Source organism: Impatiens glandulifera, chromosome 7 (genome assembly GCF_907164915.1).
Source record: "Impatiens glandulifera chromosome 7, dImpGla2.1, whole genome shotgun sequence".
NCBI lineage: Eukaryota > Viridiplantae > Streptophyta > Magnoliopsida > Ericales > Balsaminaceae > Impatiens > Impatiens glandulifera.
Genome location: NC_061868.1, coordinates 50,138,920 through 50,278,968, shown reverse-complemented (window position 1 = coordinate 50,278,968; position 140,049 = coordinate 50,138,920). Strand labels below are relative to the sequence as shown.

At 32.6% G+C, this 140,049-nt stretch overlaps 25 protein-coding genes, 1 non-coding gene and 1 pseudogene across 27 annotated transcripts in view; 13 read left to right on the top strand and 14 right to left on the bottom strand.

Moving 5' to 3' along the window:
* The window catches only part of LOC124944392 (kinesin-like protein KIN-12D), a 14,800-nt gene extending 8,838 nt beyond the window's left edge, over nt 1-5,962 (top strand). Inside the window, exons 24-39 of one of the 2 annotated variants that reach the window (XM_047484639.1) lie at nt 1-1,953; nt 2,026-2,806; nt 2,891-2,998; nt 3,087-3,208; nt 3,288-3,375; nt 3,501-3,575; nt 3,669-3,914; nt 4,005-4,103; nt 4,274-4,342; nt 4,429-4,487; nt 4,576-4,687; nt 4,780-4,890; nt 4,993-5,163; nt 5,270-5,335; nt 5,420-5,539; nt 5,677-5,962. The exon at nt 1-1,953 is cut by the window's left edge and continues 473 nt beyond it. In XM_047484639.1, the coding sequence (XP_047340595.1) occupies nt 1-1,953; nt 2,026-2,806; nt 2,891-2,998; nt 3,087-3,208; nt 3,288-3,375; nt 3,501-3,575; nt 3,669-3,914; nt 4,005-4,103; nt 4,274-4,342; nt 4,429-4,487; nt 4,576-4,687; nt 4,780-4,890; nt 4,993-5,163; nt 5,270-5,335; nt 5,420-5,539; nt 5,677-5,796 (4,300 nt within the window). In that variant the 3' untranslated portion in view covers nt 5,797-5,962. Of the gene's footprint in view, nt 2,807-2,890; nt 2,999-3,086; nt 3,209-3,287; nt 3,376-3,500; nt 3,576-3,668; nt 3,915-4,004; nt 4,104-4,273; nt 4,343-4,428; nt 4,488-4,575; nt 4,688-4,779; nt 4,891-4,992; nt 5,164-5,269; nt 5,336-5,419; nt 5,540-5,676 lie in introns of both variants that reach the window. The other variant, XM_047484638.1, reaches the window with a different exon arrangement.
* A 683-nt stretch (nt 5,963-6,645) lies between these two features.
* On the top strand, nt 6,646-6,717 carry TRNAW-CCA. The gene has a single exon. It is a non-coding gene; the product is annotated as a tRNA-Trp (tRNA).
* Nucleotides 6,718-7,928: 1,211 nt separating this feature from the next.
* Nucleotides 7,929-10,184, top strand: LOC124945540 (transcription factor HHO5-like). Its single transcript, XM_047485995.1, has 5 exons — nt 7,929-8,292; nt 8,503-8,750; nt 8,850-9,228; nt 9,320-9,396; nt 9,499-10,184. Exons 1-5 carry the CDS (start codon nt 8,103-8,105, stop codon nt 9,796-9,798), a joined length of 1,194 nt encoding a protein of 397 aa, XP_047341951.1. The 5' UTR covers nt 7,929-8,102; the 3' UTR covers nt 9,799-10,184.
* A 784-nt stretch (nt 10,185-10,968) lies between these two features.
* LOC124910742 lies at nt 10,969-11,894 on the top strand. Its single transcript, XM_047451422.1, has one exon. The coding sequence runs from the start codon at nt 11,351-11,353 to the stop codon at nt 11,750-11,752; it is 402 nt and encodes a 133-aa protein (XP_047307378.1). The 5' UTR covers nt 10,969-11,350; the 3' UTR covers nt 11,753-11,894.
* Nucleotides 11,895-12,414: 520 nt separating this feature from the next.
* On the bottom strand, nt 12,415-15,133 carry LOC124945067 (armadillo repeat-containing protein 6). Its single transcript, XM_047485438.1, has 8 exons — nt 14,904-15,133; nt 14,531-14,824; nt 13,850-14,133; nt 13,586-13,714; nt 13,342-13,464; nt 13,148-13,255; nt 12,896-13,074; nt 12,415-12,803 (listed from the first exon to the last, which is right to left on the bottom strand). The coding sequence occupies exons 1-8, from the start codon at nt 15,049-15,051 to the stop codon at nt 12,677-12,679; spliced, it is 1,392 nt and encodes a 463-aa protein (XP_047341394.1). The 5' UTR covers nt 15,052-15,133; the 3' UTR covers nt 12,415-12,676.
* Nucleotides 15,134-16,296: 1,163 nt separating this feature from the next.
* Nucleotides 16,297-17,319, top strand: LOC124910173 (probable carboxylesterase 2). Its single transcript, XM_047450787.1, has one exon. It carries the CDS (start codon nt 16,297-16,299, stop codon nt 17,317-17,319), a length of 1,023 nt encoding a protein of 340 aa, XP_047306743.1.
* A 4,697-nt stretch (nt 17,320-22,016) lies between these two features.
* Nucleotides 22,017-22,672, top strand: LOC124910171 (2-hydroxyisoflavanone dehydratase-like). Its single transcript, XM_047450786.1, has 2 exons — nt 22,017-22,086; nt 22,132-22,672. The coding sequence occupies exons 1-2, from the start codon at nt 22,017-22,019 to the stop codon at nt 22,626-22,628; spliced, it is 567 nt and encodes a 188-aa protein (XP_047306742.1). The 3' UTR covers nt 22,629-22,672.
* Nucleotides 22,673-22,936: 264 nt separating this feature from the next.
* LOC124910794 (probable carboxylesterase 12) lies at nt 22,937-23,935 on the bottom strand. The gene has a single exon (XM_047451473.1). It carries the CDS (start codon nt 23,902-23,904, stop codon nt 22,954-22,956), a length of 951 nt encoding a protein of 316 aa, XP_047307429.1. The 5' UTR covers nt 23,905-23,935; the 3' UTR covers nt 22,937-22,953.
* A 3,512-nt stretch (nt 23,936-27,447) lies between these two features.
* On the top strand, nt 27,448-28,452 carry LOC124910170 (2-hydroxyisoflavanone dehydratase-like). Its single transcript, XM_047450785.1, has one exon. It carries the CDS (start codon nt 27,448-27,450, stop codon nt 28,450-28,452), a length of 1,005 nt encoding a protein of 334 aa, XP_047306741.1.
* Nucleotides 28,453-37,251: 8,799 nt separating this feature from the next.
* Nucleotides 37,252-38,256, top strand: LOC124910169 (2-hydroxyisoflavanone dehydratase-like). The gene has a single exon (XM_047450784.1). It carries the CDS (start codon nt 37,252-37,254, stop codon nt 38,254-38,256), a length of 1,005 nt encoding a protein of 334 aa, XP_047306740.1.
* A 9,585-nt stretch (nt 38,257-47,841) lies between these two features.
* On the top strand, nt 47,842-48,851 carry LOC124910168 (2-hydroxyisoflavanone dehydratase-like). Its single transcript, XM_047450783.1, has one exon. The coding sequence runs from the start codon at nt 47,842-47,844 to the stop codon at nt 48,844-48,846; it is 1,005 nt and encodes a 334-aa protein (XP_047306739.1). The 3' UTR covers nt 48,847-48,851.
* Nucleotides 48,852-57,285: 8,434 nt separating this feature from the next.
* On the bottom strand, nt 57,286-58,314 carry LOC124910167 (2-hydroxyisoflavanone dehydratase-like). The gene has a single exon (XM_047450782.1). It carries the CDS (start codon nt 58,312-58,314, stop codon nt 57,286-57,288), a length of 1,029 nt encoding a protein of 342 aa, XP_047306738.1.
* A 2,699-nt stretch (nt 58,315-61,013) lies between these two features.
* On the top strand, nt 61,014-62,023 carry LOC124945293 (probable carboxylesterase 2). Its single transcript, XM_047485695.1, has one exon. It carries the CDS (start codon nt 61,031-61,033, stop codon nt 61,979-61,981), a length of 951 nt encoding a protein of 316 aa, XP_047341651.1. The 5' UTR covers nt 61,014-61,030; the 3' UTR covers nt 61,982-62,023.
* Nucleotides 62,024-66,721: 4,698 nt separating this feature from the next.
* LOC124946138 (probable carboxylesterase 2) lies at nt 66,722-67,879 on the bottom strand. The gene has a single exon (XM_047486706.1). It carries the CDS (start codon nt 67,847-67,849, stop codon nt 66,833-66,835), a length of 1,017 nt encoding a protein of 338 aa, XP_047342662.1. The 5' UTR covers nt 67,850-67,879; the 3' UTR covers nt 66,722-66,832.
* Nucleotides 67,880-71,968: 4,089 nt separating this feature from the next.
* On the top strand, nt 71,969-73,455 carry LOC124944576 (EKC/KEOPS complex subunit TPRKB). Its single transcript, XM_047484871.1, has 6 exons — nt 71,969-72,179; nt 72,511-72,577; nt 72,663-72,785; nt 72,886-72,969; nt 73,044-73,133; nt 73,226-73,455. Exons 1-6 carry the CDS (start codon nt 72,112-72,114, stop codon nt 73,310-73,312), a joined length of 519 nt encoding a protein of 172 aa, XP_047340827.1. The 5' UTR covers nt 71,969-72,111; the 3' UTR covers nt 73,313-73,455.
* Nucleotides 73,456-73,554: 99 nt separating this feature from the next.
* LOC124944575 (protein CYPRO4) lies at nt 73,555-75,792 on the bottom strand. The gene is made up of 2 exons (XM_047484870.1): nt 74,082-75,792; nt 73,555-73,996 (listed from the first exon to the last, which is right to left on the bottom strand). The coding sequence occupies exons 1-2, from the start codon at nt 75,675-75,677 to the stop codon at nt 73,697-73,699; spliced, it is 1,896 nt and encodes a 631-aa protein (XP_047340826.1). The 5' UTR covers nt 75,678-75,792; the 3' UTR covers nt 73,555-73,696.
* A 2,103-nt stretch (nt 75,793-77,895) lies between these two features.
* On the bottom strand, nt 77,896-78,635 carry LOC124910166 (ethylene-responsive transcription factor ERF109-like). The gene has a single exon (XM_047450781.1). It carries the CDS (start codon nt 78,565-78,567, stop codon nt 77,896-77,898), a length of 672 nt encoding a protein of 223 aa, XP_047306737.1. The 5' UTR covers nt 78,568-78,635.
* A 1,494-nt stretch (nt 78,636-80,129) lies between these two features.
* Nucleotides 80,130-84,405, bottom strand: LOC124945441 (ceramide synthase LOH2-like). Its single transcript, XM_047485884.1, has 6 exons — nt 84,007-84,405; nt 83,146-83,354; nt 82,523-82,678; nt 80,886-81,071; nt 80,604-80,782; nt 80,130-80,496 (listed from the first exon to the last, which is right to left on the bottom strand). The coding sequence occupies exons 1-6, from the start codon at nt 84,121-84,123 to the stop codon at nt 80,477-80,479; spliced, it is 867 nt and encodes a 288-aa protein (XP_047341840.1). The 5' UTR covers nt 84,124-84,405; the 3' UTR covers nt 80,130-80,476.
* Nucleotides 84,406-92,847: 8,442 nt separating this feature from the next.
* LOC124945397 (ethylene-responsive transcription factor ERF109-like) lies at nt 92,848-93,685 on the bottom strand. Its single transcript, XM_047485825.1, has one exon. The coding sequence runs from the start codon at nt 93,654-93,656 to the stop codon at nt 92,973-92,975; it is 684 nt and encodes a 227-aa protein (XP_047341781.1). The 5' UTR covers nt 93,657-93,685; the 3' UTR covers nt 92,848-92,972.
* Nucleotides 93,686-96,456: 2,771 nt separating this feature from the next.
* On the bottom strand, nt 96,457-99,217 carry LOC124945396 (abscisic acid 8'-hydroxylase 4). The gene is made up of 9 exons (XM_047485824.1): nt 98,945-99,217; nt 98,551-98,875; nt 98,321-98,470; nt 97,979-98,227; nt 97,822-97,911; nt 97,675-97,753; nt 97,499-97,605; nt 97,295-97,413; nt 96,457-96,916 (listed from the first exon to the last, which is right to left on the bottom strand). Exons 1-9 carry the CDS (start codon nt 99,142-99,144, stop codon nt 96,775-96,777), a joined length of 1,461 nt encoding a protein of 486 aa, XP_047341780.1. The 5' UTR covers nt 99,145-99,217; the 3' UTR covers nt 96,457-96,774.
* A 2,317-nt stretch (nt 99,218-101,534) lies between these two features.
* LOC124945824 (putative fucosyltransferase-like protein) lies at nt 101,535-104,573 on the bottom strand. The gene is made up of 7 exons (XM_047486326.1): nt 103,947-104,573; nt 103,703-103,857; nt 103,327-103,571; nt 103,157-103,261; nt 102,909-103,065; nt 102,137-102,367; nt 101,535-102,053 (listed from the first exon to the last, which is right to left on the bottom strand). Exons 1-7 carry the CDS (start codon nt 104,337-104,339, stop codon nt 101,798-101,800), a joined length of 1,542 nt encoding a protein of 513 aa, XP_047342282.1. The 5' UTR covers nt 104,340-104,573; the 3' UTR covers nt 101,535-101,797.
* Nucleotides 104,574-105,460: 887 nt separating this feature from the next.
* Nucleotides 105,461-107,410, bottom strand: LOC124910293 (cold-regulated protein 27-like). The gene is made up of 5 exons (XM_047450920.1): nt 107,125-107,410; nt 106,442-106,591; nt 106,069-106,360; nt 105,858-105,946; nt 105,461-105,766 (listed from the first exon to the last, which is right to left on the bottom strand). Exons 1-5 carry the CDS (start codon nt 107,287-107,289, stop codon nt 105,704-105,706), a joined length of 759 nt encoding a protein of 252 aa, XP_047306876.1. The 5' UTR covers nt 107,290-107,410; the 3' UTR covers nt 105,461-105,703.
* Nucleotides 107,411-120,845: 13,435 nt separating this feature from the next.
* On the bottom strand, nt 120,846-121,688 carry LOC124910165. Its single transcript, XM_047450780.1, has 3 exons — nt 121,192-121,688; nt 121,020-121,084; nt 120,846-120,947 (listed from the first exon to the last, which is right to left on the bottom strand). Exons 1-3 carry the CDS (start codon nt 121,637-121,639, stop codon nt 120,846-120,848), a joined length of 615 nt encoding a protein of 204 aa, XP_047306736.1. The 5' UTR covers nt 121,640-121,688.
* A 1,921-nt stretch (nt 121,689-123,609) lies between these two features.
* Nucleotides 123,610-125,846, top strand: LOC124944633. Its single transcript, XM_047484937.1, has 2 exons — nt 123,610-123,734; nt 124,112-125,846. The coding sequence occupies exon 2, from the start codon at nt 124,137-124,139 to the stop codon at nt 125,568-125,570; it is 1,434 nt and encodes a 477-aa protein (XP_047340893.1). The 5' UTR covers nt 123,610-123,734; nt 124,112-124,136; the 3' UTR covers nt 125,571-125,846.
* LOC124944635 (probable receptor-like protein kinase At1g49730) lies at nt 125,821-128,549 on the bottom strand. The gene is made up of 7 exons (XM_047484938.1): nt 128,366-128,549; nt 127,380-128,264; nt 127,051-127,312; nt 126,923-126,975; nt 126,790-126,857; nt 126,635-126,724; nt 125,821-126,566 (listed from the first exon to the last, which is right to left on the bottom strand). The coding sequence occupies exons 1-7, from the start codon at nt 128,445-128,447 to the stop codon at nt 125,949-125,951; spliced, it is 2,058 nt and encodes a 685-aa protein (XP_047340894.1). The 5' UTR covers nt 128,448-128,549; the 3' UTR covers nt 125,821-125,948.
* A 1,739-nt stretch (nt 128,550-130,288) lies between these two features.
* LOC124910164 lies at nt 130,289-132,004 on the top strand (annotated as a pseudogene).
* A 2,009-nt stretch (nt 132,005-134,013) lies between these two features.
* On the bottom strand, nt 134,014-136,157 carry LOC124910163 (rab9 effector protein with kelch motifs-like). Its single transcript, XM_047450778.1, has 7 exons — nt 136,038-136,157; nt 135,437-135,967; nt 135,278-135,343; nt 135,019-135,188; nt 134,851-134,914; nt 134,422-134,781; nt 134,014-134,355 (listed from the first exon to the last, which is right to left on the bottom strand). The coding sequence occupies exons 1-7, from the start codon at nt 136,155-136,157 to the stop codon at nt 134,050-134,052; spliced, it is 1,617 nt and encodes a 538-aa protein (XP_047306734.1). The 3' UTR covers nt 134,014-134,049.
* Between the last annotated feature and the right edge of the window lie 3,892 nt (nt 136,158-140,049).

The window sequence follows — 140,049 nt, the reverse complement described above, 5'->3', positions numbered from 1 at the left end:
TATTGTGAAGGATTCTGCCGTTTCTGTCCTACATCTTTGCCATATGGGAATACTGTTGGAAACAGTAACTGGGTTGAACGCAGAGAATGGTCTACTCGATAATGGGCTTGCTGAATCAAACTCCGTCATATCTGAACTGAGGGAGCATAATTCTAAATCAAGAGATGAGCTTGAGATGTGTAGAACCCTAAAGGGGAAACTATTAGCTGATATAAAGAAAGGTTTTGACCGCATAACTATTAAGGAAGATGAAACTAGTGAACTGAAAATGACGCTAGACAGCTTTGAGAAGAAGATATCAGATCTGCAGTCTCAAGAGGAGTTGATGTTGCATAGATCTAAATACATGGGATCTGAGCTCTCCTTTCTAATAAAAGAGTTAGACCTTAGCAACTCTGTCATTCGGGCTTCTCTATCAGATCAGGAGAAGTTATTGAAGGGTCAAGAGGAGGAGTTGAAACTTCAGGAGGAGAATTTGTTGCTAAGCCTTTGCATGAATGACCTTGAGTCTCTGATCCTAATGTCAGAGATTGAACAGATGGCTTATCAAAAAGCTAATGCAGAAGCAAAAAGTATATGTTCTGCAACAATATTTGAGGACCTGAAGAGGGAGATGGTTCTTCTGGAAGTAGATGCAGCAGTGAAAGAACACATCTTGTTGGACAAGGAAGACAAACATAATGTTTTACAGAAAGAGTTTGATGAAGCACAGAGTGAGAGACAAAGACTGAATTTGATGATTAGCGAAAACAATTTTGAACTTTCAGAGATGAGAAAGAGGAATAAAGCTCTTAATCAAGATGTTCAAGTATTGAAGGATTCTGTGGCTTCAAATGATAACTTAAAAAGCAAACTCAATGAGGTTTTGGAAACGAATGTGAGGTTGTCATTTGAAGTTCAGGAACTGGAAGCTGTTCGTGAAAATTTAATATATGAGATAAAGGCAAGGGAAACTGGTCTTGAGGACCTGAAGAGTGAGATGGTTCTCTTGTCTGTATATGCAGCAATGAAAGAACACATCTGGCTGGACAAGGAAGATGAACATCATATTTTACAGAAAGAGTTTGATGAAGCACAGCATGAGAGGCACAAACTGAATTTAAAGATTAGCCAAAACAATTTTGAAATTTCAGAGATGAGAAAAAGGAATGAAGCTCTTAATCAAGATGTGCAAGTGTTGAAGGATTCTGTGGCTTCAAATGATAACTTGAAAAACAAACTCAATGAGGTTCTGGAAACGAATGTGAGATTGTCATTGGAGGTTCAGAAACTGGAAGTTGTTCGTGAAGATTTAACATATGAGATAAAGGCAAGGGAAACTGCTCTTGAGGACCTGAAGAGGGAGATGGTTCTCCTTGAAGTAGATTCAACAGTGAAAGAACACATCTTGTTGGACAAGAAAGATGAGCATAATGTTTTACAGAAAGAGTTTGATGAAGCACAGAGAGAGAGGCAAGGATTGAACTTGATGATTAGCCAAAACAGTTTTGTAATTTCAGAGATGAGAAAGACAAACGAAGCTCTTAATCAAGATGTTCAAGTGTTGAAGGATTCTGTTGCTTCAAATGATAACATGAAAAGAAAACTCAATGAGGTTTTGGAAACGAATGTGGGCTTGTCATTGAAGGTTCAAGAACTGGAAGCTGTTCGAGAAAATTTAATATATGAGATAAAGGCAAGGGGAACCGCTCTTGAAAATTCTTCTGAAAGCATTCGAGAATTGGAAGCTGTTCATGAGTCTGCTCTTCAAGATCTGGAGGAGAAGAGGTCACAATTGGCATCAATTTTTGATATCATACACTCGATAAATTTACAGAATGATCATGACAAAGTAAATGCTGAAATGAAAACTGTTCAGTTATCTCAGTCTGTTGCTCAAAACAAATTGTCCTCAAAAACCAAAGATTTGCAAAAACACATTGACAGATTTTATGATTTGAAGGAGCAGAACACTTCCTTGAGAAGTAAACTTTTGTCTCAAAGAAAGAGTAGTTATGAGTTAAATGCTCCGTTGAACTCAAAATTATTGCATTGTGTCAACTCTGTTGAGAACATGAGTATGTTGTGTGACCAGGTATTTAATCTTTTGACTGATGAAAGTACTGTACTGGAGAAAATTTTCAAGGAAGTAGACAAAGAATTGGAAATGACATCCGTGTTTACGAAAGAGCTGGACTGTTTGGAGAAACTTGCTGATAAGCTTATATCCGAAAATCTGTTTCATGAAACTGAGCTGTCCAGGAAAGATGAAATTCTGAAAGGATTGCTATTTGATCTGAGCTTGTTGCAGGAGTCTGCATCTAATGCGAAGGACCAAAAAGATGAAATAAAAGAATTGACGGATTCATTACACGTTTTAGAGGGTGAACTTATAAATGTGACATACAAATTGGATGGTGCTGTTGCTAACGGTCAAGTGCTTGAAAATCAACTGGAGGAAAAGTTGGGAATCATTTGCAGTCTTCAGTTGGAAATAGCACATCTAAGTAACTCATCAAATTTGCTCTCGGTTAAAAATCATGAATTGACATCCGAAATTTCACATGCCTTACAAGTGAAAATTTCCACTGAGGAGGAGTTGTTTGAGATTGAGAAAGTAAATGAAAGTTTAGAAAGGCAGGTAATTGAAGTGAGTGCCACCATTGGCGAATTGAATTATTCAGTTGAATCCTTGAAGGCCACTTTGAATTCAGTTTCTACTCAGCGAGATGACCTCCAAGCTGAACTCCTCATTATGAAGGAGAAGTTGGAAACAACAGAAGCTCTTGCTGAGGAAAACAAAACAATTGCTACAGAAGCACACCAGGTATACAAACTTGCATATGAACCTGTTTTACTAGCCGTACATAAACTTTTATCTTCTCCCTCATATATCCTCTGTTTGTTTTAGACTGCTGAAACTATGAAGCAATATGCTGAAGAGAAGGAGAAGGAGGTAAAGCTGTTAGAGAAGTCTGTGGAAGAGCTGGAATATATTATTAATGTGCTCGAGACCAAGGTGATTATTTGAAGAGCTTGACATTTAGTTGGGCGAGCTTTATCATTTTGTTTTCTTTCATGTTCTGATGCACTTTGTGCTTTTACAGGTTGACATTGTTAAAGGAGAAGCTGAACGACAAACACTAGAGAGAGAAGAACTTGAAATGGAGCTTCATGTCATAAAGCAGCAGATGAACAATATCAGCAGTAATGATACTGACATAAAAAGGTTGATATTCATCATGTAGCTGATGTAGATATCTGAAGAAACATGTAGTTAAGTTAATTATTCTGTTCTCTATATTCAGGCATCTTGACGTAAAAGAGAACAAACTTCAAGAAGCCATTCATCGCATGCAAGTTCATGAAAAAGAGATTGCCAGCAAGGATTCAGAGGTGAAATTCTAGCTTTGTGTCCTTGTTAATATCGGGCAATTGAGTTTACTTATGTTTTTCCCAGGGTAGTAGTTTGAGCACTATGTTTTTTTTAATTTTCCTTGTGTTGTTTTGTTTCTCAACAGATAGCTCAGTTCAAGACTCATATTGCCGAGTTAAATTTACATGCCGAGGCACAAGCTCTTGAATATAAGCAAAAGGTAACCTTAGCAATGCTTCACATCTTATGACTGAGAGAAATATGCACTTGATATCAGAACTTTTTCTGAAGTGTGATTTTGAACTTCAAACAGTTTAAAGCATTGGAAGAGATGGCTGAGCAAGTAAAAACTCAAGGCCAATCTCTGTCTCTAACAAATGTCCCATCATCAAGCAAATTGGAAAAAAATGGATCCAAACCTAAGGGTTCTGGTTCCCCTTTTAAATGCATAGGACTTGGGTTAGCACAACAAGTGAAATCTGAGAATCATGAGGAACTCACAGCTGGAAGATTTCGTATTGAAGAACTTGAAGCCTTAGCTGCATCAAGACAAAAAGAGGTAATGTTGGTGCACTTTCTGCTTTTACTAATCACTCGGACTGATTTTGTAAAGATAGTTTTCAATTCAATTTTTTTGTCTTATCCTCAGATCTTCACGCTGAAAGCAAAATTAGCCTCTACTGAAAGCATGACACATGATGTTATTCGTGACTTGCTAGGAATAAAACTGGACATGACTAATTATGCGGTAAAGTTTGGAGTTCATATATTTCTTGTTTGGAGTTCATATATTTCTTGTTGACAGTAGTTTGTCTTAGAGGCACAAAATAAAGTTTCTGCTCGCATTGCATGTTTGAATGAAATAGCTTCCACTTTTTAGGGTTTAATGTCTATTTTGTTTATCTTTGTTAATCTCAGTCATTGATGGATCAACAACAAGTGCAAAAAATTGCTGAGAAGTCGCTACTTCACAGCATTGAAACTCAGGTATAGTTGCAGTTTTTCAATTACATAATTTGGAAGTTGAAAGAATATTATGTTTTCTTTTCTCCTAAATATAATTTTGATTGCAGGAGCCAGAGGTCATCAAGTTAAGGCAGCAGCTCAACGAATTTGTTGAGGAGAGGAAGGGGTACACATCAAATACTACAATGATCTACCATGCTTTTATTCAGTTAGGTTTACTAGCATGCCTAATTAGGTTTGAGGACTTCATGTAGATGGCTAGAGGAAATTGATAGGAAACAGGCTGAGTTGGTAGCGGCACAGGTTGCATTGGAAAAACTTCATCAGCGAGATCGGTTATTGTCAGCAGAAAATGGAATTTTCAAGGTTAAAATAGTTTAGTATTTTTTGCTGTGATCTTATGACCTTTTGGGAAGATATATATGATTTCTTAATCAGGGTTATCTTCTTTGTTGCAGATGGAGAATGCAAATCACAAAAAGAAGATTTCAGAGCTTGAAGATCAAGTGTATAAATTATCTGGGCAGCAAAATCTGCAGCAAAGGATTCATCATCATGCTAAAATTAAGGTCACCATATATCAGATGCATTTGCTTCAATCCTTAATGCCATTACAACTTCTAAGCTTTGCTTCCTATATACTTATTAAATCATCTGACAAAATTTGACAGGAAGAAAACAATATCTTGAGAAGCCAGAACGATGAATTTTGCATAAAACTAAGGCGCACTGAGTCTATCCTTTCTCGTGCAAGAGATGAGCTCGCTCATTATCGTGAGATGAATGGAAAGAGCCCCCATATTGATTATGACGAGGAGCAAAGATTGAGTAACATGTTGAAGGTTAGTAAAAGACAACAAATATATAAATTTAAATAAAAAAAAACCTCTGTTCTGTCGGATTTTCAGATACTTTGGCCTAGGCTAACAGCTTGTGAATGTGCAACAGGAAACTGAAGAGGAGAGGCTTGAACTTGCTCAGAAGTTGGTTGGTTTGTGTACAAGTGTTCTTAAGGTATGTTTTCCTTTATTTTTCCCTTCTCATTTCTAGTAGTGTACAGCCTCTCATACGGACTTGTTTGAATTCTCAATTTAACAGGCTGCAGGGATGACAATATCGATATCTGATGTGAGCATTCCTCTGGCTGAAGAAGCACTCCAGCAACTAATGAACCGGGTCTCTTCACTCGATAGGGAGTTAGAAGATGTTAAATTCAAGGTGACAAAGCATTATTATTATTGATATTAGTTGTAGATTGGTGAAGTATTTATTTGAGGATGAGATTTGATGGTTCGTCATCTTGTTTCAATTGAACATTTATGACAGACAGTCTTTAAATTTTGTTAATGATGCAGAATCGAATTACAAATGAAAGAATCAAGTTATCAGAGCTTGTGAGACCGGGGACAGATGAGAACCAAAGGACACCAAACACAGCCCCACAAGCTCCATTTCTTTCTAGTCTTGATCCATAGTCGTCGTCGGCCCAATTGAAGTCGAACGTGGATTTTATACATTGTATGTACCAGCTACTCTTAATTTTCTTCTTGGAAAAAAAATTATACTAAAGAATTTGTATAGTTCTTTCCATGTAAAGGCGTCACAAAGTTATTTGAAATCTATTCAAATTTTGTTGTTCAATATTTAAATATGTTTGTTGGATAGAAAGTCCTTTTTTTTTATACATGAAGTTCTCTTTTTTTAAAAGATAATTGTATTATTTAAGTAAAATAAAATAAAAAATAGGCTTGCTTTTATCCCCAAAGAAAAATAATCAATATGTAAACATTAGTTTTGTCATTTTGTTTTTTTGCTTCTTTTGCATTCTATCATTCATATTTTGGTTCGACTGTAGAAGAAGATATGAGAAAGAAATTTGATATATATATATATATATATATATATATATATATATATATATATATATATATATATATATATATATATATAATATCACACTGTGTTTGATGGGGTATTAAGAATATATAGTAGGTGAAAATATTAAAAGCTTATATATTTCCTTTTTGTTTAATAAAAAAATCATAGCATATAATGAAAAATGTGACAAGCTTAAACACTAAAATATACAATTGAGAATTAAAATGTGCATCTTTACTTGGGTAATAATTAACTTGTCTCTTTATTATTGAAAAAAAAAATGATGTAAAATTAAAATAACAAGGAAAAAATAAAATCAAAATAGCCATCATGTGAATTATTGTAAACATTTTCTATATCTTATTTATTTTTAAAACAAAAAAAAGTTGATAAACATTATATTTTATATTGATAAGTATTATTTATGTTTTATATTAACACAAATAGGATCTGTGGCGCAATGGTAGCGCGTCTGACTCCAGATCAGAAGGTTGCGTGTTCGATTCACGTCAGGTTCAATATTTTTTTTCTTATAACGATTTTTTATTATGAAAACAAAATCATAGGAACCTCCTTTTGGTGTTGCTTTCATATGGAAACTCATAGGTGTTTCTTTCCTTGTTTAGTGGATACAAAAAAAATAAGTCAGGGTTTCCATTATTGAACGTACAATTCAGGCTAAAAAGGAAAGTGGTTAATTATATTCTAAACAAAGCTAGATATGGAGATGCCTTTTACAAATTAAGTTGAATGGCTACAATAATATATATATATAATTTCTAGTCTTCTAATTGAATCAATGGGTTTTGGGTCAATATTTGGCGAAAACTCGTTTTTCATTAAAGATAATGATCTTATCTAAATATAAATTACAATTTACAAATGAAGCATAAAAATTAGGATCTTAATTACAACAATTATGTATTTATCAACAATTGTTGAAAAAGTTACATCCTTTAAAAGAAAAATCATCAACCAATTAATGAATTCAACCCAAAAAAGATTATTAATATATTTATTATAATTAATGGTATATAATTTTTTATTGATTTGATTCAAAAAAACTAGCTTGTTACTTGTAAGGATTACCCATATATTTTAGTAATTGTATGGAATCTTACTTTGTGATATTTTCCTTAAGAAATGAAAATATTCCTAATATAAAAAAATGTCCATTTAGTTAATTAAATAATGATTTCAAGAATATTTTATTAAATAATAGATTCATGAGAATATTATTTTATTAGAATAAAGTTGAAAAGAGGATAACAAAGGAATATTAGACAAGTGTTGACAGCTGAGCTAAATTGACTATCAACACCTTTAATAAATTAATAATTGACTAAATTGCCATTCCCTAAATTCTCCCACCACCGCAATTTAGTGCTTTGTTGTTCTATTCAATCACACTCTTTCCCAATAATATAATTATTATTTCTCACCACTAAAATGACAGTATTGTCCTCAGATCAATTTCATACATTTTATAATTAATTAATTAATTAATTAGATAAATCAGGCAAAGATTGTGTTTGAGTGAACAGCTGGAGTTACTATTTTAGGAAAGGGCAAAATTGACATTTTTGATTGACCGAGTTAACTCGGTATCTGATAGGCATGTGGCTGACGGATAATATACGCGACGACCCGTTAGTGATTTTTTTTTTTTTTTTGTGATAAACATCTGTCGAAACCCGGCGGTGCTCGACAGAATCTTGTCCTTTCTCTGATTTTTCTCACCTTCTCTCTCTCTATGTCTTGAACCGCTGAACCGCTGAAAAAGATTCTGTTTTTCCTAACCCCTTTCCTTATCTCTCTATCCCTATCTCCATCTCCATCTTCAAATCGCCTTCGACCGTCTCTTTAACGGATCAGAAGAGATCTACCAGATTATTGAGTCGCCATGGGTGATTCTGTATCAAATTATGTTCCTAGAACAATCCAAGAGATTCTATCCGACCTGTCCACCATCCCCGATGTTTCTGATAGAGCATCTAAGCTCGATGATTTCATCAATAGATTAGAAGAAGAAATGAAGAAGATCTACGTATTTAAGCGCGAGCTTCCCATCTCCATCGTCCTTATGAAGGATGGTTTGTTTTTCTATTCTCCTTTATCCTTCTCGCTTAAGAAACTTTTTGTATCTGATTTGTATCATCTACCCTTTTTGTTGATTTAAATGGCTGGAAATGTGTGCACTAGTTTTCCTCATGCTGTTGTTCTAAGGTCGAATCTGTAATTGAATTCCTCTTACCATTATCTGATGAAAATTACTCATTTGGTTTAATTTGTTGATGATGCAGCAATTACTGCACTGAAAGAAGAATCAATCCTGTTGAGGGGAAAACATGTGAAACCAGTGTTGGAACAATTCATCCCACTTAAGAAAATTCCTGATAAAGTAGTTGATGATGATGATGATATTAATAAAGACAAGGACAATAAAGATAAGAAGAATTGGTTGAGATCAGCCCAGCTCTGGAAAACTGATGATTTCAGCAGCAGCAGCAGCAGTGGAAAGAGACATAGTCCAGATTCAAGAGTTACAGAGGTATGGATCATCACCATTCACCCACCCAAAAACAAAAACATAAAAACAGTTACTGATCTTCGATGCTTCAGTATCTAACAAATTCTTTACGTGTGATAGAATGCCGAGTTTGGGTTCCATCCATTTCATTCGAATAAAAACAAGACTGGATCAAGAACATTCATGTCCCATAAAGGGTACCCTTTCTTCTCTGCTGCCGCAGCTGCTGCTGCTAGACATGAACAGGAAGATGCTGATGAACCAATTTCAAGTCTTTCCCTCATTATGCCCGGAACCAAGAATTCCAAAGAACAAAACCGTCCTAAGACCATCCGTAGCAGATCAAGCTCCACCTCTGCACCATCCAGTCAACTGAATTCACAGTCACTGCATCATCATCAGCCTGAGCAGCAGAATGGTAGGAAACAAAGAAGATGCTGGTCTCAAGAACTGCACAGGCGCTTTTTAAACGCTCTCCAACAGCTTGGAGGATCTCAAGGTCTGGTTAATTGATTAGATCAAACTTGTTTATCTCTGTTAATATAATTATACACTGTTTCCCTTGTTCATTGGTTGTTGGTTTTTTGCAGTCTCCACTCCTAAACAGATCAGAGAACTGATGCAAGTCGACAATCTCACCAACGACGAAGTGAAGAGCCATTTGCAAGTAATAATACCCCCCCCCCCCCCTACCCTTTTTTTTTGTCTCTTTGCTCTAAACTTCAGGATTTTAATTGATTGAATAATCATGGTTTCTTGATTATTCCAGAAATACAGACTCCACACGAAAAGAGGAGGGCCAGTCTCATCCATAAAAGGAGCCATGTCAAATCTGGGGGAATCATCTTCTATGCCCAGAGATGATGAGGAATACAAGGTGGAAGCGTCGAAGCAGAGCAATTCACAATCGGGTTCCCCACAGGGTCCACTTGACTTATCTGGAACAGGGGGAAATAATAATAGCATGGAATTAGGAGATGAGATATCAGAGAGTCATAGCTGGAAAAATCAACTTCACAGAAGATCTGCTCAAGATGATGATGAGGAGGAGGAGGAAGATGATGTATAGAGAGAATAGATGGTTAAAGCAAATAATATTTCATAAAATTTTGCAGATAAAAGACATAGATGATGATAATGAAGAGGATGAAGAGGAAGAGGAAGATATCATGATGCTCACTAGATACATATAAAATGAAGGATGAAAAAGGAAGGTAGCTCATGTTGTTTGAAATTTTGCAGGATTAATTTTCTTTCATCCTTCTAACTGAGATTGTTTGTTATTTTGTTGTACTTGTCTTGGCCCTGTGGTTTGAGTTGATTTTCTGGGCTAATCTAATATATTAGTAAAATCAACAACTATGTTTTATTTCGCTTTCAAATATGTCTTCTGTTGGTTCTTGTTTCCAGAAAACTTCAGAATTCTAAATCCAGATTTGTTTCTAGATTCGGATACATAGATTATATCACATATTATTGAGTTTGTTTCATGTTAGGTTATCTATAAATGTTTTTGAAAAATATTTTGTTTCATAAAAAAATAAACTATTTAGGTTTTTAATAAGATGTGATAAAAAGATTTTTTAATAAAACAAATAAAAAACAACATCAAAAGCTTATTGAGTTATTGACATTATCTAGAAGTGAGAAAAGGATAGTTTCTAGTAGATTCTTATTAATTAAATTATTAAAAAAATAAATAAACAAGTTTGACAACATATTAGAACTGTGGATAGGAATTTTCATGATATTATAGTTAAATAAACGGGCCCCTCTCTTTATTATAGTTTATTTGAGTAATCATTGATTTTTCAAAAATTATCAACATATTTTTTCATAAATTAAGTCAAAAGTATTATTAATAATTTGAATAATATAATCCACAATACATTCTTTCAAATGGATTTTTATTATATATGACAAGTTTTTCCATTTTCTTTTAGAATCAAACTTTTTATTTTGTTGTTGTATATTTAATTCATTATTTGACTGCTCTTTTTTATTATTCTAGCAGCGGTCTGTCTTGTTGACAATGTCAACAAAGTTTTTTTCTTTTCATTTCTTTTTTTATTATAACAAATATTAAACTAAACCCATTTAAAAAGTATTTTTGCCGTACGTTTGGGAAAACGAAGAAGCTTGTCGTAAATGTCTGAATTGGAATTGAATAACGTGACAGACAATATAATACATATTTAATGATTTTTTTAAAAAAAAAAACATGAAATGGGTTGTGGTCCTTGGTCCGATAGGCCTAGCACGAAATCCTGCAAAGTTAGCAGAAGCAGCAGCAGGCATGCCAAGCTCTGGTGGTAAAAATAGAATCAATTTCTGAAATGATCAGCTTATTAAACTTTAATTGATCATACTTTGCTCTGTATGTAATTCTTCTTCAATCTGGTTTATTTTCTCAATACATATTGTAGTTTAGCCCAAGAATTCTTTTTTAATTATCAAGATTCTCCTGCCATTCTCTCTCTTCTTCTACTGCCCTTTTCATGATGAACCTGCACTTTCCTTTCCTTTCCTTTACTTTGAAACAAATATAGATAGATAGAAACTAGTGCTTTTGGATTGCTTTCTTCTTTCCATTCTTCGAAAAAGCTTAATTACAAACACAAATGTCGACTACCCCCGTCGGGACAGAAGACCAGCAGCCTCCTCCGACGGATGTTCAGGTGGCCCAGCAAGCGTATACAGCCTCTTCGGGTACTCACGGGTCGATTGGGCCTTTTATTGGAGCCCTAGCGGTGATTACGATTTTGGTTGCCATTGCCATTATGATCGGAAGGCTTTGCTCGGGTCGGCGGGTCATAGGAAAGAGACAGTACGATTTTGAAGGATGGGTTGAGACAAAGTTTGCATCTTGTATCGATGGCCGATTGGATCCACCTCCACCTTCCGTACCATCTTCAACACGGAGGCCAACACCACCACCCAGGGATGATGCAGCGGCGGAGGAAGAAGAAGAAGAACAAAGAGAAAGTGGAGGGGAGCAGCAGCAGCAGCAGGAGAGAGCCTGATCATGATGATGATGTTAAACAGATCTCTCTCACTGTTATGATGCTGATGAACTCATCTTCTGTAAACTTATTATAACTGATGATCAATCAACCCATTCCACTTTCCTATGGTAAACAAATTATTATTGCCTGCCCTTGTTGATGATGTTAATAAAGATCTTAACTTGTTTGTTTGAAGATTATGAAATAAACAAACTAATTTTTAAAAAGTAATAGTGGGTAATGATATCTTTCTAAATTTAAAATAAAAAAATTGTGATATAATAATAATAATAGACTTCCACTACCAAAGCTATGATTTTATGAAAGAATTAAATTAATCAAAATGAGAGAGGAGAAGCAGAAGATTCGTGCTATACTTAGACATGTGACCACTCACTCAGCTTTTGTCGGACTCTCGGACGACCATGCGCTAGGGCACCCTTTCTTCTTCTTTTTATTATTATATATATATATGGAATACAATTTTCTCCTTTCCTTTTATACAAAAATAATAATAATAATTTAAAATCTTAAACAAAACAAGGGTTTATCTAGTGTAGTTCTGGCAAGAAGTTTAGGGAATTATCTTATTAGTTTGGTCATTCAGGTTGCATGCATCTACATGGTTTGGTTTAAGAGTTATTGTCTCATGTTTGTTCTGGTCTAAATCAGATGTTGTTACCTCAATTAAAAGGTGTTTTAATTCCCATATGGAAACCCTTTTAAATGTGCTCTATATCTTATGCTTTGGGTAGATAATCTATCATCCATTCCCATCAACCCTCTAACAGATACACCTAACATGGTAAATGTTCGGTACAGATTCTCTCAAGATCGTGTCACAAAACAATTTAATATAATAATAATCCCAAATGAAACAAACGTAAATTGTATACAAAATCCAAAATATGACGGTGAAGAATAATAATAATAAGAAGGCGGCTAAAGATTGTAGTTGTCAAGGCCGAGGTCCCTGAGAGCATCAGTTGCAGCATCCCTAGCTATTGTGGGATGATTGACCTTCACTTTTCTAATCAGCTCCTCAACACCATTGCTAAGCAAAATACTTCTGCAACAATATCATTTCATTCCAAATTTAACCAGTTGTATTATACATAAAAAGAACATAACAGAGTATGAAGTAACTGTGATCCCCCTAACCTATTCTCTGGATTCCTGACTGTAAGATTCCGAATCATCTGACAGGCACTTATCTGCATATTAGCAGCCCCAGGAAATCTCTTCATAGCCTGGATAGCAAGGTCCCCCGCACCAGCTTCAATCGCAACTGTTGCATTCTCAGGGGATCTCAAGCATAATACCCATATAATCGACATTACCTATAACAATATCATCTTAACCACCAAAATCATCTTTGATTTTTAAATTAAAACAAAATTCCATTACTATCACCTCTTGAGAAATGGAAGGATCATCGGAAAACTTGGATGTCAGTTTTATTATCTTGTCTATTCCTCCCTTTTCTACAATCGCACTCTTGTTTGCATCACTTCCTGCCAACTAATCATACAAAACTCTTTCAAAGGAGACCAAACTATTAACAGTCTGCCTAACCTTTATAGTTAAAATTAGTTCAGTCGTCAAACCTTAGATAGCAAAGAGCAGCAAGCCCTAGCAACAACATCGTTCCCTTGCTCACCACTATCACAGATACAACACAAAGTCGCATCTATGCCCCCGTTATCAGCAACCGATCTACATATTTCATCCTGTCGTTCATTAGCACCATCCAAAACAAATAACAAATCAACCAGGTTTAGGGTGAAAGACAGTTACAGCTTTCCAAACCAAGTTTTACATCAATAAAATTATCCAAGTCCAGAAACCTACATTGACAGCAATAGTCTTCAAAGCTGTGGCGGCAGATACTAGACTCGGCGAGTTGATCCCTTCACGAAGCGAATCAACAAGAACTTCTGCGATGCCAATTTTAGCAAATCTTCGGGCATAGCCATAAACCTAAGAATTAGAACATATTTTTACACTCATGATGAACATATCTAGATTTGAAGTCTAAATTTTGTTCAAGCAATATTATAGCTTCTATGTGGTAAACTAACAGTGGAGCTTGTATTCCATTTCCCATTCACTTACTTGAGAGGCAACAACTCGATTATCATCAGGTGTCAGCAAGACTCGTACGGAATTGTATAAACTTGGGATGTTCCTCTTCTGCGGCATATTCAGTACTCGGGTTATCATTTCATCAATTTTCAACTCCATGAATGATTCCTTAACAATTTCATTGCTAGTAGCAGCAGCAGCGACAACTGAAAACCCAGAATTCAAAACATCCAAATCTTCACTTGCACCATCCAGGATACTAATAAGCATACTTGGTCCACCATTCTTGAAGAATGTTCCTGTGCTTTGAACATCTGCAATAAATGAAGTATGAACTAATCCTAAGGCCAACATAATCAAATTACAAATAGTTTATAACTAGGAATTAGATCTCATTAACAGCTTTTTTGTAGAACAATTGTAGACACAAATACACAGATAAAGAAGATGTCCTGGATCATCTGGGAATAAAAGCACAAGCACCATTTAGGTTTTCTACCTTAAGGATTGAGATGAGAGATATAAATAAATCTTTCATTAAATAGGTCTTCTTCTTGAACCTGGAAAATAAATCATCTTCAAAGGTCTAATTTTTATGAAAATTTGATATACAAAGAATAACACTGCTTATCAGCAAACGCGAACTCTTTTCCATGTGTAGTTTGGAGATCTACAGGATAAAAAGAGAAATGAATTAACAATCGCAATTACCATTAAGAAGCAATGCCAGAATGTTGAAGGCGGAGATGACACCACGGTTTGAAACGCCGCGGATCTTGGAACAAATTGAAGAAACCAGCTCAACCCCACCATTTTTATTGGCTATAGCTATATTTCCAGATCCCTCGATCGAACATAGGTTACTCAATTTATCGAGCAAATCAATCACCTCAACAACATTCTCGTCATCCCTCCAGTTTGAATTGAACTCTTTCAATTGATCCAGTGTCTGGACCATTGGGTTATCTTTGACAGAGCCTTGGCCGGGTACACACTTAACAATGCCTGAGAATAGAGCGGAGAGATTAAGCGAGGAGTAGCAAGTAAGGCATGAAAGTAAAAGATCATTGTTTAGATACTGAACCAGATAGATCGACGCCTTGGAGAGTTAGGGTTTCAATGGCGTCCTGTAGAGCTTCTGTGGGATCCATGCCGAGGTCATCGATGTTCTCCTTCACTATTTCGTCAAAGGCCTCCTGTGAGATCGTTCGACTAGAAGCCGGTGGGCCCATTTTCGCCGGAGACGACGGCAGATGAGAGGGTTACGAGAAGGAATCAATTCACAGCTTCACAGGCAAGTTAAGAAGAAATCAGACGACTGCAGCATAGTAAATTTTGCGGGAATTTATCATATTTTTTGAACGAAAACCATCAAATAAAATAAATTCATTATTCAAGAAAACCCACAAGTTCAAAATTTATGAGCATCAAATTTATTAGATGCCAATATGATATATTTTTTAATTAACATCAATTGTGCATGTGCCACTCAAATCAAAGGAAACAATCAAACAACATATAGTTAGAACCCGGTGGAGAGATTTATTATTTAACTTTATTAAGTATTGAGTTCGAGTGTTACGGCCATATTTTACCTCACTCACCAATGTAACTCGATAGTAATAATCGACTTAAGAGACTAAAATGTCACGAATTTAATTTCATTTGAAAACGATTTGAGTTTAAGCGGAGATTGATAGTCATTTTTTCTTTATTTCCTATTTTTTTTTTAACCAAAATAAGATTATTCAAAATTATTATTAGTTTTAATAATTATAAATATTATATATATATATATTGTAATTATTAATCTTATTAAAAAAATTAAAAAAAAAAAAGTGTAATTTTAAAATATTTATTAATTTAAAATAAAATTATTAAGTTAAAATATTAAAAATATATTATAAGAATGTAAAATTTATACAAAAATTTGTATTAGTAAATAATTAGTTTGTTAAATAAACCCAGATAGTTCAATAACTTTTTTAGACTAAATGTTAATGGTTAAGGATTCCCATCTTAATACTGGACGGTTGATTCATATGACAACGGATTCTACTTAAATTTGTTTTGGCTTATTTTATGTGGCTGAATGAATGATATTTTGTGTTTATAATTAAACTTCATCTCATTTTTCATTTAATTAATTACTCCATTCAATTCAATCTATTTATTAAAATGTTTTTATTTCTTAAAAATAAAAGTTATTATTATTATTATATATTTATCCACCATCAATATATATTTATAAATATTTGCAGCAAAAAAAAAAAAAAAAAATCTACATGGAAGAAGCTGTAATTTGATATATTTGAAGCATGTCCAAAATTAGTTTGGGATAAGACAGAAAAGTCGGACCCTTAAGAAAATGTGTACCAAGAAAAATCCACTATTATTTTGGTGCTTAGAAAATAGAACATGTTGGTCGGGGAATATATTGCATCCCAAAAAAAAAAACGAAAGAAAGAAAAAAAAAAATGGCAACTTTAAAGTTAAACCTGGCTCTGTCTTGCTGCCTCTTCTTCGTCTTCCCCTTGGTCATTCTAACAATCTCTAATTTAGTCTCCGCCAATCCTGATAAACTCTTCTTATTCTTCTTCGAGGCCAAAAGTGACGGCACTGTTGTAAGGTTTTTTACACCAACTCTGGTGCCGGCATCATTAGACGCAGCAACTAACGTCCAATCCACGGACGTGGTGCTTAACCCAGATACAAAGGTCTCCGGCAGACTATATCGTCCCATGAACGCCCCTTCCGGAACCCTTCACCCCCTTCTGATCTTCTTCCACGGCGGTGGGTTCTCGACGGGATCGGCTTTCAGCGTTGATATTCACACTTACATGAACACTCTTAGCTCCCTTGGAAACCTGGCCATACTCTCCGTGGATTACCGTCTAGCCCCGGAACATCCGGTTAAGGACTTGTACGACGACGCTTACGACGGGGTGCTTTGGGTAGCAAAACAGGCGGCGGGACAAGGTAGCAGCTCGGAAGCATGGATGAAAGATGTTGTGAACTACGATCGGATCTTCGTGGGAGGACAGAGTTCGGGAGGAAACATAGCCCACAATGTGGGTATGCGGATCCAGGAGTTGAAACCGGCAGGGGTGAAACTTGGTGGGATGATAATAATCCACTCGTATTTCCTAACGGTGGATCCTCTGCCTTCTATTCTAAAGGAACCGGAGGATATGAGAAACAACATAACTGAATTGTGGTCTTTTGTATGCCCTGGCACAACCGGGTTGGACGATCCCAGAGTCAACCCATCATTGGAACCAGATTTGCAGATCATAAAGCCGGCTAAGGTGCTGATTTGTGCGGCCGAGTTAGACGCGATGAAGGACGCGTCCAAGGCCTATTACGACGCACTTAAGTGGAGTGGGGTCGATACAGAGTTTTATCTAACCCAGGGAAAACGACATATGTTCGATAATTTCGATCCTAAATGCCCAGAAGCAATGGCATTACATTCTAAGATTGTCTCATACATGCAGTAAGTAATATTATTAATAATAATAATAATAATAGTAGTAGTAGTTACACAATCCTTTCATTTTTTATTTTTAATAATCAAAATCTCTCTGTATAATAAAATCCCAACACAAAATTTGTATATATAATGATATAATTATATGCTAATCTTTCTATTTCTTCCTCTCTTTTACATTTCACATGTGATATTAATTAGGTGGTTAATTGTGTATTCCAAGAATTTTATTTTTATCATATATGATTTAACTCAGAAAAATAAAAGTATGTTTTTATATTAAAGCAAAGTTAGATTATTTATATTAAATATAATATAAAATTATTAACATTTCAATATAATTATAAGTTAAATAAAATATAAGAACAATTTTTTTCACTTTAAACGTTCCAAGTTTAAGTCTTGCTCTCACTAATGCCCATACATATAGGTAAAATCAGTTAATAATTAGAGATCTCTAGCTAATAATTAACTGGAACAGATCGTTTGTCATTCTTACTACAAAATAATTTATTTTATTAAAAAAATATCATTCTCTTTTAGTTGTTTAATAAATTTGACAGAAATTATATAATTATAGTTGGATTATTTTATTTGTAATATATTTTGATTATATGGACAATATAAAATGTAAAATTTAAATATATTATTAAAAAATAATATTAATTATCAAAGTAAATTGTAAGTTTGGACATAAGTCTCATGAAGTCTTCTTGTCTTTTAGTGTAGACTTTAGATAGTGAGTAGGTTTGAATAGTTTGACTTTGAAGAAATATAAGTGATTCTTCTAACAAAAAAAAAATACTTGATAATGGTTCGATATATATTTTTTTTTATAGAAAAATAATTTAGGCAACAAAATATAAAGAAAAGAAAGCCACGGAAATATTAATTATCAAAGTAAATTGTAAGTTTGGACATAAGTCTTGTGAAGTCTTCTGGTCTTTTAGTATAGTACTTTAGATAATGAGTAGGTTTGAATAGTTTCACCTTGGAGAAATATAAGTTATTCTTCTACGAAATTACTCAGAATAGTTCCATATATATATTTTTTTTATAGAGAAATAATTTAAACAAAAATATAAAGAAAACAAATCTACGAATATGACATGGTTTTCACATGTACATAAAAGAAATAAAAAAATTATGTAAAAAAATTTAATAATAAATTAAAAAAAATGGTCTTTCAATTTTTTCCCCCTAAATTAAACAAGGTAATTTTTATATTTATTATTATTTTATAGTATAATTATTTATTTAATTATCTAATTATCACTCTTACAAAAGTGATAGACCATATAAAATTCATGACTTTGTTTTCCTAAATTAGTTGTTTTTATCACTTATTTTTTTATTTATATTTGTGATTGATTTTTTAAAAAAATTTTTGATCGACTAGTTTGAAAATTTTGGAACACTCTATAAAAATTTTATTTTTTTGAAAACGTGAGGGGAATTAATTTTAATGTCAAAAAAAATTTAAGTTTTAAAAACGAGGTTTTATAGACAATTCCATATCTTACCTTCCTGTCGAATATGTGAAAGATTGAGAGTTTTTTTAATGGGAAGTATGTCATAGGTTTTTTTTAACTTTTTTTCAATATTAATTAACCTCACGACTAGAGAGTCGCCACCTAATTTAAAAAATTAGGAATTTAAGAGATGTGAGTTCGGCGTTTGGTTACGTGTGGAAAAGGGTTTTTTAGACGCTATGTCCCACAACGCCCTAAAGTCTCTACTAATTAATTTTGACCTTTTTTTATTTCTTACGCTTTACATTTTAGAGTTTTTCCATTTTAAACATTAAAAAAAAAGTTTGCATGAAAGATAAATGATAAAATAAAATAAACAAATAAAGACACAAGAAAACCTAATAAAATAATCCACACATAAAAATTATTCTAAAAAAAATTAAGACTAAGCAATTTATTGATCAAAATTTTAATTAGCCTAAGTCTAGATTGATTTTTAATAAATTTATTGAAGTGAATTATATAAAGGATCTAACCTTTTTTTTTGGGGGGGTTTTATAAAAATTTGTAGTTCAAAAGAACTCATTAAAGAAAAATAATCCTATGTCTAAGTTAAGGCTAAGTTTAATTTTAGTTAAAAATTCGATTTTAAAGTATCATTCTATCCTAGGATCAAACAAGGCACAAACTCTTAACTAAGCAAAAACAAAAAAATGTCAAACAAAAATAAACCTAAATCTAAAATGCAGAAATAAAAAAAATAAAAAAATAAACAAATAAAAAAGAAAAGCTGAAGACTGCAGCAAGCGTCGCCTGGGAAGCGTCAGAAGTCTGATTCAGCAGCAGCTGCAGCAGAGAAAGCGTCGTCTGAAAAGCGCCGAGACCCTTGAAGAAGTGCTGGAAGACTGAAGAACAAGCGTCGCCTTGTAGAATAACTTGCTGTTTTTTTGGTTTTTTCACCTAATCCTAACTAAAAAATTATTTGGTGATTCAAATGGATCCCAATTAACATGAAACTTTGCAGAAACATTATAATAATACAATTAAACATTTATATAAATAAAAAACCTTAGATCTAGTTATTCAAAAAAATAAAAAATCAACTATACAAAATAATGCAGATTTTACATTTTTATTATTATTTTGCAGTGTTCTTGAAAACTTTTTTTGTTTTTTTTTTTTATTTATTAAATTTTATTTCTATTCTACTTATTTACATGATTAAGGTACATAAATAAAACTTAAACGTCTATCAAAACAAAAAATTTAAAGGAAATCATGCATAATATAAAGTACAAAGAAAATAAAAATTCAAATGAAAGTAAAATTCAAATTCAAATTTAAAGAAACAAAAGAAAGTAAAAAAGCTTACAAAGGGGTTGCTCTTTATATCATTGCAAAAAAAAAATGAAAACCCTAAACAAAAGGTTTTTAGAAAAGTGGGGTCTATTTCGGCAGCCTAAGGGCAAGTGAATGTCTCAAGAGAGAGAAAAGAAAGAGAAGAAGGTGAAGATTGAAGGTGGAGAGTTGAAGTTGAGGAGGTCCCTTTTTAGGGTGTTAAGAGGGGGTATTTATAGGGAATTCACAAGGGAAACCCTAGGGCCCAAAATATTTTAAATGAAGCAATCTCCACTTGCCATGTCACTAAATGTCATGAATATCCAATCGGTATTTAAGCTTTAATAAATAAATGATGTAATACTTGGTTATTTTAATTTTTAATTAAAAAAAATGACCAAGCCTTCATGCTCACGGTTGAATCCTTCGTAACTTCTTCCCTTTTTTCTTGGCAACTTCTTCCTTCATTTTTTTTTCTTTGATCTAGGGTGCTTCTCACGAACGATTGTGTAGACACCGTTATCTTCTATTTTTGCACTGTTATCCCCTTTACATCCCTTCATCTTACAAAAAAGATTTTGTTAAAAACACAAAAAAAACAATTTTATTTTTAATTATTCCTATTTATAGGAACAATTCTAATTAAAAAATAAAATGCTAACTAACTTATTCAAAAATAAAATAAAATCTAATCGACAACTAATCTAACAACTAATCTAATTAAAAGAAAACAAAATATATCTAACGAAATTTTATAAAAACGTTAATATATATTTTGTAGAATTTTTTTATTTTTTATTATTATTTTTTTTATAAATACCCAAGATAATTAATTAAATAAAACCTTGAATATTCTAAATATAATAACTTCCCTAATTGTTGTAACATAGGCAAATTACTATCTTAACTTTATTAAGAATCCAAAATCAATTATTTTCAAAAACTCAATTGTTCTAAAAATAACCGTCTTTAAAATAAATCGTGCAATTAGCCCGTGAATGAATTCGAAAAAACTTGTATAGGCTCGGATTTATTAAAAGCATAAACTATAAAATTGGGGGTAAAAAATGAGTGTCTACAATATTTGAGTAATGATAGAGGAACGAAAAAATTGTAACGAAAGTGTAACGAATTATAAGCTAGTAGACTAAACTTGATTTAAAATGTTTATTATCTCTTTTTCTAATAATAATTTATCTCTTTTCTCTATTGATAATTATTTTCTCTCATCTTACTTATTAATTTGTTATATATATTTTTTAAAATATTAACAAAGAAATTTAATAAATTAAATAATAAAAAATATAAATATATATGTTTTAAAAACAAAAAATATATAGTATTATTAATTTTCTTATTATCGGTTATAACTTTTAAATTGTGAAATCTATATGTTCATACATTTATTATTATTTTTTTTTAATATATTGTTTATTCTGTGTTATCTATAAATATTATAATAATTATTTATAAAATAAAATAATATTATATTATTTTAAATAATAAATATAAATAAGATTAATATATATATAAGTTTGTGTGTATAAGAAAAAAAGATATATATGTTTAAAAGATTAATATATATATATATATATATATATATATATATATAAAAGTTTGTGTGTACGTATAGAAAAAATATTATATATGTTTAAATTTATGTTTATTATTATTATTATACTAATTTATATTAAAAATAATTTAATAATTGTTTTTGATTAAATAAAATTATATAATAAAAAAATTAGAGGAAGAAATGTAAAACAAAAAAGAAAAAAAGTAAACATGAATAAAAAAAGAAAAAATTAAAGAACGTGATGAGAGAAATAAATAAAAAATAGAAAAGTGGAGGGAGAGAGATAAAGCAAATTAAGTAGTTAGGTGAAATTATACAAAAATGTGTTCACATAACTATTCACATACACGACGACGAGAAAGTGTGGAATTTCTTTTAAACTTGATTAAAGGTTTGTTGACATGAAAATCATTGGAAATCTTCCGGTATTTGCAAGGAAATTACACAAAAAGAAAAAAGAAAAATACTTTCCTGCCTTATATAGCAGGGGAGAGCGCGGGTGCAAACATTGCCCACAACGCATCGGTTCGGGCCGGGTCGGAGGGGCTTCCGGACGGTGTCAAACTGGTGGGCGGGTGCCTGGTTCATCCGGATTTTGCGAGCAAAGAACGCGTGCTGACTGACGTGTGGGCTTTTGCTAACCCGACATCAGTCGGGCTGGACGACCCTCATGTGAACCCGTCGAAGGATGCGGGTTTATCGAAGATTCCTTGGGAGAGGGTGCTGGTAATGTTAACGGAGAGAGACTTCTTGAGGGCGGGCGGGTTGTTTTATTATGAGACAATGAAGGAATTAAGCGGGTGGGGCGGGTGTGTAGAGATGATGGAAACTGAGGAGGAGGAGCACGCTTTCCATCTGTTTAACCCGACTTGTGATAAGGCCGTGGATCTCGTTAAGAGAATCGCATCTTTTCTCAACACCAACCGTGGCTAATTAATATTATTGTGCAATAATAAATGTTATAAGTGAATCCTATATATATTATTTATTGAATAAAGAAGATAAGTCATCGTGATTTAGTACTGAATACACACACACTATTGCTCAAATGGACGAAATGGGATTGTGATGGAACATAGGAATTCTGTAGATTTTTGGACCATATATATATATAATAGAAATGGATCCAATACTCATTTATTAATTTGTTTATTTATGGCACGGACAGACAAAACAAAAACAGACAGTAGATATATCAAACAAAGTTATCATCGATCGATCGATCCATTATCCATATGTCATATTAATTCTTACTTAATTAATTGAAGAAAGAAACAAAGAGGTTGAGCAAGGCAATGGCATTAGCGGAGGTTGGATTAAACAAATGGAAGACATGATCCTCTCCGACCGACTCCACAATCTCCGCCGTTCCTTTCCAACCGCTCCTCCTCAGCCCCTCGTAGTAATGACACCCCCTATCCCTTAACAGGTCTTTCTCCGCTACACAAACTAACATCCTCTCGCATCCCATATCCGCTATCTTCGGGTCCTTATTCGGGTTTATTATCGGGTCATCCAACCCGGTCAATGATGGCCAAACAATTCGCCACAACGTCCTCATAGTTGAAACGAAATCCGGGTTTTCCGCTTCTGACCCGATCAGTTCTTCTCCTCCGAACCATGGTTGGACGAGAATTACGCCCTCCAGCTTAGCCCCGGATAACCCCTCCAACCCAACTCGCATCCCCAAATTGTAGGCTATGTTTCCGCCGGCGCTGTCACCGGCGAAGAACACGCGGTTGAGATCAGCCAAGTCATTTACCCATTCGTCGCCACCGACGACGGCCCAATTGACTGCCGCCCAGCTGTCATCAAAGGGGATCGGCAAAGGGTGTTCAGGGGATCTTCTGTAGTTAACAGAGACGGCGACGATATTGGCGGCGGATACCAGGGAATTAAGATAGTTATGGTAAAGTGGAGAGAAGGCGGATTCGATGCAAAAGCCACCGCCGTGGAAATAGATGAGGAGAGGGAGTTTATCATGAGATTGAGATGGGTTGGTGGCTGGTTTTGGTATGTAAAGGCGGGCGGACAAGCCAGTTTCCGGCGAGATGATAACGTCCTTGGATTGGACGCCCGTGTGGGGATCGATGGATGGTGGGACGATTTCGTATCCCTTCAATCTCTCAATGGTTCCGTCTTTGTAAATTCGAAACAAGTCCAAAATTTCATGAACTACTTCGTTGTTGCTGCTTAAATCTGAAGACATTTTTAGATTTGGATGATCCAGTATATATGAATGAATATGATCACGTCTCTTTATATACATACAGAGGCACAACCGCTCAAGAGTCAAATTAAGGTCTTGTTTGATATTAAACTAATTGAGAATATCACTCAACAATTTATTAATCATTTTTTTTATTACTTTTCTCTAGTAACCTATATTAGAACATAACTAATTTAATATAAACACTGTTATTCAAATAACCCAAAATCCAACCATCGTCGACTAGTTATTGACTTATTGTTTCTAAAATCTAGTTTCGTATTGACTTAAAATCATCCAAATTAAATGATAGCTGGACTTTGGACTTTGCAACTTAGGCCTCTTTTGTTTGTGTTATTTCAATAACCTAAATTCAAAAAAACTTTTCAATCTCTTATTTTTTTATCAAATCATTTAATTTATTAATTAAAATACTTAAATTCCTTATATTTTAAGTTATTATTTTTTCATTATATATTAATACCCTTTGAGTCTTTTTATCAAAAAAAAATATCATCACCTCTTTAAAATTACCACTAATCATTATTTTTCTATCTAGTAATGATATAAAAATCGAAAAAAAATTACGGTTAAAATGTGATAAATTTTTTAATTTACTCTCACATATATATTCAAATTAACCACAACTCTCGATTCGACAATCCGGACTTTAAAAATTAAGCATTATATATATAGATAATCCAGATTTTTTTTAAAAATGTCATATCGTCCTTACTTATGCTATAAAATCATACCAAAATTAACTTTTCCAAACACATAAAATAAGATTTTATAGTGTTATATGGCCTAGGCGCCACTAAATATTTACCGGCACTTAAATAGCGGCAGTAAAAGTGGATTCAGCCAGAATTTTCCAAACGCATATATTTTTGCGTGCCGACATATAAAATGCGCGTATTAATAGCTTACCGACAAATATATTTGTGCATTTACTGACATATTATCTAATGTACATAAATTAATTATTTAAAATAAAATTTATAAATTTAAATTATTAAAATATTATTTTAATTGATTGAATCTACTAGAAATATAGACGTAAGATCTTTAATTTTTGAAAAAAGTCTAAGAAAAAGATGATATAAACCACCAATCATCTAGTGATTTGACAAACACGCATGCATTCAGCTACGAAAATATTTCATGTGAATTTATAGATTTCACCATTAACATTAGAGGTATAGTTTTCTTACAGTTAAGAGGAACAATTATGAATCTAAGGAATAAACACATTCAATATGCATTTAACATTGTTAATCAATTCATTTTTAATTTTTGGGGTTAAACAAAAATGGAATAAGATAAATAAATTTGAATTATAATTCTACTTTCCTACACATACAATATATATACTGTAGTCTTAGTATTTAAGGAAACATATTTAATTAAAAACATTTACCTTCTCATCAAATATTTTACAAAAACAATCAAGCTCCATAATTTATTTTGAAAGGGCTATATTGCTAAAATTGTCATTCACCTAAAAAAATGGTGTTCAATTTTGTAAGTATCATCAAATACAATAAAACCTGATGCAATAACAATAATTTACACAAAATATTATTCATATGATATATACAATGAAATAAAGAAAATATATTATAAAATGTGAAACACACTGACTTTTTATATGTTGATAATTTGTATTTATATCTTAAAGTAGAACCAAGTTTATTATTCATTATGGACTTACATTATATTCATGTTTATATATTTCTTCGTGACACTGTTGATAAATCCAATCATTCTAATTTATACATCACTATAATTGGTTTGGCAAGATATCCAATCAAACCAACCATATCTGTATGACTATTCTTCCATCATATTTTCATAATCTATTCAAACAATTCCAACTATCCTCCTTAATTTACCTATCAAATCATAAGTAGAAGACTAATATCAAACCATAAATCGTCATATAATAGAAAAAAATATTTCTTAGTTTATCTGTTCTTGCACTGACCTCACATCTTTTTAGCAATATATCTGTCATGTCATAATAGAAAAATCTTTAGAAAATTCAAGATTCTTTAATTTTATCAAACATCGATCTCTATATAGTTCATTATCCAATTTAGAATTCTCCACAAACCCATGAATCAAAACATAAAATGTCTTCAAGTCAATTCAAGGTTAACCAAAATCGTCCATTTCTCAATGACTTCAAGATTAATCAAAATTGTTTATTTTTGTGTGATCATTTCTCTTTTCGAATCTTTTTCGTTTGATCTGAGAAGTAGTGAAGATGGGATATATTGACCAATTTTCAAATAAAGGGTCGTTGTTATCCCTTCGTCGTAGAAGACGATGCTATTCGCGGAAGCGTTGGATTTTGCTAGGACGCCCGTTGGCGTTCCATCAACATTTGGGGTCCTGTGCCTTAGGCGTTAGCCTCCCGCTCTATTAGGCTAGTTGGATACGCGCCTGGGCCGTGTGGCTTGGGCTTGATTGATTTGGGCCAAAGGTTTAGGCCTCGTTTAGCCTTTTTTTTTTATAATTTATTTTTATTTTTATATAAAATACACAAAATGAATTAATAAACATAAAATTAATTTTTATTTTTTTTTCTTTTTATTTTGTTCATTTTAGGGGTTCATTTTTATTTATTTATTATGGGACTTAAATGACTACAATACCTTCCCAAACAATTATTTAATTTCTTCTAAGTTCTAAATTTAAATTATTATGATTGTTGGATATAATATTTTTTTTCAAAATAATTATTTGTTTTATTTTTAAACTAATTTTAATTATTTTGAGGTATGAACACAACATATATATTCCCTAAATAATTATTTTTAATTTATGGTTCAAATTTTAATTTTATTATTTTGAATTTTATGAATATAACATTTCTCCAAAATAATTATCATTTTTATATTTCATTATCTTGAATTTAATGAATACAACAATTTTTTAAAATAATTATTTTTTTATCCTTATTTTAATTATTTTAGGATTATGAATACAGCATTTCCCCCCGAATGATTATTCATTTAAAATTTGTAGGTGCTATTTTGTATTAATTATTAATTAAAATTTTATTTGTAACATTTTATTGAGTTAAATAAAAATTAGTTTCTTATAGAAAAAATAATAACTATTTTAGCAATTAACATTGCTATTTAGTATATTTTAAAAGCATTAAAATGTATGTATTTTGGCCTAGCTAGGTTTAAGTAAAACATTAATTTCTAGTACCACACAAACTATAAATCAGCAACCAACCAACCAACCTTGAGCTTTAGTGGTTTCCATTAATGCTTGTCTGAAGCTAAAAATAGTTTGGGATGAGCCATGGCTTAGCTTTAAAACAGGAATGTTTAATTACTAATTAAGGTAAATCCCTAATTCTTAATTTGGTAAGTGCCTTGCATATTTAAAAAGGTAAATCCCCCATTACAATTCTCATCGCCCTGCTTCCTATCCTTAGGTAGGAAGATTTTCAATAAATATATTACAATAAAATAAAACCTAAAAAAAAATATATAAAATTTATCCAAAATAAAATAAATAAATATGGCTACTATCAAGTTGAACCCAACCATCATATTTGGTCTATTTCTGATCATTCTATCCGCTACTATCTCCGTCGCTGTTGCTGCTACTCAAAAAGACATTTTCTTCAAATACTACTTCATTGCCCGAATCGACGGCACCGTTCAAAAGCTTCTTCCGCCAAATCCCGTGCCGGCATCTTTGGACGCAGCAACCAACGTCCAATCCACAGACGTCGTGATTAACCAACAAACGAAGGTCTCCGCCAGGCTCTATCGGCCCATGAAAGCGGATTCCAAGACTCGTCTCCCCCTTCTCGTCTACTTCCACGCAGGCGGTTTCTCCATCAGTTCTGCCTTCGATCTTTCTGTTCACACCTACATGAACAAGCTTAGCTCCGTCGGAAACATCGTCATCCTTTCCGTCGATCACCGCCTCGCCCCCGAGACTCCCATCGCCAGCATCTACGATGACGGATTTGACGCCATGAAATGGGTGGCGGGTGCTCAAGGCGGCGACTTAGCCTGGGTGAAGGAAGTGGTGGATTCCGACAAGATCTTCGTAGGAGGACATGACTCCGGGGCAAACATCGCCCACAACGTCGGGTTGCGAGTCCAGAAGACGAAGCCGGCAGGAGTAAAGGTTGCAGGGATAATACCAATCCAAGGGTATTTCTTAACCGTGGACGCGTTGCCTTCTCTTCTCAGTCAAACCGAGGATATGAGGAACAATATAACCCAATTCTGGCCTTTTATAGTCCCCGGTAGCAGCTCCAGCGATCCCAGAGTTAACCCTTCATTGGAACCCAACTTGCAGGCCCTAAAGCCCGCCAAGGTGCTGGTTTGCGTGTCCGGGAAAGACGGCTTGAAAGATGCAAGCAAGGCGTACTACGATGCACTTCAGAAGAGCGGGGTGAATTCCGAGTACTACGAGTCCGTCGGAAAAATGCATAATTTCGACTACTTCGCAATGGACTCAGCTGAAGCAACCGCACTACAATCTAAAATTATTTCATTCATGCACTAAATTAATTAGTTAGTTACGTGCATGCATGCTCCACTAGGAAATGGTTTTATCTCTTAATTTCCTTATATATGTGTATATATCATTATATTTAAAATGAAATGATGGTTTGCTCATGATGTTCCTATTTTCTTCTTCATCTCGTTATATTTTTTATTTATTTATTTCAAATATCCATATAGTCTCTAATAAATTCATACTAGGGTTCGAATCCCTTAAAAAAAAGTATTATATGTGAGTGCGTGATAATTGATAGTTGGAAGAAATGTTGACTTGAGTAATACAAACAATATTAATTAGTAATAAAACAACATATCACATATAAGATAAGAACCAAAAGCTCAATGAGACCGAGAAGCGCGCGGTCCAAAAAAAGGAGATGACCCGGCTTACAATTCTATTAGATGGAATGAAAGAGCTCTTAGACTTGCGCCAACAGATATACCATAAAATAGAAAAGAACTTCCAGACGCCCTTCGCTTTCCCCCATTGGCCGGCTTTTGCCGCCTTCCTTAACAAGCCCTCGAGTCTCCTTTGCGCCTTAGGGTTGACCCCGAAGGCCGAATTCTATGGTTTCGAAGGCTATAATAATAATTGGTCTATGAGACACTTTTTTAAGTATTGCAAGAGCACGTTGGATACGCCTCATTATATAATTTTTCATACACTCATATTTAGAATCAATCTTTCCCGGGCTTCTTTTGTCAACTCTCCTTCCCTGTCATTTTTTTCTCTTAGTCGTTTCAAGTGGTACATTCTTTCAAATAATTAAGGGTTCTTCCATGGAGGATAATTTAGGGCTTAGGATCATTCCCAAGAATATTTAAAAATGCACCCTCGAATTGGTTATTAAATAATTAAAATTATTTTAAATATAAAAATTAAAATCAATTGGTTAGTTGATTTTTTAAATATTTTTATTTTTCAAATAAGTATATAATAATAAGTAATATTAGACCCAGTAAATAATTTATTATAATTATTCAAAATCTAACTTATAAAATATATATACATATTATAAAATTATTTCAACAATCATAAGTGGTGTAACGGTTAAAGTGTTAACATTTCATACTAAAAATTAGGGCTTCGAATTCCTCTAAAAGAAATAATTATATGTGAGTGTGCGAACATTGGTAGATAAAGCGAAAGCGAGAATGTTGGCTTGAGAAAACTAAAGGGTTTGTCCATAGAGGAATGTCGGCTTAAGTAACGCAAACATTGGTTGAGGAAATGTTAGCTTTAGTATCGCAAACATTGACGAGAAAACCTAAGGGTTTGTCCATGGAGGGAATGTCGGCTTGAGTTACACAAACATTGGTGATAAAAACCTAAGGGTTTTTGTCTAAAGGTGTAATCGAATGTTTAAGAATGCACCCTCAAATTTGGTTATTAAATAATCAAAATCATTATAAATATAAAAAACTAAAATGAATTAATTAGTTGATTTTTTTCATATTTTATTTTTTCAAATAAGTATATAAAAATAATATTAGACCTAGTAGATAATTTATATAATTATTCAAAATCTAACTTACAATATATATACAAAAAATTATAAAATTATTTCAACAATCATAAGTGATTTAGCAGTTAAAATGTTAATATTTCATACTAAAGACCAGGGTTCGAATTGGAAGCGAAAATGTTGGCTTGAGAAATCTTAAGGGTTTGTCCATGGAGGGGATGTCAGTTTGATTAATACAAACATTGGTGATAAAAAACCTAAAAATTTATTTCTAAATGTGTAATTGAATGTTTAAGAATGCACCCTCGAATTTGGTTATTAAATAATTAAAATAATTATAAATATAAAAACTTAAATGAATTGGTTAGATGATTTTTTTAATATTCTTATTTTTTTTAAAATAAGTATATAATAATAAGTAATATTAGACCCAATATAATTTTATATTTGATTGATAATTTGATCAAAAATTCAACATTTGAAGATTTATATTATCGAAACTACTTTTATTTCCACTAATTAATATTTTCAATTTATATGATTTTGGGTAGGCTTAAAAAAATAACAAAATAGTTTTAAATAAAACGAGTGGAGGGTTAATGAAGAAAGGAAAAAAAACATATTCAATATTATGGGAATCAAGGAAGGTAAAACCTTGGAGTACCCATGTCATCCAAACAACTCCGATATAATCACTTCAGACAACTAGTAGAAAATGTTAGAAATTTTGTCTTGGGTTGGGCTACGAAAAAACTGTTTTATGTAGATATAATCAAGATCGTTAAAAGAGTCGTCTTTGGAATTATTGGCTATTGAGCACAACAAATAGTCATCCCAAAGAAAGTAATAGATAAACTCGACAGAATCATGAGAGATTATATCCGGAGAACACAAGGCAGAGGAGACAAAAAAGTCAAATGGGAGGATGTTTGCACTCCCATAGAAGAAGGCGGACTAGGAATAAAAAGTTGTGTTAAATGGATTAAAGCCCTCACCATTAGGAGTTTATGGGAGTTGGAGCAAAAAATAGACTCCTTGTGGGTTAAATGGGTGCATACAAGATTTATGAAAGAAGAGAAGAGTACTTGGACACAAAACATCAATGAAAGAATGACATGATCATTGAAGAAGATCTTAAAAACAAGAAAAGATGCATTTCAAATGATGAAAACCACAATTGGAAATTGAAGAGGTGTACTATTATAGCATGATCATTGGCTGGATAATACTCCCATTATATTCAAAGAAGAAATGCAAGGAAACAGAGTTAGAAGAGTATACATCAAGTACTCATTTAGAGACGTCTATGAAGGTAAATGTGATTCACTTTTGAGGCGTATTTCAAAAAGTGATAGAATCCTAAACAAAATGAGGCAGAAACAACTCAATGAAAGAAATGATGAAATATGCTGGAAAACAGAAAATAATGAGAAATTCATTACAAGAAAGGAATAAGAAATGGTTAGAACAAGAGAATAGAAGGTAGATTGACATAATGTGGTATGGTCTCCAAAGATTATTCATCGTCACCAATTTATTCTCTGGCTGGTATACAAAAAAATGTTGACAACAAAAGACAGAATTCGAAAATACATAAACTTTCCTGATATTAACCGTGTCCTATGTTCGAGAGTTGAGGAAAATATAAACCATTTATTTGGGGAATGCTCTTTTGTAATACAAATCTGGAGGAGGTATGCTGCAAACATGAACATCATCAACTTTCCAGGAATATGGGAAGAAATGCAAGAGTGGATGAAGAATAAAGCAAAAGGAAGATCCTTCTATGTAAGTATGTTGAAATGCTACTTTGGAGCAGTAATCTACAATATCTAGAAAGACATAAATTCAAGAACACAGTGGAAAAAGTAGAACCGCTGAAGATATTTGGGGAGATATAACTTCAGATGAATATGCACTAATTCAATTCTAGAGAGAAATCGAAAGGAATGAAGAGAATAGAAAGCTCTGTCGGATATGTGATATTTCGTTTGAGAAAGTCACAAGTAGAATAAAAGTAAAAAGACTATAGGCGCTAATTGATTGTTGTTGTTGTTTGTAATTCAATTATTGTTTCATTGTCAAATCTAGAAATTGTCTAGATCTGATCTTAAACTTTTGTATTTTTTGTTTTCCTCTTTTGGTTTTTTAATGAAATGACACTAAGCTGTTTTCCTCTTCAAAAAAATAAAAAAATAAAACGATTGGATAAATGTAAGTTTTTTGTCATATTTTTTTTAATAATTAGATTAAAAAAATATTAAATTAAATTATAAAGTCACATTTTTAATGTAATTTTTTTTCTTAATCTTTTATGTCATTACACGTGCAAATACAGGACTACATGTTAGTTGTTTTAATAGTATGAAAATATGAGAGAAGAATAATCATACATAAGACTTTTGGTTGAAAATCATGGCCAAACCAATTATAGTGATGCATTAATTAGATTGTTTGATTTTATCATGGGTTCCTAAAGAAATATTCAAACATGAATATAATGTAAGTTTATAATGAATAATAAACTAGGTTCTGCTTACGATATAAAGACAAATTATCAACATTTTAAATTCAAAATAATAAAAATTCATCGTGTTTCATATTTTAATAGTTTTTTAATTTTATATTATTATAAATATCACGACCAATCAAATATTATAAATATTTTACAAAAAAATTTGAGCATCAATTTCTTATTTGAGTGTCTTTTTTTTTGTGTCTTCTAAAAATAAATTAAGGAGAATAAAATATTTGATGAGATGGTTAAATTTGTTTATTTATGTGTATAATTGGAACTACAATTGGATTTGGGATCTTATGATCTCAATTTATCGTGCTCATTTGTTCCCTCTCACAAGAGGAGGGAGAATATCATAAATAAATAAAATAACCATAAACTTTTCTTTTAATTTATTATATTGCCCCTCCCCTTGTGAGAAGGAACATGGGAGCACGGTAAATTGGGAGCAGAAGATCCTGCTCCTTAGAGGTTAAATTACAATTCAGATTTATTTATCCTATTCCATATTTTTAAAACCCAAAAAATAAGAAATGAAATGAAATGAAGAATGATCAATATATATTGGATTTTTCTTTTCTAAAACTCTATGTATATTAAAAATGAATTTTTTTTTAATGGTTTAAGCACAGCCAATAAACATGACATGGAAAGAAAAAAAAAAGAAAAAAAAAGTAAAAACAATATTAAATAAGTTATCGAGCTCGTAAATATTCGAGAAGAACAATTAACTTCCCCGATAATCTCTACTAGCTTCCTAAACGGATATTATAAATCGACGTTATAAAAGCATTATTATGAATGATAGTTCACAAAAATATAATTAGGATGATAACCCAAATATGCATGTTTGTCATATCAACCGCATCAATTCAAACTTCCCAGTAACTTTCCAAAACCTCGGGCATCACCAAATGAATCTCAATAATACTCCACAAATGACTTCAAATACTAATCATCATTCGACAATAAAAAAGTAAGTTAGTTGTCGTGACACATACGACTAGCCATAATACAACATTTTTTTCATGCACATATTATCCGTAAGAATTCCACCGTGAGTAACGCTTCATCTAAGAACAAGATTTTAGATGTGATCTTTGACTCTCAAAGTTTTTCCCAACAAAATTATAGAAATCGTCTTAGAGAACAACATGTAACAATGCCCCACGTGAAAACTATCTATATCTTGCCAACGCATAACATCTTCTTCAGATGGGGACACTTGATTGCGTCCTACCAAAAGTAAAACTCTATTATGGACGAATTCTCCATAATGTTTAATCTTCTTCTATATCTAATTCAATTAACGAAATCACTAGATAGAGGATCAAACATGTCCTTAACTGTTGTATTTTCACATATAGCAATTAAAACAAACTCAATATACGTCATGTTAGGATTTGTATCTCCCAAATCCGACATGCTTGAAAATAATCTGTAAAAACACAAGAAAGAAGAACACAAGAACACACAAATTTATAGTGGTTCACTCAAATTGAGCTACATCCACTTCAGCCACCACCAGATTTACTATGAAGAAGAAGACATACAAAGTTTTTGCCTCACACTTTATCTCTCTAGAATTCAGTCTTAACAATGTAAACTCTTAATAATCACATATTTATAGGGTAAACATTCAGGTAATAAACCTAAATAACTTTGGTCAGGCCCAAGCCCAAAACCAAAAATATAAACCCAATAAACTCTAATTAACAATGTAGAGTTTATTATAAGTGTATGTTCCATAATTCAACACGTCATAGTTAGACTTTTGACACTACGCCAAATGTCATCCCAAAAACTAATCAAAGAACCATTCCCCACAATGAATCTAAACTACTCAGGAAAACTTTTCTACATAAAATAATTTTCCCTCAAAATGCTACACCCCGCTGGATAATTAGACATTTTAGTAAATCAACTAAACCAATCATGATCATAATTACATCTGACTATCAATGCCCAAAAACTATTCGGCTCTGTTACAAATATATAATTTTGATAAAAGGGCCTTATAAAAAGAAATAAGATCTCGAATATCTAGAACTCCTTAATATTTATAATATTTACCTTATCTCAACTAATTAAATGACAAAACGATGAGTTATAAGATCTTTATATATATTATTCTCTCCATTTTCACCGTCACTTAGGGAAAATGAATAACAATATTTCATTTTATTGATAATCGGGTCTCAAAAGACCTTGGATCGTAATTTAACACCCAATGACATACAAATATATGTTGACGGAAGACATCAATTCTGAATCTCAACACATTTGCCAACATAATCCTTATTTTATTCAAAACAGAATATGTGAAAAAATATATGACTTATTAAAATTAACTCGAAAACCGGAACATTCACCGAATAACCATAAAAAACCTCGAAAGATGTGTGTTTGGTTTTCATCAAAAGTACTTTAGAATTTATGCCTACTTACATGGTGTCTCTATTTCTTATACCTAAAAGTGTGACTATGAAGATGAAAAAAATTATTTGTAAATTTCTTTGAGGGTCCTCTAAGTCATCCTTTCGTAATTTGGTAAGTTGTGATAAAGTGAAAAATTTAAGGACCAATGGGGCTTGGGTATACAAGATTTGACTTCATTTAACACAACTCTTTTATCGAAATGGTGTAGTAGATACTCCTCAGATTCGACCTCTTTGTGGACTATTATGATCAGATTCAAGTATGGGCAAGATTGGTCTAGATAGTTCACCAAAACTTTTAATCGGGCAGTAGGATGCAATATTTAGAATGGAATCTCATTCATGTGGAATTCTTTTCGTGGACAATGTAGATTTTAGTTGGCGATGGCTATTCGATTAAAATTTGGGATGACATATGGTGTAGTATCAGAAGGTTTTCATCATCGTACCTAACCCTTGCTTCGATTGGTAAATGTAGAGATGCTGCAGTCAAAGACATGTTTTACGCAAATTCTAATGATTTTTCAATGAGAATCAGGTATAGAAGAAGACTAAATGTTGAAGAGTTAACTTCACATGTTAGAGTGTTGAACTTGGTGGGGCGTAAAGAGGTGAATCCTTCTTCGTATGATATTTTACGTTGGCAATATATTGATAATTTTAAGGTTAGTCATTGATACTTTTTAATAATGTAGAATACTTATTACGTTCTCATATAGGAAAAGTTGTGGGAATCTAAGTTCCCATAAAAAATCTCGTGTTTTGTATAGAGGGATTTTGACAGATGATAAATGCATGAAAAAGGGTGTACTCTAGCAAGTCGTTGTAGAATGTGTTATAAAGAAGTGGAGTTGACGTTTCACTTGCTCTTACACTGTGATGGAGTGATTGCGATTTGAAGTTTGTTATGGAACATGACTGGTATTTAGTGGGTTATGCCGGAATCCATCATTAGTTGTTGGAAAGTGTGGATAGAGACGGGAGTTCAGTTAGTTTGAGTCGTTGACCCCTATTCCGTTTATCTTCTAGTGGACCATTTGCATGGCTTGAAAAAAACAGTAGAACGTTTGATGATCATTATCGGTCAATACGTTCAATTCATATTTTTATTATTATACAATCGGGGAGGTTTCATTAAGTAAACAGTTGAGGCAGTTGATGAACTCATTGATCTTTTTGAAAATCTTCGTACTCGTTATAATTTGATCATTGGTGAACTATTTTGTGTTGTGTTTTTTTAAATGTTTTTCTTTTAATTTTGTAAAGCTTTTGTCATTGAGTTTTGACGAATCTCATTTATATAAATGAGATTTAGGCCAAAGGTTTAGGCCTCGTTTAGCCTTTTTTTTTTTTATAATTTATTTTTATTTTTATATAAAATACACAAAATGAATTAATAAACATAAAATTAATTTTTATTTTTTTTTCTTTTTATTTTGTTCATTTTAGGGGTTCATTTTTATTTATTTATTATGGGACTTAAATGACTACAATACCTTCCCAAACAATTATTTAATTTCTTCTAAGTTCTAAATTTAAATTATTATGATTGTTGGATATAATATTTTTTTTCAAAATAATTATTTGTTTTATTTTTAAACTAATTTTAATTATTTTGAGGTATGAACACAACATATATATTCCCTAAATAATTATTTTTAATTTATGGTTCAAATTTTAATTTTATTATTTTGAATATATGAATATAACATTTCTCCAAAATAATTATCATTTTTATATTTCATTATCTTGAATTTAATGAATACAACAATTTTTTAAAATAATTATTTTTTTATCCTTATTTTAATTATTTTAGGATTATGAATACAGCATTTCCCCCCGAATGATTATTCATTTAAAATTTGTAGGTGCTATTTTGTATTAATTATTAATTAAAATTTTATTTGTAACATTTTATTGAGTTAAATAAAAATTAGTTTCTTATAGAAAAAATAATAACTATTTTAGCAATTAACATTGCTATTTAGTATATTTTAAAAGCATTAAAATGTATGTATTTTGGCCTAGCTAGGTTTAAGTAAAACATTAATTTCTAGTACCACACAAACTATAAATCAGCAACCAACCAACCAACCTTGAGCTTTAGTGGTTTCCATTAATGCTTGTCTGAAGCTAAAAATAGTTTGGGATGAGCCATGGCTTAGCTTTAAAACAGGAATGTTTAATTACTAATTAAGGTAAATCCCTAATTCTTAATTTGGTAAGTGCCTTGCATATTTAAAAAGGTAAATCCCCCATTACAATTCTCATCGCCCTGCTTCCTATCCTTAGGTAGGAAGATTTTCAATAAATATATTACAATAAAATAAAACCTAAAAAAAAATATATAAAATTTATCCAAAATAAAATAAATAAATATGGCTACTATCAAGTTGAACCCAACCATCATATTTGGTCTATTTCTGATCATTCTATCCGCTACTATCTCCGTCGCTGTTGCTGCTACTCAAAAAGACATTTTCTTCAAATACTACTTCATTGCCCGAATCGACGGCACCGTTCAAAAGCTTCTTCCGCCAAATCCCGTGCCGGCATCTTTGGACGCAGCAACCAACGTCCAATCCACAGACGTCGTGATTAACCAACAAACGAAGGTCTCCGCCAGGCTCTATCGGCCCATGAAAGCGGATTCCAAGACTCGTCTCCCCCTTCTCGTCTACTTCCACGCAGGCGGTTTCTCCATCAGTTCTGCCTTCGATCTTTCTGTTCACACCTACATGAACAAGCTTAGCTCCGTCGGAAACATCGTCATCCTTTCCGTCGATCACCGCCTCGCCCCCGAGACTCCCATCGCCAGCATCTACGATGACGGATTTGACGCCATGAAATGGGTGGCGGGTGCTCAAGGCGGCGACTTAGCCTGGGTGAAGGAAGTGGTGGATTCCGACAAGATCTTCGTAGGAGGACATGACTCCGGGGCAAACATCGCCCACAACGTCGGGTTGCGAGTCCAGAAGACGAAGCCGGCAGGAGTAAAGGTTGCAGGGATAATACCAATCCAAGGGTATTTCTTAACCGTGGACGCGTTGCCTTCTCTTCTCAGTCAAACCGAGGATATGAGGAACAATATAACCCAATTCTGGCCTTTTATAGTCCCCGGTAGCAGCTCCAGCGATCCCAGAGTTAACCCTTCATTGGAACCCAACTTGCAGGCCCTAAAGCCCGCCAAGGTGCTGGTTTGCGTGTCCGGGAAAGACGGCTTGAAAGATGCAAGCAAGGCGTACTACGATGCACTTCAGAAGAGCGGGGTGAATTCCGAGTACTACGAGTCCGTCGGGAAAATGCATAATTTCGATTACTTCGCAATGGACTCAGCTGAAGCAACCGCACTTCAGTCTAAAATTATTTCATTCATGCACTAAATTAATTAGTTAGTTACGTGCATGCATGCTCCACTAGGAAATGGTTTTATCTCTTAATTTCCTTATATATGTGTATATATCATTATATTTAAAATGAAATGATGGTTTGCTCATGATGTTCCTATTTTCTTCTTCATCTCGTTATATTTTTTATTTATTTATTTCAAATATCCATATAGTCTCTAATAAATTCATACTAGGGTTCGAATCCCTTAAAAAAAAGTATTATATGTGAGTGCGTGATAATTGATAGTTGGAAGAAATGTTGGCTTGAGTAATACAAACAATATTAATTAGTAATAAAACAACATATCACATATAAGATAAGAACCAAAAGCTCAATGAGACCGAGAAGCGCGCGGTCCAAAAAAAGGAGATGACCCGGCTTACAATTCTATTAGATGGAATGAAAGAGCTCTTAGACTTGCGCCAACAGATATACCATAAAATAGAAGAGAACTTCCAGACGCTCTTCGCTTTCCCCCATTGGCCGGCCTTTGCCGCCTTCCTTAACAAGCCCTCGAGTCTCCTTTGCGCCTTAGGGTTGACCCCGAAGGCCGAATTCTATGGTTTCGAAGGCTATAATAATAATTGGGCCATGAGACACTTTTTTAAGTATTGCAAGAGCACGTTGGATACGCCTCATTATATAATTTTTCATATACTCATATTTAGAATCAATCTTTTCCGGGCTTCTTTCGCCAACTCTCCTTCCCTGCCTTTTTTTTCTTAGTCGTTTCAAGGTACATTCTTTCAAATAACTAAGGGTTCTTCCATGGAAGGTGATTTAGGGCTTAAGATCATTCTCAAGAATGTTTAAAATGCACCCTCGAATTGGTTATTAAATAATCAAAATCATTATAGATATAAAAACTTAAATGAATTGGTTAATTGATATTTTAAATATTTTAATTTTTCAAATAAGTATATAATAATAAGTAATATTAGACTTCAGTAAACAATTTATTATAATTATTCAAAATGTAACTTATAAAATATATATACATATTATAAAATTATTTTAACAATCATAAATGGTATAGCGGTTAAAGTGTTAACATTTTATACTAAAACCAAGGTTTCGAATCCTTCTAAAAGAAGTAATTATATGTGAGTGCACGAACATTGGTAGATGAAGCGAAAGCGAGAATGTTGGCTTGAGAAAACTTAAGGGTTTGTCCATTGAGAAAATGTCGACTTAAGTAACACAAATATTGGTGAGAAAACTTAAGGGTTTGTCCATGGAGGAAATGTTAGCTTTAGTAACACAAACATTGACGAGAAAACCTAAGGGTTCGTCCATGGAGGGAATGTCGACTTGAGTTACACAAACATTGGTGATAAAAAACCTAAGGATTTTTGTCTAAAAGTGTAATCGAATGTTTAAGAATGCACCCTCGAATTTGGTTATTAAATAATCAAAATTATTATATATATAAAAACTTAAATGAATTAATTAGTTAATTTTTTTCATATTTTATTTTTTCAAATAAGTATATAAAAATAATATTAGACTTAGTAAATAATTTATATAATTATTCAAAATCTAACCTACCATATATATATATATATATATACAAAATAATAAAATTATTTTAACAATCATAAATGGTTAAAATGTTAATATTTTATACTAAAACGTGATAAAAAAAACTAAGAATTTATGTCTAAATGTGTAATTGAAGGGTAAATGGAGGGGATGTTAGCTTGAGCAATACAAAACCTAAGGATTCATGTCTAAATGTGTAATTGAATGTTTAAGAACGCACCCTCGAATTTGGTTATTAAATAATCAAAATCATTATAAATATAAAAACTTAAATGAATTGGTTAAATGATTTTTTTAATATTTAAATGATTTTTTTAATATTCTTATTTTTTTAAATAAGTATATAATAATAAGTAATATTAGACCCCAGTAGAATTTTATATTTGACTGATTGATCCAAAATTCAATGTTTGAAGGTTTGTATTATCGAAACTATTTTTTTTTCACCTAATGAATATTTTCAATTTATATGATTTTGGGTAGGCTTAAAAAAACAACAAAATAATTTTAAATAAAACGTGTGGAGGGTTAATGAAGAAAGGAAAAAAACATATTCAATATTATGGGAATCAAAGAAAGTAAAACCTTGGAGTACCCATGTCATCCAAAACATCAATGAAAGAATGACATGATCATTGAAGAAGATCTTAAAAACAAGAAAAGATGCATTTCAAATGGTGAAAACCACAATTAGAAATTGAAGAGGTGTACTATTATAGCATGATCATTGGCTGGATAATATTCCCATTATATTCAAAGAAGAAATGCAAGGAAACAGAGTTAGAAGAGAATACATCAAGTACTCATTTAGAGACGTCTATAAAGGTAAATGTGATTCACTTTTGAGGCGTATTCTAGAAGGTGATAGAATCCTAAACCTAATGATGCAGAAGCAACTCAATGAAAGAAATGATGAAATATGTTGGAAAACAGAAAGCAATGAGAAGTTCATTATAGGAAAGGAATGTGAAATGGTTAGAACAAGATGATAGGAGGTAGATTGACATAATGTGGTATGGTCTCCAAAGATTATTCCTCGTCACTAATTTATTCTCTAGTTGGTATATAGAAAACAACTGACAACAAAAGACAAAATTCGAAAATACATAAACATTCCTGATATCAATTGTGTCCTATGTTCGGGAGTTGAGGAAATCATAAACCATTTATTTGGGGAATGCTCTTTTGTAATACAAATATGGAGGATGTATGCTGCAAACATAAATATCATCAACTTTCTAGGAATACGGGAAGAAATCCAAGAGTGCATAAAGAATAAAGCAAAAAGAAGATCCTTATATATAAGTATGTTAAAATGCTACTTTGGAGCAGTAATCTACAATATCTGAAAAGAAATAAATTCAAGAACTCATAATGGAAGAAGTAGAACCGCTGAAGATATTTAGGGAGATATAACTTTAGATGGAAATGCACTGATTCAATCCTGGAGAGAAATCGAAAGGAATGAAGAGAATAGAAAGTTCTGCCGGATATGTGATATTTCGTTTGATAAAGTCAAAAGTAAAATAAAAGTAAAAATGCTATAGGCGCTAATTGATTGTTGTTGTTGTTTGTAATTCAATTATTGTTTCATTGTCAAATCTATAAATTGTCTAGATATGATCTTAAACTTTTGTATTTTTTGTTTTTCTCTTTTGAGTTTTTTTAAATGAAATGACATTATGATGTTCCCCTTCCCCAAAAAAAAATTCGAGTGAATAAAGGTAAGTTTTGTCATATTTTTTTAATAATTAGATTAAAAAACATTAAATTAAATAATAAAATTACATTTTTAACGTAATTTTTTTTGTTGGTCTTTTATATCACTATTTGTGCAAATACAATATTACATGTTAGTTGTTTTAATAGTTTGAAAATATTAGAAGAATAATCATACATTAGGCTTTTGGTTGAAAATCATGGCCAAACCAATTATAGTGATGCATTAATTAGATTGTTTGGTTTTATCATGGGTTCGTACAGGAATATTCAAACATGAATATAATGTAAGTTTATATTGAATAATAAACTAGGTTCTCCCTAAGATATAAAGACAAATTATCAACATTTTAAATGCAAAAAATAAAATATTCATCGTGTTTCATATTTTAATAGTTTTTTTTTATTATTTTATATTATTATAAATATCATGACCAATCAATATTACAAAAATTTTACAGAAAAATTTGAGCACCAATTTCTTATGTGAGTGACTTTTTTTTGTGTCCTCTCAAAATAAATTAAGGAGTAAAATATTTGATGAGATGGTAAATGTTTTTTAAATTAAATTTGTTTCTTTAAATACTAAACTATGTTTTATGTGTATAATTGGAACTACAATTGGATTTGGGATCCTTTTTTCTCAATTTACCGTGCTCCCATGATTCCTCTCACAAGGGGAAGGGCAATATCGTAAATATAAAATATAATAAAAAACTTTTTTTTAAATTTACTATATTGCCCCTCTCCTTGTGAGAGGGAACATGGGAAACACATTAAATTGGGAGTAAAGGATTCTTCTCCTTAGAGGTGGAATTATAATTCAGATTTATTTATCCTATTCCATATTTTTAAAACCCAAAAAATAAGAAATGAAATGAAATGAAAATGGTCAATATATTTTGAATTTTTCTTTTCTAAAAGTCCATGTATATTAAAAATGAAAAAAAAATTGTTTAAGCACAGCCAAAAAACATGACATACAAAAAACGATAGTCAATAAGTTATCGAGCTCGTAAATATTCGAGAAGAACAATTAACTTCCCGACAATCTCTACTAGCTTCCTGAACGAATATTAGAAATCATTGTTATAAAAGCATTATTATGAATATAATAATGATACACATCGAACGACTACGATAATTAAAACTTTGACGATTTCTCTCCAACCAGATAGTCCACCAAAATATAATTGAAAGGGTAACCCAAATATGCAGGTTTGTCATATCAGCCACATCAATTCAAACTTCTCAATAACTTTCCAAAACTCGGACATCACCCAATGAATCCCAATAATACTCCACAAAAGTCTTTAAATACTAGTCATCCTTCGACAATGAAAAAGTAAGTTAGTTGCCGTGACACATACGAATAGCCATAATACAATATTTTTTTCATGCACATATTATCCGTAAGAATTCCACCGTGAGTAACGCTTCATCTAAAAAACAAGATTTTAGATGTGATCTTTGAGTCTCAAATTTTTTCCTAACAAAATTATAGAAATCGTCTTAGAGAACAACTTGTAACAATGCCCCACGTAAAAACTATCCATATCTTGTCAACGCATAATGTCTTGTTCAGATGGGGACACTTGCTTGCGTCCTACTAAAAATAAAACTCTATTATGGACGAATTATCCATAATGTTTAATCCTCTTCTATATCTAATTTGGCTAACGAAATCACTAGATAGAGGATCAAACATGTCATTAACTGTGGTATTTCCACATATAGCAATTAAAACAAACTCAATATACGTCGTAACTAGACTTTTGACACTAAGCCAAATGTCATCCCAAAAACTAATCGAAGAACCATTTCCCACAATGAATCTATACTACTCTGGAAAACTTTTCTACATAAAATAAATTTCCCTCTAAATGCTACACCATGCTGGATAATTAGACATTTTGGTAAATCAATTAGACCAATCATGACCATACTTACATCTGATTATCAATGCCCAAAGACTATTCGGCTCTATTACAAATCTACAATTTTGATAGAAGGGCCTTATAAAAAGAAATAAGATCTCGAATATCTAGACCTCCTTAATATTTAAAATATTTACCTTATCTCAACTAATTAAATGACAAAACGATGAGTTAGAAGATCTTGGGGAAAATGAATAACTACATGATATATGTGGGCATATATGGCAACACACCTTTTCAATATTATTTATTTTTCCATCTAGACAATTTACATTTCATTTTAGTGATAATCGGGTCTCAAAAGACCTTGGATCGTAATTTAGCACCTAATGACATACAAATATGTGTTGATGGAAGACATCAATTTTGAACCTCAACACATTTTCCAACATAATTCTACTTTTATTCAAAACAGAATATGTGAAAAAAATATATGACTTATTAAAATTAACTCGAAGACCGGAACATTCACCGAATAACCATAAAAAACCTCGAAAGATGTGTGTTTGGTTTTCATCAAAAGTACTTTAGAATTTATGCCTACTTATACGGTGTCTCTATTTCTTATACCTAAAAGTGTGACTATGAAGATGGAAAAAATTATTTGTAAATTTCTTTGGGGGTCCTCTAAGTCATCCTTTCATCATTTGGTAAATTGTGATAAAGTGAAAAAATTTAAGGACCAATGGGGCCTGGGTATACAAGATTTGACTTCGTTTAACGCAGCTCTTTTATCGAAATAGTGTAGTAGATACTCCTCGGATTCTACCTCTTTGTGGACTATTATGATCAAATTCAAGTATGGGCAAGATTGGTCTGGCTGGTTACTAAAACTTTTAATCGGGCAGTAGGATGCAATATTTAGAATGTCATCTCATTCACGTGGAATTCTTTTCGTGGATAATATACATTTTAGTTGGTGATGACTATTTGATTAGAATTTGGGATGACGTACTCATGGGCTAGGGTGGGCTCCAGCCCCACCTAAATTAAAATGATCCTTAGATTATGGTGAGTTCCACCCTAATTAAATTTAAAAAAAAATAGGACAAAGTGAATAAACGTCTCTCTTCCTTTTTAAAGAATGATCAAACTTCTTTCGTCCTATATAATATAATAATATATTATATTGATATATAATTATATTATATAATATAATATATTATATAATATATTATATAATATATTATATTATAGTCTCCTTATAAAGATGCACACAATTATTTTCTTTCTCTTAAACGTTTAACACATCCATCAAATCTTTCGAGCACATATGATCGATGATCGTTACCGGAGGAAGTGGAAGTTGAACTAATGTTACACATTGTAAGATCGGCTTAACTCTCCTCCTCCATTACAAGTTTCATTCTCTTAATCTCTTTTATCTGTAATATGTTCTGTTATATCTGTTATATTTCAAATTCTGATCAACAATTAATCGCAAACTGATCGAAGTATATGTAATCAGTTCTATTATATGACATTGAGATACCTCAGATGGAAGCTCGTTACAAATTTAGTAGAAGTCGTTCTTGTCAACAAAAGGATTCGATTACAATTAAGCACCACTATCAATTTGATGTATTTGTTGCTGCAATAGATTTTCAAATTGAAGAGCTCAATAGTAGATTCAAGGACGAGGCAGTCGAACTTCTTAAGCTTAGTGGTTCTTTGGAACCTAAAGACAACTTTAAACTTCTTAATGTTGATCACATCAATCAACTTGCTGAGAAATTCTATCATCTAAATTTTGATGCACAAGATTTGCACCACTTGAGAACACAATTGGCTCACTATGAGCTTGACATGCCCGTCAATGAAATATTTCAGAATTTATCGACTATTTCTGAATTATGTCGAAGATTAGTTGAGACAAATAAGTCAAAAACCTACAATTTGATTGATAGGTAATTTAATCATTTGTTATAATTTATGAAATATAGCTATATTGTTTACTTATACTAATATATTTATTTAATTGGCAGGTTGATTCGTCTTGTTTTAACTCTTCCCGTTTCTACAGCAACAACGGAACGAGCAATTTCAGCTATGAAGCTCGTGAAAACAACTCTTCGTAATAAGATGGAAGAAGAGTTTTTAACAGATTCTATGATCGTCTATATTGAACGAGAGCTATTTGAAAAAATTGATAATGATACAATAATTAAAGAATTTTATTCTAAGAAGAATAGAAGGGCACAACTTCAATAATGTGTATGCTAAATGTTTTGAATGTACTGTTTTGTTTCATAATTTCATAAATTAAATGTTCATACATATTTTATTGTATATGTTTGAATTTATTAATTTATTGTATCAATTACATGGAAAAAAACGAAGCATAGAAAGTTAAATCTGATGTGCAAGTTGGAGTCAGCCCTAGGTAATTTTTCATCCTGGCTCCGCCCCTGAGTGTAGTGTCAGAAGTCTTTCATCATTGTACCTAGCCCTTGCTTCAATTGTTAAATGTAGAGATGCTGCAGTAAAAGACATGTTTTACCCAAGTTCTAATGATTTTGCAATGAGAATCATGTATAGAAGAAGACTAAATGTTGAAGAGTCAACTTCACATGATAGAGTGTTGAACTTGGTGGGGGGGGGGGGGGGCGTAAAGAGGTGAATCCTTCTTCGTGTGATATTTTGTGTTGGCAATATATTGATAATTTTAAGGTTAGTCATTGTTACTTTTTAATTATGTAGAATACTTATTACGTTCTCATATAGGAAAAGTTATGGGAATCTAAGTTCCCATCAAAGATCTCGTGTTTTGTATAGAGGGATTTTGACAGATGATAAATGCATAAAAAAGGGTGTACTCCGGCAAGTCGTTGTAGAATGTGTTATAAAGAAGTGGAGTTGACGCTTCACTTGCTCTTACACTGTGATGGAGTGATTGCGATTTGAAGTTTGTTATGGAACATGACTGGTATTTAGTGGGTTATGCCGGAATCCATCATTAGTTGTTAGGAAGTGTGGATAGAGACGGGAGTTCAGTTAGTTTGAGTCGTTGGCCCCTATTCCGCTTATCTTCTAGTGGACCATTTGCATGGCTTGAAAAAAACAGTAGAACGTTTGATGATCATTATCGGTCAATACGTTCAATTCATATTTTTATTATTATACAATCGGGGAGGTTTCATTAAGTAAACAGTTGAGGCAGTTGATGAACTCATTGATCGTTTTGAAAATCTTCGTACTCGTTAAAATTTGATCATTGGTGAACTATTTTGTGTTGTGTTTTTTTAAATGTTTTTCTTTTAATTTTGTAAAGCTTTTGTCATTGAGTTTAGACGAATCTCATTTATATAAATGAGATTTAGGCCAAAGGTTTAGGCCTCGTTTAGCCTTTTTTTTATAATTTATTTTTATTTTTATATAAAATACACAAAATGAATTAATAAACATAAAATTAATTTTTATTTTTTTTTCTTTTTATTTTGTTCATTTTAGGGGTTCATTTTTATTTATTTATTATGGGACTTAAATGACTACAATACCTTCCCAAACAATTATTTAATTTCTTCTAAGTTCTAAATTTAAATTATTATGATTGTTGGATATAATATTTTTTTTCAAAATAATTATTTGTTTTATTTTTAAACTAATTTTAATTATTTTGAGGTATGAACACAACATATATATTCCCTAAATAATTATTTTTAATTTATGGTTCAAATTTTAATTTTATTATTTTGAATTTTATGAATATAACATTTCTCCAAAATAATTATCATTTTTATATTTCATTATCTTGAATTTAATGAATACAACAATTTTTTAAAATAATTATTTTTTTATCCTTATTTTAATTATTTTAGGATTATGAATACAGCATTTCCCCCCGAATGATTATTCATTTAAAATTTGTAGGTGCTATTTTGTATTAATTATTAATTAAAATTTTATTTGTAACATTTTATTGAGTTAAATAAAAATTAGTTTCTTATAGAAAAAATAATAACTATTTTAGCAATTAACATTGCTATTTAGTATATTTTAAAAGCATTAAAATGTATGTATTTTGGCCTAGCTAGGTTTAAGTAAAACATTAATTTCTAGTACCACACAAACTATAAATCAGCAACCAACCAACCAACCTTGAGCTTTAGTGGTTTCCATTAATGCTTGTCTGAAGCTAAAAATAGTTTGGGATGAGCCATGGCTTAGCTTTAAAACAGGAATGTTTAATTACTAATTAAGGTAAATCCCTAATTCTTAATTTGGTAAGTGCCTTGCATATTTAAAAAGGTAAATCCCCCATTACAATTCTCATCGCCCTGCTTCCTATCCTTAGGTAGGAAGATTTTCAATAAATATATTACAATAAAATAAAACCTAAAAAAAAATATATAAAATTTATCCAAAATAAAATAAATAAATATGGCTACTATCAAGTTGAACCCAACCATCATATTTGGTCTATTTCTGATCATTCTATCCGCTACTATCTCCGTCGCTGTTGCTGCTACTCAAAAAGACATTTTCTTCAAATACTACTTCATTGCCCGAATCGACGGCACCGTTCAAAAGCTTCTTCCGCCAAATCCCGTGCCGGCATCTTTGGACGCAGCAACCAACGTCCAATCCACAGACGTCGTGATTAACCAACAAACGAAGGTCTCCGCCAGGCTCTATCGGCCCATGAAAGCGGATTCCAAGACTCGTCTCCCCCTTCTCGTCTACTTCCACGCAGGCGGTTTCTCCATCAGTTCTGCCTTCGATCTTTCTGTTCACACCTACATGAACAAGCTTAGCTCCGTCGGAAACATCGTCATCCTTTCCGTCGATCACCGCCTCGCCCCCGAGACTCCCATCGCCAGCATCTACGATGACGGATTTGACGCCATGAAATGGGTGGCGGGTGCTCAAGGCGGCGACTTAGCCTGGGTGAAGGAAGTGGTGGATTCCGACAAGATCTTCGTAGGAGGACATGACTCCGGGGCAAACATCGCCCACAACGTCGGGTTGCGAGTCCAGAAGACGAAGCCGGCAGGAGTAAAGGTTGCAGGGATAATACCAATCCAAGGGTATTTCTTAACCGTGGACGCGTTGCCTTCTCTTCTCAGTCAAACCGAGGATATGAGGAACAATATAACCCAATTCTGGCCTTTTATAGTCCCCGGTAGCAGCTCCAGCGATCCCAGAGTTAACCCTTCATTGGAACCCAACTTGCAGGCCCTAAAGCCCGCCAAGGTGCTGGTTTGCGTGTCCGGGAAAGACGGCTTGAAAGATGCAAGCAAGGCGTACTACGATGCACTTCAGAAGAGCGGGGTGAATTCCGAGTACTACGAGTCCGTCGGAAAAATGCATAATTTCGACTACTTCGCAATGGACTCAGCTGAAGCAACCGCACTACAATCTAAAATTATTTCATTCATGCACTAAATTACTTGCGTGCATGTTCCACTAGGAAATGATTATATCGATCTCTAAATTTCCTTATACATGTGTATATATCTTATATGAAATAAAATGATGGTTTTCTCCTCCTAAGTATTTTTTTTATTTCAAATATCCATATAGTCTCTAATAAATTCAACCTATCATGGATTACCGGAAGAGCCATATTGATCCCATCTATTTATCTAGTTTGTAGATCACCTCCTATATGAATATACCTATTATTTTATGGTTGTTGCGAATATAATATTATCATCATGACATTATTTAAGATTTGATTGCATTTTGGAGTATCTTTGTGCACATTCATAGAGCTGAGCATATCTTGGTTGACCCAATCTCCAATCCTAACCTAAATCCAAAATATTAATTTGGGTAAGTTAATTTGTTTTGAATTGAGTTTGAGTTGGATTGAGTTTGAGTTGGATTTAATTTGAGTTGGGTTAGGGTTACTCAAATTAAATATATATTTTTTTTAATTAGTTTACATAATTCACATTTTTCTTACCCACTATATTGTTATTTGACTTCTTCATTATTTAGCAAAAGGAAACAATATGTAGAACCTACACTCAAATAGAGATAAAAAAATTATTTTTTTAAAACTTATTAATAATATATATTTTTATTGTACGTGGTTTAGTAATATAAAAAATATATCACAATTATTAAAAGATATAGATAATCATAATCAATATCTAGTTTGATTTTAAAAATAAATAAAGTTTACCATAATCAAGGCTTTGTTTATTCATTTCACCTATCGATTAATTTAATAATTAAAATACTAAAAGGATAAAAAAAAACGTATTACACATTTCATAAATGTGTTAAATGAACCAAAACATTGTAAATGTGTCAAAAATGTGTTAAACGAACAAAAATGTATTAAATGGGTTGACGACATATTAAACGGATCAAAATAAATTAAATAATTGTTAAATTGGTCAAAACGAGACAAATATTAGTTGAAAGGGTTAAAAAATGTTAATCAAGTTAAGTTAAAAACGTATTAAAAGAGGAAAATAAATTAAATAATTGTTAAACGGTAAAAAAATATGTTAAACGAGTAAGAAACAAAATAAATGTGTTAAAAACCAAAATTTAAATTAGGTTACCCAAACTATACCAACTCATATTAATAAATAATATGAGTTGAATAATAAATTGATTAAATTTAATTTGAGTTAAACATGAGTCTAGTTAAACATGAGTCTGATTTATGAGTCTGGAAAATCAGGTTGTGAAGAAATTTAAATTAAATAATGCACTAAATATGCTTGATAAAATGAAAGAATCTTGATTTTTCTGAAGATCTTTCTATTATCACTTTTTGATAATAAAGTCTTCTACTTATTAATCCTATAATATTTTAACAATTAGAATTTTTATACACTAAATAAATGAAAAAAAAATTGAAATCAATAAAATATTTGAATGAATTTATCGGCACATAAATGTCAATTACCACCGCAATTGTATGTGGCAAGAAAGTTCTCTTTACCGACGCAAATTTAAGAGTCGGTAAAATGCTATGTATCGGTGCAATGTATGTGTCGGTAAATATATTTGCCAGCGCAATTGTATTAGTCGGTAAAACGCACCATGACACAATTATATGCTTCGGTGAATGCTCAAATTTATTTAAACGAAAAATCTTACCTACGCACAAATATATGTCGGTAAACTATAAGTCGGTATTTCTTTTCCGACGTAATATGTTCTGGGAAACCTCACTTTACCGGCGCACTAATATGTGTCCATAATTGCACATCCTTATGTGTCGGTACTCTCTTTACCAGTGCAAATATATGTAACAACGGTAAATGCACAAATGTATATGTTGGTAAAACCTGTGTTTATCCCAATTGTATTTGTCAGTAAATCATTAAACAAGTGCATTTGTATGTGTTGATAAATGCTCAAACATATGTGTGGGTAAATATTTTTTGCTGTGCATATATATTCCTTACCAGCATAAATATATGTGCCGGATAATATTTTGACAAGTCCAATTTTAATGTCGCTAAATTAAGTGCCGGTAAAATATTTTTATTAAGTGCCGGTAAAATATTTTTATTAAGTGCCGGTAAAATATTTTTTGGTAGAGATACACGTCGAAAAATCTTATTTTTATGTTTAATAGTTTTGGAACTTAGATTTTAGAGACGGATACCTAGTCGAGCATGGATGGATTTTGGGTTATTTGAATAATGCTGGTTATATTTAAGATTGGTTAATAAATTGTTGATTTATCCCACAAATTATGTATTTTTGAGTTTAAGCGGGGAATATGATTGTGGGGTGTCATGTTAATTTTTATTTAATTCCCCAAGAAAAATAAAATTATTGACAAATAATCTCAATTAATTTAATATCAAACAAGAACTTAATTTGAATATATATATATATATATATATATATATATATATATATATATATATATATATATATATATATATATATATATATATATATATATATATATATATATATATAAAGTGAGTGTAGTGTATTTGTTTTTTTTTTTTATGTGTGATCATATTCCTATATACTCGATTTCCAAATTTGAAAATGTCCAGATTTAATCAGCAACTAAATAGTTCATGAAATTTTGGACTTGTTTCGAATTTACAAAGACGAACCATTGATAGATTGAAGGACTATGAAATCGTCCCACCATCCATCGATCACCACAAGAATCATGTGGTCATCTTGTCGGAATATGGCTTGTCCATCCGCCTTTACATACCAAAATCAGCCCCCAACTCATCTCAATCTCATGATAAATTGTTGTGATCCCACTTCATGTGTCAGTTACATATGATCTTAATCTCTTAAATTATGATTTATTATTCTAAAAAGACTAAATAACCTTAGACTATTTTCATTAGGAATAAGATGATATTTGTACTAGAGTACTTTCTAGTTTCTTTCTAATTACAAGTTGGCCTAACATCATCGATATTATTTTTTATCACTCTTTATCTATCTATTTTGATTCATTATCTACTTTTCTCCCTTAATATTGTCTATCTTTTTTTTGTCTAGTTACGATTACAAGTTATATTTTTAATGGGTCACAAAAGTTGGTATCAAAGCACCTTCTTTCCTAATGATGATTACAAGATCGATAAGTTCAGAAGAGAATGCAGATAAAATTTTAAATCGGTTGGAGACACTGGTTATGAAAGAAGAAATTCATATTCAACAAATGGATGTCAAACCCTCTTTTCTTTACGGTGATTTGGATGAAGAGATTTATATGCGACAACCACAAGGTTTTAAAATAAAATGAAAATATGAAGAGACCCGAATTTGTTAAATTTCAATACCAAATCTTAGATAATGTCATGACGATAGTATTGTGCTCGATCCGCAACGAGCAACTCATTTATTAAAAATGTAACGATTTCACTCAATTAAATGATCAACTATAAAATAATAGGTATATTCATATAGGAGGTGATCTACAAACAAAAATATGGTTATTCCAATAATTCATCCGCGATGATTGGTTGAATTTATTAGAGACTATATGGATATTTTAAATTTAAAAAATAAGAGGAGAAAACCATCCTTTTATTTCATATAATGATATATATTATCTATAAAAGGAAATTAAGGGTGTGCTTAGTTGGGGTTTTAAAATAGGGAAAGGATAAAGGAATGAAAATAAGTGATTTGTGTGGGGTTATAATTAATTAATAAATTATTGATTCACTTGTATTGGGGAGTCCTTCAATCATCGGCTATTTGGGGAGAATAAAGAAAAAACACTTCTCATTCCCCTGCGCTATCCTCTCTCTTCGTTCAGCTATTTAGGAAACTCTCTCTTGAAGATATCTAGAATGATGCTCTAATTTCTTCATTGGCAGTCAGTCACCAAAACAGATTTTTGTCTTCTTCATTCAGCTCATCCATCCGACTCCCAATTTCGTCTTTGTTTCCGAGATAGGTAACTCGCTTCTTCTCCAATATTCTTTTTCTGTTTTACCAAGCTCAAGATTGTCCATTATTTTTCCATTTCTCTTCAGGTTTTGTTGTTGTGATATGATTATAGCTTCTTTCAAGTCAATAGTTGATTGATTAGACAAAATATTTGAGATATATTAATGAATTAATCAATCCTGGTATATCTAAATGGATATTAGTAAAGTTGTTGAAATTTACTACAAGACCCTACAAAAGTTGAAGTCTTGTTCGCATTCCAAGTTATTTAAGACGACCTTTTGTGCTTGGGTTTGTTTATTCATATTCAAATTCCTAAGTTATATATAGAATTTGTGGTTTTTATTAACTTTTTGTTGGTTGGATGTTGTGCATAATCCCAACCTAACGTAATAGGTGGATTATTTTGAAAAATAGTTGATAGATGCTGACTTTTGTTGTATCCAGTAGACATCTTTTTGTTAGATAAAAGGAAGAATGAATGGAGAAAAAATGTAGTTATTTTTAATATTTTGAACTTATTTAATATGTTTTCAGTTCAGTAAAATATTACATTAGAGTTGCTTTACATTTAAATTAAGAGAAATGATATTCTCAACGACAAGACAGCGAAAGCAAGGCCACGAATCCTACGTGGCCTTGCCAGCTAGGAGAGAGAAAAAAAATTAAAAAAAATTAAAATTTTCTATTTCCCCCAAAACCAAAAATCCTATTATTTCTATATTTCTATTTCCCCCCAAAACCAAAATCTTATTCTTTCTCTCTCTTTTGTTTCATTCTCTCTCTTTCTCTTTTGTTTCATTTTTCTTAAACCCACCGGCGATTCTCTTCTTTCATTTTCACCGACTTCTCTTCCGATCGATTGAAATGGTAAGACTTCTTCTGTTAATGAAACGTTTTATTTTTTCCCAAAACCAAAACCCCCACGACAATCTCTCTCTTTATTTTTCGTTTCCATTTCCCAAAACCCAACCCACTGTCGATCTTACTGAAACGTTTCATCGACTTCTTATCTTCCGATCGATTGAAATATAAAGTCTTTTTTCTTTCTTTCGTTTATCTTCCGTTCGAAATGATTGTCATATCAATATTTATGTTTAACGTTTATGGTTTAGCTGCTGAATCGATTTAGATTAGAGTTCTAAAAGATCTGGATCTTCATACATTACAATAAGATTATTGACAAAAAAAGCTGGTTTCGGGACCAGAAAAGCTAGTTTCGGGACCAGAAAAGCTGGTTTCGGGACCAGAAAAACTGGTTTCGGGACCAGAAAAGCTGGTTTCGGGACCCGAAATGAGTAGTTTTGGGACCCGAAACGGCAAAAAAAAAAAAAAAAATTTTTTTTTTTTTTTTGGAAATGAGTGGTTTCGGGACCAGAAATGAGTGATTTCGGGACACTTTTTTTTATTTTTTTTTAATCTGAAACATTATAATGAATCTTAGAAAATCAAAAATAATTGAAGATAATGTTATTATACTAGAAATTTACATAATTAAACATTTATTTACAATGTTACAATCTGTCATTTATATCACATTTAAAATATAACCTAACCTACAATTTGAGAGATCTCAAATAATCTCATTTTTCATTAACTTGATCAATAAGAAGATTTGGATCTTCATACATGACCTACAAATCAAATTAACATTACAATAAGATTATTGGTTTATAAAAAAAATAAAATAGCAATAAAAGATCGTATAGAAATCATTTCGGAGTTTGAAATCACCCTAAAATGGTTATTTCGGGACCAAAAATGCTGGTTTCGGGACCAGAAAAACTGGTTTCGGGACCCGAAATGAGTGGTTTCGGGACCAGAAATGAGTGATTTTGGGACACTTTTTTTTAATTTTTTTTAATCTGAAACATTATAATGAATCTTAGAAAATCAAAAATAATTGAAGATAATGTTATTATACTAGAAATTTACATAATTAAACATTTATTTACAATGTTACAATCTGTCATTTATATCACATTTAAAATACAACCTACAATTTGAGAGATCTCAAATAATCTCATTTCTTCATTAACTTGATCAATAAGAAGATTTGGATCTTCATACATGACCTACAAATCAAATTAACATTACAATAAGATTATTGGTTTATACAAAAATAAAATAGCCATAAAAGATCGTATAGAAACCATTTCGGAGTTTGAAATCACCCTAAAATGGTGATTTCGGGACAAAAAATGCTAGTTTCGGGACCAGAAAAGCTGGTTTCGGGACCAGAAAAGCTGGTTTCGGGACCCGAAATGAGTAGTTTCGGGACCCGAAACGGCAAAAAAAAAAAAATTATTTATTTTTTTATTTTTTTTTTTTGGAAATTAGTGGTTTCGGGACCCGAAATGAGTGGTTTCGGGACCCGAAATGAGTGGTTTCGGGACCCGAAATGAGTGGTTTCGGGACTAGAAATGAGTGATTTCGGGACCAGAAATGGTTTTTCTTACAACCTAATTGAAATTAGTTCTGCAACTAAACCCATAACAACAGCCAAACATTATATAATCATACTTTCGGGTCCCGAAATCACATTTTTGGGACCCATAACAGCCAAACATTATACAATCATACTTTCGGGTCTCTAAACCATCCATTTCCGGACTCATAATGCAGCAAATACACAATAATCATAGTTTTCTATCGTTAAAATCATTAAAATCATTAAAATCCCTAACCCTAACCGCAAAAAGCTAAACGATCTTCAAATCTTTAAAATGATCTACGATTCTAAAAAAGAAAATGTTATTACCTTGTCTTTTGAGATCTGGGAGATTTTGAAGTCTTGTATGGAGATGTACCTGGACCACCAGCCTGAAAAGATAGTATGAAGTGAACACGAAGGCAGACAATGAAGTGAACATACACGAAAGAGTTCTCTTACCATTTTCGATCGAAAGAAGATGAAGAAAGTAGAAGAAGTCGGGGATGCCGGAGAGAAAAATCGCCAGAGAAGAAATCGGGGTTCGCCGAAAGTGATAAATGAAAATAAGAAAGAGAGGAAAGAAGAAAGAGAGGAAAGAAGAAAGAGGGGGAAACTGAAATATTTAATTTTTTTATTTTGTTTTTTTTTTCTCTCTCTTAGCTGGCAAGGCCACGTAGGATTCGTGGCCTTACTTTCGCTAACCCTTCGTTGGGTTTATCATACCTCTTAAATTAAAGCGGCTATGCAACAACTCTAAAGTAAAGAAAGTTTTACACGTACAAAAGTTTTTACAACAACTCTAAAGTAAAACAAGTCATACACGATTATTACAACAGCTCACTAGAACATCATCTCTCGTGTAAGGCTTGCTTTATTTTAGAGTTAATTTTTTTTTTCTTTTTGGTTTGAGAAAATGAGGTTTTACAAATTGTGTGATGATTCATATTATCATCTTGGTCCATTATGTAGTTTTACAAAAAAAAATCTTCAAACATAATATATTATAATATTTGGTAAATATAATATATTAAAAATATTTGTGAAATTATCATTAATAAACAATTAATTGATAAAATATTAATAATTATAATTTAAATTACTATAATATAAAACTCCATTGACAATATAATATAATAGTAATAATTCTTTATAACTAAATCAATTACTATCAACAGTAATAGTAATAACTATACGGTTTTAATCCAACATCATTCTTTTATTAACCATTTTCATTCTCATTCTTCATATTTACCAATCACATTCTTATTCTCATTTTTGTGTTTGAAACCATTAGAAAAAATGTCAATTTTATTTATAATGTTTAAGAAAAGTGTCATAATTATTAAAAAGTCGTAAAATTTTATTTATATATATAAACTTGTCAAAATTATTTAACATAACGGAAGCCTCAAACTACGTTAAATTTGTATCCATCTATTATATATATATATATATATATATATATATATATATATATATATATATATATATATATATATATATATTAATATATATATATATTAACCTATTTTTTTCATTTCAATGTAAATAAATAAAATTTACATTCTCTTTATCGTGACATAACCCTCCATCTATCTCTTTACCAGCCGTCGACACAATCATTCTTTTTTACCGCGACAATAATTGATCCATCGCAATGTTTGCCCCAATATCGAGCATCATCGGGTAGACTTGATTTGCGGCGAAGGTCGAGAGCAATTATTATCGCGGTAAAGAGGAATGGTTGAGTGAAAAGAGAAGGTTAATTTTATTTATTTGTATGTATTATATGAAAAGAGAGTGTCTGTCTGAAGTGAAAAAATATGTTAAAAAATTTATATATAATAAACACGTGAATAACACATGTGAATAAAAAATAATGTTGTTTTTCGTTATGTTAAATAATTTTGACAAGTCTATACATAAATAAAATTTAAAGACTTTATAAATAAATTTAACATTTCTTTCCATCTTTTTTAAATACAATTAATAATTCTTACCCATAACCATTTCCTTGTGGAGCATTGCACGTAAGTAATTTAGTGCATGAATGAAATAATTTTAGATTGTAGAGCGGTTGCTTCAGTTGAGTCCATTGCGAAGTAATCGAAATTATGCATTTTTCCGACGGACTCGTAGTACTCGGAATTCACCCCGCTCTTCTGAAGTGCATCGTAGTACGCCTTGCTTGCATCTTTCAAACCGTCGAGCCCGGCCACGCAAACCAACACCTTGGCGGGCTTTAGGACCTGCAAATTGAGTTCCAATGAAGGGTTAACTCTGGGATCGCTGGAGCTGCTACCGGGGACTATAAAAGGCCAGAATAGGGTTATATTGTTCCTCATATCCTCGCTTTGACTGAGAAGAGAAGGCAACGCATCCACGGTTAAGAAATACCCTTGGATTGGTATTATCCCCGCAAGCTTTACTCCTTTTGGATTCTTCTTTTGGACTCGCAACCCGACGTTATGGGCGATGTTTCCCCCGGAGTCATGTCCTCCTACGAAGATCTTGTCGGAATCCACCACTTCTTTCACCCAGGCTAAGTCGCCGTTGGTACTTTTGCGTTGAGCCTTGGCTACCCATTTCATGGCGTCAAATCCGTCACGGTAGACGCTAGTGATGGGATTTTCAGGGGTGAGGCGGTGATCAACGGAAAGGATGACGATGTTTCCGTCGGAGCTAAGCTTGTTCATGTAAGTGTGAACAGAAAGATCGAAGGCAGAACTGATGGAGAAACCACCTGCGTGAAAGTAGACGAGAAGGGGGAGACGACTCTTGGAATCCGCATTCATGGGCCGATAGAGCCTGGCCGAGACCTCTGTTTTATGGTTAATGACGACGTCTGTGGATTGGACGTTGGTTGCTCCGTCCAAAGATGCCGGCACGTGATTTGGCGGAAGAAGCTTTTCAATGGTGCCGTTGATGCGGGCAATGAAGTAGAATTTGAAGAAAACATCCTTTAAAAGAGGAGGAGGAGAATGAGCAGCGGAGGAGATAGTAGCGGAGATCGTGATCAGAATCAGACCAAATATGATGGTAATTGGGTTCAACTTGATGGTAGCCATATTTATTTATTTATTTATTTTTGGATTAATTTTAATTTATTTATTTTAGGTTTTATTTTATTGTAATATATTTATTGAAATCTTCCTACCCAAGGATAGGAGGTAGGGCGGAGAATTGTAATTGGGGATTTACTTTTTTTTAAATATGCAATACACTTACCAAATTAAGAATTAGGGATTTTTCATAATTAGTAAACATTCTTGTTTTATTCAAGGTTGAGAGATTTCCATGCCTCCTCCCAAACTATTTTTTTTATTTTAGACAAGCTTCAAATTAATGGAAACCACTAACGCTCGCGGTTGGTTGGTTGGTTGCTGATTCATAGTTTTAATAGTTTGTGTGGTACTAGAAATTAATGTTTTTAAAAAACTAAATAGTCATTTTAATTGTTAAAGTAGTTTTTTGTTTTTTTATAAGAAATTAATTCTTATTTAATTCAATAAAATGTTACATATAAAAATTTAATTTATAAATACTATAAAATAGTACCTACAAAATCAAAAGAAACTATTAAATTTGATTAAATGTCAAATTATAAACCCAAAATTATATATATATATATATATATATATATATATATATATATATATATATATATATATATATATATATATATATATATATATATATATATATATATTCATAACAATAGTCTTATATACATTTTATAATAAGAACAACAAATTGAACCACTTGATTAATTTAATTAATTTATCTTAACTAGTTCCATTAATAAAGTTCATGATATATATAATTTTAAATAATTCATATATAATTAAAAAAAATCATGATAAAATAATAATAATGATATAACTATTATGTCATTACAATCCAAATAAAAGAGAGGTGATACATTAATTATTTAAATTTATTTTATATATTAAACTTTTTTATTATAAAATTTTACTATTCTTATAATAGATAAACAATTGTAAATATTATTTACATTCATTAACCTATATAAATTTAATCAGTTTTTATTTATAAAATTCTAAAATCAAAGTATATAAATAAACATATAATTAATATCTTGAAAGTGACATCAATTAATGAACAAATAGACCTCGTCATCCAATGCAACTTTAATTTCACAATTACTCAAGTCTCAATTACTATATATATAGAAGATCACATATTTCCACCGTTGAAGTTATTCTTTGAACAGGAATCAGGTAAGAGAATCTCCGGGAACTGATGTTTGAATTTCATTGCTAAATTAGGGCAAGAAAGAGTTTTTTTTTTTTTTTACGGTGAGAAGGAATCATAAAGAATCCGCAAAGCTCTAGCTATTGGAAGTCTTCTGTTCTGCCGATTTGACTAAGAATATCTCTTTGAAGAATATCATATTCTTCGTTGTCGTCGTCAATGTATACGCGTCTGGATCGAGATTAGATGACGAAGAATCCTCAGTACAAATCGAAAGTGGAGACACATCTCTCTTTCTTGACCTATGGAGAACCAACCTCTTAAAGTATTCAGTCGAAACCAAAATAGAAATTTGAATCTTCAATCTTAAAGTAAAAGAAGAAAAAAATAAAGGTTTTGGCATAAGTGTAATTTGGTGTCGTGATTGATGTAGGATTTTTTGATAAAATATTTAATGAGATATTTTATGTAAATGGTTGTTGAATTAAATATGTTTATGTAAATAATAAATTATAATTCAAATTTATTTATCCTATTCTATTCTTTTAAAACCCCAAAAATAAAATAAATTGAACAATGGTCAATTCATATTGAATGAGTTTATTTCTCTTAGATTCAAAATTCTTAATAGCAAGAAAATCATCTCTCTAATGTTGATGGTGAACTTTATGATACCATATGACCAATAAAATGGAGTGAATTAAGGTCAATATTTTCATTATCATTATTAATGTTAGCTAACAATATTTTGTCGCCTAATGCATGTATGTGAATCATGAGAGTTGAGGAGACAGTAAGTTTACTCTTTTGCTGTTGTCATGAAAATTGGTGGTTTATACCATTCCGTTTTAGTCTATAATCTCAAAAATAAAATATTTAACGTATAATGAATAATATAATTTCTGTACATAAAACAAAATTTGAAATCAATAAAATTATTTGGAATAGATTTTATCAGCATAAATAAGCATTATCGGCACAAAATTATGTGTCAGTAAATGCTCAAATTTAAAAGTGGGCAATTTTTCTTACATCATTACTGTATTTGTCAGTAAAGCCTCTTTACCGGCGCAACTGTGAGTGTCATTAAATCTTCTAATATCGGTGCAAAATGTATATGACGGTAATACTCACATTTCATATTTGTCAATAATGGTTATATTTATGTGTCGATAAATCCATTTCCATACGCGTGTTTTAATGTATCGATAAATGCACCAACATATGTATCCGAAAGTCTCTTTACTGACGCATATTTAGACCTTACTGGCATAAATATATGCGTCGGACAATGTTTATGCCGACTCCAATAAGATATTTAGTGGATTTTAGATACAGATACCTAGTCGGGCATGGATAAATTTTGGGTTATTTGAATAATGCTGGTTATATTTAAATAATTATGTTTTGATGTAGTTTACAAGAGAAAAGTGATAATGATTGATTAATAAATTGCTACTGATAATCTCAATAAATTTAATATCAAACAAGACATATATATATATATATATATATATATTAAGAGACGTGTGATCAAATTCATATATGCTCGATCTTCCAAATCTAAAAATGTCTTCAAATTTAAGCAGCAACAAGGAAGTAGTTCATGAAATTTTGGACTTGTTTCGAATTTACAAAGACGGAACTATTGAGAGATTGAAGGGCTACGAAATCGTCCCACCATCCATCGATCCCCACACCGGCGTCCAATCCAAGGACGTTATCATCTCGCCGGAAACTGGTTTGTCCGCTCGCCTTTACTTACCAAAACCAGCCACCAACCCATCTCAATCCCATGATAAATTGCCTCTCCTCTTCTATTTTCACGGCGGTGGCTTTTGCATCGAATCCGCCTTCTCTCCACTTTACCATAACTATCTCAATTCCCTGGTATCCGCCGCCAATATCGTCGCCGTCTCTGTTAACTACAGAAGATCCCCTGAACACCCTTTGCCGATCCCCTTTGATGACAGCTGGGCGGCAGTTAATTGGGCCGTCGGCGGCGGAGACCATTGGGTAAATGACTTTGCGGATCTCAACCGCGTTTTCTTCGCCGGTGACAGCGCCGGCGGAAACATAGCCTACAATTTGGGGATGCGAGTTGGGTTGGAGGGGTTATCCGGATCTAAGCTGGAGGGCGTAATTCTAGTCCAACCATGGTTCGGAGGAGAAGAACTGATCGGATCGGAAGCGGAGAACCCGGATTTCGTATTAATGACGAGGACGGTGTGGCGAATCGTGTGGCCATCAGTGACCGGGTTTGATGACCCGATAATAAACCCGAATAAGGATCCGAAGATAGCGGATATGGGATGCGAAAGGATGTTAGTTTGCGTGGCGGAGAAAGACCCAGTAAGGGATAGAGGGTGTCACTACTACGAGGGGCTGAGGAGGAGCGGTTGGAAAGGAACGGCGGACATTGTGGAGTCCGCCGGAGAGGATCATGTCTTCCATTTGTTTAATCCAACCTCCGCTAATGCCATTGCCCTGCTCAACATCTTTGTTTCTTTCTTCAACTAGTTAAGTAAGAATATGACATATGGATAATGGATCGATCGATGATAACTTTGTTTAATATACTGTCTGTTTTTGTTTTGTTTGTCCGTGCCATAAAAAATCAAATAATTTGAGGATTTTTCTACTTTTATTTTTATTTCTATTCATAAATGTCTCATCACAATCCCATTTGGTCCATTTTATCAATAATATATTAGTACTAAATTATAATGACTTATCTTCGGGTAGCGTACAAAGATCGACATCTTAAAATATTATTTCGACTGGATAGTTTTCGCCTCATAACTTATTCTTCTCTTAAATTTTGAGTGGGATGAAAAACCAAAATGATAGGTTAAACTAAAATCTAATTTGATGTCGATTTCATTAAATCTCGTGACTTACCTTCCTCTCGAACCTCGTAAAACAAAATGAGAGTACAACTTTCTCGGAAGTCATCTCGTATAAAATGAGGTGAGGAACCGAAATAGAATTTAATAATATCGATTAGACTAGCTTTGACTTTTTAGATTCGCCACCCAATTTTCTCTTTAAGAAATTGAGAAAAAAAATATTGTGCGTTCTCGAACACGAATAAAATAGATTCTGATTAAAATTCGGAACTTGGTTACACGTGAGAAAGGACAACAGCCCTATGTCTCTTATGCCCATTGAACGATGGTCTCTATTATAAACTCTTGGACATTTTATACAAAATATTTTTTTACACTTCGTTTATTTAATCTACCCTATTAGATTCGTCTAAGAAAAAATCCAAACTTAAGTCCTAATCATGCGACTAAAGGTTGTATCAATTTGTTCATAAGGCATGTGTTTAGGTTATTGTCATGGTACGTGAAAATAAATAGATAAAATCGTGATGAATACTTATAATAGATGAATATTTGATCTCAATAGTACCTGAAAAGAAAGATAAATTAAAATTATGAAAAATAAATAGATTCCAAACAAGGCCTTAAGACATTATTATTTTATATTTTGGTTGGAAAATATTTATTTAGCCATTTTATTATTTATTTTTTTAATTTTTTAGAATTTATTAAAAGGTCTCCAAATGCAAGTAATTCGAAAATACAAAATAAACCAGCAACCAAACAAAGCTTAAACTTTGTTGACCAGGTCAACCGAACTAGATATATCCTCATGCACGAGAGCAGATTGAACAATGAGTTGCTTTGATCGTGCATGCATGAGGAGATTGAGTCTTGGCAATGCGTTTTTTCAAGATGATAAAATCTATTCACCAGCAACTAGCAAAACTAAAATCTAGTCCTTCTAATCAAACATCAAGACTGATCATATTCCATATCACAGTTTGGTAAATGAAACAGAACATCAATTCATCCCTTATGCAATTAACATTTCATTATAACTTTATCAAAACACACATGTAGCCAAGAAGCAAAGAGTTAAAACAGATTAATGACCTATGTTTCAAACCATCACAACATTGTTTGTTAAATTTGATCAACTGCTGTATACAATTATAGAATCAATCAAAGCCATGCATTAAGATGGCACATGAACGAAGAAACATTTCTGAAAATCATTTATAACGAAACTTGGAAAACTCTTGGGAAATCACGAAAACCTTAATACAGTATGCATGAGCTCATCCCAACTCGTTTGAAACATCATAAGAAACGTTTTCAAACCATCAATCCCGATTATGAACCTAAGAATGGTGAATTCATGTTCTGAAAATTCTGCTCTTATTATGCATTTCTGACTTAAGATGAATCAACCCAAATGGCTCAAGCCAAAAGTTTCACAAACAGTCATACAACATATCTCGATAAAGAAGTAGACACATGAATGAAGATACTAAATTTTTGTTTATATTGACGATAAGATGAAAAATGTATAATTACAGAGTAGTATCGGCTAATATCTTTCCCACAACTCCTAGCAGCTGCTAGAACGATTTTTTCCAACCTAAGGATTGATCAAGCCCATCTTTTAATTAAGAATCCTCTCTAGCTCGCTCCTCTCCAGTCCCTGTTTTCGATTCCTTGAGCTCAGCAGATAAAGGAAATCCTCCCATCTCGCGTGTCAAGGTTCAATTTTCTCTTGATGACGAGGCACAAGGTTGTTGCTAGTAGATTAATTACTTCTTGATTCTTCTTACGTGGCTTCAAACGGTTTCTCAAATGGTAGCTTCTGGCGATTCGGATTTTTCTGAAAATCCCATCTACAACGACATGAAAAAATGGGTTGCATCACATTTTGTTGACGGAGACGGAGACGGACCCTACAACCAATCCATCCCCTAAAGCCCTTAGTTATTCAATTAATTAATAACTTTCTTGATTCCGTCTTCACTAAACTATTGACTCGGTCATAGGACCGAGTCCTCTCTTGACTCTAATGAATCGCCTCTTGCACTCTCAAACTTACTCTTCTTCTTTGTTGCCTAGCCTTCAAGGAGATTGCACCTGAATTTTTTTTTATTTTTTTTTCAATAGTGATGTTGAAGACAAATCTTTTATTTGTCATTTTGGTGCAAAATGCCCTAGTATTAGTATTGATTTAGGGTTTAATTTTTTTATTTTTTATTTTAAGACATTAGTATTGATTTAGGGTTTAATTTTTTTATTTTTAATTTAAGACATTTTTAGTTTTCAAACGTATCTTTTTTTGTTTGTTTGTTTTTTATTCATTTTGGTCAACAAAATGCCCTAATATTGATTTAGTGGTTTATTTTACTTCTCGTTTTCGCAATGGAGGAATGAAGTTAGACTTGTCTAGCCCTCTAGTTGTTGTCGTCTTTTTCATTTGTACTCGTATTCTCAATTTTGGATCAAAACGTTTTCGAAAGTTTGATTCATCCATTCTTTTTGTGACTGTTTCAAAAAGAGACCAATGATTGTTGATTTTCCTTGACACGAAGTACATCAATCATAAAATCACTCTCTAATATCAATGAGCACTATGAATTTTCTTTTCAAGTGATTTTATTTTATTCAAACATCAAGTATCGAAGTTTAACTCACACTTAACTTTAACCATTTAATCAAAAGGCTCATCCTTACTTCTTGAAGGCTATGCGTTTTGACTTTTGGACTTCGTTTTGTTTTTTTAACACATACTCGGGATGTATCTGATAGAATCAGTACGCTTTGTTCTTGTCTTTGGCAATTAAGACAAGAGTCTAGTTGAACGACAATCGATGATTTTAATATCTCAATCTCTATGAGTACACTTCTTTTTTATTTTTTTATTTCTTTTTATTTAAAACCGAGATAATCCAATAGAATTGATACATTTATGCTTTGCCATTTTTGGCAGCCAAATCGAGAGTTTGGATGAGCAATAAATGGTGATTTCAATATTTCAACCAACACAGTCTTTTATTGTCATTACTTTTCTGAAGCCTTCAAGTTTTACGCATGGGCGCCCTCATAAGTCACCTCTCTTTGATAATGTGATTTCAAGTTTGAGTTGTGAATTTTTACAAGCATCACTCAGAAAAATTAGACATTTTAAGCATTTGTATGGTTTAAGAGAGTGTTTTTTCAGATGTCCTTTGTTCGAGTTTCAGAAACATTGAGTTCCTTTTGAAAATAATCATCAAAGTAAATGGATTATTCCTCATTCCTACTTGTTTTCTAAATATGTACTTTTCGTTTATCATTTTTTTTCTTTGCTAGAGGGTTACAACATCTTATTTTCCTCAATGTTTTGAGAGAAGTGTGGTGGTGACCGGGCTTGAAGAGAAAGCTGCCTACGTATCCTTTTTCAAGGTATCGGGTCATAATATAGTTCAAACACTCATTTGAAGGAAGATCGTTGTTTTTTTGTTATTTTGTTATTTTTTCTCTTTCCTATTTGTTTGTTTTTTTTTGGTTTTTTTTAATGCCTCTAGTTTTAGAACTAGGATTTTGTTGTGATTAATTTCACCTTATTATTATCATAATCATTTTGTTTGTTTTTCTTTTTTTCTTTTTTTTTTAAAAATTTCTTACACATTTTGGATGACTCTCAATTTTGAAAACATAAATATTCATATGCCATTCATCGATCCTATCATGCATCCACATCATATCCTCCTTGTTTTAGCACTTTGAAATATATTTCGACATGATTCCTCCTCCAGAAGATACGTTCTAGAGTTCCGATTATAATAATTGTTTTTCAAAAAATGTGAAAAAATTTCTATCAAAAATGTAAATAAATAAAAACAGATATTAAAAAAGAAGGATGAAAGTTGCCGAACTCATTTAATGAGCTGAGCTATAGTACACATCTACCTACCTCATTTAATATAGAGATAATTTTATTTTTAGATAAGAATTATTATTAGTACTCTCATAATAGATAATAATAATAATAATAATATATATATATATATATATATATATATATATATATATATATATATATATATATATATATATATATATATATATATATATATATATATATATATATATATATAAAAAGTTAGGCGAGCAGGTTAGTGAAATTAAAGTTTGCCTAACACGACAAATGTTCAAGTTATTTGATTTATTCCTATATTGATTTGGAGATTTATATATCAGGTATTTTCATGACTTTGTCTTTTCTCACATGTTCATCTTGATTCTTTTCTTATTTATTTATCAAAAAAAACTACATAACATAGATAAATGTCTTAAAGGAGAGATTCACAATAGCTTAGACACATGTTTAGATTTGAATAAAATTTTAGATGTATCCCCTATGATTAAATAAATAAATAACATCACACTTCCATTTGGTCCATTTTGAGCAATAATATATTCCGTACTAAATCACGATGACTTATCTTCTTTATTCAATACATAATATATATAGGATTGACTTATAACATTTATTATTGAACAATAATATTAATTAGCCACGGTTGGTGTTGAGAAAAGATGCAATTCTCTTAACGAGATCCACGGCCTTATCACAAGTCGGGTTAAACAGATGGAAAGCGTGCTCCTCCTCCTCAGTTTCCATCATCTCAACACACCCGCCCCACCCGCTTAATTCCTTCATCGTCTCATAATAAAACAACCCGCCCGCCCTCAAGAAGTCTCTCTCCGTTAACATTACCAGCACCCTCTCCCAAGGAATCTTCGATAAAACTGCATCCTTCGACGGGTTCACATGCGGGTCGTCCAGCCCGACTGATGTCGGGTTAGCAAAAGCCCACACGTCAGTCAGCACGCGTTCTTTGCTCGCAAAATCCGGATGAACCAGGCACCCGCCCACCAGTTTGACCCCGTCTGGAAGCCCCTCCGACCCGGCCCGAACCGATGCGTTGTGGGCAATGTTTGCACCCGCGCTCTCCCCTGCTATATAAGTCTGATTCAGATCGGCGTAGTCGTTGATCCACGGATCGGGTCCTTGCCCGTTGGCATGAGAAGCGACCCATTTGAGAACGGACCATGCATCCTCGTAGGCTGCCGGAAGAGGGTTCTCCGGCGCCAGCCTGTAGTCGAGAGAGACCGCGACAACGTTAGCTTGGGCCACGATGGAGGTGAGTAAGTTATGATAGGTTGGGCAAAAGGGCGAGCCTACGCAAAAGGCTCCTCCGTGGATGTAGATTAGTAAGGGGAGGCGCCGGCGCCTCTCATGAGTACTGGTGGGGTCGACTACGGCTGAGCCCGGTTTGAAAAGGCGAGCGGAGACACCTGTCTTGGGCTCGATCATAACGTCCTTGGAGGAGACACCGGCGCCGAGAGGGGTGTCGGACGGAGGTACGAAATCGGTGCCGAAGAATCTCTGGACACGACCGTCTTTGAATGCACGAAAAAAGGGAATGAGTTGATAGGCCACATCATCTCCATTAACATCATCCTCATCTGGGAAACCGGCATTAATGTGTTTGCTAATAATCTGATCTGCTGGAGCAACTTCCATTGTTACTATATTAATTTCTCAAATGAGGATATTGGATCGAATATGGATAGACTAGTAGTTAAGTCCTTAAATAAGGCAGGAAATTGTTTTTTTTTTGGTTTTTTTTTTTTTTTTTTTTTTTTTGGAGTTTCCTTGCAAATAATGGAACATTTCCAACGATTTTCATGTCAAACAAACCTTTAAAGTTTTTAATAATGCCACTTTCTCATGTACGTATATAGTACTAATGTGAACGCGTTTTGTATAACTTCACCTAACTACCCGTGGCTTTTCTTTTCTTTTCTTTTTTAAATATTAAGAATTTAAGAACTCCTTTTATTCAGTTTATAAGATGAATTTAGTTTTTTTTAAGAATATGTTATCATGAATTTAATGAATAAATTAAAGTAAAAAATTATATTCAAACACCAATTTTTTTTTTAACATAATTTTGTTTCTACCAAGACCAAGTACCATCTATCCTCTAAAGTTAATTTTATTTCTACCATCTATCCTCTAAAGTTTAAGTTTATATTTTTTTAAAACTTTTATAATAAATAAATTAAACAATAGGTAAAATTAGACAGTAAAAAATTTATATATGAATAATTAAAAGATTAATTATTTTTTATTTACTTTTTTATTTTAATTCTTATTTCATAAATATTAACTAACATCAAATATCACTAACAAAGTATTAACTTGAAGTGCATAATTCAAAAATAAAATTAAATGAGCTAGTCTCAACAATTAAATAGAAATTTAGTGGATTTGTTTGAGCGGTTGGAAAAATAGTAAAATATAATATGTTTATATGTTATATAGATAAATCATATATAATATGATATTGGGAGTGCTCTTACAAATATAAGTTATAAATAACATTTATTGATTAAATGATTTTATTTATATTTAATTAAGGAAATTGATATAATTGATTAATTTATTTGATATAAATTCTCAACTCCCTATTGTTTAACATAATAGAAATTGTAGAACTATACATGGTCTTATTTTATCATTTGCCTCTTTCATTTTTAATGTCATAAGAATCTAGTTATTTCTTTTTTTTTTCTTAGAAAAAAACTTTCATTGATCATTTAATTGTATTTTCACACTATTTACTTTGATCTCAAGTATAATTTAGATACATTTGTCAAGTTAGATGTGTAGTGATTCAAATGTTGAATCACTATTAGATTCATCGTATTTTGAGAGATAATCATATGATAAACTCTAGCACAAGAGAAAGACGATGAAATTGTTTAATGAAAAATATGTTAAACACATACCTCGAATCAACCTTTGACTTCGGTGATTTCGTTTATGTGTATATTGTATTTTATTTAATTTATTGATAATATTATACTTTTATAAAAAAATTAATGTCAATATAAAATACCTAATTATAAAACTTCTATTTTTCTTTTAAATATTTAATTTCAAGATCAAATTTTTAAACAAATTGCTTTAGTGAAGTCATAACTCAATTATAATGTATCGAATTGCTTAGAAATGAACTAATTAAAATATAGATGAAGACAATTACGAAGGAGTTTCTTAGAAGAATCACTTATTATTTCTCCGGAAAACTATTCAGTTTTGTACTGACTATAGACTTATAAAGTCTACACTAAAATACAAGAAGACTTTATGCATAGACTTGTATGGTTTTAATTTTCATTATTATAATAAATTATTTTTTTTAAATAATATATTATTAGTTTTGGAAGGTGGTGATTGGTTACAGTGATGGCAATTCCGGATGGAGAATGAATTTACCATCTTCGCTTCATTTTTATTTTGGAGATTTTTTAATAACATCTCCACCACGTTCAGTTTTGGAAATTTCCGCGGGACATCTTTATAAATATTTTTTTAAAAATTTTAAATTATAAAATAAAATTATATAAATAATTTTTTTAATATAATATATATTATAATGTATTAAAATTTTATATTATTATAAAAAAATAAACTTACAACTTTTATAAATTATAATAAATAATTAAATATATTGGTAATTTTATATTATATTTATTTGTGTTTATAGTGTCCAGATAAAATCTGGTTACTCGAAACAATGGACACACATACAATTCTTGCTCCTTCCCAGTATGAGGAAAAACTGCAAACAAAACAATTTAATTCGGTTGGTTATCAGGTTATCAAGGGATGGTTTCAAATTACCAATGTGTTACAAAAATAAAAAAAAAATTATAAGATAAATTGTACTGAATAAAAATACAAGATAAAATGCTTAAAAAATATAATAGAACAAAAAGGATTAACATTGACTTTTTATTTGATAATCAACTGGATGTTTTAATTTTTCTTTAAAATAATCTTAAATATAGGGCTAGTTTCATTCGACTTATTTAATTGTTAAGTTTGAGTATAATTGATTGAGTGTATATACTTAGTTATTTATTTTTTATATTTATAATATTATTTAATAATTAATTATATATATATATTTATTAATTAATTTTAAATATTAATAAATAATTTAAATTTAAAGAATATATTATTAAAAATAAAATATATTAATATATTATTTTTTGTTAATATATAATTTTAATTATTAATAAATAACTTAAATTAAAATATAATATATTTTAAAATAAATAATATGAATATATTAATTTTTTAAATACATAATTTTAAATATATTCAATATATATATAATATAATATAAAAATATTTAATAATATTTTAAAATTTCTAGTCTCATCTCTCTTATTTATTTGAAAATCATTCTTTTTTTTATTTTTATTTTTATTTTTTTTTAATATTTAAATATTTTATTCAATAAAAAAATTATTATTATATATATTTTTACTTTTCTCCACTCTCATTCTTTTAATTATATTTTTGGCTCACAGTCTACCTATATTATTCATTCAGGTCACTTTTTATTTATCTCAATTTACTTTCAAATAATTAATTAAAGATAGTTTAATTTTCAAAATTATATTTATAAATTAAAAAAATTAACGTGTATTTATATTTCATATTTTTCTTAATAATTTTATATATTAAGATACATATATTATAATAATAAATAAAAATGTTTTTAATGTATATTTTTTATTATAATAATTTTATATAAATATATAAAAATATTTAAAATAGTTTATTTTTTTTATTATAATAATTTTATATAAATATATAAAAATATTAAAATAGATGAAAGAGAATAAATAAATTGATTAGAAAAAAATTAAATAGATAAAAGAGAATGAATAAAATAATTATAAATGAATGAAATAGATGAGAGAGAATAAATAAAAAATATTTAAAAATTATGAGAGAGAAAAACGTTGAAATTATAAACTTAAACAAATTGTTGAGGAAGATAGAAAGAAAATTGAGTTTAAACGAAAAAATATGTTTGATTATAATTTTTTTGTTAGTATTACATAAAGTTACTATAGTTATAGTTGCTAGCAGTTTATTACGCAAACGGTCAAATGTAGCGTTTAAACACTGAATCAAACACGGACATAAATAATTTAAAACTTAAAAATGATAGGAGCCAATTAACCCCTAAACTAAAACTAATAAACCTTGAAACCACCACAATCATTACCTTAAATATAAATAATTTAATTCTTGTTTCTTTATTAAGTACAATAATCATTTTTTTTATTTTGAGAAAACACACCTAGAATTATTATTATTTTTTTATAATAAAAAAAATAAGTTGTTTTAGATTTTTATAGGAGAAATTACCAAAATAATTTATGTTTATATTTAAAATTTAATAAAATTATTTTAGTTTTTTAACTAATAATTAAATAATTTTATAAGAATGTTATAAAGAAATATTTAAAAAATGAAAAGAAAATCCAAGGCGAATTGGGGTTATTCTAATAACTTAAAGGGGGAAAATAAGTAATGATTGGTGATGATTTTGAGAAGATGGGAATATTTTTGATAAAATTATTAAAAGATATATTGATATATAATAATAAAATAATAAATTGAGATTGAAAAGATGTTTGAATGGATTGGTTATTTAAATAACTCTAACCGAACAAAGCCCAAGATCAAATTACTAAAAAAAAAATTTGGTGAAAATGATTTAAAAAAACAAATTGTATTACTTTGAATAACCTAATGCCCTAATTTCTTCAGCTTATCATCATCTTGAGCCGTCTTTTCTTCAGATTGAGGGAGGTTGTCTTCATCTTCTTCAGGGTTTAGGGGTCGATTCCAAAGTCCAAGCTTTCGAGTTCAAGCAACCAATTCATTACTTTGGGAAACCACCAGCAGTAGCCATGAAGCTCTTCCACATCGAAGGAAACACCCTTTCTCTCTCCCTTTACACGGACGTCGCTAACTCCAAGTACTCTCTCTCTTTCTTTCTCTCTTCATTCACTTCCAGTATTGGTAGTTATAGGCGTTTCAGTTAGCTTGGTGATTTTACTTGAATATTCAGTCTTGACAACAGGGTTCAGATTTGTTTTGGCTCTTTCTTAATTTGAAGAACGCAGATTGATTATGTGCTTTGATTTGTTTAATTCTCTGGCTAATAAATATATAGAAATCTCTGTTAGGAATTTTAGCTCCAAGCTTGTTTGATACTGCTGCAGGAGACGGTTGAAAGAAAACAATGGATTCTATAATAATAATAATAATAAACAAGTGTTTGAAATCTATTTATGATATGGTTGCAGAGAGCTTCTTGACTTGATGCAAGCCGGGACAATTGAACCGGAAGTGGCTTTTCTTAACGCTTCACTTGTATGTTCAGATCAATCCATCATTTATCTAGTTTTTGTTTCAATTGATTTCATTTTAAAACTTGTCATCCTCCTCATACATATAGATCCCAGATGCTTTCCCTGTTCTAGTGGCTGCTCATAAAGCTCTGGTGGCTAAGAACAGGGAATCACTGACTACACGCACTCTTCATTCTGAGCTTGTTTATAACTACTCAGGCTCCAAGCATGTAAGTCTGGTTGTATTAGGCACAAACAAATTGTTTCTCTTTATCTGTTTTCCTTCACCTTACAAGAAAGGACTCAACTTGTTCCAACCAACTTGATTAGATAACGGAATCCTTTAAGCGATGTGGAATCTCCGAGAGTACCACTTATGTTCTTGTGGCACGTTTTGATGCCTCCGAGGATGAGGTAGTTTGTCTTTATCTGTTTTCCTTCACCTTACAAGAAAGGACTCAACTTGTTGTTGTTGACATTAATTTCAGATGAAAGCCATTGAAAAACTTATTAAGGGAGGGAAAGAAATTGACTTAGACGAACTTCAAGCAAGAGCAAATCAAGCTCAGATTCAGAAGGTATTATCATATTTTGCGTGTCTGTTTTATTCTTTGTTAAAGGACTTGAGGATGAGGAGGAGGAGAATGACCAATTGCTCTTTCTTTCTCAGCACTACAAAATATCTGGACTCGAATTGGGGATATCCTCCGTGGCTGAAGCCATTGTAAACAGAATTGCTGCTCGCGATGCCTTGTGAATCAGGAACTAACTTATATAGAAATTTGAAGATAATTTTAATGCAGTTGTTTCTGTCTCCGTTTCTTTTTTATTTTATAATTTGGCAAAGTTTCTATTAATTCAAACTTTTCTTTGAATTTTAATGCAGTTGTTTCTGTCTCAGTTTCTTTTTTTATTTTATAAAGGCAAAGTTTGTATTAATAAATTCTGGCATTTATAAAGTATTGGTACTCTTCAAAATTTTATTTGTAGAAAAAGATCTTTAAAACAAAATAATATGATCTTAAAATCCTTGCAAGTGATAAATATACAAAGATGCAGATAACTAAAGCACTTAAAATCCTGCTGAAAGAAAGATTTGCATATACATAAGAAAAAGAAATAATGGGATAAAAGTATTTGATCAGTGCTTCTTTCCAGACATGCTCTTTCCAGACATGCTGAAAGAAGTAACTTTCATGGGGGTAGCTACCACGAGGGGTGCTTCTGGAGAATCGCCGACTGCATACTTATCGTGCATGAACCGACTTTCCACAATGGATTCATCCTTGGGTACAATCTTGTAGCAGTAACAGCTCTTTAAACCTTGTTGATTCTTGTAACACTCATGATCACTGTTCTTCACCTGCTGAAAATCCCAAATCACACTGAATTTTCCAACTGTTGCTACCAAATGCCTCTCTTGTTTCCCATTCTCTGTCACCTGCGGAAAAACAAACAGTTTCAATTCAATATTCATATTCTAACAGTTCAAACAAACAAGCAAAACTAACAGATTGAAATCATACCCATGAGAATTGGCCTCTCTGGAATTTATTGTCTTGTCCAGCCATATGTGCATCGAGGGGAATAAGTTTCAGAAGTCTCGGAGCTGGAATCTTATTCCCCATCCGACCAGAAAAACCAGTCTTCGTTTTCCCATCTTTGTCGGTGAAAAGAGTGCATATAAGAATCAGATATGTATCTGTTGTACCCAATATCCATTTACCATCGTAAGTTGCATCCACATGAGTAATGGCTGAACCAAGCCCAGGAAAAGCCGTCTTTGCCTGCCTCATTGAAGTTTTCGAGTACAATCGAATCTTACCATCTATCGATCCAACAACAATCGATCCGTCACCAGTAGAAGCAAAGCACTGGAAGTTGGTTCCTTTTGAAAATTGATGCCCCTGTGTCCATTGTAAGACGGGTGACTCCGAGCTTGCAATATTTTGAACCATTCCTCTTTTATCACGCATATCCCATTGACACAGCCGATTATCGTCCAATCCCAAGAACGTTGACTCAGAAGGATCCAGTTGTGACCCTTTCGTATCATTTATGATGTCTCTCATGGTAATATCGGTTCCATCTTTCTCGAATTTCCATTCAGTTACAATCCTCCCAGTTTCGATATCCAGTTGGTGTAAACCAGTTGCGTGAGGCTTCATATCGCTTAAAGGACTCATAAGCATCATATTAGTCTCACCTCTCATCAGAATTGCTTTCTTTGGTGTCGATTTTTCAGCACCAACACTTTGTTGACCTCCGAACTTCACATACACACCCTTTCCATGTATTCCATGGCTGAAATTCTTCACAACTTGAACACCTGAATCGCCCACAAGGAAACTGTTATCTAGAGCTCCCAAAGTCAGGCTCTGTATACCAGCTGGAGCAGCCTCCTCAAGCTCCTCCAACAAATCTCGGTTCGTTCTAACAGGCGTTTTAGCAGGGCTTCTCCATAATCCATCATCAACATCCTCCCACTTCAGTTCATCGGCTAAGTCCGGCTTCACCCACCCTACGAACTCCTTCCCATATATCTTGAGCTTATTTGCGTCAGTTGGCTTCAAGCCGTAAACATTCTCAAACAAACAATCTTGAAACTCTGTAACAAACCTTCTGTATTCTTCATCGCTAAAGAATTTCAAGGCCCAGACACCATTCCACACAAAATCGATTCGGCGTTGATCACCGAACATCTTCAACTGTAAATTCGTCGAAACCTTAGCTCGAATCTTTGCAGCAACTCTCAATACCCAATGATAATCCTCGTCGTCCTCGTTTTCGACGAACTCGTAAGATGTGAGCTTATCCGAAACGATCCATTTAGCTTTGGGAGTATTTCCACCGACATGAAGATAGAGTTTAACAGCGTTCTTCAAATTAGGGTTTTGCTGAGAAGACGAAGAAGAAGAAGAAGGATACTTCAATTTCAGAGCCTGCAGTCTCGATTCAAGATCGTCGAATTCCTTGACTCCCGCCGACGATGGATCCGGCGTCCTTTGTTGGCCGGAATCATGATCTTCAGCGTCGTCGTACTGATCATCGCTGCGGTCATCTTCTTCTTCGTCCGAATAATCGGAAAGATCCAAACCCTCACGACTCTGCGTAGCTCCCATGTTTGTTTGTACGTCAATTCGGATTAACAGAGAGGACTATAGAATCTGAAAATGGAGATCTGTTAAATGCATCAAAGTTCAAAGCGCTGAATTTAAGGAGAATTCCAAACTGATTTCCATGATTTTGCTTTTATAGGATTAAAGCCGGCGTGGCGTTCATCTTACGCGCCGCGTTTTCTTCGGACTGAAGTTTTGATTTTTAAATTATTGTTTCTTTATAAGGTTGTGAATTTATTTTCTAATTATGAAAATATTGTATAAATTTTAATTCAAATATTAAATGGTCAATGGTATCAGATTTATGTTTTTATTAAAAATTAAAATTATATATATATTAATTTTAGTGAGGAGTTGATTCAAATCCTTTACTTATATATTAAATCAATGTAGACACTTTCTTTCTTAGACTTTTTTAGATTACATTATCTTGTAAGTAAGTTGTAACAATATTATAGAAATTTTATTTTTTTATTATAAAAGGTAGATATTTAGATTTACGAAGACTTGTGTAAGAAGATTTTTATTACTTTTGGAATTTTTGATAATATTTCAAAATTAAATATTTTTATTGAGATTTTTTTATTGTAATGGTTGATATTTGAAAAAATAAATTCGAAGTAAAAAGCATAAAATATCAACTAGAAATAAGCTATTATGAACTATCATAAATACTCAGTTATTTAATCGTAAACTTGTTGACTTCAAAGTTCAAATATGTAGATAAAGGGCACAAATATTTTTCTTGGCCTAATCCATCCTCTCTCCTATAATGGGTGGAGTATGATTTGTGATTTTTTTTTTTTTTTTTTTTAATGTTCATGTATATAAAAAATGAAAAAAAAATTAATCACAACGAACAAATTATTACAATAAATAAAAAAAAAAATACTCACACTACACACTAGTATACAAAACTAAATATTAGCAACGAATTCTTAATAGCATCATTATTAACTAATAAAAAAACAATTATGCCAAATATATATTTACATAGCCACGATTTTTATATCATGTGACTGGAGATGACAACATGTTCCTTACCAGTTGGGTAGCTAAGTATCTATTCCTAAACTCGAATTTTATTTTAATAATCCAAATTTTGAACGCGACGGACATCTCTATTTGTATCCTTATTTACGATTCGTCGGGTACCCCATCACCCGATTGAACACTATAAGATTGTTAGATATTAAAAAATATAAAATATAACTTTAAAACTGTAAACATTATAATTTTATATATTCAGATTATTTATATAAGAGAATGGTCTTAAATTGGGTTTTTTTTCTGAGATGTAATGTTGAAAATTATAAGTAAATTATTTAAACACATAATCATATAATTTCTATGTTAAATAGAAATCATTAAGAAAATACAGATTAATGCGTGAACCAGAACCACAATAAACTTGATGGTCTCAATGGAGATAAGAGCATCACATGTTGCTACTCACATAAGCTCGATTAGATAATTCTGTTCTTAACTGCTAAAACAGTAAATAAGAAATAAACAATCAAATTGTTTGGTTGGAAAGAAGATAGATAAGGCAACCAATACATTTGTAGCCAAAATTTAGTCATTTTAATTACAAATTAATTAAAAATCTTCTTATCAATTATATTAATATTTTTCATATATATTGAGAAAATTTTTATATAATATATTATATATTTTATATTTGTATATAATTTTATTAAAAAAATTAATTAGTATAATCTTATTATATTAATGGGCCCATTTTTTATTCTTGAACAGGGCCTCTAAATCTGAGTGCAAATTTGGACATATTTATCATATCAATAGGTAATTAATCTTTTTGATTATATATTATTTTATTTTATAAATAATATAGTAATTAAATTTTAACTCCATGATTAATACATTTAATTATATATTATTTATTTATTTCTTTAAAATCTTAATTTCATAATTAAACTCTTTTAATTATATTTATAATTATTAATGGGATATAAATATAGTATTTTGTTAATAAATTCAATAAAAATGGCTTTCATAATTGTAGGTTGTATATATATATATTTGAAACACTACAAAATTTGCTTTATAGCCGAACTAATAAAATATAACCTTAATTCCTTTCAAAAATGAAATTAATGAATTCTCAAATATTTATATCGTAGCTAGCTAGCTAGGTGTAAAAAATAGACTAGCTAGCTGCAAATCAATAGTGAGTTTGAAAAATGATTATTAATAGTGATTATATATAGCTACTTAAATCCATCAAGCTCGTAATCCATTCTTGTAATTTAACCTCCTCCTCCTTCTCCTTCTCTTCATCTCGAATTGCTTCCCATATTCCATTTTCCGTCTTCATTGCCGGAAGAGGAGGATGAGACGATGTCGTGGATGACACCACCAATTCGTTCTTCCACAATAATGTTGGCTCATCACTTTGTAAATCGTGATTGGTTGGCTGCGGCGGGGGAAGTGGGAAATTGAGCTTAGCCTTGGCCCCGCGGAACTCAAACGCCGCTTTATCATAGGCACGAGCCGCCTCCTCAGCTGTATTGAAAGTCCCAAGCCAAACTCGAACCGCCCTTCTGGGGTCTCGAATTTCGGCGGCCCATTTGCCCCACGGCCTCTGTCTCACACCTCTGTAATTCTTCTTCTTCTTATTATCATTATTATTGCTTTTGTCAATAACGTTTTTCCTCTTGTCGTCGAAAAAGTTGCAACCCAAGCATCCCTTGATTCGGCAGAAATCGCAGGTTTTGATCTCCGGGAGAATGGTTGAGAAGGAATAATCTTGGCGGCGGCCGGAGATGACGTTGTGGAGGGTAGTTACGATGATTGAAGCTTCTTGTTCAGCTGTCAGTCGGGAAGGAAGGGCTCCATCGATCTTTATTCGCTTCTTCGATGAACTCTGCATATGTGATTGGTCGATCTTTGTTCTGTTTGATTGATTGATTGTGAGAGTTGTTGGTTTAGTTAGTTCTTCAGTTCAGTAGGGTTGAATATTTTACAGAGAAAGAGATGGTCAAGTGTTTTATATATATACCATGAGAGAGCACACAGTTCAAACACGGGATTGAATGGATTTTAGATTATTTATTTATTTATTTATTAAACACGTGTGTTAATTGAAAGATTTATTAAATTTAATCAGCAGTTACGACATAAGGATTACGTGGGTTGACAGGCGTAAACAGCTGGCCCACGGTCGGTGGTCTAAAGATGACACGTCACAAAAAAATCAAAGGATATGTGGTTGAAAAGAGAACCACCTGTGACCTGGCCCTTCTTCTTTTCTTTTGTTGCTTCCAATCAATAGTAGTCAAAACCAGGGGAGGGTTAAGCCAGCTGAATCAGAATTGGACGGTCGGTTCTTACCTTCGGATCCGGGTTGAATCAGATATAATAATATATAATCCACTTCTTTATTTGGATATCTATCCTTTTTTAGAAACCTTTAATATGTCTGATGATGATGATGTGTTGATCATAAGGATTTTGCCATCTAAAAAACATTTTATGTTTATTTTATTCGGCTTTTACAAGTGATTGAACTAATATTTTGTACAAGACTTTCAACATTGTTATATTGAACCAAAAAAACAGTGATATAAACATGCAGGGGAAAATTTGTTATTAACAATTCTCACCTAGATAAAGCTTATGTAAATAGTTGATATTTTATTAAATTAAATAAGAGCATGTGAACATAGATTTGTTTTTTAAATGGTTCATGAAGAAAAACTTTTAGTATATAAATTCTTACCTTATATCATTGAGTTAATAATATGATAATATTTATCAAGTAGAAAATATATAAATATTAGTCACATTATAAAATATATATTTTTTTTATGAAAAATATTACAAAAGATATAAATGTATAAGAAACAAGGAATATAACATTTAACAAAATTAACCATCTAAAATAATAATAAAAACTAGTCAAAGATATACATAATAATGGGATTGTTTAGGTTGATTCCAAATAAAAACCTCTTCCACATCAACAAAAGGGATGAGTAGGACAATAGAACAAACTAAAAGAATCAAACATATCTCATAATAATTTTGACAACACAATCAGTATAAGCAGAACCTAGAAAATTTTCTCCAAAATAAGGTTGATGACAAAAATGAAACCAACCAAAAGTATTGGATGATACATGTAACCAAGTTGAAGACATCTCCATTTGGTGACCATCTGTTCTAATTAGCAAATGTGAGTGTTATTTAGACAAAATGAAACTCTATAATGACTATATGATATAATTAAATATGACATTGCACCAAACAAAACATCGTACTAACCCGCATCTAAGACACATCCAACCCTAGAGAAGCCATCGGAGAGGCTAAATGATGGCAAAAACTTTGAACTTCTAGAAATGATTTGCTAATAATAACATTCTCCATTTATTTGACCAGAAATGAGAATAATAAACTGAAGAAACCAAAGAATACTAGAGAGGAGAGGAGTGAAGAGAAAAAGGAAAATGTCATTGTTCTTGAATGGGGTATGTAAAATATTGGAACATAGTTTTGTAGCCTTTTTCACTCTAACAAGTATCTAACCATATTAAAGGAAGGAAGGAAGCTACTATCTAACAGACAAATTACACATAAAGCTTCCTATTATTTTTTACATTCATTGTTCGCAATAATAGACTTCATATATTTTTGCAGGAAATCCCACTGGTCAAATAAGAGCTATATGGATTTATAATCAATCCTCTTTGTCTGAGAGTCCTCGTCCTCATCATCGTCACAAACTATATAACTCTTCTCCCACCAAAAGAATTGAACAAAGGCACCTACTACTACTACTATTCATCATCTTCTGAATCTGTAAATAATAACGTTATACAATTCATAATTTGCACAACTGATAAATGAACTCCAATTTGTACAAATACTCAGATACATGTGAATTTAAGGCTAATAATTGCTTACCAGATCGTATATCCTCTCCAACGTGTCCTCTATTACTTAATTGCTTCATGATCATTGAGTAAATCAGAATCCACCAGTAGATATGGAAGATTAGCAGTGTCATCAACATTGTATTGAAAATGTAGTATAGTGTTGTGTGATAAGCCCTCGATAGATCCAATACCTCAATAAGATCATAGCTGTAACAGCCCAAACACAAAATTAATAGTGACTACATAAAACAAATAAACAATCTAATTAGAAATATATAAAACATCTGCAGAAAAGGGACTGCAAACAAACCTTGTTGCTTTTATTAGATAACATGGAAAGTATATCAACCGAAGCACAAACCATGAGAAAGCAAAAAGGCCAAAGAAGACACTTGCTCCAACCTCATTCTCAGAGTATTTGAACACTTTAGCAGCTTCCATGAACACATCACTTGCATCATGAAGGGCAAGGATCACAGACCCAATACGGAAGAACCTGATGAAGAAGAAGATGTCCATCAGTGCTAATAACCAGTTTATAAATAACATTAAGCGCCATGAATTTGGTTAATTGCCAATTCAAATGCCGCTCCAAGTCTCCAATACCTAAAGAAATTTTGTTTTACAAACTGAAGTCCAATTTTCATACTATTTTTCTTTTCCCTTGTTAAATAAAGGCATTAGTTTTCTAACAACTGATAATTTCTCATCAATTTTTCATCTCCATTTATGTCTACCAGAATAATGTCATCAATGTTGGTGCTAATCCTATATAAAGAGAAAACTAACATGCAAGGTCAGTTTTGACAAAGCAATCAATTTCAGTTTGCTGATTTATATGCAAAAGCAACTTATCTTAGAGAATGATGTGTTTATTGTAATACAAGCAATAATTTTAAAAAACAATTATCTTAAAGGACACATAGGTAATTGCATTTCGAGGTATAATATACAAATCCAGCTTTATCAATGCATACCTTCAAGTAATAGCAGTTTCTTTTCTTTTTTTAGTTTATTAGTGGGAATCGAACCTAGAATAACCCTATGAGCTCTCTAGCACAACCCCCCATGGCCCACAGTCATATCCCCACTTCAAATAGAGCGTTCTTAGTGGAAATCGAACCTGAGACCTTTTGTCTCTTGAGAAAGACTCTTCCAACTGAGCAATTTCTATTTTAATAAGGATTATATTCAGCAGTTCGAAAAGGAAGCCAAGCAATAACCCTATGCATTATATTCTTCTTCTTTTTTTGGCTAAGATCTTTTGAATTGTCTTCACTACAAATAATGTTAAAGGAACCAAGTTCTCAGAAGAATCATAAGGCCTTCATATCCCACACAAGTGAGCCACCAAACATGACACAAAATGTTGAAGAGTTCTAAAGGAGCTATTGAGGCTTTTGCTTCCCCTACTTGGCTGTTGTTCACCCAAATCCTATCTATGGAAATTGGAAACAAATAGCACAGCAGTCTACTTTAATATTGCTCAGAGTACACGAGAATCTATTCAATTTCAAGCAAATTAGGTTACATGCACCTTTGCAGATCACATAAGTAGAAAGGCATACGAAATCATAATTAGTTCAAACTGGAGACAATATAGTTATAAAAATCAAGTGGCAACAAACTAATGGTAGTAAATGTAAAAAATAATTATGTTAAATATTATTTGTTGAGTAAACAACAAACAGATTTTGACACATTAACTCAAAGAGGATTTGAGTGACAGCTGTTGTTGTAGACAAAATTGCAACAATAATGTATAGCAACACCCACAACAGTCAATCTTTATTTTGCCAAGATAAACAAGTCCTTGGCCATTGGATTCTAATGTGCCGAATTAAAAAGAAATGGCTGTGAGTAACTACAGATAAAAGAAATACATACATAGCACACATTAGTCCAAGACAAAACCCTATAAGCAGATTAGAAAGGGAAGAAAAATACCCTGAGATGTATGAATAGCCAATCAAAATAACAGTGACCACATGATGGGACATCATAACTGCAAAATCCTTCCTCCTAGTCTCCCAGGTAAGAAGAGCAGCAATGCTGTATATGTAGAATCCACATTGACACAAGTAGAATAGCTTGAGAGGAAACCTGATGAAGAAGCAAACAGCTTTGTGAAGATAGACTATACACTTAAAATGATCACTAGCTGATGAATTTTATGAACAGCTTTTACTTAACAAAAGGAACAAACATATCTTGAGCAAGAAAACAAAGCAGATTTCCATCAAAATAACAATGGTATTACCCTGTAGCAACTACATAACGGAATAGCATTTACCATTTTATGTCCAATCCTATGACAATAATATCGAGTAAAAAACTCCTGCAGATTGGATGTAATCAGCATCCTAACTTCAATATAAGTTTACTTTAAAACAAGTAACAAAAACTGCAACAGGGTCCAAATCTTATGATAGAAATGTTAATATTTTCCTCCAATTGTTAAAAATATCACACACACAAAAATAAACAAAATTGAGTGCATCACAGTGCTAACAGTGTAGAGGATTCTATAGATATTAGTCAAGTCAAGAAGAATGCAAAGCATTACTCACTTCAACTCTTGATTGGGCCAGCCATTGAAGAATTCTTTTCCACCTGTGAACCATGGTTCGTTATATATAATGCTCAGAATACAGACTTCAACAGTAGCATAGTAAGTCAGCTTCCACATTGACTCTGAGCATTTAACTAACTTTGCTTTTGTGGCCTTATTAAGCTTCAATCGTGGGGAACCCTTTCTCAGTAGCCAAGTTGCCAGACCCTGAAAAAAGTGGATAGATAGTAACACAATGCACATATACTGTTGACAACAATGCATAGACTTGAATATCCGACAGTCCAAAAGCATATTGACCTAATCAAATAATCAAAGTATAAGACGATTGGTTAAGGAAACAAGCAAATGCATACTGTCTATTCGAGCATTAACATTAAACCTATATCAATAGTTGTTAAGTATGTATTCGCGATTAAATTGTTAAAAAAAAGTTAGTATATGTCAGTCAATACTGGCCAGAATTTACTCATGCTAGAAGACTGGACGTAGTAACCTAGATTGCTAAAAGGTAGGCGAGACTATTTCGCTCTAATGCATGTTTTAGTTTCTTTCTACAAGTACTTCGTCTTGTTACCTCTGAAATTGTCGCATAATTCTCGTCTAAAGGAAACTGAATTGGTTCTAATAGTTTTTTGATGAAACTTCATCAATAGACTAGACGAAGAAGCGAATATCATAAATGATTCAATGGAAACAACTAACAGAAGCCGGAACGGAAGATTTCTTGTTACGACTAGAGGTGTTTAGAGTTTCTTAATTATACACGTACTTGATTAATTCTACATGTGGAAACTACCAGTTTACAATATCAAGAAGACAAAGAACATTAATCAAGAACAAACAGTGAGAGCCTAACCTGAAAGACGTATCGATCAAGCAAGAACCTCGCGACGACAAAGAAAAAAGCGAAGGATATCGCCCATAGCAAATGGAAGATGCTCGGTCCAGCATTACCACTCCAGATCGACTCCATGAAAAGCTTCGATCATCCAAAATTCAAACAGAAACAGAGCTCATTGCATCACACGAAGCGGTTGAAGGATTTGATTTCCGTCGCCAATGCCGTCCGCAACTCTTGAGTGAAATGCACACATTCAGGTAGAGAAATTCGCCCTAAAATCTCGAAAACAAATGCTTATCCAATTATAAGTGTTCCGACACGACGAGAGAATCTAGAGAGAGAGAAGTAGGGATGAAGGAGGTGCGGAGATTTCGCTAATAAGGAGGAGGAGGAAAGAAGGTTTGAGATCTTGTGTGCGTCAAGGAAGGAAAGGAAAGGAGGGCGGGCGGCTTATTTTGCATGACCCAGAAATTCTTTTTATTTTTATTTTTTTATTTTCATCCCAAGAACGTGGGTCCCGCAGAGTAACAAACAGTACACAATAGTGGTTGGCCATTGTAAAGTTTCGAAACTAATTTTTCTATTGGGAAACCGAATATTTATATATTTTAAACAAATAAAATATATCAAAATCATTCATTAAGGCTTCCATTATTAATTAAAAGCTAATAAGAAAGCTTGTTTATTAATTATAGAGTTTCCCTAATTGATATCACATTTATTTTAAGAAAAATAGTGAATTAAAGGGGACTATTTTTTTTTTTCATTTGAGGAGCCTACTTGTCTAGTTCATTGAACAATTTAAAAATATAGAATTATTTATGAAAATAATTAAATTTAAAAAGAAAAAAATCTTTAAATGATATAAAATTATTAATATTTTTAAGCCTTTTTAAAAAAAAATTTATCAAAACAAAGGACAAATAATAATTTTTTAAATAATCTATAAATTATTTAAAAAACTTTATGTGAAACATTTTATTTGTTTTTTTTATTCTTTTTACACTACCTCCTAATATAGATTCAATCAAACAATTGAAATGCACTAAAAACAACAATAAAACAATGTAGCCACAATAATATCTCACATAGCTTCTCATTTTAATATAATTGAACCATTCATATCAATTTTTTTTCATTTCTCTTTTTATATATTTAAAAAGAATGTCAATGTATATTAAAAGCACAACGATAAAACATGACATAAAAAGAAAACTATGTTACTCAATAAGTTATCGAGCTCGTAAGTTCTCGATGGACTATACTGACTTTCCAGAATGAATTTCTGGAGAATGTCATAATAATAGCATTATGAATTATATGTATCGGACGATTACGATCATTGAAATTGGACGATTTCTCCCTAACTAGATAGTCTAATAAAAAATAATTTAGATAATAACCAAAATATCATATTAGAAACATCAATCCAAACTTTACATCAACTATTCAAAGACTCAGACATCAAACAATTAATCTCAACCTTCCACACATGCGAGGAATCCAATTAACCTCATCAATAATTCTCACCCATCTAGCATTCTCCTCTGAACATCATATCCTTTTCTTGACATCCCTACCATTGTAACCTCTGAACATCATATCCTTTTCTTGACATCCCTACTGTTACAACCGTAACATGCTGGCCTCGGTCCGGGCTTGATTGCGGAGGGCCAGGACCGAGAGGTACCCAAAAAGAGTCGCGGGGGTGCGGCAGGGTACCGGAGATGAGGAAGGCTATGGAACTAAAGCTGGTGTTCTGGCACTTGTGTGAAGCGCCAGGACCGAGATGAAGTGTGCCGAGACGAAGTCGTGTGCGGGCGACTTAGGTGCAGGGTTTCAGCCGAGTTGTCTTGGCTGTGTGTTGGCCAGGACCGAGGGGTGCCGAGAAGGGTGTCGCGAGCGTGCGGCACTGGCCCCAGAATGCTAAGTAATCAAAGTTGCTGTCGGACCGAAGGGTTGAGGACCAGGACCGAGAGAATGATGTTAGCATGCGTTTGTCGGACCGAAGGGTTGAGAACCAGGACCGAGAGAATGATGTTAGCATGCGTTTGCCGGACCGAAGGGTTGAGTACCAGGACCGAGAGATTGATGTTAGCATGCGTTTGTCGTGGCCGGATTGCGGAAGGCCAGGACCGAATGTAGGCCGAAGTGGGGTCGCGTGCGTGCGACCTAGGGCCGAAAGAATAACAACAGCCAGCGCATGGAGTGTGCGCGCAGCAGGTGGGAAAAGTGTGGAGAAGGTAGCATCAGACCGAGGGAAGGTCAGCCTTGCGGAAGCATCCGACCGAGGGGGAAAGCTGACCAAGTGTAAGCAGCAGACCGACGACCGAGGACTGAGGACCGAGGGCTGAGGACCGAGTATTTCAGACATGGGCCGGATCATTGTGCATGGGTTAGGCCTCGATCATGGATCGGGCCTTTGGCCGGTTTTGGACCGGTACCCGATCCGACCCACTGGGCGACCGAAGAGAAGCGCCGCGCCAGATCAAAGAAGGAATAAGTCTCAGCCACGACCGAGTATTTCGGGAGGGCCCGGTCAAGATCCTATTATTTCGGAAGGCCAAGTCTTGGATGACTTTTTCAGCAACGACTTGGCCAAGGCTGCTGCCTGAGTCTCTAGGTTTCCCATTGTTGTATTCTTAGGGCTATAAATAGGTCATGAGCTGCACAAGACGTTTTGTTGGGTTTTGGTTGGATTTTTGGAGAGAATAATATCCCCCACAAGTGAGTGTCATTTTGTGTGCAGCCTTGATAATTTATAGCCTCTTTGTAACCGATATTTGTGAGTGAATATATTACAGAGTTGGGCATTTGCCCGTAATTGTTGTGTGTGTTTATCTTTGCTGAATGTTTGATTTATCATTGTGGGTCTAGACAGAATTGTTGAGTGAGTTATTTGTTTATTTCTTTGTGAGAAGTGAACCTCGGAGTTGGATGACTGTTTTGGTGCGCAAAACAGGCCGCACAAGGGCGAAAAACTTAGTAAAAATTCCGCTGCATAATTGTCTTTGTGACAGGTAGGTATCAGAGCCCAAGTTGCTGGATATTTTTTTTCAAAAGATGGCCGAAAATCAACCAACCAGAAGTCGTGTTCTAGAGAGAGAACCAAGGGTGCGACACCTTGAAGACTTGGCTGGTGCCCCAACCCCCGGTGGAGAAGATTCTTTATCTATTTTCAGAACAGATTGCCCAAATTCAGATTGGTTGTCCAAGCGGGATACTAGTGCTGAAGTTTTGGATTCTGTTGGAAAGAAGGTGCTTTTATGCGATGAAGGCCTTGAGTCTAAACGGGATAAACTTGATAGTGAGATCAGGTTTTGGAAGAAAGTTGCTGCTTCAAGATGGGAAACAGTAGCCTGTTCTTCAACATGGTTCAAGGTACGTGAACCAACATTCTTTGGCGGTGTGAAGAGCTGCAAAGAAAGAGAAAAGTTTCTGTGGGATCCTGGAGCAGATTGCACAGCAATGAAGGTCCTTATGGAGGAGCAGGGATTCAGAATCAACATGTGTCTTATGGGTGATGCAGACTTCTATTGGAGGGCTTGGTTGTTCAAAGATCCTTGTTCAGATCATAAGAAGATGGGCTTGCGGGAAGTCCTCTTAGGGATTCTAAAGAGGGGATATGTTTGGTCCCAATATAAAGGCCGAGAGAAGGCCTTGAATTCCAAAGCAGCGCCGAGTAAAGGCAGGCAGATTGTTAATGTCCAGGTGGGATATTGGCCGGGGCAGATCAGGTGTGTTTCTGTCCTCCTAGATGTTGGTGATATCATTCTAGGAAATATGTTTCTGGTCCAAGCAAAGGTGGAGGGGCAGACTTATTTTGAAGTGCTGCCTAGTGGAGAGTCGAGCTCTCTCTCCTTTATGGCAGAAACTTGCGGTGCTCCAAGGAGAAAGAAGTCGAGATGTCTCATAAACATTCAGCCGGATGTAGGCCGAATGTGGGAAGAAGAGGCGGATGCGTCGGCTTTGATGGAGATGAGGGCCAGCGAGGGCCAAGTGTCGTCCTATGTTAAAGGCCCGGCGCTTAAGAAGTCCAGACTCTTGAAGGATGCTAAAAAGGTAACCAAGGGGGACTTCACACATCAGCTGCGGGGGAAGTTGATGGCTTGTTCAGTATGTAAACTGGGCAAGACCGAGAAGAAGATGGAAGTGGGTCTGCTGCAGCGACCATCACATATTCCGGGGAGAATGGGTAGATGTCTCTCAAAGGGCTTCGTTCTCGAATTCCCAAGGGCAAGTGGGAAGATCTCTACTCCGTGTGTGGGTAGATCAGCCAAGTATACGGTCTCAATGGGGGTGCTAAAGGTGTTTCCAACAGAGGGGACCGAGGAGTGTTTTCCTAGATACTTGGGTGCGGCGAAATTCCTGAAGGCGAGCAGGAAGACCTCGGTCCCAAGAGTGGGCCGATCATACAAGTATACGGTCTTATTGGAATGGCTGAAGGGATGCTCGGCCGAGAAGACTATTGAAGGGTGTTTCAAATACTTGGATGCGGAAATATTCCTGAAGGCGATCAGGAAGACCTCTATCCAGGGTGCGGATAGATCTTCTGAGCACACGGTCCTGATGCGGATGCTAAAGGTGAGTTTGGCTAAGGGGACCGAGAAATTATATTCTATGTGCTTGGGTGAGGCGAGTTTGGTGCAACCCACAACGAGGACGTTGTGCTCTTCTAGTGGGGGTGGTTTGTTACAACCGTAACATGCTGGCCTCGGTCCGGGCTTGATTGCGGAGGGCCAGGACCGAGAGGTACCCAAAAAGAGTCGCGGGGGTGCGGCAGGGTACCGGAGATGAGGAAGGCTATGGAACTAAAGCTGGTGTTCTGGCACTTGTGTGAAGCGCCAGGACCGAGATGAAGTGTGCCGAGACGAAGTCGTGTGCGGGCGACTTAGGTGCAGGGTTTCAGCCGAGTTGTCTTGGCTGTGTGTTGGCCAGGACCGAGGGGTGCCGAGAAGGGTGTCGCGAGCGTGCGGCACTGGCCCCAGAATGCTAAGTAATCAAAGTTGCTGTCGGACCGAAGGGTTGAGGACCAGGACCGAGAGAATGATGTTAGCATGCGTTTGTCGGACCGAAGGGTTGAGAACCAGGACCGAGAGAATGATGTTAGCATGCGTTTGCCAGACCGAAGGGTTGAGTACCAGGACCGAGAGATTGATGTTAGCATGCGTTTGTCGTGGCCGGATTGCGGAAGGGCAGGACCGAATGTAGGCCGAAGTGGGGTCGCGTGCGTGCGACCTAGGGCCGAAAGAATAACAACAGCCAGCGCATGGAGTGTGCGCGCAGCAGATGGGAAAAGTGTGGAGAAGGTAGCATCAGACCGAGGGAAGGTCAGCCTTGCGGAAGCATCCGACCGAGGGGGAAAGCTGACCAAGTGTAAGCAGCAGACCGACGACCGAGGACTGAGGACCGAGGGCTGAGGACCGAGTATTTCAGACATGGGCCGGATCATTGTGCATGGGTTAGGCCTCGATCATGGATCGGGCCTTTGGCCGGTTTTGGACTGGTACCCGATCCGACCCACTAGGCGACCGAAGAGATGCGCCGCGCCAGGTCAAAGAAGGAATAAGTCTCAGCCACGACCGAGTATTTCGGGAGGGCCCGGTCAAGATCCTATTATTTCGGAATGCCAAGTCTTGGATGACTTTTTCAGCAACGACTTGGCCAAGGCTGCTGCCTGAGTCTCTAGGTTTCCCATTGTTGTATTCTTAGGGCTATAAATAGGTCATGAGCTGCACAAGACGTTTTGTTGAGTTTTGGTTGGATTTTTGGAGTGAAAAATATCCCCCACAAGTGAGTGTCATTTTGTGTGCAGCCTTGATAATTTATAGCCTCTTTGTAACCGATATTTGTGAGTGAATATATTACAGAGTTGGGCATTTGCCCGTAATTGTTGTGTGTGTTTATCTTTGCTGAATGTTTGATTTATCATTGTGGGTCTGGGCAGAATTGTTGAGTGAGTTATTTGTTTATTTCTTTGTGAGAAGTGAACCTCGGAGTTGGCTGACTGTTTTGGTGCGCAAAACAGGCCGCACAAGGGCGAAAAACTTAGTAAAAATTCCGCTGCATAATTGCCTTTGTGACACCTACCATTGTAACGTGAACACTTTCAAATTCAACCATATGAAGAATTGGCATATTGTCAAGCCATGGGTCATGTCAAAATAGTGTACCTTGCCATTGTCAAAATGAATTTGAACTAACATTTTAGCACTTAGCCTAGACTTGAATATCTTTTTTAAAGACCCTGCCATATCCTCTTTAATCATACACGTCCGGATACAGATCTTAGTTTTTGATTTCATGAATCTCAAATGGACCCACCGAACCTAGAGTAGTTCCTGCTTCTTTTCGATCGCCCAGAAATGACGACATGTTAATGCTCGATTCTATTCCACACAGCTCTTGATACCAAGTCCCCCTCATCCTTCGGTTTACAACAACGTCCCACTTGACTCCCTTTAGCCTTAAATATCCGTTTACTTTGAATTTGGCGCAATTATAAATATCAATTAGTATATGAAGACAATCTTAAGGATGTAAGGAGTGCATATACTTAACTCATTCAAAACACTTGTTATTAGCTCGTCCTTACGTTTATCATGCACGAGTTTACAAAGATCTTCACCGTGCTTCTAAAACTAGTTTGTCTATTGTTGTTTATGCAGCGAACAATGACACCAATTGAGTATAGTAGATGTAAATTTCAACAGTCGTATCGTGAAAACAACAAGGTAACTTGATATCTCATACTTTTGCTTATAATCATGGATCTGTCCATGATTCAGAGGTGGGGTGAGCTTAAATAAATGACAAGAAATTTTTAAATAAAACGAGTAAATAAAGATAAATTTTATTATTTTTTTAATAATTACATAAACAAAACAGTGAATTATATATTTTTTTTAAATTAGAGAGTGATGTCACATTTTTACTGTAAAACAAATGTCACATTTCAAAAAATAAAATCGGGGTGGGTTTCAGTCCACTCGAGCCCCTACATAGATCTGTCCTTACTTATAAATTTCGTTTCATGTAAATTTGTTTTTTTTTTTAATTCAATGTATATTAAAAATGATTGAAAATCGTGTAAATACAAAGACAAAACATTACATTAAAAAAACGTTACTCAATAGGTTATCGAGCTCATAAGTATTCGAAAATGGCGATTAACTTCTCAACGGACTCTACCGGCTTTTCGAAACAAATCTTAAAAAATATCGTAATAATATAATTATGAATGATACGTATCGAATGACTACGTAATAATGAGAAAGAAGAATGTGTTGAATGTCTTCGGGACAAAATATGACATTCTAAGATCTTAAATCAACTTAAAAACATGTTCAATTAGTTAAAACCATAAATATGATGAAATTGTAGATAGAGTAGCTTAATTTGTTTTAAGGCTCCATTTTGATCATAAACAGGGCAAATAAGTTTTGTCTAACTTATCATGATTGATGTTGAATATCCTCTCTTGGTTTAGTTTCCTGCATAGTGCTGGAATCCTTCCAAAACATGGCTGGCAGTCCATGTTGAGGAATTGGGAATGGGCCATATTCCATTCCATTCCATTCTGGAACCGGGCACTTTCTAGTCATTGAATGCAAACAATAAGTAACTATCAGAACATCTCTGTTTGATATGCCCAGACATATGCAATATGCATACCAGAATTTCTAGTTTTAGCACTATACAACTCTTCCTTGTCTTTCACCCTAAGTCTAGAAACTTCCAGGATTCTTCATGACCTACATAATTTTTGGACCTTCATCACTACTTGTTTATTATAGATTATTGTTACACAAGTCTACAGAAATTCCAATAATATGCTAAATTATTGAAGAATATCAACCTCTATACTTACCTGAAACTAGAAACGGTTAGAATTTGCTGGCTTCTTTCGACTATATTTACAAGTGCATCTGTACATACTCTAATGACATTTTTTTAATCCGAGTCCATGTCAAATGTTGGCTTCCTTTATCATTTGCTTCATACAATGTCTTTTGTTCTTCTTATGACATTCTAACAACAATTTGTTATATACAAGTAGAACGCAGCTACTGAAATGTTACTTTAACGGCTTCTAGAAGGTTCTGTCATCAAGCAGATACTTCAGAATCCATGTTATTGCACTAGCTGTTGTATCCCGTGCTGCAAACAGAACCCCTATGATGTTGTCTGCAATTTGTTGTTCTTAAGGTCCTTGGAGTTCAATATGTGACGCAATAGATCTTTCTCTAGTATTCCTTTTCTGTTTCCTCTCATTGATCATCTAAGCTGTCTCCTTGAATGGAAGATTTCATTGTAATCAGAGCGTTAGGAATTAGGACAGGAGATTTCAGGTTGGTTTATGAAAAAGATAAGAAAAGATTCTGCTCTTATTGAAACTGCTTTTCGATATGCTGTTCCAGGTTAAGTTTGAAGGGAAGAATTGTATCCCTTATCAACAATGAAGTAGTTAATTTCTTTTAGCTTTACCTTGTATATTTTATTCAGGTGGCCATAGATTGCAAGAACACACACTTCGAAAGAGAACCGCAGAAAACAAAGACAACCATATCAAAGATTCAAAATGTGTATTTTCTCTTCACACGGGAAATCAATTAGTTAGTTGTGAATTGTGGTTAACCTGACTTTTTTCATCTCCTGGAAGGTGTTAAGAGTATTGAATCTAAACTTTTGAAGACAAAAGCTAGATTGGTTTGAATTCTAATTGGATTCACTTGTGAATAAATTCAATAAAAATGGCTTTCATAATATATTTGAAACACTACAAAATTTGTTTTAACAATTGTATAAATGAAGAAAATAATAATGTATTGTCTTTCTACAGAGCCGAATTAATCATATATAATCTTCCTTCCAAAAATGAAATTAATGAATTCTCAAATGTGTTTGATCGTAGCTAGCTAGCTTGGTGTAAAAAAATAGACTAGCTAGCTAGCTAGAAATCAATAATGAAGTAATCTTAGCTAATAGCAACTTAAATCCATCAAACTCATAATCCATTCTTGTAATTTAACCTCCTCCTCCTCCTTCTCTTCATCTCGAATCGCTTCCCATATTCCATTTTCCGTCTTCATTGCCGGAGGAGGAGGATGAGACGATGTCGTGGATGACACCACCAATTCGTTCTTCCACAATAATATTGGCTCATCACTTTGTAAATCGTGATTGGTTGGCGGCGGTGGGGGAAGTGGGAAATTAAGCTTAGCCTTGGGCCCGCGGAACTCAAACGCCGCCTTATCATAAGCACGAGCCGCCTCCTCCCCTGTATTAAACGTCCCAAGCCAAACTCGAACCGCCCTTCTGGGGTCTCGAATTTCGGCGGCCCATTTTCCCCACGGCCTCTGTCTCACACCTCTGTAATTTTTCTTCTTATTACTACTACTACTGATGATCATCTGTCCAGTAACGTTTTTCCTCTTCTCGTCGCAGGTTTTGATAGCTGGGAGAATGGTTGAGAAGGGGTAATCTTGGCGGCCGGAAATGACGTTGTGGAGGGTAGTTACGATAATTGAAGCTTCTTGTTCAGCTGTCAGACGACGGGACGGCGGCGGCGGCGGCGGAAGGGGCCCATCGGTCTTTGTTCTCTTCTTCGATGAACTCTGCATGTCGATCATTGTTCTCTTCTTCGATGAACTCTGCATGTTCATGATTTTTTTTCCTTTGTTCTGATTGATTGTGAGAGTTGCTAATTAGTTCTCAGTTGAATATGGTCAAAGTGTTTTATATCATTTGTTTTCGAGAAAGCACACAGTTAACACACGGGATTGAATGGGTTTTTTATTTATTTATTTATTACACACGTTGTGGTAATTGGAAGATTTAAATTTAATCAGCAGTGACGACATAAGGACTACGTACGTGGGTTGACAGCCGTAAACAGCTGGCCCACGGTCGGTGGTCTCATCATGACACGTCATCAAAGTCAAAGAGTATGTGGCGAATAGAGATCCAACTAAGCCTTCCCTCCTTGTTGTTTCTAATAGTCCTCGGTTAAGTTAAGCACCTGAATCATATGAATTTATTTTTTTCATTTTAAATCTAATTATAATTCAATATTATTTTATTCATTCAATTATCAAATAAGTCAATTCATTTATTAAAATATCTTTTATTTTCTTAAAAAAAATTATTTTAATGTTATATATTAATAATTTAAAAATAAAAAAATTATCATAAGAACATCCCACTCCTTAAAATTTAAACTAATCAATATTTTTTAAATAAGTTTAAATTTATTTAAATAAACTGTATAATCTTTTGGCTTTGGGAAATTAATGGAAGCTATATATTGATAAAAGAAATCTCATTGAGGTAATTTCACTTCTTATTTTTTATTATTTGAATTCGCCTTTTTCTTCGGCGTCCATGAGATGTCGAAACTTAATTTTTCTTAGGTTCTAAGAGGGTTCGGGATGATCAGTGAATCAACAACCCTAATTGCGAGTTCTTCAATTCGGTATTTCCTTCTCTTTGATTTGAACATTACAGTAGTGGTAAATGTTGTGATGATAATGGTGTGTTGGATTCATTTAAGCTTTCTGTTGTTTGTTAGATTGTTGAAATCAAAATAACTTGCATATTGGTTTATTTATTTGAAAGTTGTTTAAGATTAGTAAACGTACAGGGGCGAGGAACAATATGTTTTCGGAAATTGAACATAAGAATGTCTGGTCGCCGCCCGGCCCACCGTGCAAGGCGGTGTTCGCGACGGATCTGTGAATCCGGTGGTCTGATTTTTATATATGCTCTGAGTTGACTCGCTGACTCTCGTGAGTCGACTCATCCGCTAATTTCAAACTAAAAGGGCTTGTTCGAAATCAAACCTGGGCTCCATTCTCAACTGTCTCAACTGGGTTGTACATATTGGGCCCGGAACTTAATAAATTGATAACTTTCTGTCAGCCCCAGTTAGGTTTAGGTTCTGTTTAGAAATTCAAACTTTTTTTTAAAATAAACTGAGATGGGCTTCTTCAATTAATAACAATAATTTTGTCCTATGCTTGATAACTAAGCCATTTTTTATTTCATTTATTATTACTAGAACTAATTAGGTTTGTAGGCCGGATCAGTTATTCCCTTAATATTTTTTTTTTTTAAATTCTTTTATGAATAATAAAAATTCTTATTATTTATTTTAAACAATAATTTTCATATAAATTAAAGTAATGAATTAATTTGGATGAAGCATATGTATGCGTTCATGTTGATGTCTTGTTTAACCTTGTCCAAATTTTTGTTAATGACGGCATGTTAAGAATATAAGAATTGATTGACATTTTTTTTACCCATGTTAAGAAATAAGAATTGATTGTTTTTTTTTATCTCAGTAGATCCATGAAAAATAAATAAACACAAATAAAAATAAAATGTAAATATCATATTTTTAAAATGACCAAATTTAGGGTAGGGATTCATTTGAGAATATAACCAAACACCAAACTTAATTGGAATCTTTTAACTTCTTTCAAACATATAATTATTTTTTATCGGTTTTTCACAGAAAAAAACTGAGTGCCTATCTCTTGAAATTCAAAACTAGTACTTTAAGAAGTGTCCACTTATATTTGAGAAAGATAAGTTTACACGATTTTTTAGATGAGAAAAAAACAAGAGTTTAAATAAAATAATACTCAAATTATAATTTAGATAAATTTAACAATTTTTTATTTTATAAATATTTCAATAGAATAATAAAAATAAACTAAAAACAGTTTTAAAAAAAGTTTAATTGTCACTAGATTTATCTTCATTAAGTTATATAATATTTGTATTGTGCATTCTATTTAGTTAAATGTATCGCATGCACCACATTTATAAGAACTTGTAACATACCAAAGTTTTCTAAATTACTAACACGTTAAAAATTTAATAGGTTATGCCTTTTTTCATTTTTCCAAATTTATAAATATTTTTGTATTGATCTGTATTCTCATTATAGCATTTACAAAATTAGGATAGATTTTTAAATTTATTTTTGCCTTTATTTTTAAGGTCTTTTATCATTTGTTTATAACTCAAATCAACTAGATTTAAATTATTATTTCAAATCTGTATTTTACCAAATCCTTATGTCTAAATGGTTTAAATAAGAAATTATTGGTTCTAGAATATCATTTGAAACTGTTAATTTATTATTATTTTTTAAATGCACAACTAATTTGTTTTCGCCTTTTTGTTGATATTTTAAAAAGTAAGAAACAAAATAAATATGAAAACCATTTAAATAAATAGCAAGGTGGAATATCAACCAATTATACAGGTAGTAAAATAAATGAAAAGAAATTTGAAAATCAGTTCAAATTTTATATATTATATCTAATTCTGTTTTTGTTTAATGGATAAAGTTAATCTGTCTGACTTCATTCTTTTCTGAAAAACTTTTTCATTTGGTGATGTTCACATGAATGATAAACTAATGACACAATACAAATTATTAGGAATATTAGATATGAAAATAATATCATTACTGTACTATTATTATTACTTCACAATATGACATTCAATACAGTATTCCTCTCCTCTCTAAATTCTAATAATTGTGATTGAGAAAGGAGAATGTGCTGAATGCCTTCATGACAAAAAAATATATGATGGCATTCCCAGGTATTAAATCAACTGAAAATGATTTCAAATTGTTAAAACCATCAATTTTGAATGCTCCATCTCTGAAATAGTAGATAGAGTAACTAGGCCTAATTTGGTTTTAAGGCTTATGTAGACATTTGGATTACTTTAACAGCGAGATGATGTAGCAAATAAGTTTTCTCATGATTGATGTTGAACATCCTCAATTTGTTTAGTATTTTGCATAATGTTGGAATCCTTCCAAAACCTGGCTGGCAGTCCATGTTCAGGAATCGGGAATGGGCCATATTCGATTCCATTCTGAGAACCGGGCACTTCCCACCTACAGCAAAAAGTCATTGAAAGCAAACAAGAAGTAGCTGTCAGAATATCTCAGTTTGATGCACAGACATATGCAATATACATAACAAAATTTTTAAGTTTTAGCACTATTCTGCTATTCATTCCTTGTCTTTCACATTAAGTCTAGAAATTTCCAGGATTCTTCATGGCCTACATAACTTTTGTTGGACCCTCATAACTACATGTTTATTATATATATTATTATTATTACATTATGTTACAAGTCTAGAGAAATTGAAATTCCAATAATATGCTAGAAAACAAAAAAGAATTTTGAAACTAGATTATTGAAAAAAGAAAACCAACCTCATTTACAGTTTAACCATATTAAAGGATATGTTTAGTGTGAATATCATACCTATACTTGGTAATCAGATGATGGATTAAAATAAGCATCTCCAGTTTGGCTAACTCATTCCCTGGACAAGCATGCACACCATTTCCAAATGGCATGAAGGTGTTCGGTTTTGGAGCAGCCTATGTACATATCAACATATAAAATCAGAAAGCTTATATCTTAAAGTTAACCCTAAAACAAAATTCATTTTATAAAACAGCATACCTCAAACCTGGATGGACTGAAATTTTGTGGATCAGCAAAGAATTTTGGGTTGTGGTGAATGTTCCTGAATAATGGCATCACTTTCCAACCTTTTGGAATGAGATAACCTGTGGAAGCTAATCTTAGTTATAATAATTCAGGTATAATCATTACCCTTATTTGAAGGAAGTCCTTACCTTTATATTCTACATCTTCTGTTGCTTCCCGAAATGTGAAAGAGATTATGCTCGACATTCTCAAGCTCTCGAGTATAACCTGAAACTATAAACTGTTAGAATTTGCGGCCTTCTTAGGACTATATTTACAAGTGTCTCTGTACATACTCTATACGTTAATGTCATTTTTTTAATCCGATCCCATGTCAAATGTTGGTTTCCTCTGGCATTTGTTTCATACAATGTCTTTTGTTCTTCCTGTGACATTCCAACGACAATTTGTTATATACAAGATCCAATTAGAACGCAACTACTGAAATGTTACCTTAACAGCTTCTAGGAGGTTCTGGTCATCATGCAGATACTTGAGAATCCATGTTAGTGCACTAGCTGTTGTATCTTGTGCTGCAAACAGAATCCCAATGATGTTGTCTGCAATTTGTTTTTCTGTTAAAGTCTGTCCCTTTTCATCCTTGAAGTTCAATAGGTGACCCAATAGATCATTCTCTAGTATTCTTTTCTGTTTCCTATCATTGATCATCTCACTTAATACTCGATCAAGCTGTCTCCTTGCCTGGGTGATTTCATTGTGGACAGGGCGTTAGGAATTAGGATAGGAGAATTCAGGTTGGTTTATGAAAAATATAAGAAAAGCTTTTGCTCTTACTGAGACTGCTTTTCGATATGGGGTTCCAGGTAAGTTTGAAGGGAAAGAATTGTATCCCTTGTCAACAATGAAGTAGTTTTCTTTTAGATTTTCCTTGTATTTTTCATCCAGGTGGCCAAAGATTGCAAGAACACCCACTTCGAAAGAGAACTGCAGAAAACAAAGACAATGAATTTATGAATTCAAGTAAAGAAAGTAGTAATTAGTTGTGAGTTGCGAGTGAAGCTGACCTTTTTCATCTCCTGAAAGGTGTTGATAAGTTGGCCGCCGGTTGCCCATGAATTCAAGGAAGACATTGCTGTAGCTTCAATATGATGAAGTAATTTCTTAATAGCTTCAGGTGATAAGGTGCCATGAACAATCTTTCTTATACGAGTATGATAATCTCCTGTGTGAAAGAAAAGTGCTGATGGACCTATTAACCGCTCTTTACTCTTGGGGTATGTTGGTTTGAAGAGATGAGCATGGCTCACAAGAACAAACCATATTGCATCTGGAGTAGCTAACATGATGGCAGGACAGCCTAGTACGTGACTTTTGAATATTTCCCCATATCTGATCATCCAATTAACACATCATCAATAAAGGTTTATGCAGAGTTGGAAATGATGGGTAATAGGTTACCTTTTCTCCTTTGCAATAAAGAAATTGGTTGGATTCTGGGAATAGAGTTGAAGAGTCTCTCCTAGATAAGGCCAACCCATTGATCCTGGAGGAAGTTTGGCCCTGCGTTTGAGTTTTCTCTTCACTTTTTTTGGAAAGAAGTTGAATAAGAGAGTGGAGAGGAAGAGGATGATGTAAAGAAATGTTGGGAGAATCTCCATATGTTAATGAAAAATGTTTTCTTCTCCGCTCCGCTCCACTTTGTGGGTATTTGTTTATGTCTTATGCATGATCAGATAATGAGCTGATCTCTGCTGTTTATATAGAGTGGATGAATGATGACTGGATAAGGACTTGATTGTTTAAGATGAAAACCAAACCACTTCCCAGGGTAATTTCTATATGCTAGATAATTAGTTGAATCAAACAAGCTGCTAATAATAATAATAATATTCTCAATGCTCAAAGGTGGCAGAAGTTTCCAGTCGTAATTAGGAATGACAACTACTGCCCCGGTAAGTAGAGGAAAGGAACACATGGGTTGAGGGGCCCTTTTGGTAAAACTCTGATCAAGTATATTTAATTGATTGCTAATTATAATATTTGTGATATGTGATTAAAGAGTACTGATCAGATCGAATGGCTGGCCTGCCTGCCTTTGATGATGGATGATGTTGTTACTACAGTGTGGGTGGGCCAGTGGCGGTGCCGGGTAAAGTGATCGGACGGCTAGGAAGTGGTGGTCCCAGCCGCGGATGCCTTCTCGTTAAGTTAGCTGCTGCTGTAGAGGATAGGGGACGGCATGTTTCAGGTGCAAGTCGTAATCGGACGTGAATAAGTGCGACACGTGTTGAGATCTGGGTGGTCCATGGTGGTGGTGGGGGTGGAGGAGTACTAGTACACTGTGGGCGACTCCAGACACGACAACGATAGGGCACCACATACGATGGATGCCCCTTTGTCCAAGAAATCAAGGGTCGGTCGGTGGGTGCTCAATTATGATCAACCCCTCCCTCCTTCAACAACATTATTTTATTATTTATATAATATAATATAAATAAGAATAATTTAAATTCAAAGAAGACAGAATCATCAGTAAAAACTAAAAACCAGTGTTTCAAAATGCAATAAAACGTATGACACACAAAAAAAATACCGTTAAAGAGTCCGAAGGTATATATACTCAAGAAGATCAACATTATTATTATTATTATTATTATGACAATCTTCAAGATCTCGTCAGAAAAATTTAATGAATCGGTTGAATGCGATCAATTAATGTCATGTTGAGTCCTTTCAAACTAAATGGTCCAAAAAATTAATAATAAAGAAAGATAATCAAGATATGGACACGTTTGTTCAAAACAACGGTCTTAATCCAAACTTGTAATCAGCTAACGATTAATTCTGGTATTACTAAACTTCTCACCGGCTAACAATTGATTTCGGTATCACCCATATTATGTTCAAAAGTAAGCTTTATATATATTAATGTCACTTATCCGCAATATAAAAGTAAGTGATGTGTTGTAATTGTCTACTCTTAACCAATTTTGCATTGACTCACCGTAATATACCGTTTTTTCATTTATTATTTATCATCCACGAGGATTTCACATGCATGACCCTTTATAAAAAATATGAGATTTTCTCATAATGGGTTATTTTCTCTACCATTCACTTTGGGAGAAGAGCGCTATCTTGCCTTACAATGAAAGGGAGATTCAGACCAATCCCTAAATTAGTACAAGATAAAAAAAAAAAATTGAATTTTAGAAAAGAAGAAGAATGAAGAGGGCTTTCTTTCTCTCAAAGTAAACTAGTCTTGTCTTGATTCTTCAATTAACCTTCAATGAAAGCTCTCAAACTCCACTTTCTTGTGTTCTATTTGTGTCACCTCTAACTCACCAATCAGCATAAGCACAAATGCAAGTAAACCTGCATAGTACTTATCCCCCTCAAGACTACAAATATTGTTTGGGACCTTTGGATTGGATCTTGAAATACAAAAGTTTCAAGATTAGAGTTGAGCTTAAAAAAAAATGGAATGGACTTCAAAAAAGAGAAAATTATATATAAAATGAGTGAATAAATGTGAATTTTGTCATTTTTTGTAGTACTAAATAAGTAAATAATGAATTAAATTAAAAAAAATTAAGAAGTCGTGTCACCTTCTTATTGGTCGAAGTAGGTTAAGTCCTCCTGAGAATCTCCCTTAAAATATTAAAGTTCTCAAATTCCATCTTAATGCAAGTGAGAAATATATTTAAAACTGATTTGATAGTATAATTATGTAGTTCAAAGGAACATCAATTCTTCATAAATAAAATACCAATTATTGTCTATCTAATCAATCAGCCAGAACCCGGCCCACGGCCCACATAGATATGTATGCAGGTCCACAAAGTTCAAGCCCACTTATCTTTTTTTTGCTAGTAAGATTTTGATTTATTATTCAACTTAGAAACCTAAGCCAATGAACATATATTATAATGAGCAACATGAACATTTTCTCTTCAGGTTTATTTAATATTTTTCTTAATATATATAAGATAAAAATAAATATTTATATCATTTTGCATGAACTATTTGAAAGAAAAAAAACTATGTAAAATTAATCAATAAAAATTAGTTTTTTTTCTTCTTCTCTCCAATGTTTGAAGAAACATCTCATAAAAAAGTATAATTCAAATTCATCATTAAAAGAAATAAAACCAGTGCTCTTAAAACTTAAGTCCACGAATTCAGAATTTAACCTCTTTTTCTATATTCTACAAGATCAAATTTCTGTCATTCCTTCGAAAACCCGAGTTAGAACCAAGATCCTCGTGGCGCTTTTCAATGGTGTGAGTGGACTTGGTTGTCTGTCTGTCTCTAGACAAATATGACTTCAAACTTTGGACATGGGTTATTCAGAATATGGCTTTTGAAATCAGCTTCCTCTTTGAATCTGAAAGTGTACAAAGCTTGCCTCTGTGTGAATCCCACAGGATATATTCTGTAAATTTTGAGCTCATTCCCACCTCTAATGCTTTCAGGCCTTTCTTCTTTCCAAACAGGTACATGCTTAATAGACTTGAATTTTGATAAGATTGCAGATTCTAATCCCTTCACACTCAAATTAGATTCCCTGTCGACACCAACAAAATCAAATAATAAAACAACAACAACAATATGAAGTTTCCGGGGGAGGAAATACATATTAATTACTACCTCAAGAAAACCGACTCCATAGCAAACCTTCCTCTTTCCCTTACGTAAACATGATACATTGTTTCTATGCCTTTTGTACACTTGCAGGGTCGTTTAGAAAATTTGGGAGAAGTCTTTTCTTCCTTCTCTCGAATCATTGTTGCCAAATGAATGCACAAACGGCATGATGAATGGACCGCTGCCATATCGACTAAAGCTTTGAAAGAATCAGATGGGCCTTCCCACTTCCATCTGAGGAGAAGAAGATGGAGATGAAACCACTATACCTCAACAAGAGTTATTAGAAAAAAATTCACTGTATCCGGATCAGTTTCTAAATATAGAAACAAAAATAAATTTCTGAAACTTGTCAAATGTTTATGTATTTGAAATCAGATCTAGATATACTTCTTTGAATGAAATTAAATTTCTTCAAAAAAAAGATACATAAACAGAAACAAACAGTAAGTGTTTCCAAATATGATTGTTTGTAAGCATGGAGGTCATTGGCTAGGAAACTACTTATTGTTTATGTATATCTATATCCCCATTTTCAGATATAGAAACAAAAATAAATGAATTCTGAAAATGGAAACAAATTTACATACAGAAATCATAAGGCCTTGTTTGATGAATTAACTCAAATAACCCTTCATCCCATCATCAATCAAATCATCACATAAAATACTAATTTAAAATATTCAATACAAAAGGGTATTTTAGTAATTTAACTCAAGTAACCCTAAAATAATCCATTTTTTTCTACAAGCAAGCTTAAGAGCATAGAATTGACCTAATTGATTGGTTGTATGCATGTGGATCATTGGCCAAGATATTCATGGTCTTAGCAATAGGCTCGACATCGCTGAGCTGTCGAATGTGTAGAATACATCCATGGCAAGGGGAGAATTCATCGATATTTGGTGCACCAACAACCACAGGAATAGAACCTAATAATAATAATAATAATCAAGCAAGTATAGATAATCATTCAAAACTTAATTGATTGAATATCATCAGTATATATTCATTCATGCATACCTGCAACAAGAGACTGAAAGAATTTCTCAGTCACATAATCCTCCTCATTTGAATTCTCAAATGCCAAGCTAAATTTGTACTTCTTAAGAGTTTCTACTTTGTCCACTGCCCAAACCAATATATATTAATAATAAATTCCATGATGGTGGTGGTGGTGAAGACGGTTTTACCTCTTCCATCGCGATTCCGATGACAACCCCCATAAGAATCTATCTTCATCCCGGTCCCTTCAAGGGCTTCAAGAGCCTGCAGCCGGAAGTTTCTAGCAGCACAATTGGATATGAAGGCTGCTGCCAGAGCAATCTCTGTCTTTGGTTGTTTCACCGGTGCCATTATGTCGTATTCAGCCCACGAAAAGTAACCAACGGGTACATCAGACGACAAACTAGTTGTCATTACGATATTATATCCCCTCCTAATATAACCAAATTGAGCATAGGTTGAAATTTCAGTAACAAACACCATAATTGTTTAAGTGCAAATTAAGTAAGAATCTCATTTGATGAATCATTATCATCATCATCCTCAGAGAGTTTGCTTACCTACCGTCGTGCGTTTTCAACATCATTCTCTGAGTAATATTGAACCGATTCCATGGAACGATGAACGCTAATAATTCCAGGTGTTTGACCGAAAGCAGCATCTGATTTCTTATTAGTACTAGCCACGAATTTACATCCTACGCTACAACTATCCCAATCCTGATGACGATCCAACACAAACAAACAAACAAATTTCATTAATTAAACTTTCTATTTCTACTTCACTATAGATAGTAATATAAACATACTTCGTTACCGCCAACGACTACAATTGGTTCTTTCTGAAAATCTCTAGAATACGGAACGGAATCTTCCATTTCTAACCACTCTTCGCAAGAGTCCGGTTCAGGATTCCGATGATCAAGACCAGTAGCCAACAGGCCCAATCGAGTATCATATACATCATCGTCAGCAGCCGTAGACTTGAACTGGTAGGAGTCGGCCCATGAGTTAAACCGGGTGAAATTCTCAACCATATCGAGCCGACCCAGAAAGGCGATCTCTGCTATAACAACCAACGCTACGGCCAAGGGCATCAAATTGACCCATTTCTTCTTGTTCGACGAATATTCGGTCGAATCGGGTCCTTCTTCGAGATTGGACGATGGCCGCGTGGTTCTCTGATTAGGTTGCAAACCCATTACTAATTTTCAATGGAAGGGTACTGGATAACTTCACTAGAGAGAGAGAGAGAGATTGAAAATCATATGATATGGGTATTTGCAGACGGAGCAGGTAGAGATTTGGGAGAGTGTCCTTTTCAGCTTGGGAAGTCCACGGTCTTCGATGAAGGAGATGGAGGATCCGAATCCGACGACCGGGTCAGATTCCTCTTGAAGGAATACGAGAACAAACATGCCCCAAATCCTAAGTAGAAGAGAAAGCGTGTAAATGCAGAAAAACATAATCTTGGAAATCCCTAATCATGACAATTCAGAACTAAACACTACTCTTTCTTTTCTTTTCTTTTTTCTAAAATCTTTTATATAAATAATTTTGTTTTATTATCACAAATAAAATGAAAATAATTACAAGTATTAAATTACCATTAAACGTGTTTTATCTTTCTCATTTACTAAAGTTCATGTGGAATCAAGTCAGTACATGCATTATAATATTCTTTATGATAAAAAGTTCTTTTTTTAAGAAGTTTGCAGAATTCTCTAACTATTCATACTATATTTTTTATTTTATTTTTGTAAAACCTTATATATCCTTTTTCATTCTAAGTCAAAAAAAGATATATTTTCATTCCATAGTTAGATGACATGATCAATTTTAAATGCACTTTAGATAATATTATGCAAAATTTTGAATTTCCATATTTAATCTTTCACTACCTTGTTGACTAAATTATATAGTCACATAATGATACACTTTTACCAAAAACAAATATGAGACTTCATTTACAAGCATATAAAATTACATAACTTATTTCTTAAGACAATATTAATATAAAAATAAACTTTTTTTTGTCAAAAATAAACTTTTTTTTGTCAAAAATAAACTACAAATAACTTTTGCTTTTATTACAGCTTTCAAATAAAGTAATAATAAATAACATAAAATTCACACCATCTTACCATATATCTAACTTAATTGATAGAACTTTTCCAAAAAAACAAATATTTATAACATATTGACTAACTCACATTAAGAAGAAAGCCTGATATTGTATTCATTAACATAGAAACACCATCAATATTGTGGGATTAAGATAGTGCTAATAATAAATACCAGATTTACTTAAATTGAGATTATGTAAAGATCACAAAGTGGAAATAATGGTGAATTTCTCTCTTAGTTAATTTGAAATCCAAATAGGTCCCCGCCCGAATAACAAGATCATCATCTCTACTACTAGAAAGTCGTCTCGTCTGAGTCCTAGCTACCATTCATAAAACTATCTCTGCTGAACAATATTTGACAATGGAAAACTCTTTTCTTGTATTTACTATTCTACTAAACTGCAGCATCCTTTGAATATGTGTCGAGATATATGTCTTCAAGGTTGTGCTGGATCTTCTGAAGCCTTGCAGAGAGTTGAAGTTTCAGTGGACACAGTTATCTGGAATGATAAACCAGATATTGAGATTGATCTTAACAACAACAACACAAATCAACATAAACATGACATAGAAAAGGAAATTTGCTTGAACCTTAGTTGAAGAATCCATGGAATCTCTTTTGATCTTTTTCATTATTGGTTTCTCTACAACTTCCTCCATAAAGTTCTGATCAGTACCCTCTGCAGAAAAAACAACATTTTGGACAGCCATTATAATCAAAAGGTCTGATTCCTCGTGTTTGATAACACCCCAAATACTAGAATCTAGATTAACATTTTATACAACAGAAAAGATCTCTTACCTGCTTCAATGTCTAGTTCCTTCCTTTGACAATGGTTGAAGGTAGATTGCGAGTCAGATGAGGCTAAATTGTGGGAGAAACCCCTCCTCCTCTTCCTTCCAGAAGGAGTAATCTCTATACAATTCTCTTGTAAATCGGGATTTGTCTTCCAGTCACATCTATGTGGAAACTTATGAGCATCCAACCAATGACTTTCAATCTTTGATGCATGAGAACCCACTGTTCTACACAAAAGAGGCTGATCTTTCTTTAAATTGATCTTCTTCCAAGATCCTTTCTGTAAAACTGCCAACTGGGTCCAGAAGAGGTATAATAAATAAACTGTTCAAAGCCAAATCATTATTTTTTAACACTGGTTTCAACAAAAAGAAACCTGATCAGACGAATCATTCTGATTGACATGCTGCAGATCCAATCTCTTTTCTACGAAACTGAAGGAATTGTGCAATTGCTGAACAAATGATGCTTCCAAAACATTAAGATACATATTGTGCTTCTCATTTGTCCATGTTGTGCTGTGAACCTGCCATGATTTTTTCACATCACAAAACTGTTAAAAGAGATTGTTCTAAGACTTGACTATGCATCAGACATCATAATCTCCATCTCAAACATATTAGAAACATAAAAAGAAACTATGTAACAATCAGACTGAAGATTCATCGAAGAAGCAATTGAACAAACTTAATCTAGAGTCCAAACACAAAGAAGGAAAATCAGTGTAACTGGGAAGTACCAAACGAATCTAAGGTTCTACTAATCTCAACTTAATAGATTTTCCTTACCAATAGATGATTTCATTTCATTCCTCAAGTATCCGCCGATAAAGGAAGGTGAATTAAAACAAGAAACCAGGTCCACTCGGCATCTAATGCCCAAATCTGACGTATATCTCTACCAATCAACGAATACGAAGCAAAATAAGTAACATCAGATATAAATTAACCAGGCAGCACAAACATATATATATATATATATATATATTTCCAAATAAGCACGAAGCAATAACATTAACACAAATATACATAAGGAATCGCGATAATCAAGAAGAATTACCTGATTCTCATTTCCTTCTCGGTCAGATAGATCCTTCTTCTTCTTCCAGTGATCGTCTTTCATCATCATCCGAGTTACCTCGTTCCCGCAGCCTTCAGCCGCCGGTGAGGGTGCTAGATCTGACATCGGAGACAAGGTCATCGTTCCAAAATTCTCTTCCACCATTCTTTAATCAATCCAGAGAAACTCGAATTTGATCGCTAAAGCTCTGAGAAACCCTCGGCCCCTGTGCTTCTGGTTAACCGCAAGGAGAAGAAGAGAGAGAGAGAGAGGAGAGGAGAGAGAGAGAGGGGCCAAAATGAAAAATGACTCCCACATGGCATCGCTTTTTACACGTGTAAATAACATCACCTTATTGCCACGTAAGCAGAGATTGATAATATCTTCCGCTCTTATGTCAGCCAGATATTTTATTTGGGGCTACACAAGAAAAATTAAATAAAAATAAATAAACCGAACCGGAACTTAAGGCTTTTCCTATTAAGTCCTGTCCCTACTGCAATTTCCCCCAATTTGTTTGTTGAGTGAGGGATAGAGCCTTTCATTGATGGGACCCAATGGTTTATCTATTTATATGCAATATAACTTTATAAGTTTAATGCAATGAAAATAAAAATAAATGTTATTATTATTATTATTTTTGGTTGATACTGACAAATAAAGGAAGGGCACGCGTACAAAGATCGGATTCCACTCAATTGTTTCATTTTTTAGAATATATTTGTTGAATTATTTAAAATATATTTAATGAATTCTTATGAAGATATTTTCAAATAGACTCAATAGTGTGGACACGCGACTGTGAAAGATATTTTGCAAATTTGGTAGGTTAGGCTTAACTTGTCAACAATCCTGTAACTTCAAATTTGCACAATTGATATTTTAATTGACATCACTTTTATATAAATAATATCCGAGAACAAATATCATCAAGAGTTTTCTTACTTTTATATATCAAAATTCGGCAATATATTTATTAATTCTTCACGTGGGCTTAATAAGCTTACCAATCTTTTTTTATTAAATATAAATATATAATATTTCAACAGATTTCATCTTTTTCAAATCCTTCCACAGCTCATTCTCGGATTATTTTCCAAAGCAACATTGTTTTATGTTCACTCTCTCAAACTAACCTAGTTTTGTTTATTCATTCTCAAACTAACCTAGTTTACTATATTATTCAAACTCAATTATTTTTTTATTTTTATTTTTATTTTTTTACATTTAAAATTCATTATATATAAACTAAATTATTTATATTTTGATATATATTTTAAATTATTATTTATATAAACTAAATTATTTATATTTTGATATATATTTTAAATTATTATTTATATAAATTTAATTATTTATATTTTAATATATAATTTAAATTTAATTATCTGATTATTTATATTTTAATATATATATATATATATATTTATATTTCAATTATTATTTATATAGTGTAATAAATATTAAATAATTTTAATAAATAATTAATAAATACTAATAAATTTAAAATATTTTAACCCTAACAATATAATAATTAAATATTCATAAAAGCATTTTTAAATTTATCAATTATTTATTAAATATAATAACAAGATTATCATATTTCTATGATTAAAATATGATAATTTTGTTATTATATTTAATTAAAAATATTATTATATTTAATAAATAATTGAAAATTAAAAATATTTTTATGAATATTTAATTATTATATTATTATGGTTAAAATATTTTAAATTTATTAGTATTTATCAATTATCTATTAGAATGCTAATAGAAATATTTATTACACTATATAAATAATAATTGAAATGTAAATATATATATATATATATATATATATATATTAAAATATAAATAATTAAATTTATAAGAAAATAATCAAATTTAAATTATATATCAAAATATAAATAATCAAATTTATAAAAAAATAATTTAAAATATATATCAAAATATAAATAATTTAATTTATATAAATAATAATTTAAATTATAAATCAAAATACAAATAATCAAATTTATAAAAAAATAAGAATTTAAAATATATATCAAAATATAAATAATTTAGTTTATATATAATGAATTTTAAATATAAAGAAAAAATCGAGTTTGAATAATAAACTAGGTTAGTTTGGGAATGAATGAACAAACTAGGTTAGTTTGGCAAAAGTGAACGTCAAACAAGGTTAGTCAAACAAGGTTAGTCAAACAAGGTTAGTTTGGCAAAAGTGAACGTCAAACAAGGTTACTTTTTGGGAAATCATCCTTCATTCTCTGTCAGTTCAGTTTCGAGAATTGGGCTGGCCCAATTTTAAGGTTACTTTTTGGGAAATCATCCTTCATTCTCTGTCAGTTCAGTTTCGAGAATTGGGCTGGCCCAATTTTATAGTAGAAGAACGTAAAAAGAATTTGATTGTTCTACAATAGAAAAACGTAAAAATAAATAAATTTGACGGTCTACTTTGTCGACTCCAAAAATTGGGTTGACCCAGTATTATGATAAAAAAAACATGAAAAAAATTTTGTTGTCCTAATTTTATTTTATTTTAAATTCTTCAATATATTGTAATAATACTCCACTGATCTGATCTTTATGGTGTGTAAGCATTGTTCAGCCTACACATCCCTTATTTTCATCTCTGTACTCTACGAAACCTCTAGATATGATTGAAGTTTCTCTTATCCATTAATGTGTCTTCACTATACTATACAGAAGCTTCTAGGTGTGATTGAAGCTTCTCCTAGTAATTCATGTGCCTAGTTGTGGATTTTTTAGTGGTTATATTTCCATTAACTCTTAATTCTTATGTACATAGAATTCTAACAAATAGAAAATCTTATTTTTCATAGTAAACAATTTTTTATATACTTTTATGTTAAAATCATTAATAAATTTAACTAAACAACCTAATTATTTTTATTAATTAGGTTGTCATAATCGGTGGCTTGTTAGGGTTAACCGTGATCATATTCTTTTCTATAATCTTCATTTCATTAATTAATTAACTCACTATTCTATAGTTATTTTCATATAAATTCCTCTTATTTTTTGTTTTTTAAATGAAATGTGTATAATCTTTAGACTTTATCAAGGATTTTTGGAGTTCGTCAGGAAAATAAACTTATTCATGATAATAATTAATTAGTTTATCATGGTAGTATTACTTGATTTTTTTATTATTTTGTTTTTTCATCTTCAAATTTCAATTGTTTGATGAAATGCTTAAACTTTTTTTTATATTTTAAATGCTCGATAACATACTTATTTAACTTAATAATTGAGTTTATCATAAAATTCATTATTTAAAATAAAGGGCTAAATCTGAAGTTTTAGGGTGATTTATTAAAATATAATTAGCTTTAATTTGTTTTTGATGCATAATATTATAAAACAAAAACAAACAAAAAAAAAAAAAAGATTTTGTCAACTTTTTATAAAAACATCTTAAAGACATTTTGACTAAAAAAGATTGAGCAGGTGAATATTTTTTTTGAAAATGTATTAATATATAATGATAAAATAAAAAATAATAATTTAAAATAAATGACATTTTAGTTAATGAATTGGATGATTTGATATAACAATGTGAGGTGATGTTTTTTTTGTTGTTGAATAATGATAGAGGAGCTAAAGATTTACAGCTAATGTGTAGTGAAGTGATATGAAATGGTGACTAGGCCTAAAGACTAAACATAATTTCTCTCTCATATTCATTAATAATTTATTTTTTATCTCTTCAATCTTCTTTAATAATTTATTTATATTATTAAATCTTAAATATATGTTTATATATTTTATTATTTAACTTATTTATTTATAAAATATTTAAAATAATAATATGTACAATAATAAATAAAAGAAATAAAAAATATATATATATTATATTTGATAAATATATATTAAAGAGAATAAAAAATATATAAATTTCATAATTTTTTTAATTAATTATTTCTCTCATCTATATATATATATATTTGCGTTAATAATTTATTTATTTGTTTTTAAAATAAATTATAATAAGAAAAATAAGAATTTGTCAAGATTCAACTCAAATCATACATACTGATATTCAAAATAAATATAACTCAAACTATCAACTATTAATATTCCACTTAAATAAAAAATAATAATTTAAGATAAAATTAACCCATATGATAATATAAGAGATAATATATAACATTTTGAGTTAATTGAGTGAATTTATAATATATTTTATAATATAAAAAAAACTAAAGAGAGAAAAGAGGAGAAATAATTAATTAAAAAAATTAAGATTTTTAATATTAATTATATATTTACCCTATTAATATATATTTTTAATATAATATTTATCAAATATAATATATATTTTAAAAATTATATATATTTTTTATTTTTTATTTGATTTATTATTGTCCTTATTAATTTAAAATAAATTATTAAAAAATATTCAGAGATAAAAAATAAATTATTAATAAAGAGAAAATGAATAATTATTAATGAATATGAAAGAAATAAATAAACATTTAAAATTATGTTTAGTAATTGTGAGTACTCACCATTTCACATCATTTCTTTACACATCTATTCACCATTTCATATCATTTTGTTACCATTTGTCAACTTTTATAAAAACATCTCTCTATATTTTGACTACCATTATATTTGTCTTTACTATCAAAATTAGTCTTTCAACTGAGGTGAGGTGTTATTCGAACGGGTTATTTAAAAAAAAATAAAAAATTATTGATAATAATTTTGAGGAGATGGATATGTATTAATATATAATGATAAAATAAAATATAATAATTTAAAATAAATAATATTTTAGTTAATGAATTAAATAACTGAGAAGATATTTCAAATAACTTTAAATGAATAAGGACTGATTCATACTAAATAGAAATATTCTAACTCATTTAACAATGATAATATGTTAATATTTATATGTTTAAAGTTTAATATATATAATTGTTTTGAAATATGAATTAGTATATTATAAATTTCACGTGAGAGTTAAATTTGAATGTTTTTACATTAGTTAAGTTGTATTAATAATTGACCGAGAGTGGACGATAACAAATTTATGTTATGTTGATTAAATTGATTAATCTTGTTTTAATATTATTTGTTCATACCGCTTTAATAATAAAGAATGTGAATACTAGACTTCACAATAAAATTATTAAAATGGAGAATGTTTTTTTACGATAGTTTGTTACTCTATATTAGACGAAATTTAACTAAAAATATAGAGATGAGTTTTATGTTTTAAATATAGTAGAGTTCAACTTAATTAAATATCATTTTAATATATAAATAAATATAATTTATTATATTAAATTTAAGTCACCCAATTCTAATTTCAGTATAAATTTATAAAAGTATTTATGATTTATTCTTAATTTATATTACATTTATCCATATTATATATTATAGTGTATAATTTAATCATTTTAATAATTCTTTTATGCAAGGGTTTATTATAATTTTAGTGGATAAGCATATTTATTTTTGTTATTTTTTTAACGGGTGTTTGGGATCACATTGTTTACTTCCCTAGAAGAGATTAGCATAATAGCTTATTATCATATGACATAACCACATTTTTACAAAATAATGTATCAAATTAAATAAAGAAGATTGTAAGATAGTATATGGGCATTGAATTAAATAAAATCTAATGAGAAGGTTGAGAGAATTGTGGAGTTAGGATATTTTATTAGATTTTTAATTAGGCCACAAAAAAACATTTTCAAAATCGTAAATTTAATGAGAACGTTGAGAGAATTTATAGTATTTATGAGATTATTGGAAACTAGCATTTAGCCCGTGCATTTGCACGAGTAATAATATAAAAAACCGTGAAAAAAATTACGGATAACATTTTTAATTTTATTTTTAACCGTTTTAAATTTATGGGTGGGTCAACACATAATCCGACCCAAGTATCCATTTACTCAACATCATTATATATTAGTTAGTTAAAAAGTTGAACTTATATTAATATTAAAACGTCCCGCATTTATCAAATTTGATGTTTGAATTTAATATATAAAGTCTTTGTACCCTAGTTGGTTAAAGAGTTGTACTTATTTTGTTAGGTTGCAAGTTCGAAACATACCTCTAGCATTTTTAATTTTATTTTTAACCGTTTTAAATTTAAAAACGGGTAAACCCACAATCCGACCCAAGTATCCAAATGATAGAAAAATTAAGTAAGTTAATTTTCTTAAAACCGGCCATACATTACAAGTTTTGAATATTTATTCTAAATAATCAAAAAGGGAGAAATTGATAGAAAAATTAAGTAAGTTAATTTTCTTAAAACCGGCCACACATTACAATTTTTGAATATTTATTCTAAATAATCAAAAAGGGAGAAATTGATAGAAAAATTAAGTAGATTAATTTTGGAACCGGCCAGACAAACTAAACAGAAATTAAACTTCATGTGCAGGCACTGAACAAACCGGAACCGGAAATCGTGCATCAATAACCAGCTGCTATCATATCAAAGAAACCGGCTTCAAGTGATCAAGACAAATGATCACAGGAACCGGCCTCACTTTCTCAAGCAACCGGTTAGCCAAGATAGAAGAATACACTTCAACCGGAACCGATTGTAAATTTGTGATCAAAAAGAAATTGAGTCAAGGTATCGTACCAAGCTCTTGGTGCTTGTTTCAAACCGTAAAGGGCTTTGTTCAGCCGGTAAACGTGATTTTCATGTTCTGAATTTTTGAAACCTGGAGGTTGATTTACATACACCTCTTCATTGACTTTACCGTTTAGAAAAGCGCTTTTTACATCCATTTGATAAACTTTAAACTTTTTGAAAGCTGCATATGCTAAAAATATTCTAATAGCCTCAAGTCTAGCTACAGGTGCGAATGATTCTTCAAAATCAATTCCTTCTTCCTGTTTATATCCTTGAGCCACTAACCGGGCTTTGTTCCTCGTAACTAAACCGTTTTCATCGAGTTTATTTCTGAATACCCATCGTGTGCCTATAACCGGTTTATTTTTCGGTCTAGGAACTAGATACCAGACTTTATTTCTCTCAAACTCGTTTAATTCCTCTTGCATTGCCAAGATCCAATCTGGATCTGACAGTGCTTCATCCACCTTTTTCGGCTCAATTTGTGATATGAAAGCAGAGTTTCCATAGTGATCCAAATTTTGTTGCCTAGTTCGGACGGGTGAGGATATGTTACCTATTACTAGTTCAAGAGGATGATTTCTGTTCCTTCTGAGGTTAATCCGAGACGTGTCTACCAAGCTTTCGGCTGGCTGATCAAGGTTAGACAGATCGGTAGGTTGAACAGAGTCAGACCGACCGATTTCTTCAGTAGAAACTGAAGCGTCAACTTTCTGCGGTAAGGCAGCTTGATCAGGTTGAATTTCAACATCAACCGCTTGGTCCTTGACAAAACGTCTAAAAACCGGAACCTCGTCTTCATCATCAGAATAGATATTGAAATTTTCCATTCTGTTGTGAAGGTCGAAGGGTAATGCAGTGTTCCGCTCAACCGACTCATCGAAAACAACGTGTGCGGTTTCTTCAACTGTTAAAGTCCTAGTATTATATACTCGGTATGCTTTACTTACAGCTGAATATCCCAACATTATTCCCTCATCGGATTTAGCATCAAAAGCGGTCAAGTACTTCTTGCCGTTATTGTGAACAAAGCATTTACTACCGAAAATTCTAAAGTACCGTACATTTGGAATTTTATCAAAATAGATTTCAAAAGGAGTTTTCGAAAATCGTTTAGTCACAAGAGATCGGTTTTGTGTATAACAAGCAGTGTTGATAGCTTCAGCCCAAAACTTTTGAGCTATACCCGAATCGGCTATCATTGACCTTGCGGCTTCCTTGAGAGTTCGGTTTCTTCTCTCAGCCAGGCCGTTTTGTTGAGGAGTTCTGGCACTAGACAACTCGTGCCTAATACCGGAATCATCAAGAAAAGTAGTTAAGTTGCTATTAATGAATTCAGTTCCTCTGTCACTTCTAATTTTGTTTACTCGAATAGACTTTTCATTTTGTATTCTCAGAATCAGTTTAATCAAGTTTGAGGCAGCTTGATTTTTAGAAACTAGAAAAGTAACCCAAGTAAATTTAGAGTAATCGTCAATAACTACCATAGTGTAATGCATGCCTCCTAAGCTTGTTACTCTAACCGGACCGAACAAGTCCATATGCAGCAGTTCCAAACATCTTTCAGATTGATAATTTCCTTTACTTTTAAAAGATGATTTCACTTGTTTTCCCATTTGACATGCAGCACATACTTTATCTTTTGAAAATTTAACATTTGGAAAACCATGAACTAGTTCCTTGGAACAGATAAAATTAATCGTTTTGAAATTCAAGTGGTTTAACCGTTTATGCCAAAGCCAGTTTGGATCATTTCCGGCTATCATACACACAGGTTTTTCGAAATCTGTTTTCCAGTTTACTTTGTAAATGTTTCCTATCCGATTACCGGTTAACAGGGTTTCATCATTTTGATTCTTGACTAAGCATGAGTTTTTATGAAATTCAACTTTATAGCCCACATCACACATCTGGCTTATGCTTAATAAATTAAAACTTAGCTTTTCTACCAATAGCACATTGTTTATGGAAAGTTCACCATGGACAATCTTACCCTTGCCCACGGTTTTACCTTTTGAGTTATCCCCGAATGTGATGAATGCTCCGGTTTCGTACTTGATGTCGGTCAGTAGCTCCTTGTTTCCGGTCATGTGCCTTGAGCATCCACTGTCCAAGTACCATTCAGAATTCTTCAACCGATTGCTCCTCCTAACCTGCAGCAAACAGTTATTTACAACTTTTTGGTACCCACATTTAGTTGGGTCCATGGTTGATTAGTCCCTTTGGAATCCAGACTTGAATGAGTCGGATCACTTTCCCGGTTACAGTTTTGATAGTGTTTGGCTTAACTTCTTGGCCGTTGCTCAAGAATGCCTTATGTGGTGATGGACTTCTTCGATATCGATTTTTATTATTTTTATTCGGTTTCCGGTTGGCTTTCTTTCTCTCAGGATGAAGCCATTTTTCAGATTCGTTGGGACCTACGTACTTAAGCGTTTCTTCCGGTTTTAGTTCATTTTCTGTTTGTGAACTCTTGACAAATTTTATAAACGGAAGGTTATTTTTCGTTAGTTTCATCCCGTTAGATTGTTTCGTTTCGTTTTGTTTACTTGGATCATAGCCGATACCATATCTACATTTCGGATGTCTTTTATAATTGCACATTTGTTTTACTGCTTGACGTGATCTCTCCCACGCAGCCGTAACATACATTGCTCGCTCATCAGTTTCCATTTCCGGTTGAACTGTCTTCTCATCATCCGAGAATAATTCATCCGGTTCATGTGTTTTAATTTTATATGTTTCATCGTTTTCATCATTTATTTGTTCGCTTTTAGCTTCTACAGGTGTTGGTATATACGCAGATATATTTCTGAACTCAGCAACCATTTGGTTGAGTGCAGAAACTAGATCTTCCTTAGTAAATTCATCAGAAGAGAAGTCAAATACCTCTTCGTCGTTTGCCATGAAGCATGTTACTTTCTCTTCACTATTTTCATCGTCGGAGTATGCCCATTCACTTCCACCGTCTGATGCAATGAGAGCCTTTTGGATCTCCTTTCCTTCATCAGCTCGTTGATCATCATTTCTTCGGTAGTCGTTTCGTTGATTATTGTTGCTTCCCCGATAGTTGTTTCCTTGATGGTTGTTTCCCTGATACCGGTTACCTTGATAATTATTTCCCTGATAATTTCCTTCCGGTTTTCTATCATCTCTTCTTGGTTTTCTGCATTCCGACCTGAAATGTCCAAAACCATCACAGTTATAGCATCTTTTGTTTGATTTATCTACATAATTATAATTAAAATCATTGTTAGATGGTGGCTGGCTCTTCTTCATGAATTTTCCGAATTTCTGGGCTAGCATCGCCATCACATCGTCGGTTATTTGATCGGTGTTTTTGACTGGAACCGGTGCGGTTGATACTGGAGCCGCCGGTTCCACCGATGTGACTAAGGCTCTTGTTGCGGTTGATGTAGATGTTTCATCTTCAATCCGAGAGTTGATCTCGAACTCGTAGGCTTTCAAGTCCTCAAATACATCATGCAACTTCATCTGCCCAAGGTTGCTTGACTCCCTCATCACCATGGTCTTGATGTCCCACGTGCTCGGCAAGGATCTTAGAGCTTTGATTATCACTTCTCGGTTGTCATACTTCTTTCCGAGTGTCTGAAGCTCGCTTACTACGCTGGTGAACCGGTTGCTAAATTCTTTCATATTTTCTCCCGGTTTCATCCTTATGTTCTCATACTTCTGCGTAGCCACCAAGATTTTATTTTCCTTGGTTCTTTCGTTTCCCTCGTGGATCTGGATGATCGTTTCCCAGGCTTCCTTTGCATTTTCGCACTCTGATATTTTGTTCAAAGTGTTGTTGTCTATAGCTTTGTAGATGTGCCTCATGCAATGGTTGTCCAGGTTGCTTCTTCTCCGATCTTCACTTGTCCACTGGCTTTCCTCCTTGTTAATCTTGATCGGTCCTTCTTTCAGGACTCGGCTCATCTCATCATCTAGTGTTATCAGATGTAGATACATCTGCTTCTTCCAACTGCTAAATGCTTCGCTGTTTAGCATTGGTGGCTTGTCGCTGTGAGTCATGCTTCCCACCATTTTTGTTGCTTGAGTGCTGGGAACCTCGCTCTGATACCACTTGTTAGGATCGGGGACGCCCTTGGAGGACCGGGGTGTAATTTTCCGGTTTTTAAGTAAGGGAGGCCGCTTACGACAACACACACACCTTGGTGATAGTCCGGTTAAAGACTAAAACCATTCTCAACGTTGCTTCAACCTGAAACAGACACTTCCGCCCTTGAACACCGGTTCAAGAGTCTGTGACAGGTTGTGCAGTGCTGAGAACGGTTTTAGTCTTTAACCGGACTATCACCAAGGTGTGTGTGTTGTCGTAAGCGGCCTCCCTTACTTAAAAACCGGAAAATTACACCCCGGTCCTCCAAGGGCGTCCCCGATCCTAACACCAAATTAACCACAGCTCTCGACCCGGCAATCCGGACACTTTAAAAATTAAGCATCATTATATATATATATATATAGATTAGTTAGTTAAAAAGTTGAACTTATATTAATGTTAAAACGTCCCGCGTTTATCAAATTTGGTGTTGAATTCAAAATATAAAGTCTTTGTAGCCTAGTTGGTTAAAGAGTTGTACTTGTTTTGTTAGGTTGCAAGTTCGAAACATACCTCTAGCATTTTTAATTTTATTTATAACCGTTTTAAATTTAAAAACGGGTAAACCCACAATCCGACCCAAGTATCCAAATTAACCACAGCTCTCGACCCGGCAATCCGGACACTTTAAAAATTAAGCATCATTATATATATATATATATAGATTAGTTAGTTAAAAAGTTGAACTTATATTAATGTTAAAACGTCCCGCGTTTATCAAATTTGGTGTTGAATTTAAAATATAAAGTCTTTGTAGCCTAGTTGGTTAAAGAGTTGTACTTGTTTTGTTAGGTTGCAAGTTCGAAACATACCTCTGGCATTTTTAATTTTATTTTTAACCGTTTTAAATTTAAAAACGGGTAAACCCACAATCCGACCCAAGTATCCAAATTAACCACAGCTCTCGACCCGGCAATCCGGACACTTTAAAAATTAAGCATCATTATATATATATAGATTAGTTAGTTAAAAAGTTGAACTTATATTAATGTTAAAACGTCCCGCGTTTATCAAATTTGGTGTTGAATTTAAAATATAAAGTCTTTGTAGCCTAGTTGGTTAAAGAGTTGTACTTGTTTTGTTAGGTTGCAAGTTCGAAACATACCTCTAGCATTTTTAATTTTATTTTTAACCGTTTTAAATTTAAAAACGGGTAAACCCACAATCCGACCCAAGTATCCAAATTAACCACAGCTCTCGACCCGGCAATCCGGACACTTTAAAAATTAAGCATCATTATATATATATAGATTAGTTAGTTAAAAAGTTGAACTTATATTAATGTTAAAACGTCCCGCGTTTATCAAATTTGGTGTTGAATTTAAAATATAAAGTCTTTGTAGCCTAGTTGGTTAAAGAGTTGTACTTGTTTTGTTAGGTTGCAAGTTCGAAACATACCTCTAGCATTTTTAATTTTATTTTTAACCGTTTTAAATTTAAAAACGGGTAAACCCACAATCCGACCCAAGTATCCAAATTAACCACAGCTCTCGACCCGGCAATCCGGACACTTTAAAAATTAAGCATCATTATATATATATATAGATATCATTCAACATCAAATTTAGCCCATATATGAAAGAATTTGAAACTGTCTAGATTGTCTTATTACTAAAACAATTATTTAAATGAGTAATTAATTAAGTTGGCTAAATCAAAATCATGTTATGGTCCACTCCAGATATATCAATGTCTTCACAACTAAGTTACTATTAAAAAAAATAAAAATACAATGTTTGCTTAAATCAAGGTCCAAAGCACATGCTATTTAATATAAAAATGCAAGATTTTCATTTTAAAATAATAAATTAGCTAGAATAGTACATAACCTCAATCAAAATAAAGTCAAATAACCATAGTTTTGTTTGACCTGGAAAAGTATTACTTTATTGATTCTATTTTAAATTTAGTAAATCTGTACCTCTGATTCTAAAAATTTACCATTTAAATTGAGAATAGGATATCTAGTTTTACAAAAATATATGAGTTACATCTCAATTTATATTGAAATATGATTTATTAAAATTATGTTTCATTTTATGACTGAGATTATTAAACTAAAAACCAAATACATTTTAATTTGATAAGTGAAAGTGATAGATATGAGTTGTTGCTAGTACAAAAACAAATATTTAATTTAACTTTTTGAATGCTATATATTATGATTCGATATTTAGAATACACAATATATTTATCTCAATCAAATATAAATTCGAAATAAATACCTACTAATTTCGTAAACAAAAATATGAAGTTGTACCCACTCAAATATGACTAGCTAGCTTATAACAACAAATAAAGATGAAAAGAATAATTATGTAATAATAACTCTTAATTGAAAACGACAACATGAAAAAGATAAATTGAATAGTCATCTAATGTACAAATTTCTTTAAGATAAACCGAATAGTCATCTAATGTACAAATTTTCTTTAAGAGTTATATCTCTTTAACTAAAACTCAATAACTCTGAAATGAAAACGACAACTATAAAGATAAAATCGAATAATTATCTAATGTTTTTGATACGTGTAAGTCTCTCTTCTTTTGAATTTCTAAAGAATCTCTAAGAAATTAAAAGATAACAAACAAAATTAATAATGAGTACTCTATTTTTACTTATCAAAATTGTAATAAGAAAACAAAATAAATATCATCTATTATTTGATTAGCCAAATCTCACAATTCCAAGGAAGAAGGACCTGATCACATCAAAATCCCCAATGCAATAAACAAGAGAGATGAATAACATCAAAATATATAATTGATTATTTTATGAAATACATATAAATTAATTAAGATTCTTTGATTGCATTCATGATGCAAGTAACAAATATGAAAGAAGCAAAGCTAATCAATAGTTCTGATTATTATTAATTAATCAAGAAAGGAATTAGATTTCAGATACCAATGAACATGATAATCATAGTTGATCAATTTCTAATAATCTGTAGAATTTCAATTAATTAAGTCAGCTGAATCAAATGATGAAGAAGCAAATATCAAATCCATTAGAACTACAGAAGAAGATGATGAAGAAGAAGAATATATACGATGAATCTGCTGTATAAAATTAAAGAATAGATTAATCAGATAATCAGATTCAAATTAATTCCGAGAAGATTGGCGCACCGTACAAGCAACCAGCTGAGCCCATTGCTTCAATCTCGCTTTCACCTTCTTCGGATTATCATCTCCTGTTGTATCCAATTCACAATACCAAAGATTTAGACCTAATTATCATATCTAATTGTATTTCAATCGATTAGATCTGAGAAAAACAAAACAAAACAAATCAATTTACCTGAATCAAATATAGTGCTAGAAGGTTCCACGGCATCCGTCGACAACGGAGATCCACAATCCGTTACAGTCGTCGACGATGAGGAAGAAGATATCGATAAACTTCTATTATACATCTTGTTGATTGTGTTAAACATCTCCAGAGCAGGAAAAGTATCGCATAGCTTAGGATCTACGTCAGGCGAATCGAATCGGAAACCTAACTCGAAACAGGCTTTAAGTTCGTTGAGGTCTTCATCTGATACGCTTTTACAACGGCGGCTATCACGCAATTTTTGCTGCTGTTTCCGTCGAGACCAGACCTCATCACGGAGAATATCAGGAGACCATGAATGATGCTTGAATAACGAACCAGGTTTCGAAAGAGCTTCCGCCTCCAATCTCGCGTTAGTCGCGGCGGCGGCGGCCGCGGAGGGCTTCGGTGGGATATTCTTTTTTTTAGATTCCATGTAGACCTCTCCCTTTCTCTCTCTCTTCAGCGGCTGCGCGGAAATTTTGTAAACCTTAACCAAGTTTAATATTTTATTTATAATCAACTTAAATATATTTATATATATTATATTATATTATTATATATACGGCGAACTTATATTAACTAAAAATATATATATATTTTTGAAATAAAGTTAATAAGAACCGCACTGTCATAATCACTTTAGTGTAGATTGTATTTTAGTGGAATTAAATATAAAATATTTATTGATAAAAGTGAAATGTACCCGTTAAGATTTAACTCTCACTTCCACTCAAATCAACAAAATTAACTAGGCTAAGTTAACTATAAATCAATTAATTTAAAAAATAGATAATTAAAAACCTTCATTTAACTCACTATCATATATCTAAAATAAAATTTATAAAAAAAAGTTTAGTTTTCACTAAATAATCTTTTAAGTTAAAATGAGAATAATAACTATAAATCAAGCTAAATTTTTTAATAAAAAAAATCTTAATTTAAAATTAACATGAAAAGTATTTTATCTTAGATACTAAAAGTAAAAGATATTCTTTTGCATTTAAGTTAAATTAAATTTATATTTAATAATAATAATAAGTTTTTATAATTGATAATTGTTCCAATATATCTTAAAGTGATTATATTGTGCTAACAATGAGGAGGCGGTCGGTGGGGTCCACTGAAAACTGCCAGGTGGAAGGAATTATTTATTGGCTAATGACAACTTACCACGTCATCTTGACGGGGCATATGTGCTGGCATGAGACGGAATCCTCAGCAAAAGAAAACGATTCCAATTGTCACTGAGTTGTAACCAGCGTTTAAAGTGGAAAGGAATTTTTAAATTCACCTAATTTCAAAAATTAATTAATTATGGTTTTTTTATTAAAATTTAATTATTATAACTAAGTGAAAACTTGTCTTGATTAATTTGACATAAAATTATTTATTGGCATTTATAATATTATGTCAAATATATCTATTGATATAAATATATAATTATAGAAGACAAAATATTATTATGTTTAAAGTTTAGAAAATAAATTAAGAGATCATTTTCAAATATATTTTTTATTTAAAATAAAATTTTAACGTTAATTAACAAATAAAATTAAAATAATATATTAAATATATATATAATAAAATAATATAAAATTAATTAAAATATTTACTAAATAATATATCGATATAATATATTTCTATAAACAATCGGTTTATACATAGATACAAAAAAAACTTAATTACTCATTATTAATCATCTAAATTAGCTAAAAATTACTTAAAAAGTAAATTTAAAATGTAAACAGAATTTAGGAAAGATAAAACATATATGATAAAATTATTTATAGATTTTAATATTTTAGGAATATATATATATTAATTTTCTCAAAATTTAATTTGGTTGAATCCTTCAAAGAATTTTGAGGAGAAGTGATCTTGAAAATATGTATAACTTACTAATTCATGTCCTCATTTTTCTATCGAAAGAAATTCTTATAAAATAATCTCAGACAAACAAGACCTAATTGAAATAGTTGGGCCAACAAAGAATTAATTAAGCCCATAATAAAATAATATTATTATTAATCCCTAATAAGAGCCTCGAAATCGAAGCCCATAACGGTATGCGTGTCATTTCATTAATTAATTTTTAATTTACATATTTATTTTTAGTACACATCCTTTTATCATTTTAAAATAGCCGGTTAATTTTTTTAATAATTATAATATAATTAATTATTTATATTCTTGATATATATACGTGAAGATGGGAGAGATTTGTCTTTAAAAAAATTGTTAGGGAGCGAAAAATATATGAATTTTTTTTTTGTAGAGAAATAATTTGACATTTATAATTTACTTGAAATGAAATCCTGATAAATTCTATCCACTTAAGATGCCAAATAATTTTCCTATATAATATATATATATATATATATTTTCTTTCATATGTCCACCCATCCCCCTATAAAATGAATAGAAATGGTAAAGTTGAAGTCGGTCTGAAGGGGCGAGAAGCTTGTGCAGCTGCCTGCTTTATTTCTTTTCTCCAGGAATCAACGCTATTTCGTCATCCTCCAATCTAGGTTAGATTTTCTTCTTCGGATTACAATTTGAAGATCCTGCCAATCTACTGATCAATTCGTTTAATTCAATTTCTATGCGTTTCGGCAATTTGAAGATCAGTTAGATAGATGTATATCTTCTTCAATTACTATTCATAACTAGGAAATCCTTTTCTTTCTTTTTTCTTGGACTCATAACTATGCGTTTCTTTATCTTCTTAGCTGCATCTGTTTTTTGCATATGTAAGATTGTGTAGAAAGCATTGAACAATCCAAATTGAAAAGCAGTGCCAAAAACTGTTCAAGAATCGTTTGTATTAGAAAAGCCATTGAACTTGTAGGATCATCTATGAAGAATCTGTTACCTTAGGAATCTTGACAGCTTGTTGTATTTTCAGGAGTTTTATTTAACATATTAGGATCATGGCTAATCCTAATAGCACAACAACTTTGATGTTCTTGCCTTCCAAACCAATAGAACAAAACGGGATCTCTCCAACAAACACACCTCCTCCTCCTCCTCCTCCTTTGCATCAGAGCCAAGAAAATGTTCTAAATGGTCCTGTAGCTATTCTATGGGACATTGAGAACTGTCCTGTCCCAAGTGATGTGCGTTCTGAGGATGTTGGAGGAAACATCAGAATGGCACTGAGGCTGCATCCTGTCGTAAAAGGAGCCGTTAATTTGTTTTCAGCTTATGGAGATTTCAATGCTTTTCCTAGGCGACTCAGAGAAGGATGCCAAAGAACAGGTGTCAAACTTGTCGACGTCCCAAATGGTAGGAAAGATGCTGCAGACAAGGCTATCTTGGTTGATATGTTCCTTTTCGCGCTTGATAACCGTCCACCCTCTACCATCATGCTCATATCAGGAGATGTTGATTTTGCTCCAGCCCTTCATATACTTGGCCAACGCGGTTATACTGTAATTCTCGTCATTCCGTCGGGTGTAGGTGTCTCATCTGCTCTCTGTAACGCTGGTAGGTTTGTATGGGATTGGCCTAGCGTGGCTCGTGGTGAAGGCTTTCTTCCTGCCTCTTCTAAACCTTCGTTTCCTTCTCTTCGCAGAGGCGGGTCCGATGTTGCAGGATATTTGATGGGACATCAAACTAGTGATGGGCAGAATGAAGAAGAAGCGATTGTCTATAGAGGTGCATCGCAGGGTTATTTTCCGAGAGCACAAAGTTTGAATGAAACAGGGGATGGGATGTGGGTACAGCCTGGGGACTTGGATGGTTTGAGGAAACAGATGGTTAAGTTGCTGGAATTGTCTGGTGGAGGTGTGCCGATGAATAGACTACCTGCTGAGTATCAGAAACTATATGGGAGGCCTCTTTACGTTTCCGAGTATGGCGTGTGCAAATTGATGGATCTTGTGAACAAAATGGACTCTGTGGATATATCCGGGAAGGGTCCAAAGAGATTTGTCTATCTCAGGAATTCGAGAACTAGCCCGAGTGCTCCGCCCCTTTACTTGTTGACAAAGAAGGACGAGAAAGGGAAAGGGATGCAAGAAGATAACATTATTCAGGGTGGAGCTTCATCAGATGAGTTATCAGACGAAGATAGGTTCGTGGTAGAAGAAGAAGAAGCGTGTGAAGTTGATGATGATCGGAATCTTGAAGAGTTTAAACGTGAGCTTCAAGAAATACTTGTAAGTTATTCGTGTGGGATTTTTCTAGGATGTTTTGAGGCGATTTATCTGCAAAGGTACAAGAGGCCACTGGATTATCATAAGTTTGGTGTAAACCAACTCGAAGATCTGTTGCATAAGGTTAGAGACATCGTAACTCTGCAAAAGGAAGAAGGAAGCGAAAGGAAGTTCCTCCTTGCTTTTGGCTGCAGCAACAGCTACTAGAGAAGGACATCAGACAGTTCGTGTCTTTCCACAATTCAGGTATGTTTGTAAACCAGCCATCTTCTCTCTTTTCCATACTTTTACAGGTGAAGAGAGATGGATGAATATGTCTGTTGAGTTTGTGTCATAAGTTAGGAGTTAGCCTGAAAAATAGAACAATTTATTTTATAATTGTTGTGAATTTCGACAGAACAATATTTATATGAATTTTAATAAGTTGAGATTCTTACATTAAACCTAATAATTGTATGAAATAACAATATTCAATCATTTCAAGGGTTTTGATGGACAAATGTTGATAAATGACAATAATGTCATCAAACAAGATTTCAAAATCCACAACATAAAAGAGTGGAACAACAATGTTCTATATATATCTCAAGGGGATGGTGGAGAATTGGTTTCTAGTAGAAAGCTTCTACTACAATAAGACCTAGATGTGCTCGAAGACGACGCAAGACACCTCACATCACCACTATGAAACATACCTGCATCACTCCTCCGTCTCCTCCCCCTTTCCATTCTTCCCTGTCCACCTCCTTCTTCAAATTCCCCACCTTCAACCGCTTCAATAAATCCACTATGCATTGGGTCCAAACACTCGTAAAGAAGCCTGAGCACTTGCTTGATGGATGGTCTATCCCTTCCTTCTCTTTGCGTGCACCACTTCACAATCACAATAAGAGTTTGAAGCTGATCCATATCGTACGTTTCCCCCAGGTTCGGGTCCACCAGCTCGCAGAACCTCGTCGAGTCCGTCGACACGAATGTTTCCGACCACTCCACCAAGTTCTTATTCTCTTGTATTGCCCTTCTTGCAGTCACAAGCTCCAACAATACAACCCCAAAACTGTAAACGTCACTTTTCTCCGTAAGCTCACGAGTAATCACATACTCTGGATCCATATAACCCGGAGTCCCACTGATTTCAGTGTTTACAACTTCAAAGCTAACTGAACCGTCTTTTGAAGCTTGTGCCAGGCCAAAATCCGCAACCTGAAACAGGAACCGGGTGTGAGAATAGATCACTATTACCGCAAAAATTACACCCGACCAGTCAGTACCTTTGCTATTAAATTCTCATCCAGTAAAATATTGCTCGATTTTACGTCTCTATGACACAAAGGCGGGTCGCAATAGAAATGCAGATACTCCTGCATCAATGGAATATTATTTTAGACGGCAGATTACAGATAATAATCGCAGTTAAGCACATTACCAATGCGTTTGCCACATCAATTGCAATCTGAATTCTAGTCCGCCAACTTAATGGTGCTACGGCTGAAGCTGAATACATAGGAAAACTTTAATAATGTGTGCTTTAATGTAACGAATCAAACAATCTAACTTACCATGAAGGTAATCGTTTATGCTTCCATTTGACATGTACTCGTACACAAGAAACCTGCTTGTTAATAACAAGCAGCAATATTAGATCAAATCTGCTTTTAAGTCTGATAAACTGACAAAAAAAAAGCACCTTTCGTGTTTCGCCATACAAAAGCCTCTAAGAGAAACGAGATGACGATGATGCAACCGAGCGAGAAGCTCTATTTCTCTGCAGAACTCATCATCGGCCTGCTTAGAGACCTTGTCCATTCGTTTCACAGCCGCGAAAGAACCATCCTTAAACTGCGCTTTATAAACAGTTCCAAATCCTCCTTGCCCAATTATCATGCCGAAGTTGTCTGTTGCCTTCTTTAAATCCTTAAATCTAAACTTCCGGAACACAGGCAGTGAACCTACATCAATTAAAAGAAATCAGGCAAGATAACAACAAACATTCGTTATCTGAATAGATAAATGTACCATCCTGAAGCTTCTTTGGCGTTGTCTGAGAGAACCCAAGGGAAGAATGGTTCTCGGCTTTTCCTGCAGTCTTATCAATATCATCAAAATCATCCCCCAGTTCTCGACTTTTCCTGCGAATGAGCAATGTCAAGACCACCAACATGATGATTGAAACTGTTATAACTGCTATTCCAATAGCAGGAACCAAAGTGAGACGATAGGCTCGATGTTGAACAACAGCCTGTTGTTTCTGACTCGGGCTAGCCGCCAAAGTTGGAGCCGGAGATGGTGGCGATGTTGATGACGACGATGACGATGAAGAAGGAGAATTATCTGGAGGAGTAAAAAGGCCTTGAACTCCAAAGAAGCAATTAGCGAAATCAGCTGCTTCCGAGACATTATTGTTATTAACATATTGGATTGCAACAATGGAAGCAAAGGTGGCATCACGACACATACTGAGTGTCAAATTATCCCCACCAGCTAACAAATTTCTAAGATAAAGACTACCCGCATTCAAGCATTTCTTACAGTTTCTATCATCCGACAGTTGCGAACTGCAATTCAGACTTAAATCAGGAAATCTGGGAGATTTCAGCATTTGTTGAACCGTGGTTCTACCAAGGCAGTCGTAGCTGACTGAGATTTTAGTGCCGAATCCACAGAAAACGGTTGCATTTCTGGATATACCGTAAAGTTCCAAGGTTTGTGAGATGGAACGGAGACAGACTTGAGTTAAGTCCGATGATTTGACTCCTAGGTTACCGGTGGAGATGGCGTAACGGGAAACGGAAACGGCAACGAATGCATTTATGTAACGACAGCATTTACCTATGTCTTGTTTGTTAGAACAGACGGATGCCGCCATTTTGAAGTTTGACCCACTTAAATCTAAAGGACAACCTGCCCATAAGAATTGGTTTTGTTAGGGTTTTTCAAATAAGATTCAACAGTAAAAATCTCAGATATCATCACAAACAAAAAGAGAATGAAAAAGGGTTTACTTGAAGCGGGGAGAGCTTGAGAGAGATGCATCTGGAAGAGTATGAGCAACAATGGCGGCAGAATGAACTTTGTGTACTCCATAGCCGACGTGCGACGGCGGCGAGGGAACTGGCCGGAGAGATGGACTGATGGAGAGAGAGAGAGAGAGTATTCTAATATGGGTTTGCTGTCTCCAACTGAATATTTTTCATGTTTAAATAAATAAATACACAGATTGGATCATAATAATAAAATTCCTTTCTTATTACAAATTCTAACATAACATTTGATTGAGACTTTTTTAAAATTTTAATAATACTGAAGCTTCTTCATAGAGACAGATGATGATGAAGGAGCACGGGTTCACCTGGAAATCTGCAACCAGTTTCAGAAAGAAGAGAAAAAGATTTGACCACTTTCATGTTATTATATTTTGTCACATTGAAATAATAAAATTAATGTAATCTACCCCTTCTTAAATTACCTGGCTGTTATTTTTTTTCTTTTACTATTTCAAATACAAAAAAGTAAAAGATAGTGGAGCCGACTGGAGCGGCAGTGAGTAAAATGGTTTGGGCCTATTAAATTCATTTGTTTGACTGTGGCGGGTGGCAGTGGCTGTAGGACATTATTGATTACTATGTGTACAAATTTTGTTACAAAAATAAATTGAATAAAGTTACTCCACTGTGGCCCAAAGTGTCATCATATACAGAATTATATATGTATATATATTTAAAGTTTAAATGATTCATATATATATATATATATTAAAAATCATAATAACAACAAAATACGACATGAGAAAATAAAAATAAAAGTCATAATAATTTAAAAATAAATAAAAATACAAACATAATTCTCAAATGGTTATCGAGCCGTTGATACTCAAAATAATTAACTCTCTAACCGATTTTTCATAACGAATTTCAGAAAACGTTGTAATAATAACATAATAAATGATACGCATCGGACGAGTATGATTATTGAAAATTTTCAAACGAAATAGTTTACCAAAAAATAATCGAGATGGTAATCCAAATATGTAAATATGACCATATCAATTGTTTCAATTCAAAATTCTTAACAACTACCCAATGAGCTCACTTACTGAATCACATTTATACTCCACAAAATTTCAAATACTAGACAAATGTTGAAAATACAAAAGTAGGTGAGTCGCGTATATTTCAACTATTTTGACACGTACTATTTATCATGTAATTTTTTTTATTCACATATCAACCCCTAAGAATTTTACTGTAAAAAATGACATAAAAAAATTATATATTGAATTAAAATTTTGAACAAAATTATATATATATACATTTTCATTTAATCATAATTTTTTTATTTTTAATAACTAATCTTACTACTTGAATTAGGAATTTCTCAAATCTCCATCTTTTTGTTATTTCTTTCTTTTTTTTTCAATTTTAAGTGAGCTCTAATTATCCATCAACATAAATAAATAAATGGTGAATTTGACTAAATGACTATAAAAAATGGGTTAAATGTACTATTATCACTTAATTTTTTTAATGTTTTTTAAATTTTTTTTTTTTATGTAAATACCTTTTCGCGTAATGCGAAGGAGAGGATCGTTACGCGAAAAAAAGGCATATAAAATGTTCAGAATGATCGTGTCCTTCGCGTGACGATCTTGTCCTTTGCGTAAAATTGGATAATTTCGTTGAAATATTTTTAGGTGGTCATTTGACTGGCCGCATTTTTTGCTTTTTTTTTCAAATTTCCCAAATAAACACTTGTAGTAAGTACTGTGACACCGCTTCATATTGTTAAGAAGCTTCTATTGGACGGACCACTTCTCACCGCTTCATATTGTTAAGAAGCTTTTAATCAGATGAAGAAAATTCAAAATCGTGTACTCAACAATTCTTCTCTCGTTTATTGTCAACATTCAAACATTCAGACAGACAACGATGAATGTAAGTAGCTTATACTTTACCATGCATCATCTTCATTGATTTCATTCTACTTCAAATCCCTAACTCTAACTCTAATTGGACGTGTAATTTTATCTTAATCAAGTCCAAGTGCGTCCTCAACCTCTGTATCGTCACACTCTTCCTCGCAGTCTTTCTCTCCAGTAATTCTTCGGCTATCAAGGTATCACCTCATTCATAACATCCTACACTTCAAATTCTGAGATTACACGATTACTGATAATATTGTTTATTGTATTGGATTGGATGGATGTTAGCTAGGACATACATGCGTTAAAGACAAGAATTGCGACGCAGGTCTACATTGTCAACAGTGCCTTACCAGTGGAAACTTACGCCGCAGATGTACTCGAATCAGCCCCATCCTCCCCACTTCTTCCCAGGTTTGTTATTTAATTAACTTTCTCATTTTCATCCATATTTGACGGAAGAGATAATAGAGATGGTTTTGTTTCTTCAAGTTCAGGTGAAAGGTCTACCGTTTAATCGTTATTCATGGCTCACAACCCATAATTCCTTTGCTCGCTTAGGTGCAAGATCAGACACAGGTTCTGTTATCTTAGCCCCCACGAACCAACAAGACACCATAACCGATCAGCTCAATGTTAGTCTCTCATCTCTGATTGTGATATATATAATAAGTTTTGATGCCTTCCAGAAGTGATTTATGACCTGCAAAGTTAGGTTGATGAATTTTAAAAGAAGGAGATTAGTTCTCTTGCAGAACAATGTCAGAGGATTAATGCTTGATATGTATGATTTCAAAAATGATATCTGGCTGTGTCACTCTTTTGGTGGAAAATGCCTAAATTACACTGCCTTTGTAAGTTCTCCAGCTTCTAATTAATTAAGTTCTTACTACTTGTGTTTTGTTTTCTGACTCATTCTATAATCTGAACGTTTTGATCAGAAACCTGCAATTAGTGTTTTGAAAGAGATAAGAGAGTTCCTAGAGACACACCCATCAGAGATCATCACCATAATAATTGAAGACCATGTTCAATCACCAAATGGCCTAACCAACGTGTTCAATGCTGCTGGCTTACGGAAATTCTGGTTTCCTGTATCTCGGATGCCAAAGAACGGTGAAGATTGGCCAACAGTGGATGATATGGTGGAGAATAATCAGCGGTTAGTGGCATTTACTTCCAATTCTTCAAAGGAAGTTCATGAAGGAATTGCATATGAATGGAGTTACTTAGTAGAGAACCAATGTGAGTGTTAATAATCACAATATTTAGTTACATTATTACATTGTAGAATAATTGATTGAATCCCATATTGTAGATGGAAAAGGGGGACTGAAGAATTTGTCTTCGTGTCGAAATCGCAATGAATCATCTCCCATGAGCACAAAAACAAGGTCTCTAGTCCTGATGAACTATTTTCCTGACGTGCCAATATTTCCTAAAGCATGTCAGCATAACTCAGCTCCATTGATTGATATGGTTAATACTTGTTATGAAGCCTCTGGTAAAAGATGGCCCAACTTTATTGCAGTTGATTTTTACAAGGTACAAATGGAATATTGCTAAATTCGTAATTTAATTTTAGTCAAAACATTCTCTCGTATGTTTGTGTTTTTCCATTATGCAGAGAAGCGACGGTGGTGGAGCATCTTCTGCTGTTGACATAGCCAACGGTCACCTAGTTTGTGGGTGCAATGATATTGCCTATTGCAAGGTTTAAAGAAAAAACGCATTTTCTTTTCAAATTTTTATTTTGTCACAATCATAATCATTAATCACTTTTGAAAATTGTCGCATTGCAGTCGGCAAACATTAGCTCTGGGAATTGCGGGAAAATTCCTAAGGCTGCTGGGGGTAAGCCTTTAATTAATAATGCCGATGAGGAACAGAAATCATTTTCTAGCGGTGGTGGCAGCAGACCGTCACTTGAACTGCAATGGTTGTATTTGTTTTTGGTGATATATATGTATAAATAATTACAGTTTCATGATCAATCTAACAACTTTTGTTTTGAAATAACTTGTACCCACGTGATTGCTGCCATTGATTTTCACAATAGTTAATTAATCCCTAATGCCAGCCATGTGAATACTACACCTTTATACATTAATAAAATATTTGCAAAAGTTTTTGGGCTTTCCCTTACAAATCCTATGGACCATGCTCAACTTTATTTTGGGCCTAAAAGATTAAAAGTATTTTTTGGGCCTGACTAATGAGTTTGAATTTCTTCAATAAATAATATATTATTATGGTTTAAATAATTAATGATAAGAAAGAAAGGAAGTGAGGAGGGGGGGAACAGGTGGGACCAGAAAAAGAAAGGGAAAGTAAAAGAAATGGAGGTGACAGAGAGGAAGAAATCAGTCAAGTCAAGGAGAGAAAGAAGACGACGACGTCTCAGTCGGAGAAGACATCAGACGTCTCTTATGACTGACTGAGTGACTGACTGACATGTGTCTGTCTGTCATCCATCCATCCATCAAACCCACTACTACTAATAATAATAAATACTAATCCAACGGCCAGAGATTGCGTAGAGGAAGACTCGCGGCAATCGCGGGAGTTGCTCTATTTCCCACGGTCACATCACTCAGTCAGAGTCAGTCTATAAATAAATAATTTTATTAAATCTTCTTCTGCTTGCTTGTGGTGGTGGACCCCACAACTTCACATTATAAATATTACCTGATTTGACCATTACTCTCCACCAGAATTTCATAACAGTCGTTTCTTTTTTACCCCCTTTTTTTTCAATTATAATAATATTTCTTTACTGTTTCTATTTGTTTGTTTCAAATCTACTACTTATTTTCTTTACTACTGATAACATTTTTCAAATAATTTAATTGAACAATTACTTTGTGATTAGAATTCAATGTAGTTTTATTTCATTTCGAGTTAATAACTTTTTAAATAAATAATATTAAGTATTTTAGTTAATAAATTAATTTAGTTTGTCTTTATTTAAAAAAAATGTTGAGTATATGTAATTTTGAGGAGTTAAATATTGTTTTTTATAAAATATTTTATAAGTTATTGATATAATATGATAAAATAATTTATTTATTTTTGGTTATGTTTTGTGTTTTTTATTTTCACAGTATTTTGATTAAATATTTTAATATTTTGACTAATAAATTAAATAATATTATATATGGAAAGTGAATAAAATGAAAAAAAAATAAAAAAAAAATCATATCTAACTCTTCAATATAGAGATGAAAATTTATTAATTGTGTAAATAAAATTATTCAAATATAAGACTAATAAAATCCATATTATAACTTACCGGATGCTTTTAATATGCAATAAAATCTTGAATTTACTGTTTGATCTTGTTCTAAATAACTTAATTTTTTACCTTCAGATTTTATTTTTGTACCTATTTCATATTTAGTTGGTTAATTTAAACTAATCAGTGAGTTAATAAACATCAATAAATCACATCTGATTTGTAATTGACCTTGTTTGATGTGGATTTTTTGTTTAAGAAAAATCTCATTTCACATTTATTTCAATCATTCAATTTATTAATTAAATAAATAAATTTAACCAATAATTCAATTTTTAAATAACAAAAAAAAAATAACGAAAAGATCAAACAAGCTTACAACCATCTCAAATTAGAGAAAAAAGTTTTTTCACACTGATTAGTCACACTGCTGCCTATCTATATATATAATACATTTTATAGTTTTGAGAATCAAACAAGGCGAATAAAAACAAATTACACTTCTATTGAAATATGTTACTACAAAAAAAAAACTATATTTCTGCATGGCTACTGCATGCACCACCCAATGTCAAAACCACTCCTTTAAGATCATTCCTAACCGCCATCGACGACGGTTGCCTGAAGCCCTGACCACCACCACATTCCGGAGAAGACTTCCCTTGACTTGAAACTTGTCTCTGGTTCGGAGTACTCGAGTTAACCACCGGTTCACCGTTAAATTGGTTTGTAGGATTAGCAAATAATACTCCTCTATAAGCCCTTCCATTCACTACTGCCGTCATTAGGTAACCCGAGTCAAAACATCCGTCAATTTTCCCACGAACCTCGGTTCCATTCTATATCATGATAAACAAAATTAATTGATTTTGATCACAATCTATAAATTAAATCACATAACTTACCATTGTTGGAAAATTGACTGTCTCTAGGGTTTTCTTTTCATCCGGTTCGTGTCTACCGAGTCTAGTCCCGAGTCGGGCGCGAATATGCTGAACGGTTTTGGGTTTGTTCTGAGTTTCATGGAGGAAATTGTGATGAGTAGTGCCCTGTTTTTGATGTAGGAGAAAGCTGGGCGGGGGAGTTTTCTTCACCGTCGTAATCGCCGGTTCTTGATCGGATTGAGACGGCGAAGAATGCTGCGAAAGTGAAAGAGAATGCTCTTCTGGCTCTGATTCTGATTCGATCTCAACTATTTTTGAATTGTTTACCCTTCTCATCCTCTTTGAATTATATATAGAATTTCGTACTAAGAAATCATCCATCTGACAAAATGTTTTGTTTATATATCATGACTTATTATTCCACTATAATAAATTATTCTTAATTTATACCTTTCTCTTATCTACACTGCGGACAACCACTAATTCTCTCAAAGGATGTTCGTCCTCTCCGCATCTACAAGAAACCAAAATTAAACATTAATTCAAAATGCGAAAATGACAAGAGTGGTTTCTAAAAACCTAAAAATCGTTAATATATTTTACAAATCAATTCCTTACCCTCCGTAAATAATGATGTCTGAATTATGGGCAACTACGGCAGTATGTGAAAACCGGCCTTGAGGCTGCGGACCACTAATCTCAACCCGTGTCCACGACCCGCCATTGGTGTCGAGAACCCAAACATCATTATAGTATTTTTTGTTTCCAACACCACCAATAACATACATCTACACATGATTAAAAGTTAAAACAATAGTCCTAACTAAGTTACATTAATATTTTTAATTTTTAAGACAAATTATTAATTAAGACTGACCTTGAAACCTATGGCAAAGGCAGCGTGACCTGCCCTAGGGCCGGGCCATGGACCCCGTGTAGCCAGCTGTAAGTTAATAATTAATTACTTTTCATTATGCATAATAATAATAATAATAATAATAATAATAATAAAAGATAATATTAAACAAATGCTTACTTTGGACCAAGTAAAAGTTTGAATATCAAGAACATTAACGTCGGCTTGATACCGATCGCCGCAATCTCCACCATAAACATAAATCTTAGTTCCAACTGCAACGGCACAATGACTGTCGCGTGGAACTGGAACGTCGCCGTTTAAGGTAGGACAAACACTCCATATCATGTTATTAAGATCAAGAATATGTAAATCATTCAAATAATTAGCGTCGCCTTCTCCGCTACCGCCGAAAACAACGAGTTTATCGTCGGAAACGACAGTAGTCGTATGACTCTCCCTTGGAGACGGCATAACGCCTCCACAAATGGGTCGTGTCCAAATTTTTGATCTGAGGTCTAAAATGTGAAGATCGTTGACCTTCTTAAACCCGGTTGTGCCGCCGAAAACCACCATTTTGTGACCGACGAGAACGGCGGTGTGGCTGTCTCTAGGACCGGGGCCTTCGCCTGAAGTTAAAACGGTGGTCCAAGCCATTGTTTGAACATTTAGAGCAACAACATCACTGAAGTGAATACCTCCACAGCAACCCTGAAATTAACCAGAATTAATTAATTAATAATAAAGAAAAGATGGCATCATGGAAAATAGAAAAAGGTACCCCAAAGACATAAATGAGTCCATTATAGTAGCAAGAAGAATGCCCCCATCTTTCGGTAGGATTGAAACCAGAAGACAGCATCATCGGATACACCCACATTGCTTGATCTGAAGAAGCCATAATTTTCTTTTTTCTTTATCGATGATAGCTTGTTTGGTTTTGGGGGGTTTAGATCGATGTTATATTAATGAATAAATAGAAAAGAGGGTCAAAAGGAAAAAGAAGAGAGAACACAAGTGAGTTATCAGAAGGACAGACAGACAGTGAGAGAGAGAGACATCGATCAGTGTCAATGTGTGTGTGTGTGTATGTATGTATGTACCTGAAAAGATGGGCGCTTTCACGTCGTAATCACTTCACTTCACCTCTACTGTCCCAACAAACAGAAACTTGTGGTGAAACATAATCAGTTTTATTATTATTAATTCATTCATGTTTTCTTTAAAGGGATTATTTGAAAATGATTAATCCTGATTATCAAATTTGATTCACTGATCCTGATTATTATAAGTGTGTTTATTTTGTTTGTATATTATTGGTTTGAATGTCTGGAGAGAGATATGTTTAATTAATTAATGAATTAAATATAATTGGTTGTTGCAGTCAAGGAAGAAAGGAAAGGAAAGGAAGAGGTGCACCGATCGATGGTTTAATTTAGAGTCCTGCAGCTAGCTAGGGAGGGTAGAGCTTTGGAATTGCTTTTTTATTATTATTATTATTATTATTTTGGGGTCGAATTGAAAATGATGAAGCGTGGGGGTATAGTCTAGGCGTCATAGGAAAACGTTTTCCATACATATATTATTTTTATTATTCTGTTTGATGAAAAAACAAGCCAATTTTCTATGTGGGTTTAGTCATGTACTGGATGTTCAAAATATAAAAATAACTTCCCAAATCTTAAAAATCAACTCTCTTGGAAAGGGTTAATTAATGTTGCAATATGGAGAATTTGTTCCATTAAAAAACTATCTATCTATCTATTGAACATGTCATTTTCCTACTATAATGGAATTATGAATTCAAATTATTATATATATATATATATATATATATATATATATATATATATATATATATATATATATATATTTATTGGCAAAAGTATCGAAATTCTAATATATTAACAACACTTTTTTTACTTGAAGCGCCCAATGATCATGCTACACTGTTTTTTTTTTGAAACACTTGTCTTCGAGTAATGGGTTATTATTGATCAGGAACTCATAAATTAATTTAGACTTTTCCTAATATTATTATTCAAATGATTGCCCATAACTACTCAATTATATATTGATATAACCAAAACATTTTATATACATTTATTTTAGAAAAAAAAAAAAAGTAATCACAATAACATCATTTTATTAATTTTGAACAATCACACAATTAATTAAATAAAATATTAAAATATTATATATTTTTTAAAACAAATTATTTATCATTATATATTAATATTATTTAAGTATTTTTATTAAAAAAACAATTCTTTAAAATCTTCGTCAATCGAAACTAAAAACCTGTTTGATTCATTTTGATTTTTTGAATAATAACATTAAAATACTCTTAATTTTTTTCTCTCTCATGTAATGATAACTTATTTTTAAATAATTAAACTTAAAACATTTTTAATATTTTAATAGATAAAAAAAAGTTATTATATAAATGAAGTGATGGTTAGATTTTATGTAATTTTTTCTTAAAAAAACTTAAAAGTTCAAAGATCAAACAAGCTGTTAGAGTTTCTTAATTTTTTTTTTAAAATCTAACAATAATTTAACATCAAGTTATCTCCTCTAATTCTCATCAACCACGTTATTAAATTTATTAAAAAAATAGTAAAATAATTTTAATTTTAAAAATAATATTTTGATAATCCTTCTTCTCCCTCGTATAATCAATAAATATATATTATAATTATATATTAATAATCTTTAAATATTTTTAAAATCATCCATCATCAATATTTTTAAATAATTCAAGGTTATTTAAAAAATACTCATTCGGAATATCATCCAGTGTTTTTTTATCCAGTGTTTTTTTAGTAGTTTTAATCAAAACTTAATATTCATTCTATTTATCTATTTCATTACTTATTTTATTTAACAAAATACAAAAATATATTTTATTTAATATATTTTTCTTTCATTTCGGATTGGGTTATTTGAATAACCTATAGAAAAAATAATGATAGTCAATGATTTTGAGAAGATAATGATTATTTTTTAATAAAAGTACCTAAAATGTATTAATATATATAAATAAAATAAAAAATAATAATTTAAAATAGAGTGTATTTTAGTATTTTAGTTAATGAAATAAATAATGTGATTGATGATAAGTGATTAATTGAAAAAATTGATTTGACGAAAATTAAATAAAAAATCCTAGCTAGTCCAAACAGAACAATCGACTAAAACATAGACCTTGTTCGGATTGAGGTTATTTAAATAACCTAGAGAGGGGAAAAAATAATTATTATTGATGATTATTTTTGGTAAAAAGAATTAAAATGTATTGATTTATATAAATAAAATAAAAAATAATAATTTTAAATAGAGAGTATTTTAGTATTTTGGTTAATGAAATGAATGATGTGATTGGTGAAAATGATTGATTGAAAATTTGGTTTTTATATAAGTTATTTAAAAAACCTAAGAAGAACAAGGTCATAGAGTTTTTAATTGATTATTTTATTGCTTAATTTTATATCATTAAACTGATATATTTCAGTAAAAGGTCAATTATAATGTGAACAAATTTAAAAGATATTATTAATTTTCAAATTAAAGATATTTTAATTTATAAATTAAATGAAAAAAAATAAAATGGATCAATTTTAATTTATTTAAAAGAGTGTAAAATATAAATACTTGATTTTTAATTTAACCATAATTTCATTTATTATAACTAATAAAAATGAAATAAAGTTAATAAGTGAGGTGGGGGTGCAAGCAAGCAAACAGAGCCGAATTCAGTCGTCACATTGCCGTCGGAGTGTGGGGTTTATCTTGGTCAACGCACGTCCCCGTCACATTGCCCTAGATTCCATTTTTCTCTCTCCTCATCACCTCGACTTAACTTATTTTCAAATATTCATTTTTTATAATTTTATTTTTTTAAAGTTAGTAAAAAGTATAAAAATAGTTTATGACAAATATATTTGAATTTTTTTAAAACTAATTTTCACTCTTTAATTGTAAACTTTACATTTTAAATGAATTTTATCATTTTAAAAAATAAATAATATTTTAAGACATCAAATAAGAACTTAAAATATCTGATAACAAATGAGTTATTTAAAAGTATTAATATATAATAAAAAAAATTTACAAAAAAAATTGAAAAATATTTTGATTTGAGGATATATAAAAAGTGGTGAATTATTAAAATAATTTAAATAAAAAAGGTCATGTCTTTTACATAAAGTTCTCTAAGCCTTTTTAAGTTATTTTTATAAAATTTAAAAAAAATAAAATATAATAATTGTTGATAATTTTAAAAAAATATATGACAACTTTTAATAGAACTAGACCTCAAAAGCTAACTAATTAATAGGGTAGAAGAGCTATTAAACCACATATAGAAATCCCATAATTCCATTGGAATTCAAGTTCCATTCCTTAACATTTAGAAGGTTACAATCCTCCACGTTTAGCCGCCCACGACAAAAGTCCCATCAATTCCAGAGATCCCGCGCTAACCTCCCCGTGCTTAGCTGCCCAACGTTCACAGGCTGAGTCCCTGAGATCCCGCGCTAACCGTCAAGGTTTCAGGCAACTCTCCGCACAAAAGATTCAACACAAAGGCTCAAGGTTTCAGGCAACTCTCCGCACAAAAGATTCAACACAAAGGCCCACTCTATACCAATGTAAACTCTGAAGAGAACCATATCTTAAAAACTTTTTTTTTTGTTTTGATAAAAAAGGACTGTTTTTATATATAAATAAAATAAAAAATAATAATTTAAAATAAAATATATTTTAATATTTTAATTAATTAAATGAATAAT

What these genes read in the sequence shown, in the direction of transcription:
- LOC124910165 (XM_047450780.1), bottom strand. Translation starts at nt 121,639, where the DNA reads ATGGAATCTAAAAAAAAGAATATCCCACCGAAGCCCTCCGCGGCCGCC. An exon ending in TAGCACTATATTTGATTCAG is followed by an intron (nt 121,085 to 121,191) that starts GTAAATTGATTT and finishes TGGATACAACAG; the next exon opens with GAGATGATAATCCGAAGAAG. An exon ending in CTCAGCTGGTTGCTTGTACG is followed by an intron (nt 120,948 to 121,019) that starts GTGCGCCAATCT and finishes TTTATACAGCAG; the next exon opens with ATTCATCGTATATATTCTTC.
- LOC124945441 (XM_047485884.1), bottom strand. Translation starts at nt 84,123, where the DNA reads ATGGAGTCGATCTGGAGTGGTAATGCTGGACCGAGCATCTTCCATTTG. An exon ending in TTGATCGATACGTCTTTCAG is followed by an intron (nt 83,355 to 84,006) that starts GTTAGGCTCTCA and finishes CACTTTTTTCAG; the next exon opens with GGTCTGGCAACTTGGCTACT. An exon ending in TGGCCCAATCAAGAGTTGAA is followed by an intron (nt 82,679 to 83,145) that starts GTGAGTAATGCT and finishes CTTCTTCATCAG; the next exon opens with GTTTCCTCTCAAGCTATTCT.
- LOC124944633 (XM_047484937.1), top strand. Translation starts at nt 124,137, where the DNA reads ATGGCTAATCCTAATAGCACAACAACTTTGATGTTCTTGCCTTCCAAA.
- LOC124945293 (XM_047485695.1), top strand. Translation starts at nt 61,031, where the DNA reads ATGTCTTCAAATTTAAGCAGCAACAAGGAAGTAGTTCATGAAATTTTG.
- LOC124945824 (XM_047486326.1), bottom strand. Translation starts at nt 104,339, where the DNA reads ATGGGTTTGCAACCTAATCAGAGAACCACGCGGCCATCGTCCAATCTC. An exon ending in TCGGAATCGCGATGGAAGAG is followed by an intron (nt 103,262 to 103,326) that starts GTAAAACCGTCT and finishes TGGTTTGGGCAG; the next exon opens with TGGACAAAGTAGAAACTCTT. An exon ending in ATGGAGTCGGTTTTCTTGAG is followed by an intron (nt 102,054 to 102,136) that starts GTAGTAATTAAT and finishes TGGTGTCGACAG; the next exon opens with GGAATCTAATTTGAGTGTGA.
- LOC124910171 (XM_047450786.1), top strand. Translation starts at nt 22,017, where the DNA reads ATGTGTTCACATAACTATTCACATACACGACGACGAGAAAGTGTGGAA. An exon ending in TCTTTTAAACTTGATTAAAG is followed by an intron (nt 22,087 to 22,131) that starts GTTTGTTGACAT and finishes GGTATTTGCAAG; the next exon opens with GAAATTACACAAAAAGAAAA.
- LOC124910794 (XM_047451473.1), bottom strand. Translation starts at nt 23,904, where the DNA reads ATGTCTTCAGATTTAAGCAGCAACAACGAAGTAGTTCATGAAATTTTG.
- LOC124945396 (XM_047485824.1), bottom strand. Translation starts at nt 99,144, where the DNA reads ATGGAGATTCTCCCAACATTTCTTTACATCATCCTCTTCCTCTCCACT. An exon ending in ACCTCCTAGAAGCTGTTAAG is followed by an intron (nt 97,912 to 97,978) that starts GTAACATTTCAG and finishes GGAATGTCACAG; the next exon opens with GAAGAACAAAAGACATTGTA. An exon ending in TCAGTCCATCCAGGTTTGAG is followed by an intron (nt 97,414 to 97,498) that starts GTATGCTGTTTT and finishes ATATGTACATAG; the next exon opens with GCTGCTCCAAAACCGAACAC.
- LOC124944635 (XM_047484938.1), bottom strand. Translation starts at nt 128,447, where the DNA reads ATGGAGTACACAAAGTTCATTCTGCCGCCATTGTTGCTCATACTCTTC. An exon ending in CATAAACGATTACCTTCATG is followed by an intron (nt 126,858 to 126,922) that starts GTAAGTTAGATT and finishes CTATGTATTCAG; the next exon opens with CTTCAGCCGTAGCACCATTA. An exon ending in TTGATGTGGCAAACGCATTG is followed by an intron (nt 126,725 to 126,789) that starts GTAATGTGCTTA and finishes CCATTGATGCAG; the next exon opens with GAGTATCTGCATTTCTATTG.
- LOC124910167 (XM_047450782.1), bottom strand. Translation starts at nt 58,314, where the DNA reads ATGGCTACCATCAAGTTGAACCCAATTACCATCATATTTGGTCTGATT.
- LOC124910173 (XM_047450787.1), top strand. Translation starts at nt 16,297, where the DNA reads ATGGCAACTTTAAAGTTAAACCTGGCTCTGTCTTGCTGCCTCTTCTTC.
- LOC124945067 (XM_047485438.1), bottom strand. Translation starts at nt 15,051, where the DNA reads ATGGGCCCACCGGCTTCTAGTCGAACGATCTCACAGGAGGCCTTTGAC. An exon ending in ATCGAGTTGTTGCCTCTCAA is followed by an intron (nt 13,715 to 13,849) that starts GTAAGTGAATGG and finishes TCTAATTCTTAG; the next exon opens with GTTTATGGCTATGCCCGAAG. An exon ending in GCTGCTCTTTGCTATCTAAG is followed by an intron (nt 13,256 to 13,341) that starts GTTTGACGACTG and finishes TTGTATGATTAG; the next exon opens with TTGGCAGGAAGTGATGCAAA.
- LOC124944576 (XM_047484871.1), top strand. Translation starts at nt 72,112, where the DNA reads ATGAAGCTCTTCCACATCGAAGGAAACACCCTTTCTCTCTCCCTTTAC. An exon ending in CTTTTCTTAACGCTTCACTT is followed by an intron (nt 72,578 to 72,662) that starts GTATGTTCAGAT and finishes TCATACATATAG; the next exon opens with ATCCCAGATGCTTTCCCTGT. An exon ending in TTGATGCCTCCGAGGATGAG is followed by an intron (nt 72,970 to 73,043) that starts GTAGTTTGTCTT and finishes CATTAATTTCAG; the next exon opens with ATGAAAGCCATTGAAAAACT.
- LOC124945397 (XM_047485825.1), bottom strand. Translation starts at nt 93,656, where the DNA reads ATGAACATGCAGAGTTCATCGAAGAAGAGAACAATGATCGACATGCAG.
- LOC124945540 (XM_047485995.1), top strand. Translation starts at nt 8,103, where the DNA reads ATGGGTGATTCTGTATCAAATTATGTTCCTAGAACAATCCAAGAGATT. An exon ending in CATCGTCCTTATGAAGGATG is followed by an intron (nt 8,293 to 8,502) that starts GTTTGTTTTTCT and finishes TTGATGATGCAG; the next exon opens with CAATTACTGCACTGAAAGAA. An exon ending in CAGATTCAAGAGTTACAGAG is followed by an intron (nt 8,751 to 8,849) that starts GTATGGATCATC and finishes TACGTGTGATAG; the next exon opens with AATGCCGAGTTTGGGTTCCA.
- LOC124910166 (XM_047450781.1), bottom strand. Translation starts at nt 78,567, where the DNA reads ATGCAGAGTTCATCGAAGAAGCGAATAAAGATCGATGGAGCCCTTCCT.
- LOC124910163 (XM_047450778.1), bottom strand. Translation starts at nt 136,157, where the DNA reads ATGGCTTCTTCAGATCAAGCAATGTGGGTGTATCCGATGATGCTGTCT. An exon ending in CCTTTGCCATAGGTTTCAAG is followed by an intron (nt 135,189 to 135,277) that starts GTCAGTCTTAAT and finishes AATCATGTGTAG; the next exon opens with ATGTATGTTATTGGTGGTGT. An exon ending in CAGTCAATTTTCCAACAATG is followed by an intron (nt 134,356 to 134,421) that starts GTAAGTTATGTG and finishes ATCATGATATAG; the next exon opens with AATGGAACCGAGGTTCGTGG.
- LOC124944575 (XM_047484870.1), bottom strand. Translation starts at nt 75,677, where the DNA reads ATGGGAGCTACGCAGAGTCGTGAGGGTTTGGATCTTTCCGATTATTCG. An exon ending in AGAGAGGCCAATTCTCATGG is followed by an intron (nt 73,997 to 74,081) that starts GTATGATTTCAA and finishes GTTTTTCCGCAG; the next exon opens with GTGACAGAGAATGGGAAACA.
- LOC124910742 (XM_047451422.1), top strand. Translation starts at nt 11,351, where the DNA reads ATGTCGACTACCCCCGTCGGGACAGAAGACCAGCAGCCTCCTCCGACG.
- LOC124910170 (XM_047450785.1), top strand. Translation starts at nt 27,448, where the DNA reads ATGGCTACTATCAAGTTGAACCCAACCATCATATTTGGTCTATTTCTG.
- LOC124910293 (XM_047450920.1), bottom strand. Translation starts at nt 107,289, where the DNA reads ATGGTGGAAGAGAATTTTGGAACGATGACCTTGTCTCCGATGTCAGAT. An exon ending in GAGAAGGAAATGAGAATCAG is followed by an intron (nt 106,592 to 107,124) that starts GTAATTCTTCTT and finishes AAATCATGGCAG; the next exon opens with GTTCACAGCACAACATGGAC. An exon ending in AGAATGATTCGTCTGATCAG is followed by an intron (nt 106,361 to 106,441) that starts GTTTCTTTTTGT and finishes TTCTGGACCCAG; the next exon opens with TTGGCAGTTTTACAGAAAGG.
- LOC124910169 (XM_047450784.1), top strand. Translation starts at nt 37,252, where the DNA reads ATGGCTACTATCAAGTTGAACCCAACCATCATATTTGGTCTATTTCTG.
- LOC124910168 (XM_047450783.1), top strand. Translation starts at nt 47,842, where the DNA reads ATGGCTACTATCAAGTTGAACCCAACCATCATATTTGGTCTATTTCTG.
- LOC124946138 (XM_047486706.1), bottom strand. Translation starts at nt 67,849, where the DNA reads ATGGAAGTTGCTCCAGCAGATCAGATTATTAGCAAACACATTAATGCC.